At 41.0% G+C, this 144,179-nt stretch overlaps 4 protein-coding genes and 1 pseudogene across 9 annotated transcripts; 3 read left to right on the top strand and 2 right to left on the bottom strand.

Annotated features, from left to right (window-relative positions):
* The first annotated feature begins 22,899 nt into the window (after positions 1 to 22,899).
* LOC308700734 (zinc-binding protein A33-like) lies at positions 22,900 to 33,446 on the top strand. The gene is made up of 7 exons (XM_081382493.1): positions 22,900 to 23,029; positions 29,197 to 29,450; positions 29,612 to 29,707; positions 29,911 to 30,141; positions 30,258 to 30,280; positions 30,362 to 30,480; positions 30,850 to 33,446. The coding sequence occupies exons 2-7, from the start codon at positions 29,448 to 29,450 to the stop codon at positions 31,392 to 31,394; spliced, it is 1,017 nt and encodes a 338-aa protein (XP_081238619.1). The 5' UTR covers positions 22,900 to 23,029; positions 29,197 to 29,447; the 3' UTR covers positions 31,395 to 33,446.
* A 13,754-nt stretch (positions 33,447 to 47,200) lies between these two features.
* LOC308700504 (zinc-binding protein A33-like) lies at positions 47,201 to 63,705 on the top strand (annotated as a pseudogene). Its single transcript has 7 exons — positions 47,201 to 47,335; positions 48,586 to 48,846; positions 61,913 to 62,008; positions 62,217 to 62,447; positions 62,564 to 62,586; positions 62,668 to 62,786; positions 63,157 to 63,705. The product of its transcript is annotated as a zinc-binding protein A33-like (transcript).
* Positions 63,706 to 81,442: 17,737 nt separating this feature from the next.
* On the bottom strand, positions 81,443 to 102,177 carry ccdc142 (coiled-coil domain containing 142). 2 transcript variants are annotated; one of them, XM_081381955.1, is made up of 14 exons: positions 101,913 to 102,177; positions 101,768 to 101,796; positions 101,628 to 101,684; positions 99,292 to 99,350; positions 99,082 to 99,145; positions 95,230 to 96,666; positions 93,578 to 93,664; positions 93,346 to 93,489; positions 92,052 to 92,215; positions 89,700 to 89,819; positions 88,454 to 88,568; positions 87,507 to 87,684; positions 83,264 to 83,475; positions 81,443 to 81,788 (listed from the first exon to the last, which is right to left on the bottom strand). In XM_081381955.1, exons 3-14 carry the CDS (start codon positions 101,677 to 101,679, stop codon positions 81,532 to 81,534), a joined length of 2,889 nt encoding a protein of 962 aa, XP_081238081.1. In that variant the 5' UTR covers positions 101,680 to 101,684; positions 101,768 to 101,796; positions 101,913 to 102,177; the 3' UTR covers positions 81,443 to 81,531. The 2 variants fall into 2 exon arrangements, with proteins under 2 accessions (XP_081238081.1, XP_081238082.1); XM_081381956.1 differs by lacking the exons at positions 81,443 to 81,788; positions 83,264 to 83,475 and adding an exon at positions 85,272 to 85,978.
* A 1,304-nt stretch (positions 102,178 to 103,481) lies between these two features.
* On the bottom strand, positions 103,482 to 116,825 carry slbp (stem-loop histone mRNA binding protein). 2 transcript variants are annotated; one of them, XM_081382177.1, is made up of 8 exons: positions 116,670 to 116,825; positions 115,843 to 115,956; positions 115,015 to 115,119; positions 114,791 to 114,847; positions 110,267 to 110,416; positions 110,039 to 110,179; positions 109,071 to 109,182; positions 103,482 to 103,962 (listed from the first exon to the last, which is right to left on the bottom strand). In XM_081382177.1, exons 1-8 carry the CDS (start codon positions 116,723 to 116,725, stop codon positions 103,903 to 103,905), a joined length of 795 nt encoding a protein of 264 aa, XP_081238303.1. In that variant the 5' UTR covers positions 116,726 to 116,825; the 3' UTR covers positions 103,482 to 103,902. The 2 variants fall into 2 exon arrangements, with proteins under 2 accessions (XP_081238303.1, XP_081238302.1); XM_081382176.1 differs by having other exon boundaries at positions 114,791 to 114,853; positions 116,670 to 116,821.
* Positions 116,826 to 130,164: 13,339 nt separating this feature from the next.
* On the top strand, positions 130,165 to 132,264 carry LOC308700989 (uncharacterized protein). 3 transcript variants are annotated; one of them, XM_081382965.1, is made up of 4 exons: positions 130,165 to 130,586; positions 130,760 to 130,873; positions 131,236 to 131,367; positions 131,528 to 132,264. In XM_081382965.1, the coding sequence occupies exons 2-4, from the start codon at positions 130,789 to 130,791 to the stop codon at positions 132,082 to 132,084; spliced, it is 774 nt and encodes a 257-aa protein (XP_081239091.1). In that variant the 5' UTR covers positions 130,165 to 130,586; positions 130,760 to 130,788; the 3' UTR covers positions 132,085 to 132,264. The 3 variants fall into 3 exon arrangements, with proteins under 3 accessions (XP_081239091.1, XP_081239090.1, XP_081239089.1); XM_081382964.1 differs by having other exon boundaries at positions 130,456 to 130,586; positions 130,747 to 130,873; XM_081382963.1 differs by lacking the exon at positions 130,165 to 130,586 and having other exon boundaries at positions 130,589 to 130,873.
* The last annotated feature ends 11,915 nt before the right edge of the window (positions 132,265 to 144,179 follow it).

Here is a 144,179-nt window from a genome sequence, read left to right as displayed (position 1 = left end):
TTCATGTGTGAGACAGTCTAACAGAAGGACGGACAAAACCAGTCAAATATCAACTGAGTTCATAACTCTGAGTTCTGCTCACATTTTATCACCATTTTCTAAACTATAGAGAATAAACTGTGATGTTTGACTGTACAGTTTGACTGTATTTATATACTATATAAATATGTTGAAGGTGCAAATTAACAGTAAATGGTGATATTATTGGCTAACTGTACACATTACAAAACCAAAGTGCTAATAAATTCTGCAAAATCCATTAAAAATGTACTTGCTCAAAGGTTTCTCTTTCACAGCTCCAGAGATCTGGACATGCAGTTCTTAGTTGCTTTTCTATTTAATTATGAACGTTGTCTCAGATGTGCATCCTAAAATTAATTAGAATAAATAACAACAGATGCAAATGAGGTAATTGTTGACATATACAGTATAAAGAGATATGCAATTAATGCAGATAGCATAACTCAGATCATGTAATCTGGCAAGTGTTTGATGAGAAATGTTTGAGTCCATATTAAGATCTTTAACTTTGTCTGAACACAATTTAAAAAACTTTTGAGGAGAAATGTGAGAATATTTAAGATATTTTAAAGAGATAAAGTTTGATCCCAATATTGTTCCGTTTGTATAAGGATTTCCGTATCTTTCGAGCTGGGAGTGAAGTGAGCAGCGTTAACCCCACTGTGTGAACACTGAAACTGCTGCTAACACTTACTAAACAAACGGCAGATTCTGCGTTTTCCAACACATTTATTTCATGCATGGTATATCCTAATCTCTCAACATGATCACTCGTCAAGCGCCAAGCTCGTGATCCATGATCAATGTTTTTCCTTCTTTTTTTGTCTTTACCCGATCTCGGAAGTCATCTACATTTTTTTTTTCTCTATCTTTGTGACTTTGCACCATTGATTTCCATTGTCTAGCCAGTGTATTGTGATTGTATTATGTACAGTATTTATTAGCGATGCATCAAACTATATGTGTTCTGAAATCGGCTCGGAATATCAAACATGTTCTGATGTCTTCCGACTGGATGGAGTCTGTGCCCATCATACACTACAAGACTTTCTGTGAATTCTGTCAACTCCCAATGCACAAAATCTGAAGACCGACACAGACATTCGGCAACTACTGCCGACTCTGAGCAAAAGTCGTGTAGTGTATTCCAGCCTTAAGTTAAACATCACATTGCGTTTAATTTTTTTGTTTTTACTGCTGAAGTAAGAGCGTTGAACTTTCTTCTTCTGTGATCTAGAGCAGCTGAGAGGTTAGTTTGAGGAGCGCTCTCTACTGTACAGATTTACTGTCAGCCTGGGGCTTATTTGGGTTTTTCTTTCATTAAAAACGTACAAACAAGCAAGCACAGCCCAGCCTGTTCTGTTCTTATTGTTTGGTTTGATTTTTTTTGTATCTTTTGATTTACTTGTGAAGCACTTTGGTCAACATTCGTGTTGTTAAAAGGTGCTATATAAATACATTTTGACTTTGACCTTGATCTTGACCTTGAGATGAGAAAAACTAACGTATAAGTAATGTCACTCACTCACTTACTTTCAATAAAAAAGGCATTACTTTTTAGGGAGTAACACAATTTTGTAAATGCCTGTTCACACCAAGATTGATAACTATAACGATAAAGATACAGACCTTATGCGCCATATAGATACAGACCTTTTGTGTCTGAACTTCTGTTTTTGCGGTAGCTCTGCATATTTCTATGGCATCGCTGTCGAAGAGTGATTAGCTGGTGAAGTGGATTTACTAATTGTAAAGTTAAGGAAAGTTATCATGAGCATTGTAATGTTTGAAGTGGATGTCATAACAAATGTCACACATCGGGATGATTTTAACGATAACGGCGCAGAGAAACATTCAAATCACTTTTTTTTTTTATCAGAATCCATCCTGCTTTAAAGACCAAACTGCAGCGCTTAATATAAACAGAAGGATATCGTCCACTGGTAAAGACAATAATACAGTTATTGTTATAGTTATCGTTCTTGGACATGTTGCAAACACCAAAGTCCTACATCAGTGGTTCTTAAAGGTCCCTTATACCATGGGCTGTTTAAATACTCGATTCTGATTGGCTGGAAGGTGTGCAGTAAAACCGTTTAATGCACAGGTAGTTCCAGTCAGTTTGATTACAGTTCGAAATTAATCCGCTACATTGGTAACCATAGTAACACAGATACACTTGCAAGCAGAGTGAGAGACGCATATGAAAACGTTTAGGTAGGCTAAATGGATGATTTTTGCATATCGTTTAATTTGTATGGTGAATATGGCAACTCTGAGAAATGGGCCCAGGCACAAGATGAAATAGAAGACTTGGAGAAGATGTTGAATGACAAAAAGCGGCACAAAGAATTAACAATAAATAAATGACATGATTAGTTCAAATAAAGATTGCCTTGTCACTGTCAGTGTTGCCTGTCATTCATAAATAATTGTAATAAATCCATTAAAGAATCATTAAGTTAGCTATATGCTTAAGCAACGAGGGGACTGTAGCTGCTAGACTTTAAAGAAGAGATCGACACACACAGGTAACGTTAACTCGCGCACGCATCTCTCTCTCTCTCTCTCTCTCTCTCTCTCTCTCTCTCTCTCTCTCTCTCTCTCTCTCTCTCTCTGTTCCTTCTCCTTCAGTTCTCTGTCTCTCTCTCTTTTAATAATGAATTTAAATAAATGTGAATTCATTCAAATAAAAGCAATCCGATGGCTCTACTTTATTTAAAGCGGACGGAGTGCAAGAACTGACGAGCCTAAACTTAAGAAATAACCGTCATTTCTACACGTCTGTTAAAAAATTACACTGTAAACATCAGTTACAGCTTTAACTTATTTTTAACTTGGCAAATAACCAAGGTATAAGCGGGATAATCCACGGCTAGCCATGCATTAAAGGATTTTAATGCACGACGTAGAGGCGAAGAACCACCCGACGCGAAGCGGAGGGTGGTTGCCTCTACGATTATCCCTTACGTATTATGCCCCTTTTCACAAGATGTAAAATAAGTCTCTGATGTCCCCAGAGTGTGTATGTGAAGTTTCAGCTCAAAATACCCAACAGATCATTTTTTACAGCATGTTTAAATTGTCATTTTTTGGGGCTCAGAAAAACGCGCTGTTTCAGTGTGTCCCCTTTAAATGCAAATGAGCTGCTGCTGGACGACACAGGGGGCGGAGCTTCATGAGCTCGCGCTCAGTCTCTCAGGACACTTTCATCTCACGGAATGATGATAATATCAGAAACTCTCAGTAACGGTGTTCATTTCGAGTCGGACAATAATGCCTACAGAGTCAGAGTGCTGTATAGAGATGAAACAGGTATGGTTTAGTAGTTTAATTACGGTTATTATAACGTATTTGTCATCTGCTTGTATGTATCCATTATTTATTAATAGCCTACAAGTCTGCTGTCCGAATGATGATCAAACATGTACTGATGAGTTTAATAAAGTTTATTGTACATCACACAAAAGATGAAGCGTCAGTTTTACTTCAGAAAATCACTGTAAGAGCTGAGTAAACACAGTAAGTTATTAGAAGTGCGCAAGTACATACACGAATTTCGGTAGAGTTGAGGGATCATTCCTGTGGGCGGAGGTTAGTCAAAAAACTGTTCTACTGACGTCACGTCATTAAAGAAGGAAGTAGAGGGATGTAGTCCAAACGGGCCGTTCACTGTAGTCAACTTCTGTTAAATAAAATATCTCGCTTGGCATTGAACTTTGAGCTTTATAATTTTACAGATATTATTTATACTCTAACAACAACATTACACACTAACTAAAGTTTGAAACATGGGATCACGAAGAACAGGACCTTTAACCTTTTGACTCAAAGGCCCTCAAGGTCCAACACAATTTTTGAAGCCCAATTTTAAGGTAAGATATTTCTGCCATAATTATGATGAAGCTGCTTCATTTGAATCTTTTTCATAGACTAAAACAGTTTAAAAATAATTTTAATCATTTTGAGTAATGTTTTTAAAGTTCCCCTGTGGTGTAAATCCAGCTTTTAATGTTGTTTATGTGTCTATGTGGTGTTTTTAATATGCTTTCATACAAACTCATGTGTAAATTCATAAGTCGACAGCATTGCTGAGTATTTCCTCCTTAAAACTGCAGTGAACCAAAGACAGTCTCAAACACACGCTTTGAAATCGCTGGTGTTTCTGACGTCACAAACTACCTTATAACCAATCAGATCAACGTGTGATCGTCAACCAGTGGATTTTTGAGTTCTCCTTTAAGGGATACAATTATTGACAAGAGAGGAACTTCAATATTAATTATATTAATAATATATTAATTTGAAAAGTTTTAAGTCATCCTCTCTCGTATGTTTGCTGAGGCTTTGTCGTGGGTCCTGGGCCCCTGACCTACATGCATATAGGAACTCGTAGAGGAAACACTTTTGCCAAAACAAATAAACAACACAGGACTGCTCTTCTTACAACACAAACTTTTGCTACTTCCACTGTGCATCTGAAGTTTTTATAACTTTACTGCCATAATCATTACAGGTATAAAAAGTTTGCTTTATCAGTTAACCAATAAATGCAATGTATTGGTCAGACCCATCAAACAGGTCATTCGGGAAATGATGTGCCAAGTGGATTTTTATGAGTGTATTTTCCAATGTAGTATACGCTGCGGGTCAATGCTAAGCTGAAGCTGCTTGACACTTCATCTATGGTGCTATGATTTTTTATAAACACTATTGACTTGGCCTTTATTGATTGGCGTGAATGTATCACACAAATCATTTTGCACCAAATCAATAAAGAAATCTTGTGGAAAATTTATATTAAAAGGCCTTTGTTTGCCTAAGTGAGTTTCAGACATCAGGCACACTGAATGCTTTGCTGATTAATTGAATTAGTTTAAATTTGGGAATGGCAAGCCCATTAAACAATGCATTCTTAAATCATGCACTGCCATGTGTGATTGAAATGAGATTTTCAACACAATAAGAGAGCTGTTAAATAAATCACATATGCATTTTACACAGTCAGAGAAAAGGAGCATAACTCTTATGAACGTCTCTCAATCTTTAGGTTCAACACTTGCTGATGGCCATTTGCCTGCAGTGGTGCCAAACGCTTCTCGCTTATATGAACATTTGAGGCTTCGTACAAATTATGTACAAATGATCTATTACAAAACGGATATGTATAGAGAGTACAGTTGGATTGAAGAGGTTTTTAATTACTACAGTTGTAGATTCAGGGAAAGTATTTCATATTTAAGCAAATGCATGCTCACTTAATAATGTTGGGTTAAAAAATAACCCAACGAATAACCCAACTATGGGGTGGTGTAGCACCTTCCCAACTGTGGGTTATTTTAACCGAATGCATTGGGTTAAAAGCCAGTTGGGTTAGAAGTAACCCAGCAGTTAAGTTAACTATTTATTTTTATTTATGCCATTATTTTAATTAATAAAATACACTTTGTTTTCAAATACAGATTGTTTTTTTTTTGTATAAAACAATAAATATGTCGCAACAAATATATTTTTAAATTACAAATTAAATTTTGTGGAGGCTAGAATTTAATGTTAATATACATAATTGTGTACATACATTCAAAATACACAAGTGAACATACAACATACGTATTTAACCCAACAGCCAGGTTATTACTATAAATTAAAATTACCCAACGATCTTAAAAATGACATATTTAAACATTTCCAACATTTTTGGAAAATAACCCAACATAGTGACCCAATATGTGTAACCCAACCCAACATATATATTTTTTTTACTGTGTGACAATTTGTGCATTCTGGTTTAATTTTCCGAGACTAAAATGTGCCGTGACCAAAACACATCTGTTAAAAATATTCTGCTGTTTTCACATGTTCATCTGTGTTTAGTGTGTGATGTTGCTGTTTGAGCATGAACAAGCTCTGAGTTCTTCTCTATATCAGTGTTTCTGTTTCTGAACTCCTGAAACGCCTCCATTATAGTCTTGAGTTTCTCCCGGAACGAACACGTCACAATATTCCTCATTATAATAATTAATATGCAGAATAAAGGGGCGGGGCCTGGTTGAGTTAGTCAGTAGTGTGTTAATCTGGCGGTTATGGTAAAGGACGGGACATTTCCCGAACACACTCGAAGCTCTCGACCAATCACAACACACTGCTCCAGCCGACCAATCAGAGCACAGTGTGCTTTTCAGAAGGAGGGGCTTCATAGAGACAGGAGCTAAACAGAGCGTTACTGACAGACTGGGAAGAGAGGAGCCGCAACAATGGAGAATATGAGGAAAATAATCAACATTCAAGCAGGAAAACCTGTTCTAGTAGAGCCTGAAACAACATCAAGACTATGAAAAAGAACATATATGACCTCGACACAACAACACAGCCCAACACAACTCGGGTGACTTTGAGGCGGGACTATATGTTTGACTAACCAGTGACAGACAAGGAGGAAGTGTTCAGGAAACCTGTTTGGAATTAGTCATTGTTTTTTGCAGAATCTATTTTGTGCCGTGTTTCGCTAACATAATTGTATGTTAGATATTTCCGCTATAATTATGACAAAAAAATGTTTTTTGTGTGTGTGTGTGTTTGGGGGGGGGGGGGTTATTATAGTCAGAAACTGGAAAAACAAACAAAGACAATATTTATTTTGGGGATAAAAAATAAATATGATTTCTTAGTTTTATGTATTTTTTTTATTTTAAATAAGTTTATATTTTACATTTATTTAAGCTATTTTTATTAAGTAATTAACTGTTTCCTCGCAATTTACGGAACAGTCTGGCTTTCCGTGTTTTCACTGTTATACGGTAGGGGGCGCTATTACACATCTTCTGAAAGAGTACTGAATCTCCGGATCAAACACAGGCGAAGAAGAAGCAGAAACAGGCGATATCATATGTAAGCATATGCATATGTAAAATAAGGAGATTATTAACATTAAACAGCATATAAATCAAAACTGCCTAATGTTACTGCATGAAATGTCGACCCAGGACAGAGCAGGCTACTTTTCGGTTACGTTTGATATTAAACATATTAAACAAAGTCTCAGCTTTCAAATTTGGTAATTTTTTAAAAGAAATTTAAACAATAAATACAGTTTTGTTGCTCTTTAATGTGCCGTGACAGATCGCTGTAGAGCATCAGTTAAAGCTGTTCTTGTGAACCGATCATCTCTTCCTACTAGTTAATTCATAGCCTCAAATAAACATGAACAAACATAAGAAGGAATGTTGTTTTAACCACGGAAAGGCGGCAGTACACTCCGTTTTTCAAGTTCAAATCCTGTTACTACTCTCCTGACTGCTTTGTCGGACAAAATGGCGGATGGCGAAGTATGATTGGTCAGATCACCTGTCAATCAAGCTGAGCTACGTTGGTTGGTGACGCCCCTTTGGAAATGATTTGTCTACATAGCTTCTCCAGACCCTACACTCAGTTTCAACTGAGAAGGGTCTGGTTTTAACCAGGCTAGATTTTCTCAGCTTTTTTCTCAAAATGTTGATTTTTTTTTTTATGAAACTTGCCCATATTCAAGTGTTGATAAAAAAGAATGCATGAAGCTAGAATAAAACGGGTTGTTCTGTATAAAAGCAGAGGGCCTGTTCTTTCTTTTGATATATTGCATGTTAAGATATTCATACAACAAAATATTCAGGGGGCCAGGGGTTGGTAATTTTTTTTTTTTTTCAAGCAATGGCAGGGAAAGAGTTATTTTTTTTTATCATTTCATATTTATTACTATTAATTGTATGATAAATAATATATTAATTTGAATAATTTTATGTCATGCTAAGATGTCCCTGCTTGAGAGTCACTGGTGTTGCAGAACAGACTTTTACACACCTTTAAGAAAATTAGCAAATTGAGGCAAAAAAAGAATTTCTGCAGCAAAAAGTTTCTTTTGTGAAAATTGTTTTGAATTTTTGAATAATTGAAATGGTACGAAACTCTGTAAAGGTTTTGGCACTTGCTGTGTGAACACAAAAAAAATAAATAATAATGGACAGGATTCAAAAACATTAAATGGTCCAGAAAAGACTAGTCACACTCATACAGTTCATGGGCAAAAATGAGCGCATTGGAAATTAATGGGAGACGAATTTCATCTAGTGGAAAGTTTTGGTACTGCGGCCAAACAAAATATCACTCAAAGCTCATTTTTTGAGATATCAGGCTCAAATTTGGAGCTTGTTTAGATTTATGGCTTTGATTTTCTTGCAGTTTTAGAGTAAAACATGTTTTTGAAAATATATATTTCATATAAAAATTTAAAATAGTATCTTTGTGCATTTTTCATAACAATAAACGTAATATTCTGTAACATTTATTAAAGGGTAACTAAACCCTAAACCAACTTTTTTTAGTTAATGATCTGTAAGAATGGGGCTTTATTAGTGCTGTTCATTGATTCAAGTAATTCTTTTGACATTTGTTTTTAAAGTATTTTAATTTGACTAAATATGGTGTAAAAACGTCTGAGTTAGTGCTGGGCGGTTTACCGGTTTATACCGAATACCGGTGTTTATTTTTGTTACGATATGAATTTTTAATATACCGCAATACCGGTGTATGTCGCTTTAATCGGAACGCGGCGCTGCGCGACAGTCTCACCCCTCATTTACAACACACGTCTGCGGCGCATTACAGCTGCAACAAGGTTTTATTCCGTCGATCTGAAACACAAGCATTGACTAGAATGGGCACGAGACGTGTGGGGGTGAGAGTGTCTTTTTTTCTCGCGGCGCGCGTGTTTTTATACTGTATTAACGTATCTGAAGTGAACTGACGGTCTTTAGAAAAGTTTCTTTGTTATTACGATTGAATCTTTCTTTATCTTTCCTGATAAAGCAGTGTTTATGAGCGTTGCTGTTTTGTGTACAGCCGTTACCGGGGAAACCACTGTTTCTGCCGCTCCTAAAGCGCGTCCTGCTGGCACCTCTTTGTAAACAGCCTTGCAAACCTGTATTATTAATATTAGTGTGGATTTTTTCTATAATATTCACTCATGACAATAAAATAGGGCATTATAAGTAAATCTAAGTTACTCCAGTATTTCCTCTCTCACTCAGTAGAAAATGTGGTTAACACCCATCATGCTTAAAAAAAAAAAAAACGGTAAAAACCGTGAAACCGGTATAATTTAGAAAAAAACCGTGATGTTGATTTTTGGTCAAACCGCCCAGCACTAGTCTGAGTGCTGCCCTCTTCAGGTTGAACAGTGGCTACTGCAGTTGAATTTTCCTATTGGAAGTTGTGGTACACTCTGACGTCAGAGGGTACCAGCTAACCACGCCCTTGCCTGCAGAGAGATACGTCTCAGATGCACGCCCCCTCTCCACTGGGCTCTGCCTACTTTTCCAGCATTTTTCAAATATTGCCAGTGGGTGGAGTCAAGCTCTGACCAGGGGTTTAGTTACCCTTTAAGTTTTTCACTTCAGCAATAATCAGCCAAGTGTCGTGTTTAAAAAGAGATCAAACTGAAGTCTGTGCTCTGAAGCATTCAAGATTTACCACAGTTTAAGTTGGAAATAAAATTTTCAGGTCTATGCTCATAATAATAATAAAAAATAAATGGATTATAAATACAACGTAAATATAATTTAGTACCATAAAATCCCCTAAAAATACAAAGTATTAGATAAAAACACATTACCGAACAAAAATATAGTAAATTTATTTCATTGGTTGGTCATTTTTTCAAAATCGGTCATTTTTGATGACGCGAAGAGCACCAGAGGGTTAACGGTCACTTGTCGCCACCTACTGGTGTAATTATGTAATTGATACAATCTTTATTTGAAGCGTCAAGTTACTTTCAATGGGTGATTAACTATTTTAATCGCTACTGTAGACATCAGTGTTTTTATCTGAACTATAAACTTTTATCCCAGAACTTCTGTTTAGTGTGGCACACCATCTTAAAAGCACTTGGTGAAAACCCTTCCTGAAGATGTGTGATTTTGTGTGAGGTGTCGAGGAGATCGAGTCTCGCTTCAGAGGCACTGAAGGACTGCTGAAGGAGGACACTTTTATTTTTTTTATAACTATCAGTTGATCATTGCTGTTTAATTATGTCGGGTGGATTTTGGAGTAGATAACATGCTGTTATCTCCCGGTGAGAAGGCTAGAAAGGATATCAAAAAGATAAGTCCCATTCCAGCACACGTGCGCGGCTGCTGTTCAAATATTGTAATGTTCTTTCGTCTTTCAACATATTTAATCTTCAGCCGAACCGAAGCATAAGAACACTCAAAGGGAAGCCAGAAAAAAATGTTGAGAATGGCGTATTCGTGCATATCTATTAAGCACAGGTGCATGTAGCCTTTAAACAGATAAAGCCAATGATGGAATAAGGGGTGGGGGGTGGGGGAGGCTCATGGCAATAATAATAGCCCACAGGGATTAAAAGATCACAGGAGTCAAGAGGTGTGTTAACCACCATAAAATGCAGAAATGATGAGGCGAGATATGCACTCGACGCGTAATCGAGGGCATGAGCTCCGGCTACAGTATGAGCTTCAGTGCGGGGTCATCCCTGTTCTGCAGAGCCTTATGAACCCCAGGATTAATCCAATATGCAGTTTCAGGAAGTGTTTGTATTAAAAGGCCATAGCAGAAACATGCTTTATTCAAGCTCAGGCACACAACAAAGATATGAAGGTTAAATTAAATTTAGCCAATAGCTCACTGAGTAAGGGATTGACAGCTGGCTGAAATTAATTTAGATTTAAAAAAATAAATAAATAAACAGAATGGAAGGTTTTGACAAAATCATCACAGAATTCATCAGTTCCACTGACTGATGTTTGCATGGTTGTTTTCCCTCCAAAATGATGTCACTTCCTGGAAGGTGATGCCATTGAGAAACTGGCTTTTGTTAGTTAAAGCAATTTTTTTAAAAGTCGAACAGGAAGGACAGACATGTAAAGGACAACAACACTATAAATTGATTATCAATTAAAGTTCCCCTGTGGTGAAAATCCAGCTTTTAATGTTGTTTATGTGTCTGTGTGGTGTTTTTAATACGCTTTAAGACAAACCATGTGTAAATTCATAAGTCGACAGCATTGCTGAGTATTTTCTCCTTAAAACTGCAGTGAACCAAAGACAGTCTCAAACACACGCCCCTGTTTCCTGCAAACATGTGACCAATTCCAGGCTCATTTGCATATTCATGAATCTGTGTAGCAAGAGTGTCAAGTTACATTCAGGCTATTTTAAGGCATGAAGACATTTCCAAAGGGAGAAAATGTTTAAATATGTCAGTTTGATTATCAAAGATTAATTTTAAGGGATGAAATGATTGACTGCAGGGGGACTTTAAGACGATATTCCCAAGAACAAGTTTTGTTTGAAATATTTAAATTTGAAAAAGATGCCAGATGCATAAAAGTATAAAAATAAAAAAAGTCTTCATAACTGCTATTTTATTCTTATTTTCAATCTAAAGAATAAAGTTAATAATATTTTGCATTCCCAAAACATTTTCTAAAGGAATGGTCTTATCTTTTTTCTAGATTGCTTTAATGACAAAACACAAGAATAATTTGAATTCCTGAAAATAATGTTTTTAAAAATCATTGTAAACATCCATATAACCTCAGACTTGTCTAAGATCATCAAAGGTCAGATGTTTAATCAATTTATCAGCTCAGTTCAAATATTAAGCATTAGAGTGTTATTATGATTATTATGGTAATCTGCAAAAAGATGTTGCAATTGAGTCGATCAGCAAGAATAACACCAAAACCATTTTCTTCTTAAGAAGAAAGAAAAAGTTCTTAAGACAATATTTGAGAAGAATTTTCACTTAGAGTTGATCTTAAGAAACATCAACAAACCAGAGTGAAACGATTTAAATTCGCCCGTGTGTTCACTAAACTGAGATTAAAGGCAACTAATACAGTGCTTACAATTTACGTTAATATATATCAAATTATACATTTTATTGATAATATTAAAAACATAATTTTCTTAAAAAGTAAGTTTAACTTATTTTTGGTCACACTTTAGTTTAGTGTCCAATGTCTTTTGCCTCAATAAACTCCTAATTACTTATTAATAGTTAGTAAGGTAGTTGTTAAGTTTAGGATTAAGTCATGCCGAATATGGTCATGCAGAATAAGGCATTCATATCTGCTTTATAAGTACTAATAAACAGCCAATATTCTAGTAATATGCATGATAATAAGCAACTAGTTATGGTAATAGTGAGAACTGGACCCTAAACTGAAGTGTTACCATATTTTTATATATTTTATCCAATATATTAAGACTTAAAATGATGAGGACAGACACACACGTTTATAGAGCGACTAAAATCACATCATGATTATTAAAACTGGAGCTGACACACATACAATTACACATATTTCTCTAACTCACCTTAACAGTGAAGCTTTCATTCACAGCCTGTCTTCACTAATCTGTTGAAAATCTGTCCATTCTGCAAAGAAACAACATTTGTTAGAGTTTGTTACGTTTGTAACTACACTGTAGAGCAAAGGACTGAACAATGCAACGAAATCAGCAGATGCACAATAGCAATACAGTCAAATCATCATACAACTATCACTTCTTTTTAAAAATGAAATCTTAAAAAGCCATAAAAATCAAAAACGTCTTCAGACGAGATTTTAAAGGTTAGGATGGATTGAGTTTGCAAGTTCAGAGGAAATCCGCAAACGTTTTCCCGACTCCCCGCGAGGGCCGGAGAGAAGCACACGCATGCTATTGGGACGGGGGATCGGATGCTCCATTAGCAGCGGATTTATTCAATCAGCTGGCTCACCTCTTAATTAAAGGAACTAATTATGCTATCGAAGGCCTTGGCTGGTGGCTCCAGGAGTGTTTTGGCTGGCACACACACACACACACACCCGTACCTCGCTGAAGGTGATGACCTTGTGATAACCCGTGTGTTCATCACTCAAATTACTGTCCCCTGTAATGGTAATGCCAGAGCACTGGAACACCGGGGCCGACTAATCTGTATTCAAATTACATGCCAGCAAACAGTGAGGTGGCCCGCGCGGCCATAACTCAGCCGCAGTGCATGCTGGGAAGGTAGCTCCTCCACGGCCAATCAGGCTTTATCATACATTTCCCAGGTGTGCGACGGGCCTTCTGGGGAGCCGGTGATATTGGGAAAATTCATCACAAGTCTCCCTCGCAGCCGTAATGGTCAATTTAAATTAATTACTAGTGGGACGGGTCAGTCATTCACGGAGCTAAAGCCAGATGAAGCCGCGGAGATCTCGTGTCTTCCATTGTTGGGACGTCACATTGACTTTAATCAGGGCAGTTCACCCAAAAATGACATTTCTGTCATCATTTACTCACCCTCAAGTTGTTTCAAACCTGTATGAATCTTTTGCTGAACAAGAACAAGAATATTGTAAACCGACAGTTGATGGACCCCATTGACTAACATAGGATTTGTCCTACTATGGAAGTCAAGTCTGAATACCTATATTCTTTAAAATATCTTCTTTTGTGTTCAGCAGAAGAAAGAAACTCATACAGGTTTGAAACAACATGAAGGTGAGTAAATAAATGATGACATCTGTTAATGTCTATTAATGACTTTTAATTCGTTTTCACGCAAGACTATAATGAAGTGAGGACACTTCTCATCAGGTTTGATTTGCCACATTTATTCCCAGATGTTATGATCTGTATTAAGGCTTAAGCAAACAATATAGCTATATGTCAAACTAGCATCTCTGTTGTAGCATGTATGCTACAAACTGCTAAATGTTTGGCGGGAAAATTATATTTGTTCATAATTTGATATACTAAGCCATTATATCATAAAAATAATTGGCAAATAGAAAATAATTAGATATAGATCGTACGTGAATTAGCATAAACAGTATAAACTTACATTGGTATTTCTGCTCCAAGTTCTCGATCATTCCTGTCATTTTTTCATAAATGAACACCAAATATAAACAGGTAAAGGAGTCAACAAGAGTGTGTGTGTGTGTGTGTGTGTGTGTGTGTGTGTGTGTGTGTGTGTGTGTGTGTGTTAAATATTGTGTTCAGAGATTATTGTAATGCTCCACCGCTGACTGTGTGTTTTCATGATGTTTTGTCGCCATCTTCCGGTCATGTGAGATTACACTGCCCTTCATAAAGCTCCTGAAACTCATTAAAATGCTTGATATATATAACTTATGTTTATTTTATTTTGGGAGTTTTTATGTTTCTGGATTTTTTTAAACAACCTTTGAATAAAGATGATTCTCAACTATGTAATAAAAGATATAGGCCTAATAGAATGAATTGATACACCATTTTACTTCATACAATATTTGGGTAAAATTGCCATAAATGTGTAGTCCCATTCAATTCAACATATCTATACATAATTTGATTTACATATTGATGTGTTCTTGGGGAAACATGTAATGGAAAAAAAGTGCCCATAACATTTTCCCAAGATGTTCATAAAAAGAGCTTCAAAAAGGAGTGTAAAGATAAATATACAAGTTTAAGTTTAGTGTTATACAATGTCAATTTTCAAAACAGTTTTCAGTTTTCGAATTACACCTAATTTATGATTATTAATGTGAAAGGGGAAAAGGCAATAAATAAGGCAAAAAAGTTCAGTAGTTAACAGACTCCAATTCCTCAAATAAACCATAAACTTTTTTTTTTTTTTTTTTACATTTCATAGCAAAATAATAAACAGATCAAATGACAATTTATTAGAGCTAATAAAAAACATTTCCTGTCATTATCCTAATAATACATCATGTATATCATGCATTTAGTATGCATTATTTGTAGGGGTGTAACAATATATTGTCTCAGATATCGTAGAAGGACAGGGGTCATCATAGGCACTCTGATTGGTCTTTGGCCCCATACGCAGCAGAATGTGATGCACTGTGTGTTGTGACACATTCCTCCCATGTAAAGCGACCTTGAGCACTGGAAAACTTCTTCTTGTTCCCATAACATCATTAAAGTTGTGTGTGACTTATGGCACACTAGAGCTTCTGTTGGCTCGGACCAGACGGGATAGCCTTCATTGCCCTCGTCCATCGATGAGTCTTGGGTGTCCAACACCTTTTTGCCGGTGTGTGTTCGTCCCTCCTCGGACACTGTTGGTGAATCCTCACCACTGCTGACCGGCAGCGACACACAAGCCTTGAGTTTCAGAGATACTCTGACCCAGTCACCCTGCCATAACAATCTGGCCCTTGTCAAAGTCACTCAGATCTTTATTCCTGCCCATTACACTGACAAAGATTTGAGCATGACAGAAAATTAATGTTGAATTTTATGATTGGTGCTTTTGATGTAAACTTCCTTTGCACTCTTTTTTAGTTTTTTAGATATTTATTCTGTTGTACAGCACAAAGGCCAACTACTGAGTTCAACTAGGCTACTGAGTAAATCAAAATTAAGTGAGATTTTGCTTAAAACAAGCAAAATTATCTGTTCATGGGGTAAGAAAAATAATCTTGTTTCTGTTTGAATTAATATTATTTTTCTTACCCCATGGACAGATAATTTAGCTTATTTTAAGCAAAAAAAACTTACTTAATTTGATTTATTTCCCCAGAAAACAAGACATAATATTTTACTTAGCCTATCTAGTAAATGCATCTTGATTTAAGAATTTTTAGATATTTGGACTGGAAACCAGACAAAAATACTAAGTAAGAAAAGCATTTTTTGCGGTGATCATAAACTCCTCCCTCTCACAACACAAAGAAGCAGTAAATAAAACATGTATAAGCATTTTGAGATCATTTATAATTAATAGTTTTGTATTTTATTTGTTCTTTTGTGTTTTATTCAAAGTTTTACAGCATATTTTTTTCACATTTCAATGCATGTCCATTTTGAATACATTTTACCTGAAGAAATCCTTACGTTCCTGTTTGTTCACACCCAAAGGTGATCATAAACTCCTCCCTCTCACAACACTAACCAGGAAGAGACTGACTTGTTATTGTCTTTCTGTCACACCGACTTTATCTCAACAAAAGCAATAAAGAATAAGCAATCAATGGAGAACGAAAAGAAAAACTTTACAGAAGGACTTTTGTGATGTTAATTTCTGACAGCAGATCTTTGATTCTCATTGTGATTCATTTGTGAAAACCGTCATTCAGAAAGTGAAAGTAGAGTTTAGTTTGCGAGACTCAAACAGTGAAAATGGCTTCAGCAGCTGAAGATGATTATATTTGTCCTGTTTGCTATGAAATCTTCAAGGTTCCTGTTTTTCTGTCCTGTAGTCACAGTATTTGTAAAGAGTGTCTACAACAGTTCTGGAAAACTAAGGAAACTCAGGAGTGTCCTGTCTGCAGGAGGAGATCCTCAAAAGAAGATCCTCCAGTTAGTCTCACATTAAAAAACTTGTGTGAGTCGTTCCTGAAGGAGAGAAATGAGAAACATTCATCAGGATCTGAGGAGATCTGCAGTTTACACAGTGAGAAACTCAAACTCTTCTGTCTGGAGGACAAACAGCCAGTGTGTTTAGTGTGCAGAGACTCAGAGAAACACACCAATCACACATTCAGACCCATTCATTTCCTACGATGTTGTTCTTGGCCCTTTGGTGACTTTTAGCCACTTCTGGGAAGGTTTGCTACTGTGCCGAGTTTTCTCCATTTGGATATAATGGCTCTCGCTGTGGTTCTTTGAGTCCAAGAGCCTTTTAAATAGATTTGTAATCCATCACAGACGGATGTATTTCAATCACTGTCTTCCATCATTATTCCTGGAGTTTCTTTCACCTTTGTCAATAGTGTGTTACTGTTTAAGACCTTTTAACCAACTTCATGCTGTTGAAAAAGTCCTATTTAAGTGTTTATTTGATTGAACAGGGCTGCAGTGATCAGGACTGGCTGTGTTTAGTCCAGCTGAACAACATTATAAATACAGTTTCAGAGATTTGAGGAATTAGTAACTATGGGGCCAAATACATTATCACGCAGGCCCAGTTAGTATTGGATAACTTTTTTGCTTCAGTAAATAATAGTGATGGTGAAATGAAGCACCGGGGCTTTCCCCCTCGCCTGTATTGTAAAATGGTTCATTACTCAAAGCTTTTCAACTCGTTGCACACTAACGACATCTTGTGGTCAAAAGGTGGAAAAGCTGCTTTTCTGTCCCAGAAGACTTTTTTTTTTTTTTTTATAAATCACTTTGTGCTCTGTAAACCACAAAGCAATACAATTAATCCTCATAATTCTTGTTAGTGTTGATGTAGTTCTTATACAATGTATGAACAATTAATTGTATGAATTAATTTATAAAAAAAAAATAATAATAAATGGGACTAATTCACTTGTACAGAAACAATTCTTATGAATCTGCTTTGATATACAAATGCAGCCTTATTCACATAAACTTTAGCCTCAGTAGTCCTACGAGTTCATAGGCAAGGCTCATGTAGGGATATATAATCAAAATAAAATAAAATTGTGTGGAATGGTGAAGTGCTTGTGAACTGGGGAGCTAACATTTTATTTTGTGGGTAATTTAATCAATTTAAAGAAACTTGTTCAACAGTGTGAGGGCTAAGTCTATTTCTTTTTTATTTACTACTACCGAAGGGCATGACACTCGAAACCTGTTCAAGGGGTTCGCGGTATTTTTGAATCTGAATAAGAAGCAGTCACGTGACTGTGTGTGGAAATGAAGCCTCGGATGTCACAGATCACGTGGTTATGGCAAAATGAATCAAGCTCCGATAGCCCGTCTATGGAAAGCCTGTTCACTCCAACGCCCTATTAAGTCCTATTGGTTGTAGTTCCACCAGAGTTCCACTGGGGGCGCTCGCCATGAGTGCAGACTGAATGGGAGTCTATGGAGCTAGACGGCTAAATTTTTCTCTTTCACCCGATTGCTGTTGAGAAATCTCAGATTTGATTGTAGGTTTTGCAAGTTCAACATGGGTTATAGGTCGAAAGTTGAATGAACCAGTACTTATGTCCTTTCGATTTTTTACCAGTCCCTCCAGTTTTTCGCGATTCCGCGATCGCTGAATACAACGCAAAATCAACAAATTGTCGCATTTTTTTGCGATCCTGCATAATTCCTAATTTAACCGCAAAATAATCACAAAAATGAAAAAGACCTCACAAAACATTAAATTATAATCACCCAATTGAAATATCTCTAGTTTAATTAAAGTTTCAATGCATTTTACGTGGACACAGACGTGACGTGCGCACGCGTGATGTCTGTGAGCGGTCTGTCAGAAACATGGCGAAAGAAAATTTGTCCTAATTGTAAAATATAAAAATCGCAAATTTTTTCACAAATTTCTTGAAATTACCACCACAAAATCAGTCATTTTGATCGCAAAAATCACACAAAAAAATCGTGAAATCCTGGAGGGACTGTCTTACAGGTTGAGTTGCTGTTGCCCATAACACGCTAGCATTCTGCTAATGAACGCTGATTGGTCAGTGAAGGGCTGATTACGACCAGAGATACCGATTGATGGCATCGTGTCATCCGCAGCGGGACCAGAAACAAAACAAAACAAAAACTCTTCTAGCACGAGTATTTACCTGTGTCAGGTATGTTGTGTGTTTACCTGTGTCAGCTGTGTTGTGTGTTTACCTGTGTCAGGTGTGTTGTGTGTTTACCTGTGTCAGCTGTGTTGTGTGTTTACCTGTGTCAGCTGTGTTGTGTGTTTACCTGTGTCAGGTGTGTTGTGTGTTTCCTGTGTCAGCTGTGTTGTGTGTTTACCTGTGTCAGGTGTGTTGTGTGTTTACCTGTGTCCGCTGTGTTGTGTGTTTACCTGTGTCAGCTGTGTTGTGTGTTTACCTGTGTCCGCTGTGTTGTGTGTTTGCCTGTGTCCGCTGTGTTGTGTGTTTACCTGTGTCAGCTGTGTTGTGTGTTTACCTGTGTCAGCTGTGTTGTGTGTTTACCTGTGTCCGCTGTGTTGTGTGTTTGCCTGTGTCAGCTGTGTTGTGTGTTTACCTGTGTCAGCTGTGTTGTGTGTTTACCTGTGTCAGGGATGTTGTGTGTTTACCTGTGTCAGCTGTGTTGTGTGTTTACCTGTGTCAGGTGTGTTGTGTGTTAACCTGTGTCAGCTGTGTTGTGTGTTTACCTGTGTCAGCTGTGTTGTGTGTTTACCTGTGTCCGCTGTGTTGTGTGTTTACCTGTGTCAGCTGTGTTGTGTGTTTACCTGTGTCCGCTGTGTTGTGTGTTTACCTGTGTCAGCTGTGTTGTGTGTTTACCTGTGTCAGGTGTGTTGTGTGTTTCCTGTGTCAGCTGTGTTGTGTGTTTACCTGTGTCAGGTGTGTTGTGTGTTTACCTGTGTCAGCTGTGTTGTGTGTTTATCTGTGTCAGCTGTGTTGTGTGTTTACCTGTGTCAGGTGTGTTGTGTGTTTACCTGTGTCAGCTGTGTTGTGTGTTTATCTGTGTCAGCTGTGTTGTGTGTTTACCTGTGTCAGCTGTGTTGTGTGTTTACCTGTGTCAGCTGTGTTGTGTGTTTACCTGTGTCAGCTGTGTTGTGTGTTTACCTGTGTCCGCTGTGTTGTGTGTTTGCCTGTGTCAGCTGTGTTGTGTGTTTGCCTGTGTCAGCTGTGTTGTGTGTTTACCTGTGTCAGCTGTGTTGTGTGTTTACCTGTGTCAGCTGTGTTGTGTGTTTACCTGTGTCAGCTGTGTTGTGTGTTTACCTGTGTCAGCTGTGTTGTGTGTTTACCTGTGTCAGCTGTGTTGTGTGTTTACCTGTGTCAGGTGTGTTGTGTGTTTACCTGTGTCAGCTGTGTTGTGTGTTTACCTGTGTCCGCTGTGTTGTGTGTTTACCTGTGTCAGCTGTGTTGTGTGTTTACCTGTGTCAGCTGTGTTGTGTGTTTACCTGTGTCAGCTGTGTTGTGTGTTTACCTGTGTCAGCTGTGTTGTGTGTTTACCTGTGTCAGCTGTGTTGTGTGTTTACCTGTGTCAGCTGTGTTGTGTGTTTACCTGTGTCAGCTGTGTTGTGTGTTTACCTGTGTCAGCTGTGTTGTGTGTTTACCTGTGTCAGCTGTGTTGTGTGTTTACCTGTGTCAGCTGTGTTGTGTGTTTACCTGTGTCAGGTGTGTTGTGTGTTTACCTGTGTCAGCTGTGTTGTGTGTTTACCTGTGTCAGCTGTGTTGTGTGTTTACCTGTGTCCGCTGTGTTGTGTGTTTGCCTGTGTCAGCTGTGTTGTGTGTTTGCCTGTGTCAGCTGTGTTGTGTGTTTACCTGTGTCAGCTGTGTTGTGTGTTTACCTGTGTCAGCTGTGTTGTGTGTTTACCTGTGTCAGCTGTGTTGTGTGTTTACCTGTGTCAGCTGTGTTGTGTGTTTACCTGTGTCAGCTGTGTTGTGTGTTTACCTGTGTCAGCTGTGTTGTGTGTTTACCTGTGTCAGCTGTGTTGTGTGTTTACCTGTGTCCGCTGTGTTGTGTGTTTACCTGTGTCCGCTGTGTTGTGTGTTTACCTGTGTCAGGTGTGTTGTGTGTTTACCTGTGTCAGGTGTGTTGTGTGTTTACCTGTGTCAGCTGTGTTGTGCAGGGCTCCAGACTAACTTTTTTTATTAGGAGCGCTGTAGCCCCTGACTTAAAATTTTAGGAGCGCAAGCAGAAAATTTAGGGGCACACCTTAAATCACCTTGCAATGCAATTATTCACATTTTCCCCCAAAATAACTGTATTACTGACAAATGCTTTGATAATAAATAGCCTTAACGTACAGAAATTACAATGTGCAGTTTTATTTTAAGTTCACAGGGCTCCAGACTAACATTTGAGGGCAGTGGCACTAAGTTCTACAGAAAGTATTTGGTAGCACTGTGGGATGACAAAGCACTGAGCTTAATTTGAGGTGTATAGATAAAGTTAACTTTAATTATTATCATTCATAATGTCTTAATATTAATTCAAAAGCAAAATGAGTAACAAAATATATATTAGGGAGTGAAAATAGCCAGTAAGCGTCCTCTGCAGCTATGTTTACAATAGTAATTTAATCTTTATCTTTTTTTTTTTTTTAAATAAGTGTGAGTTTCCCTACTTCTTGAAACTTTTAGTTTTATAAATAGGTCTTTAAAGGATGAACAAAAAATGTTTGGTCAACACATTATTAAAAATAACATTTAAATATGATAATATAGTTTTGAAGTGCTGGAAAAATATGTGTAGGCTACTGTTATAACCACAGTATACCATAGTTACAGTTAGTGTTACTACAGTAAATCCAAGGTGATTGTTGCTAATCTGTGGACCTAAAGCCTTCAATAACTTGTTCGCTCATTGCACATGTTTCTCCTGGTTTCCACGTCAGCGCTGTTTGATCTTATATGGTTTATAACAGAGAATTCTGCGTCAAATCTGAATGTTTCTCACTGGATCTCGCAGCAATGTTATTAATTCTGTCGCGAACTCAATGGATTTCTTCACTGGATCTCCACGATGTAACTGTTTCGCGTGATCGCGATCGGCCCGCGACTGGCGAGGAGCTCTGCGCTGTCTATTATTGGTTCGAACTATTAAACAGTCTGTGAAGCAGAATGAGTGCTGAGTAGCGCAGTTTTTTCCACTTTCATTTTGTTTTTATTTATTAACATGTCACGGCATACTCTATGCTTGAGGCTGAGATTGAGTGTTTAAACTGCGAAGTGCCTGCACTGTCTGCAAACTTCGTTTTCCCCGCAGTTCTGGGGTAGCCACTGCAACATTCGCAGCTCATGGAGTTCATCTCCTTACAGTACCTCAACCAGCTGAATTCTCGTAGCCAGTCTTCCCGAAAATAGTGGGTTCAGGCCTTTATCACCTTACAAACCTCTGACTCTGAATCATCATCATCCGATTGTGTCTGTCCGTGACATTGATATTTGTCTCCGTCTCCTTTCCACGGACGTTTACGCGCGCTCGATTATCTCTAGGACCCTCCCCCTCCACACATTAGCCAGTTACAGTGGCCATTCCCTATTCTTCTCACACTCATTGGCCTGCCACACATTCCAGATTCATTGACGCGCCCCTTCCACGTTTAACGTGAAAAAATAAAAAAATAAATTACTGGTCGCACATGTGCGACTGGGTGTAAAATTCAGTCGCACACTCTCAAATTTTGGTCGCAAAATGCGACCATTTGGTCGCAGTCTGGAGCCCAGTTGTGTGTTTACCTGTGTCCGCTGTGTTGTGTGTTTACCTGTGTCAGGTGTGTTGTGTGTTTACCTGTGTCAGCTGTGTTGTGTGTTTACCTGTGTCAGCTGTGTTGTGTGTTTACCTGTGTCAGCTGTGTTGTGTGTGTTGTGTGTTTACCTGTGTCAGGTGTGTTGTGTGTTTACCTGTGTCAGCTGTGTTGTGTGTTTACCTGTGTCAGCTGTGTTGTGTGTTTACCTGTGTCCGCTGTGTTGTGTGTTTACCTGTGTCAGCTGTGTTGTGTGTTTGCCTGTGTCAGCTGTGTTGTGTGTTTACCTGTGTCAGGTGTGTTGTGTGTTTACCTGTGTCAGCTGTGTTGTGTGTTTACCTGTGTCAGCTGTGTTGTGTGTTTACCTGTGTCAGCTGTGTTGTGTGTTTACCTGTGTCCGCTGTGTTGTGTGTTTACCTGTGTCAGCTGTGTTGTGTGTTTACCTGTGTCAGCTGTGTTGTGTGTTTACCTGTGTCAGCTGTGTTGTGTGTATAGCGCCATAGACCTCCATTCATTCTGCACTCGTCCAGTGAGCGCCCTCATGTGGAGCCAGAGTGGAACTGCAACCTGAAGTTTATTGAGTTGCACTTCTCCCCTCATTAGACTTTCTCTGTTCAATAGGCTTGTTTGAGATGAGCAAAATCTGCGCAGAACCGATCACCGGTGATCAGCACGAGATGCATGCCGGTTAGAAATGTGTCCGATTGCGGTCCGCCTTGCTCTGATGTCATGCTGACGTATGTCAAAAAACTCTCGCGAGCGCAAGGCGCATGTGTCGGATTCTGCAGTCCAGCGCAGTTGCTCTCCACTGACTGCGCTGATCAAAAGCATGAAGGGAAACGACTTACTGACGACACAGCTTAATGTTCATTGGTTTAAACAACGGTGATGTATTGTTCTCTTTTAAAATGTTTGATTTTAAAACTCTTATATCATGTTTTATGTGTATACATTATGTGTGAATATTCCCAAACTATATAGTGTGGGGAATTGTGTTATTTTAGGAACGGTTCATATAGATTTTTGCAACTGGTGTTTTTTTACTTGCTAGGATCCCACTGAATACAAAACGACCTGTTTCCAATTTTTTTCTTAATTTTTAGTGCCAAAATTCAAGATGGCAGACAATATATGCAGAAAAATCACAGAAAATAAAATATATAATCTTTTCACTTCTATGAAGGCTTTAAAATGGTAAACCTTTTGATGAATGTATTCCTAATAAGGCTGACAAGTGAGAGACTATTTTCAAAATATTTATTGGATCATTTGCCAAAAAAAAAAAAAAAACGAAAAAACGAAAAAAAGAAATAAATCTGAAAAAAAGAAAAAAAAATCTGCATTTTGTTTCATTATTGAAGAGTTCAACAAAACAGTCAGTCATTGTCACTCAAGTATTTATCCTCATCACTCTCACTGTCACTGTCTGACTTTTCAATATTGGTGCATGTCTCCTCAGTATGGCAAGCCGTTTTAACTTTTATTCATTTCCAGGATATGAGTTCTTGATATCAACAATTCAATTTTCACTAGTTAAAACGATAGTTATTGATATCAGAAATTAGATTTCTACTAGTAAAAATGGCAATTTTTGATATCAGGTATTACATTTCCACTAGTTAAAATGATAATTCTTGATATCAACAATTGAATTTCAACTAGAAAAAACTACTTCTTGGTATCTGTAATTGTATTTTCACTAGTGAAATGTCACCATAGGCTGCCATTCAAAATCAATTGTTGATATCAAGAATTGATTTCTTACTTGTTGAAATTCCAGTTTCACATATCAGAAATACAATTCTTACTAGTAAAAACCTGTATTTTTGATATCAAGAATTCAGTTGTCACTAGTTGAAATGTCTATTCTTGATATCAACATTTGAATTGCTACTAGTAACAATGTTAATTTCTGATATCATGAATGTGATTGTTACTAGTAAGAAAGCCATTTTAGATATCTGAAATTATATTGATATCAGAAATACATTTTCAGATATCAAAAATGAAACATTTTAGTAGCAATTTAATTGTTGATATCAAGGATAGACATTTTTACTAGTAACCATGTAATTCTTGATATCAGGAATTTGCATTTTTACTAGTAACAATGTAATTAATGATATCAAATTATATTTCTACTAGTAAGAAATACAAAGCTGATATGTATATTCAGAATTTTAACTAGTAAGGAATCAATTTTTAATATCTGTAATAGTTTTGTCACTCTTTTAACATTTAAAACACATGTAGGATATGAATTGTTGATATCAACAATTGAATTCTTGATATCAAAAATTTAATTGTTATCAACAATTTAATTGTTTATCTGTAATTATATTTTCACTAGTGAAATGTCACCATAGGCTGCCATTCAAATTGATTTCTTACAAGTAGAAATATAATTTGATATCAATAATTACATTGTTACTAGTAAAAATGGCAATTACTGATATCAATAATTCAATTGTCACTAGTTGAAATGTCTATTCTTGATATCAACAATTGATTTTGAATGGCAGCCTATGGTGACATTTCACTAGTGAAAATGCAATTACAGATATCAAGAATCATAGTTTTTACTAGTTGAAATTCAATAGTTGATATCAAGAATTATCATTTTAACTAGTGAAAATGTAATTCCTGATATCAATAACTATCATTTTAACTAGTGAAAATTTAGTTGTTGATAAAGAATTAATATCCTCGAATGATTAAAAGTCAAAATGGCTTGCCTATTGCCATTCCCAGGATATAAATTGTTAATATCAAGAATTATAGTTTTTACTAGTTGAAATTCAATTGTTGATATGAAGAATGAACATTTTTACTAGTTGAAATGTAATTCCTGATATCAAAAATTGCCATTGTTACTAGTAGAAACATTATTCCTGATATCAAGAATTATCATTTTATCTAGTGAAAATTGAATTGTTGATTTCAACAGGGCTGGACTGGGACAGAAAATCGGCCCTGGCATTTTGGCCCAGACTGGCCCACTACATATGATCATAAACACCACCCATCTTTGCACGCCCTTGAATATGTTTTTGTTCAACTCTTATTCATTAAAACCATGAATGCCATCTAATAAGTGAGTAGGAACGAGTTAACAGATGAAATAAATACAAAATTGTAATTTATTAATACAATTGAACTATACTCCACAGTGATGCATCCAAAAAACAAGCTATAAGCTGCATTGGCATAGCAATACCAGTGTTTCCCACAGGATCTTGGTAAAACTGTGGTGGTTGGACCTCTGTCCCTCTAGGGGGGTTCGGGGGCATGCCCCCCCCCCCTAAGAATTTGTTTGGCATTTTAATGTTAAACTCATTAATCTGGTGCAGTTTGAGAGTTCAAAATTAAAAGCTCCAACCCATATTAAGTGCAAATTAAACAAAGAAAAAATAAATAAAACCTCTTAGTAACAGTGTCTGTCTATATTACACTACTACATAATAGTTATAATATTAATCTCATGACAGTAGCCTAATAGACATATGGCAAAACAAATGCACTGAAAAATAAAGAAAACTTTCATAATTAGTTTTGTACTAATTTCTATACTTGAAAGAGATAAGCACATGATCTTTTATTTTGATGGAAACTGCATCAAGCTTTTATTTTGGCGGAAAACATGGATAAAAACGCGTCTCATTAAAGTTCTAGTAAATTTCTGTAATCGTCAACAATGCAGATGTGGAAATAATGCGTAACTGGGTTATGGGTTCCTACACTCATAGCCAAAGTGTTTTGAAAGTAGTTCTGCTTACCGCGGACTCTACACTTTCTCATCTCTCTCTCCTGATCCTCCTCATCAGCCACTAGAGCTGATGAAGGTCCTGCTGCTGCACAAAAAATATATATTTTGACACATTTTACAGCGTCTGCTTGCATTACACCGGCACCGTCAATTAAGCAAAACAAAAGGGCCGCCAATGTACGAGTTTTATGGGCTGTAAAAAAAAAAAAAAAAAAAAAAAAAAGTATGAGATGTATCGGCTCAAAATGCCAGATTACCAGTCCAGCCCTGGATATCAAGGATTCATATCCTGGAAATGAATAAAAGTTAAAACGGCTTGCCATACCTCAGAGTGTTATGACTTTCAGGAACGAACCCAAGCGCAGACAGTCTTCAAAACACAGTTTATTATAGACAGAAAAACAGGGAAAACAAAACCCACAAGGGGGCAAATAACAGACTGGGGAAAAATACTAATCACAAAACTAGACTTAGACAATTAACAGACAGCAATCATTAGATGAATCCTCACAGAGTGATCACACGACAAGACTACTCACATGATAATACAAAACGAGCCAGCACAGGACAGCAAACACAAGGGGCTTAAATAGGGAGAAACTAAAGAAGACAACAGGTTACACAGGTAAAGCAATAATGACTGATGAGGAGAACAAGGGGGCGGGGTAAGGTAACGAGACAACACAAGCACATGGCCCAAACAAATGGCCATGTGCTTGTACAAAAAACATGGGTCTGTCATGATCCTGCCTCAAGAATTAAAGAATGACAAGGACTAGATGGCAGAATCATGACACAGAGCCCTCACACCTGCAAAGTTGCGTGCATGGTAAGTTGTTGCTCTAGCAAGAACACCTTCTACTGCATTGGCTGGCAAGACAAGAGCACTTCACAAGCTGTTTCTTAACCAGGTTTGAAGAGCTGACACATGAATTTCTCACATCCAGCTAACACGTCTGGAGATGGATGAGGACCTACACCAAGCCTACAAAGTGCATTAATGACATCATCATCTGTCTCCATGAATGACTTGAAACAACAAACCTTTCCTTTCCCACAGATATGGCCTGTGGTATCGCAATCTGTGAGTGCATGAAACCCTGGTAATGCTGCTGCACGCTCTGGGCCAAGAGCCATGTAAATAGGTTGGAGTTGTATCTTTCGTCGACGATCTCCAGTGCCCATGATAATGAGACTGTCTTTGTTGAGGTCTGGTATCCTGCGTAGGGCAAGCACCAAGACATCTGTGTCACATGTGTAGATATGTGGGGTTTTGCCAAAATGACTTACTGCTACTGCATACATGATCAGTAGAGTGTCCGCCTCTTCTTGTGAGCTCCTCATGCAGAAAAAAGCTAACCTCATTCTCTACCTTGCTCATAAAGCTGTTGAACTATGTAAACTGTCAATTACAGTTCACACACACAACGGTGTTATGGCCTCAAAAGTTAACATGGTGAGCATGAGGAGCTCACAAGAACAGGCGGACACTCTACTGATCATGTACGCAGCAGCATTACCAGGGTTTCATGCACTCACAGATTGCGATACCACAGGCCATATCTGTGGGAAAGGAAAGGTTTCTTGTTTCAAGTCATTCATGGAGACAGACGATGATGCCATTAATGCACTTTGTAGGCTTGGTGTAGGTCCTCATCCATCTCCAGACGTGTTAGCTGGATGTGATAAATTCATGTGTCAGCTCTTCAAACCTGGTTATGAAACAGCTAAAGCCCTTCGGTGGAACATGTTTAAAACTCTAAAACCCAACCAGGGAGTGGGAAAACTATGTCCCACTTCAGGAGCAGTTACAGAGCACATTCTGAGAGCACACTGGCAAGCAAATGTTTGGGCACAAGATACAGTGCCTGCTCCAAAGATTCTTGACGCACTATCACTGGGATGGAGGCAAATTAATGATGGGCAATGGGCTCCTGTCCTGTCAAAACTTCCACCAGAACCAGAGGCTGTTGTGGAGCTTGTGAAGTGCTCTTGTCTTGCCAGCCAATGCAGTAGAAGGTGTTCTTGCAAGAGCAACAACTTACCATGCACGCAACTTTGCAGGTGTGAGGGCTCTGAGGAGACATGCACCAATACTGAAAAGTCAGACAGTGACAGTGACAGTGAGAGTGATGAGGATAAATACTTGAGTGACAATGACTGTTTTGTTGAACTCTTCAATAATGAAACAAAATGCAATTTTTTTTATTTTTTTTTACCCAATTTTTTGGCAAATGATCCAATAAATATTTTGAAAATAGTCTGTCTCACTTGTCTGCCTAATTAGGAATACATTCATCAAAATGTTTACTATTTTAAAGCTTTATAGAAGTGAAAAGATTATATATTTTATATGTGATTTTTCTGCATATATTGTCTGCCATCTTGAATTTTGGCACTAAAAATGAAGAAAAAAATTGGAAACAGGTTGTTTTGTATTTAGTGGGGTCCTAGCAAGTAAAAAAACACCAGTTACCCAGGCTGGAAAAATAATTTCCCTCTTCCTGCAAAAGCTCAAAAGTTTCATTCTGTTTATCGTTTCCTAGTAACAAAGGCTGGCTATCTTTCCCATTGGCTTCATGTAATCCATTCTCCCCAATAATTTTCCATGTCATCTGATTGTTAACAGAATTATTGTGGTGAGCGCAGAACATTATTTTAATTAAAATGATTATTAGGTCATATGAAGGAAACTTTTAATCAGTCAATGCGTTTTTCTGGGTATGCCAATAAATACCATAATGGTGGTTACACCCATCATTGGTTGATAATCATGATAATTCATGTTACCCATGGTCATATTTATTACCCAAGTCAATCAGTTAATTAGAAAATGTATGTATATAATGATATACCTAACATATATCCATTTGAAATGTTTAAAAAGGCGATTATTTGCAATTTTTGGTGATATATCCGCCATCTTGGATTTTGGGCCTGTGCAGCCTGGGAAAAAATCGGAAACAGGTAGTTTTGCAAACTATAGGGTCTGAAGAAGTCAAAAAACATTGCAAAAATCTATATGAAATGTTCCAAACACTTTATTTTGCTACATATGGCCCTGCACTAATATGACAGTGCGATCGCTATGGGTTATGCAATGTAATTTTTATAAAAAAATAAATAAAAAAAACATGTCTGTATTAAAGAAAAAAAAAAGATAAACATGTATTTGGAATGGAATTAAATAAGTAGCTACTTTGTGTGTCTTGTTCATTATATTTATTTTCATATAAAAGCAGCAGAACTTAAATTTCATCCTGTCAATACGCCTTTGATCTCACAGGTGTCATATCCACTGCGAGAAGAGAGAACTGTCCATCTTGCCTGTGCTTTTTTCACTCCTCCTCTCACTGCAGCCGCCTACTCTCGACTACATTTCAGGCGAGGCAAGGCGCATCTCAAACAAGCCTAATGTGTGATGTTTTGTTTTCTTGATACAAGCTTCGAAGCCTCGGTGCTGAACGTCACATCACTAGTAAATAACATTGTCATTTACAAACTGTACTTTGTGTTCACTCAGGTTGCCTTTGTTTTATGGTAAGTTTTAATTTATGAATCAATTTATTATGAGATTTACACAAAAACTGAAGAAATCAGGGTGGGGGTAAATACTTTTGCACAGAATTGTATGATCATATCACTGTATTTTCTTCTCTTCACTGTAATCTGGTGTTTAATGTATTTTTGTTCAATTCTAGGAGGAGCTCAATACAGCACTGAAGTCCTTACAACAGAAACTTCAACACAATGAAAAGAAGAAAGGAGAGTTTGAGAAAACAGCTCAACACATCAATGTGAGGAAACAGAATCAAGAGTCATTTTCATTACAGCTGGAGGATCACTTTATACCGTTATGAATTGATATATTTAATATAATGGATTCCAGTTGATTATTTCTGTAAATGACGAGCAGCTTCTGCTTCTGGATCCGTTATATGTCGGGTATCCGAGATCTGTGTTGATTGAGATGATTGAAGTGAATGTGATTTGATTTCAGTCTCAAGCTGAGCACACAGAGCGTCAGATTAAAGAAGAGTTTGAGAAGCTTCATCAGTTTCTCAGAGACGAAGAAGAAGCTACAATCACTGCACTGAGAGAGGAAGAGGAGCAGAAGAAGCAGAGGATGAAGGAGAAGCTGGAGGAGATGAACACACACATCTCAGCTCTTTCACACACAATCAGAGACATGGAGGAGATGATGAAAGACAATGACGTCTCGTTTCTAAAGGTGACAAATCAATCTGGCTTCATTCTTTGTGCAGAAAACAACTTGTATAGAGAGACTCACTGACAATGAGAGTGTTTGATAAGATATTAAAATGTTTAAAACTCTATATTTTCCAGAACTTTAAGGCCTCAATGGAAAGGTAAGTGAGCTGCTCGTATCTCTTCTCTCAGTGGATCTGAACTCAAATTCACTGCAGTTCTGACTCCTGAATGTTCCTCAGAGTCCAGATCTCACAGCCTGATCCACGGATGAGTTCTGGAGCTTTGATTCATGTGTCGCGTTATCTGGGTAACCTGCCGTTCAGAGTCTGGAAGAAGATGCTGGAAACTGTCCAACACAGTGAGTCTCAGCAGATTTGACACCAGTGCAGAAGATAGTTCACATATAAACACACACAATATTAACATTTGATAGAAATATATTTAATAATCACTTGAATTACCAAGTGAATCTGAACTGTATTTCAGAAAATCATCAGATCATTCAGCGAACTCATAATGAAAAGTCCTCATGGTTTATGTTTATGTATTAGGATACAATAGTGTTTATTGAATACTGATATTAAACCTGAAGCCTCAATCCATTCTGACAGTAACTCAGAGACCATTGTTATTGTTAAGCATGATTCTTACAAAAGAGAAATGTTTTACATTTACATTTCTAATACATCATATTTCATCCTGTAATCTGATGTTATTCTCTTTGCAGCTCCGTTGACTCTGGATCCAAACACAGCAGCTCCTCGTCTCACACTCTCTGCTGATCTGACCAGTGTGTCGTTCAGTGATGGAGATAAAACACTTCCTGATAATCCAGAGAGGTTTGAAAGGTATAAATGTGTCCTGGGATCTGAGGGCTTTAACTCAGGAACACACTGCTGGGATGTGGAGGTTGGAGACAATACATGCTGGGGTCTTGGAATAACCACAGCATCACACCAAAGGAAGGGAGAGGATTTCTTTGACTCTAATGTCTGGGGTGTGTGGTACAGGAACAGCAAATACATCTCACAATCCCCAGAGCAAGGCGGCACTTACTTCACTGTTAAACAGAAGCTTCAGCGTGTGAGAGTTCAGCTGGACTATGACAGAGGAACAGTGTCATTCTCTGATCCTGTAACTAAAGACTGTCTGTGCACATTCAGGACATCCTTCACAGAGACTGTCTTTCCATTCTTATCTAATGTCTGCACAACTTCTCCTCTGAGGATCTTACCAGTTAAACTGTTTATTACAGCAGAAAATCACAGTTAAATCTGTTTCTGCTTCTAGATTAATACAGTTTTGCAGATTATGCTTCAATAATAACACTGTAATCAAAGGGTTTCATTGATCAATCACACTTCAGAATACAACAGAATAACATAGCGTCTGGTTACAAAGGCAAAATATAACCATTATGTCACTACACCTTCTCAAGGCATGTACCCATGCATACCAACGAAAACAAAAGTACTGATGGTAAAAGTATCATTATTACAGTATAAATGCATACATAAAAGAGAGAGAGAGAAAAATAATAGTGACAATAATAATTTTGCCATTCTGTGAGACAAACTACACTGAGGTCAAAACAGCAGATACAGCGTCACAAAAAGGTGTAAAGAGAGGGATACATGGAAAATAGGTTAACTAGGTAATTCTTTCAGATTTTCAAAGTATGACAAAATAGGTTCCCATTTCAAATAAAATCTGTCCACAGATCCCTTTAATGTAAATTTTATCTTTTCTAATTTTAAAAAGAACATCACATCTTCTAGCCAAACTGTTGCAGAAGGAGGGGGAGGGGATTTCCAACTTAACAAAATTCTTCTGCGGGCCAATAAAGAAGTATAAGCAATGATGTCCCTCTGGGTTGCAGTTAAGGTAATTGTTATAGTGTGACTGGGAGATCCAAAAATAGCTATTGAGGAACAAGGCCGTAATGTCACCCCAAGGGCCTCAGTGATAACTTTAAAAACCAATTCCCAGTAATTATTTAGAGAGGAGCCAGACCAAAATGTATGTGTCAGACTGGCTGGGGAGAAAGAGCATCTATCACAGGCTGCATCTAACCCGGGATATATTCTCGCTAACCATTCCTTGCTCAAGTGAACCCTGTGAAGCACTTTAAATTGTATGAGCCCTAACCTAACAGAGGATGATGATGACCCTTTTAAGCGCCTCCCTCCAAAAAGCCTCAGATAACTTTATCTGACTTCATCTTCCCATTTGGATTTAATTTTATCCAGATTGTACTCTTTCAAAGACATGAGCTGGGACTATAACATGGAAATCAATCCTTTATTACTAAAATTGAGAGTAAGACTATCTAAGGGCGAGGTAGGAGGAAAATCAGGGAAGGGTGGAAATTTGTTCTTAACAAAATTACGAATCTGAAGGTATCTAAAAAAATGACTTTTTGGGAGGTCAAACAGTCTGCAGAGGTTCTCAAAACTGTTAAATAAACCTTCAGTATATAAATCTTTAATGCATATTAACCCAGAGGTTACCCACTGTCTAAATGATGAGTCTGTTGTAGAGGGAGGGAATAAATGATTTTTGTAAATAGGACCAATAATATAAAGATGATTTTTTATTCCTCTTTTTAGTCAACTTTAGCATGGGTGTCTAAACTTATGCATAGCACTGTATTAATTTGATCCAAGACATAAAAATATTACCGAAACCAAACTTTTTTAAGACTGCAAAACAAATATGGCCATTCAATTCGATCAAACACCTTCTCTGCGTCCAAGGAGATAACTACCTCCGGGTGCAGAGAAGTATCAGAAAGATACATTATGTTAGCGAGTCTACAAATATTAGAGAAAGATTGGTGACCTTTAATAAATCCTGTCTGATTGTCTGAGATTATCGAGGGGAGGACATGTTCTAAACGAAATGCCTATACTTTAGCTAAAATTTGAATGTCGGTGTTTAAAAGAGATATAGGACGATACGATTCACACTGGGTAGAGTCTTTATCCTTTTTAAGGAGGAGTGTAATAGATGCTTGCAAAAAAGTTGGAGGCAGAGAGCCTGTCTCCAAAGATTCTTTAAAATCCTCAAAAAGAATTGGTGCAAGTTTCTCCTTAAATTTTTTATAAAAATCGATGGGATACCCATCAAGGCCTGGGGACTGACCACTCTTCATTGTCATAACGGCCCTACTAATTTCTTCAATCTCGAGGTCACAATCTAAATCTACTGCCCTATCTGATTGCAAAGTAGGAATATTCAAATTGTTTAAGAAATTTTCCATTTCCGTTGTATCTGAAGGGAATTCAGAAGTATATAATGAGGAATAAAAGTTTTTGAAAATTGTATTAATTTCTTTTGGGTTGCTAACTAAGGTTTGATTTGAGTCTTTTATCTGAGAAATAAGACAGGAGGCAGTTTGACGTTTCAGCTGATGAGCCAAGAGCTGACTTGATTTGTCTCCATATTCATAGTAAAGACCACGTGTCCTCATTATTAATTGTTCTGCGTGAGAAGTGGATAAAATATTTAACTTTGTCTGCAAGACAACTCTTTTTTTTACGTAATTCAGCTGTGGGAGATTCTGAATACCGTCTGTCTAACTCTAATATGGATTGTGAGAGTGTTTGCTGTTCCTTCTTACGTTCTTTGTTAGCATACGATGTATAATAAATTATTTGACCCCTCAAGTAAGCCTTTAAAGTCTCCCAAAGCAATGAGTAAGACACTATATCTGTTTTATTGTATTCCAGAAAATTATCTATACTAGATGAGACAAAGTTACAGAACTTATCATTGGATAGTAATAATGGATTAAATGCCCAGATTGGTCGTTCTCTGATATTCAAAGGGAAGTGCAGTTCCAGCACCACAGGTGCATGATCGGATACAACTATAGCTGAGTAGTCAACTTTCTTAACCATTGATATAAACAAGTTGTCTATAAAAAAAAAAAAATGTAGTCTAGAAAAGGAATGATGCATTGTCAGAAAAAAGGGTACGGTTGGGGTACATTTGTGAACACTTAGGGTACAAATGGTGAAGTTGTACCCTCAATGGGTCATAGTTAGACCTTAGGGTATGTACTATAAAAAAGGTACAAATATGTTTCCAACTGTCAGAGCGTCCATGTTTGGACCATTTAATCCCCAAACAAAGGTACAATCTGTGACAAAAGGAGGAAGCCAAAGTGTATGAAATGGTAAAAGCTTATTAGGCTCTGCATCCACAGTGATCTCAACAATTCAGTGAACACATAATTGTCAATCACCCAAAATAGATTAAACAGAGCAAGATATTCATGTTCATGAGTTGTTGGTTATTTAGAAGAGATGCACAAAATAACCAAATATATTTAATAGCCCACATATTTACTGAGTCAAGTCATCTTCATTTATATAGCGCTTTTAACAATGTAGATTGTTTCAAAGATAAACGTATAATTTGAGGTAACAGAGATTGTTTTGGCTTTATAGCGGTTCTTTAATAAAGTTATTTTACAGCTAAGGTTAGTTTTGATTGATTGGCTTCCGTCGCAACGATCATTTGTTATTAAATTAGGGGCCGCCAAGAAGACACCATTCTCTCTACACAGACTTTAAACCGAACCTGTGAGAAACGCTGATGGCGTTCACATGCGCATTAAGAATTGGTTCTATAGTTATGTGCGTTTGAATATATGTACACAGGTTTGTAATTCCCTACAAACCAAGCCTAAACAAATTACTGGTGTTTCCTTATAGTTTTGATTCAGAATTTTATTTTATTTTATCAATTCGGGGTAGATACGCAAATTGAGTTTTCCCGACGACGCTTTATCTGTAGAGTGGTAAAGGGATCCTCCATAGGGAGAGACTAGTTGGCACTTCAGCACTGCGTTGTCATCGGGTCCAGGCGAAGGGCCTTCATCAGATCTGGATACGGCCTGGATCCGGCACCTGATATTTATCCAAACCTGATAGTCAGCAAATGGTTTGAGAATAACAATAGCCTACACTTGTGATGCAAGTTTGATTTATATTCATAGGCTGCCTACTGAACATATTTCTGAACTCTTAAAGTTCAGATTAATGCATTAAAATGTAGAAAATATCTTGCCCCCGGATCTAGACGAACTGAGGTCCACCCCTCATAGTCTCACAAAATCCTCTAGATTGCTTTGACTTCACTAGTCTAGTTGTGATAGGTATTACAATCTGATTGGACCAGTCGTTTCGAGTGCTGTGGCTACTAAAATTTAGTTTGACCTGTAAAAAAAGCTGTAATTTCCAATATACACTCTGCTTAATTGCCTTTTTTATTTGAAGGTGCATCTTTTACAGTCGTTCAAACAACTGTAGAGTGAAGGGTGTACGCTTTTACTTTTTACAGTTAAATAATAGCTCTCTCTAGGCCCATTTTGTTGGATCATTTATAATTAGGCTACAAAAAAATAGCAAATGAGGCAAATAAAAAATTAGGCAATGTTTAAAAATTTAGTCTCACTTCAATTTAGGGAAAATGGCCAGTTATGCTGTAATAATAAATAGTTATTTTTCCAATACCTTTCACACACAAAAATAAGCTCAAAGAGTGGCTCTAATAAATATCATTTTAAACAGGATGGGACAACAGTTCTGTAAGACGTTTTGGGGCTGTAACTCAGAAGCGAAGACCACCAGGAGACTTGGTTGTATCTTCAGCAGGATACTTCATTGAGAACACGAGCTGTCGTAGCTGCAGTCATCAAGTCTTACTAAGGCAGTGTACTGTACATTGTAGTTTATATAAATTAAGAGGGCAGTGCTTAAGAAATGGAGACAAAGCACCTGGGTGACAACCTTAAACAAAGCATGCAAATGAAGTATACAGGTTTAGGAACCCGCCCTAGAGAGAGTGTTACTGATCCTAATCCAATCAGCATAACTACTCACAGACTGGCACAGGGGCTCCAAGATATATTAAAGACAGAGGGTGAGAGTCTCAGTAATCTGACTCATTTAACTTAGGGTGTATTCACACCAGGAAAGTCCGATAGTTCACTTGCTTTGGTCCGGACCAAATACAATGTTGATTTTATTTTTTTTTTGTAAACAAAACCACAGTGTGCTAAGGTCATCTATTCATTGGACAGGAATTCTCAAGCAGGGAAAAGCAGGAAGTGCAAAAACAGGCTCAGTATGGAGATATTTCGTAATGCTTTTACTGATTTGGTGTTATTCTCTACAAACGCAATATGAAGAAACTAATGAACATCATATGATACAATGTCATCTATAGGATGTTGTAATTAGGATTTTGCGAAGACGAAGATGTGCTGCAAGACGGTTCTGGTGGAGAGAGCACGCTCTTAACTGATAAAGTTCAAACATTATTAAAAACAAGTGAACAATCAGTAAAAAAAAAAGAACAAATACACAAATTACAAGCAGAGATAAATACTAGGCTAAATAACAAAGTTACAAAGTCTAACAGTAGTATTCAGGTAGGCTACAGAAATTATTAAGCCTAAATGTAAAATAACACTATTTGTTCACTGAAGAAATTAAATATAGTTTTATCTTTCTAAAAGTTGTATTTTGTTATTTTATTAATATTAAAAATGACACGGACAACAGTAGGAATATTGGGTGTCTGCTGTCACTTTAAGACCGAATGCATGGACCGGAAAAAATTACAAACATCAACTATGACATATTACCGAGAAAATACTTGCCGAGACGGTTAGACGAGTTTTTTACATAATTTTGTGTGCATGTGTGTCCATTCTAGGCCATGGAAATCAAAATAGGAATCAATTGGATGTTCGAGCGCTGTCTGAAACGCGTCTCTCTCTCTCTCTCTCTCTCTCTCTCTCTCTCTCTCTCTCTCTCTCTCTCTCTCTCTCTCTCTCTCACTCACTTCGGGTAACGCGCGAGTCCCGATTTTCACCTCTTTTGCTTTTAAAATTGTTTGAACACGTCCAAATGATAAACTTTCACTCTATGATGGTTAAATGTAGTAGTTAATCCGCGAATCACATGTGCCGAACCGTGTGGCAGCTGGTCCGGATGGATCACAGATTAATCTAGCCTATAGGCATTTCATCACCCCAAATTACATAGTAAAAATCTGACCCTGTCAAAAAAGGCGGAGTGCTTTTTGCAATTGGGTCGGTTCATGTTCACACCTTAAACGAACCGTACCAGAGTTCGTTTGGAACCGTACTGAGACCACCTCTTCCGCTGGGTCTCGGTTCGGTTGTTTGGTCCGCACCCGAGTGCGATTGCTGTATTCACACCTGCCCAAAAGATCCGCACCAAGGGGGAAAACGAACTTGAGTTCGATTCAATCGAACCAAACAAGTCAGGTGTGAATACACCCTTACATTAGAGAGAACAGGACTGGCAGGAATCTCCTGCTGCAAACTTTGTTTAACAGCTGATATCATCATCATAACCTTAAATGCTAAATTTAATGTGTTCTACCTTAGTTTTTCATGTTAAGATCAGCAGATCTTATACAGATTCTTAAATTTGTAACTCCACAGGGCCTTGATTGATTGATTGATTTTATTTGACCACTTAAATATAAAATAAAATATGAAAACAGTACTCTGTATCAAAAGTAGAGACTGTCCTCCTACAAAAAACGACCATCAAGGTCGTATGTGCAAGCAGCTTATTACGACCTATACTTACGTTTTAAAGTTAACCGCCCTCTAGTGCTCCTTTTAATAATGACGGTGTCGTGTGTAATGAAATGGCGTTTGACCGTCATTACCAATCAAAATAGTATTTGTTTTATTTTTGCATTTACTTAAGGTTTATACAGAAAACTGAGATGTGTAGGCCTAAATTTATTTAGGCTATATAATTTTATGTATTTGATGTGCTTTTCTTCTTCAAAAAACCGTATTGGAAAGTAAAGGACCACATCAAAATAATTAAACTATTATCCTTTTTTTAAAAAAAAATAACTTAAGATAAACCTTTTGTAACAACAAAGTAAAAAAAACGATGATTTAAAAAAAACACCACAGATGATAAAACCGTGACATATGTAGTGATTTTAAAACATTTTCAGCATTTTTATATTGATTTTTTTTTTCAGTTCAGCTAAAGTTTTTAACATATCATCATTTGACCACATTCGTGTGGCGCTGAATAAAAAAATAAAAAATCAATGAACCAAAAGGAGGAAGAAGAAGAAGAAGAAGAAGACGAAGAAGTACATAAATTACATTACATTAAAATACATAAATAGCCAGGGATAACACAATAAAGCCCAAAGACTTATTTCCATTGTGGTCCCTATAAGGGCAAGGGGAAAGGACAAGTTACAGCAATTCACACATCAATCATTTTTCATACATTAAACAAATTCATTCATATTATACAGAAAAATATACAATAAAAATAGACTATGATATAATAAAAACTATGATTGGCATCTAAGCCATACTTTCAAACCCTGTTTAAAACTGCCTATGCTTCTGTCTTTAGTGTACCAGGTAACCGGTTCCAAAGGATAGTTCCAGCGTAAAGAAAAGACTGTTTGCCCAGATTAGTATTAAATCTGGGGGGTACAAAATCTGTTGAGCTACCCCTAGTGGAGTAACTATGAACTTCACTTACTCTTTTAAAATAATTTCTAAAATATTTGGGAACATCTCCATTAACAATTTTATGTACCATACCCAGCTGCATCTGAGACACGCGATCCTCAACTTCCAACCATCCCACTCTTTCAAAGTGGGAAGATTCCAGATGAGTTCTTATGGGAAGGTCTAAAATTAGCCTTATTAATTTATTTTGAGACGTCTGAAGCCTATGTTTCAGGTTCCCTGTGACACCATTGTACCATGATCCACATGCGTAATCAAAAAATGGCTGAATTAAAGCTCCTGCCAGAATTAGCTTTGTTTTTTCATCCAAAAACTTTGATATTCTGGCCAAAAAACGGACTCTCTGATTTACTTTAGTAATTACCTTACGGGCCTGATCTACTCCAGATAAATTGCAATCTAACATACATCCAAGATAACTGATTGATTCCTTGGCAGTAATTACAATATCTCCAGCTAAGACCTTAAAACTGGAGGCTTTCTTTAACTTTATCTTTGTTCCAAACAATATTCAGTTTTCCCTAAGTTAAGTGATAATCTGTTATCAGCCATCCACATGCTAATATTTAGAAGTGCTGAGCTAAGTTTGTTTTCAATCATATTTTTATCCTTGTGAGAAATAACCATCGCAGAATCATCTGCATATAAAAAAAGACTGCATGAACAAGCAGACTTTAGATCATTTATATACAGTAAAAAGAAAAGTGGACCCAAAACGCTCCCTTGAGGTACCCCACAGTCCATGCCTTTTGGTTGAGACATTTCCCCCCCAATGTCCACTACTTGCGTTCTATTCTCCAGATAGGAGCCCACCCATTTCAGTGCTAATTCACTAAAACCCATGGCTTTCAATTTATACATTAAAACACCATGGTCGACTGTATCAAAAGCTTTTTGTAAGTCTAACATGACCATGCCACAGAAGTTTCCATTATCTACCTCCTTTTTTATATAGTCCGTTAAAAACAATAAACAGGAATCCGTAGAATGTGATTTCCGAAAGCCAGACTGAAACTCATAAAGTAGGTTTTGTGATTTTAAGTAATTATCAATCTGTTCAAAAATAATCCTTTCAATTATCTTTGACAGACAACCAAGTATTGAGACGGGTCTATAATTACCAGGGTCTAGTTTACTCCCTTTCTTATATAATGGTATCACTCTGGCAATCTTGAGGTCATTGGGGAAGCATCCTTGTTCTATCGACCTGTTTATAATATGAGTAATGCTCGGAGCAATAATCTCAGCGGCATCCCTCACGAATTTAGATGGAATAGAATCTAATCCTGTGGCTTTAGAGCCATCAAGCCTCTTCAGCTTCTCAAGAACAAGTGTCTCCCTCACCTTTTCAAAAAAGAAACTCCCCGCCCGGACACCTAACTGAGAGTAAAAGTCCTGCACATGACTTTCACCATATTGACCAGTCTGACCAGGTAACTTTTCCACAAGCTTCCTGGCAACTGATGAGAAATGCTTATTAAAGCTATCTGCCACCATCTCCTTCTCTGATGTAATGGTGTTGCCAAGGTCTAGAGTGATATTACTATTTTTTGTTTTTAGCCTTTTACTGTAGCCAAGTTGCTTAAGGGATTTCCATAACTTTCCTGAGTCGTTTCTATATTCAGCAATTTTTTCAGTGAAATATGCCTTTTTAGTATTGCCCACTAATCTATTAACTTCATTTCTTGCCTTTTTATAATCAGCCCAACTCTGCTCATCCCTGTTTTCTCTGAATTTCCCATACTTCCTATTTCTTACCCTAATTGCCTCAAGGACGTCATCATTCACCCAGGGTTCTGTTCTCTGCCTTATTCTAATTTCTTTATATGGGGCTATTTTATCCACAACTTCTAAAAACATACTTTTAAATAGGCACCATGCTCCGTCCACGTCACTACATTGCAAAACTTTAGACCAGTTCATTTTATTTAAATAGCCATTCAGTGCTTCTTTGCTATACTTTTTCAGTGAACGGGTTTTTATAGAAGTGTGACAGTTGAGCACTGCTTTCTTGATCTTTCTAGTACAGAAAATAATAGAATGGTCACTCAACCTATATTTTATAACCCCGCTTTCTATTATCCTAGATTTGTCTGACACTAGGACAAGATCAATCGTGGTTTGGGTGGTAGAGCACACACGTGTAGGTTCATTAATCAGCTGATGTAAACTATTGGAGCGACAGAAATTCATCAATGCTTTATACCTTGAAACATCACTTTTCTGAACATCAGTGTTAAAATCCCCCAACATGATAACTTCAGATTTAACCAGGTCCATGCAATTTGAGCAAACATCCTCTAAAAGTTCATAAAACTGTGTTTGATCAGGCGGTCTATAACATGCGCAAATTAGTATGGGCTTACTCTTCGGTAGCAAAATATCTAACCAAACCGCTTCAACCTTCTCACTATTTAAGTCCATTCTATGATTAAAACCAATGTCCGCTCTTACATATATACACACCCCTCCACCTTTGCGGTTTCGATCTCTCCTAATTACCAAATAGTTATCCAATTCGATTTCAGCATCCGTAATGGAGTCATCCAGCCATGTCTCCGTGAAACAAAATATTCCCACCTTGGAACCGTGCCTTCATATTCACATAGGGCCCAAGAGTAAGTTCCAGGGAGCCCTCATAGTCCAAGTGCCTTGTTTAAGAGGCCTTGTGTAGGCTATGGGACACATATATTACAGCATTAATAAACATTTCATTGTTAATGGGTTTTCTGAACCAAACTGGATTGCGTGGCCTTAAAGCCCCAGGGCCCCCCCGGGCTTCTGGTAGGCGAGGGCCCCTGGGTATTGGTCCATAGGCCCGGTCAGTAATCCATCCCTGCTGTCAATCATTATACATGAATATATAAACAGCTGCTGCCTTAGTACATTCATATGTTTCAGAGCTAGAGTTATATGATAATATACATATGAACATAAAGTGGGGAGAACTAGTTTTTGATACACTGCCGATTTTGCAGGTTTTCCCTCTAACAAAGCATGTAGAAGTCTGTAATTTTTATCATAGCTACTCTACAACTGTGAGAGATGGAATCTAAAACAAAAATCCAGAAAATCACATTGTATCATTTTTAAGTAATCAGTAAAAGAAATGGACACAGCGACCCCATTGGATTCAATGGAGAAAGTGAAGTCTAAAACCAACTAAAACCAGCTAAACCAGCATAAACCAAAAAACAGCCAATGAAACGATTAACGTTAGGCTATCGAGCTTATTATCCAGTAGGATTGTCCCGATTATTTTAATAAATTTGATTATTAAAGAAGAAAAAGAAAAACTTTAGTAGCCTACATACGGCAGAGGTGATTCAGCAAAGTCTGACATACTGAAGAATAACTTTTTTATTTTTAATAGACAAATAAATAAATAAAAACCCAGAGAAAAGGAGAAGAATTCTCAACTATGTAATAAAAGATATAATAGAATGAAATGATACACCATTTTACTTCATACAATATTTGGGTAAAATGGCTATAAATGTGTAGTCCCATTCAATTCAACATATCTATACACTATTTAATTAGCATTCTTGGGGAAACATGTAATGGAAAAAAAAGTGTAATAATGGGAGTGATAATTGGCAATATTTTCATAATAATATCTAATATGTTATAGGAATATTGATCTATAATTTCACTTGTTGTGTGATGAACATGCTGTGAGTCCTGGTGTCTATACGGTGGACATAAATCAGTCCTGTTCTGTGACAGAAAGTCATATTTTGATGAGAAAGCCCATAACATTTTCCCAAGATGTTAAAAAAAAACGACCTACAAAAAGCAGCGTAAAAATAAATATACAAGTTTAAGTTTAGTGTTACACAATGTCAATTTTCAAAACAGTTTTCAGTTTTCGAATTACACCTAATTTATGATTATTAATGTGATGGGGAAAAGGCAATAAATAAGGCAAAAAAAGTTCAGTAGTTAACAGACTCCAATTCCTCAAATAAACCATACACTTTTTTGTTTACATTTTGTAAGGTCCGGGTTGAGGAAGACAAGCCAAGCGAAGTACAATAATAACAAAGGTTTATTAAATGGAGATAACTCAAAACAAACAAGAAACAGTGTGCTGGTGCACAAACAATAACCAACCAAGACAAGGAGTGAGAGGGGAACTTAAATACACAGATAATGACTAGGACAACAGGTGACGGTGATGATGAGGATGAGGATCATCACAGGTGATGAGGAGCAGGTGCAGGTGATGATTACAGAGGATTCTGGGAAGTGTAGTGAAGACAAGACGATGACAGACGGTGAATGTGACATTACTCCCCCCTCCCGCTAGGCGCGACCCGCGCCGCGGAAGGCAGAACACGGGAGGGGGGGTGGGCATCCTGGAGTCTGTGACCGAAGGGTGAACAGAGAGATGACAGACAGGAGACTCCAGGATGGTATCGCCGCCACGGTGGTGCAGGACGAGGAGGTGGCCATGGCGAAGCAGGCCCTTCGGACGGCCATGGCGGTCAAGACCCTTCAGGTGACCATGGCAGTGAGGACCCTTCGGGCGGCCATGGCGAGAAAGACCCTTCAGGTGACCATGGCGGTGAGGACCCTTCGGGCGGCCATGGCGAGAAAGACCCTTCAGGTGACCATGGCAGTGAGGACCCTTCGGACGGCCATGGCGGTCAAGACCCTTCAGGTGACCATGGCAGTGAGGACCCTTCGGGCGGCCATGGCGAGAAAGACCCTTCAGGTGACCATGGCGGTGAGGACCCTTCGGGCGGCCATGGCGAGAAAGACCCTTCAGGTGACCATGGCGGTGAGGACCCTTCGGGCGGCCATGGCGAGAAAGACCCTTCAGGTGACCATGGCAGTGAGGACCCTTCGGGCGGCCATGGCGAGAAAGACCCTTAAGGTGATCATGGCGGTGAGGACCCTTCGGGCGGCCATGGCGATCAAGACCCTTAAGGTGATCATGGCGGTGAGGACCCTTCGGGCGGCCATGGCGAGAAAGACCCTTCAGGTGACCATGGCGGTGAGGACCCTTCGGGCGGCCATGGCGATCAAGACCCTTAAGGTGATCATGGCGGTGAGGACCCTTCGGGCGGCCATGGCGAAGAAGACCCTTCAGGTGATCATGGCGGTGAGGACCCTTCGGGCGGCCATGGCGAAGAAGACCCTTAAGGTGATCATGGCGGTGAGGACCCTTCGGGCGGCCATGGTGAAGAAGACCCTTCAGGTGACCATGGCGGTGAGGACCCTTCGGGCGGCCATGGCGATCAAGACCCTTCAGGTGACCATGACGGTGAGGACCCTTCGGGCGGCCATGGCGATCAAGACCCTTCAGGTGATCATGGCGGTGAGGACCCTTCGGGCGGCCATGGCGAAGAAGACCCTTCAGGTGACCATGGCGGTGAGGACCCTTCGGGCGGCCATGGCGGAGAAGACCCTTCAGGTGCCCATGGCGGAGAAGACCCTTCAGGTGACCATGGCGGTGAGGACCCTTCGGGCGGCCATGGCGGAGAAGACCCTTCGGGCGGCCATGGCGGAGAAGACCCTTCAGGTGGCCAGGACGGCATTGGGAACCGTGTCGGTGAGGCCTCCACGGTCCCCCCAGAGGACTTATAGCCCCACCCCCCCCACCAAAAAAAAATGTATTGGGGAAATTATCAGGCTCTGGTTCAAGACTGGATGAGACGGGGGCGAAGGCGACTCTGAGCTGGGCAGGACCAGCGGCGAAGAGGGTTCTGAGCTGGGCAGGACCAGCGGCGAAGAGGGTTCTGAGCTGGGCAGGACCAGTGGCGAAGAGGGCTCTGGCTCTTGCTCGAAGACTGGCTCTGGCTCTTGCTCGAAGACTCGGGACTGGACTCGGGACTGAATCTGGCCTCTCTGGGCCAACAACTGTCTCAGTCTCGGTGGGCATGACGCGAACTGCCTTAGCTTAGGCAGATCTGGCGTGAAGTGCGGGCTCGGCTGGACTCGGAACTGGATCTGGCCTCTCTGGGCCAACAACTGTATCATGCTCGGCTGGACTGGCGTGAAGTGCAGGCTCGGCTGGACTGGCGTGAAGTGCAGGCTCGGCTGGACTGGCGTGAAGTGCAGGCTCGGCTGGACTGGCGTGAAGTGCAGGCTCGGCTGGACTGGCGTGAAGTGCAGGCGCGGCTGGACTGGCGTGAAGTGCAGGCTTGGCTGGACTGGCGTGAAATGCAGGCTCGGCTGGACTGGCGTGAAGTGCAAGCGCGGCTGGACTGGCGTGAAATGCAGGCTCGGCTGGACTGGCGTGAAGTGCAGGCTCAGCTGGAATGCCGTGATGCAACAGATCGCGGCTATCCCGAGCCAAAGCCGCGATCTGTCCAGCGAGCTCCCAGCTCATGATGTGGTCGGTTATTCTGTAAGGTCCGGGTTGAGGAAGAAGACAAGCGAAGTACAAAAATAACAAAGGTTTATTAAATGAAGGTAACTCAAAACAAACAAGAAACAGTGTACTGGTGCACAAACAATAACCAACCAAGACAAGGAGTGAGAGGGGAACTTAAATACACAGATAATGACTAGGACAACAGGTGACGGTGATGATGATGATGAGGATGATCACAGGTGATGAGGAGCAGGTGCAGGTGATGATTACAGAAGATTCTGGGAAGTGTAGTGAAGACAAGACGGAAGTGTAGTGAAGACAAGACGATGACAGACGGTGAATGTGACACATTTCATAGCATAATAATAAACAGACCAAATGACAATTTATTACAGCTAACAAAAAAAACATTTGCTGTCATGATCCTTATAATATATCATGTATATCATGCATTTAGGGGCCGATCACACCTGACGCGCTTTTTGCAGTGAGAGGCGCCTATTTTCAATTGGTTTCCTATGGCAGCGAGCGTTCTGCACGCTGTTTATGCGCCTGCTGCGCCTCGCGTTTTACCGCCCGCTGCGCCTCGCGTTTTTGAAGTTGAAAAAAAAAGCAACTCCAAGCGGAAAAAGTGCCTGACGTCATCGTGTTTTTTTCCACTGTCCAATCGAATGAAGTGAAAGGCGGGCCTTCCGTTTAAGTGATGAAAGCTACAGTTGCTTGAACGCCAGGAAAGTGCGATGATAGAGGATAAACTTGTGGTGCTCTCGCGGGTTACCAGGAGCTTAACGACTTCACGAACCGTAACTACCACAATGTTAACAGAAAGTAAATAAAGGTAATAAATGGCTGATTTGACGTTTACCTGACTGACAGCACAGCTGCTTCATTGGTTGCCTAGCAACATAAAAAACGCAGCGCACTGCTCGTTCTGTGTAATGTAAAGTGCTGTGCACCTCGCGTTCTCGAACCTGAAAAACGCGTCAGGTGTGATCGGCCCCTTAGTGTGCATTATTTGTAAGAACAATATATTGTCTCAGATATCGTTGAAGGTGTACAGGGCTCATCATAGGCACTCTGATTGGTCTTTGGCCCCATACACAGCAGAATGTGGTGCACTGTGTGTTGTGACACATTCCTCCCATGTAAAGCGACCTTGAGCACTGGAAATGCGCTATATAAATAAAACTTCTTCTTCTTCCCATAACATCATTAAAGTTGTGTGTGACTTATGCTACACTAGAGCTTCTGTTGGCTCGGACCAGACGGGATAGCCTTCATTGCCCTCGTCCATTGATGAGTCTTGGGTGTCCAACACCTTGTCGCCGGTGTGTGTTCGTCCCTCCTCGGACACTGTTGGTGAATCCTCACCACTGCTGACCGGCAGCGACACAAAAGCCTTGAGTTTCAGAGATACTCTGACCCAGTCACCTTGCCATAACAATCTGGCCCTTGTCAAAGTCGCTCAGGTCTTTATTCCTGCCCATTACATTGACAAAGATTTGAGCATGACAGAAAATTAATGTTGAATTTTATGATTGGTGTTTTTGATGTAAACTCCCTTTGCACTCTTTTTTAGTTTTTTAGATTTGTATTCTGTTGTAAAGCACAATGGCCAGCTACTGTTGTTTTTATGTGCTACATAAAGAAAATTTGATTTGATTTGATCATGACAGACCCTGGAGAAACTCTCTGACAAATAAAGAGCAATAAATGAAACATGTATAAGCATTTTGAGATTGTTTATAATTAATAGTTTTGTATTTTAATTTTTTTTTTTTTTTTTTGTGTGTGTGTTTGTTTTATTCAAAGTTTAACAGCATTATATTTTAACATTTCAATGCAGGTCCATTTTGAATACATTTTACCTGATGAAATCCCGATGTTCCTGTTTGATCTGTTTGTACACCCAAAGGTGATCATAAACTCCTCCCTCTTACAACACTAACCAGGAAGAGACTTGACTTTTTCTCCGGAGCATTTCTCCTTTCTGTCACACCGACTTTGTCTCAACAAAAGCAATAAAGAATAAGCAATCAATGGAGAAAGAGAAAAACTTTACAGAAGGATTTTTGTGATGTTCATTTCTGAACAGACAGCAGATCTTTGATTCTCATCTTGATTCATTTTTGTAAACCGTTGTTCAAAAAGTGAAAGTAGAGTTTAGTTTGCGAGACTCAAACAGTGAAAATGGCTTCAGCTGTTGAAGAAGATTATATTTGTCCTGTTTGCTGTGAAATCTTCAATGTTCCTGTTTTTCTGTCCTGTAGTCACAGTATTTGTAAAGAGTGTCTACAACAGTTCTGGAAAACTAAGGAAACTCAGGACAGTGGCGCCTCCAGAAATTTTTCATAGGGGTGGCCAGATGGGGCCACTTAAAATCTTGGGGTGGCACAACACAACAATTCTGTTTTATTTTGCAATTATATTTGGCATAAGGTGTACATTTATTGCAAACAAAACAGTTACTGGGGAAAAGCAGATACAAATATATTATATTTATATATTAATGTCAAGAATTCAGAAGTGTATATATTTATATAGCCTACACTACAAAGAAATAATATACAATTAAATGATGCTTATTTTAAATGTATTGAGCAGGCTAGGTATATAAAATATAGGCTTTTAATAATCTTTCAGTGCGCAAAACCATGATAATATGAAATGCTTCAAAACAGAGCGCACAAAGCGTGTATGCGCATCGCGGGTGCAGAATGATGTGCTCAAAGCAACATGGAGTCACAGTGTGCAGCGCTGCGCTGAACAAGTAAGCATTTAAAAGTTCACGGCACAAAGCAAAGAAATGTCGAGCACACAAATCCTAGTGTCTATCTATCCAACAGTTTATTGATCATTTGTTTCACAGTTTTAAATTCCAGTTATTGTGCGTTTGATGCCGATTCATAGTCCTTGTGATGTGTGTGATCTAACAAGCACACGGTAGTAAGTCGTTTAAAAACAGCAACAAACCCCAACAAAATAAAGTCATTTTATGCAAATCCACAACCTTTTATCTACAGATAATGCATTATAATGTGAATATATCATAATGGAGAGAGTTTTACCGTGCATCCAACCGGCAGAGGCGCGCGCGCTGTTTGAATACTGAATGGAGAATGATTGACCGCCACAGAGGAGGGAAAACGAGTTTCCATAAACTTAAATGATGTAAATAGACTTCAGTCCCTCACATTAAGCTATGGAATGACTTCAGATGACTTTGTCACCCAAACTGACGCGGTAGTCTTCTTCGTCTTCTTAACTTCTTTTGAAATTGTTGACTGACGGGCACGCGCTGAGCTGTTGCTGTCTGAGCGCGCAACAGCGGCATTGACGGAGGGGCGGGGGCTATTTTTTTACAGTCTATGGGCGGGGGTCCCGGGGGAGTACTGGCTACTGTGTGTGATCGAAGGTCTAGAGCGGCCTGCCTGGCTGTGCATTAGGGATGAAATGCATAACTGATGCTACTAAAATTTATACTGGCCAGCGGGGTGGCCAGTGGGGTGGCCAGGAGTCGGCCAAGGGTGGCCACGGCCACCCCTGGCCACCCCCTGGTGGCGCCATTGACTCAGGAGTGTCCTGTCTGCAGGAGAAGATCCTCAAAAGATGATCCTCCATTCAATCTGGCATTAAAAAACTTGTGTGAGTCGTTCCTGAAGGAGAGAAATGAGAAACGTTCATCAGGATCTGAGGAGATCTGCAGTTTACACAGTGAGAAACTCAAACTCTTCTGTCTGGAGGACAAACAGCCTGTGTGTATAGAGTGTATTAATTCACAAAAACATGACAATCATAAATTCAGACCCATTAGTAAAGTGGTTTCATTATATAAGGTAAGACAAATGTTTCTTGTTTCACATGTAAAGAACAATAATTAGTCATTAACAGATATCATCACATGCATGCATTACTATTTCAATGTCATTTTACTCAACTTTATATGACATTTACTGTGCTGTAAAAGTATTTGCCCATCCTGATTTCTTATGTTTTTGTGTCTCCTACTAAATAGTGGAGCCTTTTTCATAGATATTATTATTTTGCACAAAAAAAAAAAAAAAAAACAATTGAGCGGACAACTTTAGTTCAGCCTCATTGGAGGGTTTTCAAGCATGAACTCACTGTTTAAGGTCCTGCCACATCATCTCAATTGATTTCAAGTCAGGCCTTTGACAAGGCCACTCCAAAACTGTAATTGTGCTTTTTTGAGCCATTCAGAGGTGGATTTACTCACTATTCTTTGAATCATTGTCTTGTTGCTTGAGCTTCAGTTTGCAGACTAAAGATGGGATATTGTGCTTCAGCATTTTCTGATAGAAAATTAGAAAATTCAGTTCCTACGATGTTGTTCTTGGCCCTTTGGTGACTTTGAGCCACTTCTGGGAAGGTTTGCTACTGTGCCGAGTTTTCTCCATTTGGATATAATGGCTCTCGCTGTGGTTCTTTGAGTCCAAGAGCCTTTTAAATAGATTTGTAATCCATCACAGATGGATGTATTTCAATCACCGTCTTCATCATTATTCCTGGAGTTTCTTTCACCTTTGTCAATAGTGTGTTACTGTTTAAGACCTTTTAACCAACTTCATGCTGTTGAAAAAGTCCTATTTAAGTGTTTATTTGATTGAACAGGGCTGCAGTGATCAGGACTGGCTGTGTTTAGTCCAGCTGAACAACATTATAAATACAGTTTGCAACAACCCCTTTTTTCTTTAGGTGTTACACTGAGGAGGTTCAACAGAAATTTGACCAGTACTGAAAAATTAAACCACTTCATTCAACAAATATTCCTTTTTATCTTTTTTATTCCATAAGTGCATACTATATAATTCCTCCAACAATAAACAAATATACTGAAGCAAAGTCTTTAACTCTGAGGTGGTGTGACAAAATAATAAATGAAACTTAACGTCAATGTCCAGTCTTTAGATGAGCAGAGATGATGATGATGATGATGATGAGATGAGATGAGTTTAAATCCACAAGGTTATTTGAGAGCGATGCAATGATACACTCCAATAATCCAAAATGAAGGTGAGGTGAAGTTAGTCAATGGCTACAGTATGGTAACTCACAGATCCCTAACTCTCGTTTCACAGAGATCTATAGCGGATCCTCCAAACATAGTTCACTAGAACACAACAAGAGTTGTATTGGTCCAATGATGATAATGACTGATAATGGAAAAAAGTCCTTTATTTGAGCATAAACTCTACGAGTTCTCAGAAAAGGACTTCCAACAGCTAGCAGGTAGCATAAAAGTTAACCATGAGGTTCTCTTACGAGAGTCCTCTCGTACTGCGTTTTATCAAAACGCTACGGGGAAAAGTCTCTTTTCACGAAACACTGAAGCAAAAAATTATCCTTTAATTTTCATATATGTAAAACGCGTTGCGGCAGCAGCAGACAGCTATGGCGAGACGGCTTGCTCGCTCATTGGCTGCTCTGCGGCAACTGCTTAAGCCTATCGAGCGAGGCCTGGGATGACATCAGGCCAATGAGGGCGCTTCGCGCCCTCCTCGATGCCGCGCCGTAAGAAGCGCCGCTCGCAGCGGGTCCCGGAACCCGCTCCAGCCCGACCAAGCTCGCCGGTTCGCCCGCCAGCTTCACCGGCCTCTCTCGAATCACTTCCTGATGCCCAGCGCCCGCAGTCTGCCGCCGCTTCATCAGAGGAAGTCGGTTCAGAGGCCGCGTCGGGGGAGAAGGATTCCTGCTCTCTGCTAGCTTCAGGCAGCGAGGATTGGGCGAGCTTTGAGGATCTCGCGCCTCCTGCCCGCAAGCCCTCAACGAGAGCCAACATAGAGACGGAGCTCATGCGGGTACTCGCGCTGGCCGCGGCGAGCCTCGGCCTCGAGTGGTCTGCACCGGAGCCCCCCTCTCGAACCCGGCTGGATGTTAGCTTCCTCCCTGGTGAGCGCACTTCTCCGGAATCTAAGCCCGCTCCTTTTCTTCCTGAGTTACATGAAGAAGTTGCGAAGGCTTGGAACGCGCCCTACTCTGCGCGGACGCGCTCATCTGTGTCACCCGCATTTTCCTCTCTGGATAATGCCAGTGACCGAGGCTACCTCTCTCTTCCGCCGGTGGAACAGGCGATAGCGACCCACCTTTGCCCGCCCTCTGCTGGACGGCGGACTAAACCGGTGTTGCCTTCCAAAGCCTGCCGCATGACGTCGACGCTGCTCGCGCGAATCTTCTCCGCCGCTGGGCAGGCCGCGTCATCGCTACACACCATGGCTACGCTGCAGATTTACCAGGGTGATCTCCTCCGTAAGCTGGACGAGATGGGACCTGACGCTATCTGCATCGCGGATTTAAGGAGCGCTTCAGATCTCACGCTCCGAGCTACTAAAGCCGCCGCACAAGCCATGGGACGGTGTATGGCTTCCGCCACTGTCGCTGAGAGGCACTTATGGCTGACGCTCACGGAGATGGCCGATTCCGAGCGCACTGCGTTTCTCGATGCCCCGCTGTCTTCCACCGGCCTTTTTGGTTCTTCTCTCTCCGAGTTCGTCGAGAGATTTACCGAGGCCCAGAAAGCGTCTCAAGCCTTCAAGCACTTCCTGCCGAAGCGCTCCGGTTCTGCAGCGGTTCGTGACAAACGGACTCCGCGGAGCTCTCAGCCTCAGCCCCCGCCTTCGGCCGCCTCTTCGCAACAGCCACAACAGCGCAGCTCGAGGCCCCGCTCTCGGTCCAGCGCCCCTCTTCGCGCGGGCCGCGATCGAGGGTTGTGGTAAAACCGGAAGTGCCGAAGAAGTCCTAGCAAGCCTGGGAAAGCGCAGGTGTGTGAGTCCCGTTGCGGCCGGCCTCCCACCCAAGCGCCCCGCTGTTTCAGTCCCAAGGTTTGCGACTGTTCCAGTGTTTTCTGCAGAGAGCAAGCCTGCACTGCCGCCCGCTTGCCTGCACACAAAAGCCGTTCTCACGGCTACCCAGATAAATCTCAAAAAGAGTGTATTTTCTGGTGTCCCGGCCACGGCCGATGGTGCTATAAATGTAGTCTCGATGCCCACTCCTCAGTGCCCATCACTACACATAAGCACAGCCCTACACGTAGGGCCCGCGCACATAAAATCGACTCAGGTCGGTTGCGCTTCCAGCATAGTGAGAGTGCCCACTTCCCAGTGCCCACGAACACTATGTCTAACACATCACAGGCTCTCTGTAAAAACGAGAACTGTGAGCGCGCGCTCTGCTCAGGCAGACGCCGCGCCGAAAGCAGTAAATGTGCCCGCTCCCAGCCCACATCTACTCGCTCACATGGGTCCTATGAGACTTTCTCAGTCCTCCCTCACTCAGCTAAGCACTGTAGTAAGGTCAAGGACGAGCGTCTCGCCCGCTGTATTAAGCGCGCGCCCCGCCTCAAATGCCACAGGCATAACGCCTATGTTTGTATCCCCCGAAGCGCCTCTGTCGCACGGCGATCAGAGCGCGCTCCATATCCAGCCCCTAGCCAGCCATGCAGAAGCATGGGCAGCGCTCCCAGGGGTTTCGGACTGGGTGCTAGGCATTATAAAGAGAGGCTTCTCGCTACAGTTTTGTCGGAGCCCTCCCCGCTTCATAGCGCGCGTCGAAACTACGGTCTCGTTGGAAGTAGCCCACCTACTTCGAGCCGAAATATCAAAACTGATAAGCAAAGGGGCGATAGAGCGCGTTCCCCCAGCTCTAAGCGAAGGGGGACTGTACAGCAGATACTTTCTAGTCCCCAAAAAGGACGGCGGTATCAGACCCATACTGGATCTAAGACGGTTGAACAGAGTATTGGTGAAACGCAGTTTCAAAATGCTCACAACCAGCAAAATTCTCGCGCATGTTCGCCGAGAAGACTGGTTCATGTCAATAGATCTGAAGGACGCGTATTTTCAAATACAAATAGCATCACACCACAGGCGATACTTGAGATTCGCCTTCGAGGGTCAGACATACCAGTATACAGTCCTGCCATTCGGCTTGTCCCTAGCACCCCGTACATTTACGAAATGCATGGACGCAGCGCTCGCTCCTCTCAGACTCAGAGGCATGCGAGTGCTGAACTATTTGGACGACTGGTTGATCCTAGCTCAATCACGATCACAGCTCGTGGAGCACAGAACCATTTTACTCGATCACCTCGAGAATCTTGGTATCACAGTCAACTGGACAAAGAGTTCATTGAACCCCAGTCAAACGATTTTGTTTCTGGGCGTAGTTCTGGACTCACAGTCTATGACAGCGCGGCTGTCACCACAGCGCGTGTTGATCATTCAGCGCGCGGCGAGGTCTTTCCGCCGCGGCGCTGTCACCCCGCTCAGGAAGTTTCAAAAGATGCTGGGTCTCATGGCTTCAGCATCGTCAGTTCTCCGGCTGGGCTTGCTCCGCATGCGCCCGCTGCAGTTCTGGTTGAAAACGCGGGTACCGCGCAGAGCGTGGGCGACCGGTCGATTACGCCTCAAGGTCGATCAGAGCTGTGTTTCAGCCCTGGCGCCTTGGACGGCGGACGACTGGTACCAATCAGGTGTAAGCCTGGGGACTTCCTCGAGAGTGAGGATGGTGTCGACAGACGCATCCACCTCGGGATGGGGAGCTCTGCTCGAGGGCAGACCGTTCTTCGGCCTGTGGTCGGAACGAGAAAAGCTCCTACACATAAACTGCCTAGAAATGCTGGCAGTGCACAACGCGATGACGCGTTTTTGTCCCCACATCAAGGACGAACACGTCATAGTCCGTTCGGACAACATGGCTGTGGTGTCCTACATAAATCGCCAGGGCGGTCTGAAATCCATATCCCTGTACAGGCTGGCGAAACGCCTCCTATTATGGGCTCAGCACAACTTACGCTCGCTGAGAGCAGTGCATGTACCTGGGCTTCAGAATGTGGGCCCAGACAGACTGTCCAGGAACAATGTTCCCCCGGGCGAATGGTCTCTACACCCACAAACAGTCCGGCTGTTGTGGGAGAGATTCGGCAGAGCGGAGATGGACCTTTTCGCGTCCCGCGAAAACGCGCACTGCCCCGCGTTCTTTTCAAAGACCGACAGCGTGCTGTCCCGGAGGTGGCCGCGCTGCCCGTTATACGCTTTTCCCCCCGTCTCCCTCCTGCCACAGGTGCTTGAACGGGTCAGGGAAACGAAATGCCCAGTCCTGCTTGTAGCTCCGTTCTGGGAGAACCAGATATGGTTCCCAGTTCTGATGCAGTTGGCAGATATCGCTCCATGGCCACTGCCGTTGAGGAGAGATCTCCTCTCGCAGGCCGGGGGCTCGATTTGGCACCCACACCCGGAACTGTGGTCCCTTCATGTGTGGGTGCTCAACGGATACCCGTTGGTCTCACAGAGGGAGTCGTGAACAACATCACTCAGGCTAGAGCACCGTCGACACGGCGGCTTTATGCTTCGAAGTGGTCGGTTTTCTCCGGCTGGTGTACAGCTCGGAGCATTTCACCCCTCGAATGTGAGGTAACGGAGGTTCTCTCCTTCCTACAAGAGCTGCTGGATAAGGGCAGATCCCCTTCCACGCTCAAAGTGTATGTGGCGGCTATTTCAGCGTTCTTTGGTTCAACGCTGGGTCAGTCGCTGGGAAGGAATGATTTAGTCATCCGCTTCCTCAGGGGAGCTAGGAGACTGAATCCGCCCAGACCTCCTTCAGTTCCTTTGTGGGACCTTTCTACGGTCCTAGCGGCCATGAAAGGTTCCCCTTTCGAGCCTATCCAGTCTATTAGCCTCAAACATTTGTCTTTCAAAACAGTGTTTTTGATGGCTCTCGCTTCAGTGAAGCGCATAGGCGACCTGCACGCGCTCTCTGTGAGCCCGGCGTGCTTGGAGTTTGGTCCTAATGACTCTAAAGTCATACTCAAACCTAAGCATGGCTATGTGCCGAAATCCCTCAACACGCCTTTTCGGGCTCAGGTCATATCCCTGGCTGCCCTGCCGGCATCGAGTGAGGAAGGGGACTCGAGTTTTCTTTGCCCTGTTAGGGCTTTAAGAGCTTATATGTCCCGCTCTGCTGTCTTCAGACAGACAGAGCAGCTCTTTGTCTCGTTCAGCGGACGTTCCAAAGGAATGGCTGTTTCGAAACAAAGTCTATCCAGATGGATAGTTGACGCCATAGCGCTGGCTTATACTGCCAAGGGCATTCCATGCCCGTTGGGAGTCAGAGCGCACTCTACGAGAAGCATTGCTTCTTCGTGGGCTTGGTCCAGCGGGATTTCCCTACAGGATATATGTACGGCGGCAGGCTGGGCCTCGCCGTCTACATTTATCAGGTTTTATAACCTAGAGGTTCCCGCCTTGCAGGCTAAGCTTTTGTCGGTGTAATCTGTTCGGCCGTCTAGTCAGACCGCTGAAACTCATGCGCTATGCGCTACCGACTATCTTGGGCAGAACTGTGTAAGACCCACATTTTCCGCATTAGTTCAGGTTCCCTACCCTGTCTATGTGATGATTATACTTGCGTCTGTGGACATGTTTATTCTACGACGCTAAAGTTTAGGGAATTAAGGCTCTCACCCTTATTCCCTGACTCTGTGTGAGTCAATCTGGTGATTATGCACTGTATGCCTGAAAAAGCTTTCGGTGATCAGTGTTTTTTATCCCAGCACGCACGGCGTTTTGCAAGGGGTTCCCGTAGCGTTTTGATAAAACGCAGTACGAGAGGACTCTCGTAAGAGAACGTACTCGGTTACTAACGTAACCTCGGTTCTCTCTAGAAGAGGGAACGAGTACTGCGTTCTCTGCCGTGCGTACGGTTCACTCTGGTTCGCTTCGGCGATCAAAATCAAGTGAGTCAGCCTTCTCGAGCTCCTTTTATAGAGGTAAGCCACGCCCGTTTCGGCGGGAAGTGGCGAGGAGGGCGCGAAGCGCCCTCATTGGCCTGATGTCATCCCAGGCCTCGCTCGATAGGCTTAAGCAGTTGCCGCAGAGCAGCCAATGAGCGAGCAAGCCGTCTCGCCATAGCTGTCTGCTGCTGCCGCAACGCGTTTTACATATATGAAAATTAAAGGATAATTTTTTGCTTCAGTGTTTCGTGAAAAGAGACTTTTCCCCGTAGCGTTTTGATAAAACGCAGTACTCGTTCCCTCTTCTAGAGAGAACCGAGGTTACGTTAGTAACCGAGTACGTTTCCTTCTACCAAACTGAACTGACTTGTTCATGGGTTTTACAGGTTTATATTTGGTAGCCCTCTTGCACTAGTGCCCCCTAGCGGCTTGTAGTGGTATTAAGTTAAACCCAGATACTCATTTTCATTCAATAGCCATAGGAAAACAATAAAAAACACAAGTAACGTTTTATACTGTTACATACCCCTCTCCGTGACCTTAAATTTTCCCATGGAAAATTTTTAAATTCTGGGTATGGTAAGTATCTATCTGAGTCGGATCAGACAACATAGCCACCTTGTAATTAACAGGTCCTAGCTTTTTTTCCACTCTTGCTGGGCCCTTCCATTTAGGAGAAATTTTTGCCATAAAGGCATCATCTGCTCGAGAAAGGGGATGAGTTTTTACCCATACTAAATCTCCCTCATCGAAATTCTGAGTCCTTCTTCTTAAGTCATAATACCTTCTTTGTCTAGCTTGAGCCTTCTCAACATTCTCTCTTACTGATTCATACAAATTTTTTTGGCGTTCAAGAGTACTGTACGATAGTTGATCAGGGTCTGGAGGAATCTGTAAAGCTCGCTGCAGAGGACCTTTCAACTGTCTGCCTAAAGCTATCTCTGCAGGAGAATAATCTGTGCTTTCGTGCCATGCAGTATTTAGAGCAAATCTGAACTCATAAATCCAATGATCCCAGGTACGGTGGTTTTGCTCAACATATGTGGCAATCATCGTTTTTAGGTTCCGGTTGACTCTTTCTGTGAGGTTGGACTGAGGATGATATGCTGTTGTGAGTTTTTGGGTTACATGCCATTGTTTACATACTTGGTCAAGAATGTTGGAGGTGAATTGCGTACCTCTGTCAGACACAATAAAAGCTGGTGTTCCCCATCTCGTGAAGATTTCCTCTCTTAAGACTCGCACAATGGTAGCAGACTTGGCAGCCCTCATGGGAAATACTTCTACCCATTTTGAGAAGTAGTCCACTATAACCAGCAGATATTCGTTCTGTCGGGTGCTTCTGGGAAATGGTCCCATGATGTCCATTCCCAGCATATAGCCGGGCTCGACTAGAGGTACACTTTGAAGGCTCCCCGCTGGTTTTAAGTTAGTCGGCTTGTATTGCTGACATTTCTGACAATTCCTACAGTGTTGCCATACATCTGTGCGAATTGAGGGCCAATAGGCAAACTCTAAAAGTCTCATCAGTGTCTTAAATTTACCCAAATGTCCACTTAGGGGATTGTCATGTGCATATGTTAAAATTGCTTCCTTCAACTTTGCAGGAATGACAACTTGGAATCTCTGGCCTTCTTTGGAGTCTGGTACACTCCTAAATAAAACTGCATTCTTGAAAACATAGTGCGTTCTCTTCAAGTCAGTGGATTTCTGGTTCTCTGCTTTAACCATCAATTCTTGGCACTCTGGGTCTAGTTTCTGTTCTGCTGCAATTTGTGACAAATCCACTGGCAGATCACACGTGACAGGATTAAAACCGCCCTTAGCTGGTGTATATAACACCACCGCTGGTGTCTCAACTGCATACCTTCTGGACAATACGTCAGGTACTACATTACATTGTCCTCTTCTGTATCGTACAGCAAAATGATACCCCTGCAGCCTTATAGTCCATCTTTCCAGTCTAGATGTTGGTTTTGGATGCTGGAATAGCCATACTAGGGAAGCGTGATCTGTGATCACTTCGAACGCTCTACCCTCTAGGTAATGGTGCCACTTCTCTACTGCCCATACAACTGCAAGACACTCTTTTTCTGATGTTGAATAAGATTTCTCAGCACCTCTGAGCAAACGTGACGCGAAGGCAATTACCTTCTCCTGGCCATCCACCTCTTGTGTTAACACAGCTCCTAGACCCACATCGCTTGCGTCAGTCTGTACTCTAAAAGAAGATTCAAAGTTAGGTGTGTTTAAAACAGGTGCCTTAGTAAGTTCATCTTTAATCAGCTCAAATGAACGTTGGCACTCTTCAGTCCAATTCCACTTCGCATCTTTCTTCTTCAGTGCGTGCAATGGTGCTGTTTTACTAGAAAAATCAGGGATAAAGCGATGGTACCAAGCTGCTAGACCCAGAAATCGCTGAACCTCCTTTAAGTTCTTAGGAGTAGGAAATGTCTTGATCGCATCCACTTTGTCTTCATTCATCTTAACTCCATCTGCTGTGATAGTGTGTCCTAGGTAGTCCAGTGAAGAACAGATGAACTTACATTTCTTGAGGTTAAGCGTGAGCCCGGCGTTGTGTAAACTCTGGAACACTTGCTTGAGATGATGCAGGTGAGACTGAATGTCTGGTGAGTATATAATGATGTCGTCGATATAGACCATGCAACATTTGTTCTTATGCTCCCTCAAGACCTGTTCCATCAGCCGTTGGAATGACGCTGCAGCATTTTTGAGGCCAAAAGGAAGACATAAAAATTCATATAGGCCTGAAGCTGTAATGAAAGCCGTCTTTTGTACACTTGCAGGATCCATTTCGACTTGCCAGTAACCACTCTTTAAATCCAACGTGGTAAACACTTCGGCTCCTTGGAGCGAATCCAGAATGTCTGTGATTTGAGGCATCGGGTATGCATCAAGATGTGTCTTTGCATTCAGACCTCGGTAATCAATGCATAACCTAGATCCCTTATCTTTTTTGTCTACGACTACCACTGGTGAGGCCCATGGAGATGTAGAAGGTTTGATGATTTTTAATTGAAGCAACTCCTTAATTTGCTCTTCAATAAAATCATTTTTGATTCTCGAAACTCTATATGGTCTCTTTCTTATAGGAAGTTCATCAATAGTTTTAATCTCATGCTTGATCAGGCTTGTACGTCCAATATTTGTGGTACATACTGAAGGCCACTCCAACAAAAGAGCTTTCAATTGATTCTTTACCTTGACTGCAGCCTGAGAGTTTTCTATGACTTGGTCGATGAACTTCGACTTCTCATCGCACATCAACTCGACTTCTCCTTGGGCAGCATAAAATCGTACAGCAGGGTGCTCGTGCGTTTTATTAAAACTCATGGGATGACTAGAGTTAGTATCAGGCAGAGATATACGTAAGGCATTAAAATCAATGGTGACCTTGGCTTCTTTAAGGAAATTCAAACCTAAGATGATAGGTACTGCCAAATCCTCATCTTTCATCACATAGAATGTGACCTCATGTTTTGATCCGTACATCTCACATTCCCAGAGTATTCTACCTTGAGCTTTTTGACTCTGGCCATTAGCAAGCATGAATGTCTGATCGCTTCTGGTCAAAAGCTCATCCTTTCTCTTTAGTCTCTGCAATACTTTCTGTTGCATCAAAGAAAAAGTGCTTCCCGTATCAATGACCGCATTGAAGAATGAGTGATTTAAAACCAAGGGTGCCTGCAGTACATTATTACACTGAGAGCCAGCAGCAGGATCAAGCAGCATCAGGCGATTAGACTGATTTTTCTCACCAGCAAGACTCTTCTTCTGTTCCTCACCTTTCTCTTGATTCCACCTTCTTTTATTCTCAGTCCAGTCCCTTTCTATTTGGGTACCGAGACGAACCAGCTCATCAATAGTTTTCACCGTTCCCCTCAACAGTGATGCCAACCACGGATTGCAGTTTCTTAACGTTGCCTGCACTAGTTCAGCTTCAGGCAGCAAAGGGTTAATTTTTAGTGACATCGCTCTATAGTTGAAAGCAAAGTCTCTCACCGATTCGTTGACCCTCTGTCGGTAATTTGCCAATTTCTGTGCAGCAACTTCCTTGTGGTCTTCGTTCAAAAATGAAAACAGGAATTTTTCTTTGAATGAATCCCAATCTCTAATATACTGTTTCTCTGCTCTCCACCAGCTTTTAGCGGTTCCCTTAAGACTCACGGATAGTGCTGCCAACACCTCTTCGTGGGACATGGGTCTCAATTCATTATACTCTTCAAAGCGATCTATAAATTCAATGGGGTCTTCTGAAATCAGATTACTAAAGGTAGGTAAATCCATTTTAACAGAAGGCGGATGAGATGCTGAAGAAAGATGTGTTACTTGCCTCGTTGTATCTTGTGGTATTGAGGTAATCTTAGAGGTTGCGTTGAGATTTTCTGTGAGATGCATCTGTGCTGAAATGAACAGGAGTTGACATGACCGGATGAATAGCCTTGAACTGTTGCTCCAGCTGTTTATCACGTCGTTTCAAACAATCCACCATGCCCTTCGCTAAATCATCAATTTTGGCATAGCATTGTTGGTGAACTCGATCTATCTCTCTTTTTAGACGATAATTCATTCTGTCTTCATATGCTCTCAGTTTCGTGCTCAATGTCTCTGAGGTAACGAAGTCACTGACTCTGTGTTCCAGATCCACAAGGTGCTCTTCAATACTACTCATTCGTTGGACATTTTCATCACTGCCGAATTGTAACTTATCTTCTTGAAAATCATGAGGTGGGGGAGGCAAGGGTAAGTTGTCAGTTTCTCCATCTTGTTCAACTCTATGGTCTGGTGACTCAACTCTACCTTCCCTTTCTTCCTCTGAATCTAAGTACAATTCACTAAAAGTATCTATTAAAGTTGTCACAGGATCCCTACGATGAATGAAAGCTTCATCAGAATAATCAGAGATATGCTCTCTTTCTTCCATAGCAGATGATTGTTAGGAATATTTGTTTATGAAGGGTTTTCAGTACCGTCAAAATTTATTTTTAAATACTAGGAATCCCACAAAAGCTCAAGCGAGTCCCTGTTCGGGCGCCATTCTGCAACAACCCCTTTTTTCTTTAGGTGTTACACTGAGGAGGTTCAACAGAAATTTGACCAGTACTGAAAAATTAAACCACTTCATTCAACAAATATTCCTTTTTATCTTTTTTATTCCATAAGTGCATACTATATAATTCCTCCAACAATAAACAAATATACTGAAGCAAAGTCTTTAACTCTGAGGTGGTGTGACAAAATAATAAATTAAACTTAACGTCAATGTCCAGTCTTTAGATGAGCAGAGATGATGATGATGATGATGATGATGATGATGATGAGATGAGATGAGATGAGTTTAAATCCACAAGGTTGTTTGAGAGCGATGCAATGATACACTCCAATAATCCAAAATGAAGGAGAGGTGAAGTTAGTCAATGGCTTCAGTATGGTAACCCACAGATCCCTAACTCTCGTTTCACAGAGATCTATAGCGGATCCTCCAAACATAGTTCACTAGAACACAACAAGAGTTGTATTGGTCCAATGATGATAATGACTGATAATGGAAAAAAGTCCTTTATTTGAGCATAAACTCTACGAGTTCTCAGAAAAGGACTTCCAACAGCTAGCAGGTAGCATAAAAGTTAACCATGAGGTTTCCTTCTACCAAACTGAACTGACTTGTTCATGGGTTTTACAGGTTTATATTTGGTAGCCCTCTTGCACTAGTGCCCCCTAGCGGCTTGTAGTGGTATTAAGTTAAACCCAGATACTCATTTTCATTCAATAGCCATAGGAAAACAATAAAAAACACAAGTAACGTTTTATACTGTACTGTTACAAGTTTCAGAGATTTGAGGAATTAGTAACTATGGGGCCAAATACATTATCACGCAGGCCCAGTTAGTATTGGATAACTTTTTTTGCTTCAGTAAATAACATTGTCATTTACAAACTGTACTTTGTGTTCACTGAGATTGCCTTTGTTATGGTAAGTTTTAATTTCCGAATCAATTTAGTAAGAGATTTACACAAAACTGAAGAAATCAGGGTGGGGGTAAATACTTTTGCACAGTATTGTATGATCATATCTCTGTATTTTCTTCTCTTCACTGTAATCTGGTGTTTAATGTATTTTTGTTCAATTCTAGGAGGAGCTCAATACAGCACTGAAGTCCTTACAACAGAATCTTCAACACAATGAAAATAAGAAAGGAGAGTTTGAGGAAACAGCTCAACACATCAATGTGAGGAAACAGAATCAAGAGTCATTTTCATTACAGCTGGAGGATCACTTTATACCGTTATGAATTGATATATTAAATATAATGGATTCCAGCTATTATTATTATTTCTGTAAATGACGAGCAGCTTCTGCTTCTGGATCCGTTATATGTCGGGTATCCGAGATCTGTGTTGATTGAGATGATTGAAGTGAATGTGATTTGATTTCAGTCTCAAGCTGAGCACACAGAGCGTCAGATTAAAGAAGAGTTTGAGAAGCTTCATCAGTTTCTCAGAGACGAAGAAGAAGCTACAATCACTGCACTGAGAGAGGAAGAGGAGCAGAAGAAGCAGAGGATGAAGGAGAAGCTGGAGGAGATGAACACACACATCTCAGCTCTTTCACACACAATCAGAGACATGGAGGAGATGATGAAAGACAATGACGTCTCGTTTCTAAAGGTGACAAATCAATCTGGCTTCATTCTTTGTGCAGAAAACAACTTGTATAGAGAGACTCACTGACAATGAGAGTGTTTGATAAGATATTAAAATGTTTAAAACTCTATATTTTCCAGAACTTTAAGGCCTCAATGGAAAGGTAAGTGAGCTGCTCGTATCTCTTCTCTCAGTGGATCTGAACTCAAATTCACTGCAGTTCTGACTCCTGAATGTTCCTCAGAGTCCAGATCTCACAGCCTGATCCACGGATGAGTTCTGGAGCTTTGATTCATGTGTCGCGTTATCTGGGTAACCTGCCGTTCAGAGTCTGGAAGAAGATGCTGGAAACTGTCCAACACAGTGAGTCTCAGCAGATTTGACACCAGTGCAGAAGATAGTTCACATATAAACACACACAACATCAACATTTGAAAGAAAAATACTTAATAATCACTTGAATTACCAAGTGAATCTGAACTGTATTTCAGAAAATCATTAGATCATTCAGCGAACTCATAATGAAAAGTCCTCATGGTTTATGTTTATGTATTAGGATACAATAGTGTTTATTGAATACTGATATTAAACCTGAAGCCTCAATCCATTCTGGCAGTAACTCAGAGACCATTGTTATGATAGCATGATTTATGATCTCTTTCAACAAAAGGAAAATGTTTTACATCTAATACATCATATTTCATCCTGTAATCTGATGTTATTCTCTTTGCAGCTCCGTTGACTCTGGATCCAAACACAGCACATCCTCGTCTCACACTCTCTGCTGATCTGACCGGTGTGTCGTTCAGTGATGGAGATAAAACACTTCCTGATAATCCAGAGAGGTTTGACAGGTTTCCATGTGTCCTGGGATCTGAGGGCTTTAACTCAGGAACACACTGCTGGGATGTGGAGGTTGGAGACAGACAATACAAGCTGGGTTCTTGGAATAACAACAGCATCAAACCAAAGGAAGGGAGCGGATTTCTTGAAGTCTAATGTCTGGGGTGTGTGGTACATAAACAGCAAATACATCTCACATTCCCCAGAGCAACCCGCCACTGTCTTCACTGTTAAACAGAAGCTTCAGCGTGTGAGAGTTCAGCTGGACTATGACAGAGGAACAGTGTCATTCTCTGATCCTGTAACTAAAGACTGTCTGTGCAGATTCAGGACATCCTTCACAGAGACTGTCTTTCCATTCTTACGTAATGGCTGCACAACTTCTCCTCTGAAGATCTTACCAGTTAAACTGTTTATTACAGCAGAAAATCACAGTTAAATCTGATTCTGCTTCTAGATTAAAGGTTGTCTAAGCGATCCCGGGAGACGTTTCTTCTTGTTGACATTCGAATTATTGTCAAACAAAACGGAGGCTGGCTAGACCCTCCCTCCTCCTCATCCCGTCTCCTCCCTCCTCCCCTCCCTTCCGGCATAAAGGAAAGTCAAAATAGTCACTACAAAGTTAAGTTTTACTGATACTTCATTCAATGTGTAATGTCGCCAAGTTAGATAAATGCTTTTATATATTGCAGAACAGAATGCAGAAAAAGAGAAAAATTATCTAATTATTACGTTTTGCCACCTGAGGTTATAAATAGCTCCCATACAAGGACGCAAAGATAGCAAGATAACGTTTAGCTTCGCGTTTCCCAGTGAGCATAAACAACGGCGGCGTTGTAAACCAATTTAGTCAAAGTTGTCAATAGCCTATAAATGAACATTCAAATTCACGACAAACCGTGGGTGAAAACAACCCTTAACTTACACAAATTGTCGCCCTACTGTGAATTTGCTTGATTATTTACAATAGAGATTGATCGCTGCTAGAAACATACATGTTGTATTCACCAAAGTTAACGCTGACTGCATAAATCTAGCTAATTACATCCTTGTGTTGGTTTGGCGAACATGAACGTCAGTTTAGAAAGAAAAGTGGATTTACCTGTTCTGCAAAAACAGAGCAACTGAATGTCGGATAGTAGCTGCTAGCTAATCCCTTCTGCCGGCGGAGGTCTCGCCACATTTCAAAGGTTTTTCCGATGTAAATTCGGGACTTCGCGCGTTCCTTATCCTTGTCCCTCTTGCAAGTTGTTCTGTTCATCGGAACGTCGTCCATTTGGTCGTGTGTCGGCCATAATTCAAACTTCCTCCCTCTTCATCTCTCTCCTCCACACACCCACCTCATGTGCACGCGCACTAACCCCGCAAACGCGCAAACCCCACCCTTCAACACTTCTTGTCGGTTATTGGCTGGAGCTCTGTTTGTTATGTTTCGGGGTGCGGGTGAGCACAGTTTGTTTTTGTTGCCGTTTGTGGAGCCTGTGGTGTCTACAGAGACCGCGTTTTTTTACAGTGTGTTCAGGGGACAGGCAGCTAGCGGATAGTGAGGAGATGTTTGCTGTATGTGACAAAAAATGTTTTGGCCTGACATCGCTTAGACAACCTTTAATACAGTTTTGCAAATTATGCTTCAATAATAACACTGTAATCAAAGGGTCTCATTGATAAATCACACTTCAATGTAAAGTTTAGAACCAAATTAACCCTTGCGTTTCCTTAAGGACATGTTTGTCTCTTTCAGTAAAAAAAAATTAAAATAAAAAATTCCTGTGTTAATGTCAACTGCATCAATTTTGGCACAAATGTGTATTTTTATTAGAATTTTCTTATTTCCTTTCACGTACACAAACTATTTACACCTCAAGGACAAAACTTTTCCCAATTTCTTTTTATCCCAGGGCCATTTAACTATAAAATGATGCAGTCTTTGTTAACAGACTTTTGTTCTGTTGGCCTTTTCTTTTAAATATATATATATATATATATATATATATATATATATATATATATATATATATATATTTTTTTTTTTTTTTTTTTTTTTTTTTTTTTTTACAAGATGGTGCAGTTTTCTCAGGTTTGGCCTATTGTCAAGATTTGGTCTTGTCTTGGTCATGTTTCACGTCTTTTGTCATGTTTCATGTCTGTCATGTGATCCCATGTTCGAAGTCATGTGATCCTGCCGTGTGTTCCCTTGTCTGATGTGTCATGATGTTATTTGTTCATTGTTCACAGGTGTCCCTTGTTGGGTCATTAGTCTTGTCTATTTAAGCCCTCATGTTTGCCCTGTGTCTTTGTTTAGTATTGTTTTGGGTAACTGCTGTTTGTTCTTGTTTCGAGTTTTCATGCATTTGTTTTATGTTTGATCACGTTGGTATTAAAGTTGCACTTGGGTTCTCTACATCTTGCCTCCTACGTTACACCTATAAAGCGAATACTCACTGTTTTTTCCTGTTTTCTGCGTCTGCATATTAGAGTCAGTTGGATAAATTATTGTGTAATAATTGTGTTTGTGTTGCTGTGAGGTTTGTTTATATGTACTAAAATTTTTATCTGTGCATGTAATAGTTGATAAAGAAAAAATATTGTATTGTAAATCTAAAATCCCAAAGTAATTATTAATATTATAAATTCAATACTTAAGTAACCATTAAACAAGTCATTCAACAATGAAAGTATGTTCAATAAATTGTGTAATTGTGTGTAAATTCATGTTTACAATATGTAAGTAAGGGACAATGTAGAGCGAGGCGGTTGTTATAGCGAATACAACCGAATCAGCCTGAAGGGGTTGTATTCCCATCCATAGGAGTCCATAGCAACGCTCCGTTTTTCATGGCAACGGTGTGTTATACTTAGCAGTGGTCTGTTATCAAGAAATAACAGACGCATTCTACATTAGAGTTCAACCAAGCCATGTAATAAGTAAGGGATAATGTAGAGCGAGGCGGTTGTTATAGCGAATACAACCCCAACCAGGCTGATTCAAGACCCATCAGCCTGAAGGGGTTGTATTCACTATAACAACCGCCTCACTCTACATTAGAATTCAACCAAGCCATGTAATAAGTTAGGGATAATGTAGAGCGAGGCGGTTGTTATAGCGAATACAACCCCAACCAGGCTGATGGGTCTTGAATCAGCCTGAAGGGGTTGTATTCACTATAACAACCGCCTCGCTCTTCATTATCTCGCTTATTACATGGCTACCTACCAAATAAATCAACAATTTGATACAAAATATAGATTTAAAAAGGAGTTTATTGATTTAAAAACGATTGTAATGCTTTCGCTAAAGAAAATAGTCCGTTCCGTCTCTAGAATCCTGCGTACATAGCAACGCTCTGTTCCCTTTCGAGAGGTCTCTCCTATTGTGTAAGTAAGCTTACGCTATGGGAAAACTCCTTTTCTCGAGAATTTAAAACGCAAAAAATTTTAGCGTCCTACTGTGATGTATGCACCCCTACACTCAAACACTGTTTCCACAGTCTCAAACTTTCCCCCAGCTCACGCTGGAAGTTTAATAAAAGTAGCGCGTGTGTCTGCTGTACAACATGCACCCCTACACACAAACACTGTCAACACTGTATTACCCCCCCCCCCCCAGCCAGCGTGGGAGAGACAATAAACGTAGATTGTGTGCCCACTGTAAAGTACGCCTCTACACATAAAAACAGTTCCTACATCAGTTTTCCCTCTAGCTCACGCTGGAGACTTGATAACGGGTGTGCCCTCTGAAAGTGCGCGCCCCCGCTCATGAGTGCTTTTCACACGTCATTAAAAGCTCAAGACGGCCGGAAGACCGGGTCCCTATCTCACAGCGGCCCGTCTCCAGCTTTTATTCAACCCCTAGCTATACGGGCCAAGGCCTGGGAGGCTATCCCTGGTATATCAGAATGGGTGTTGAACATAAAACGAGGCTACTCGCTACAGTTTGCTTGCAGACCCCCGCGCTTTTCAGCCGTGGTCGAAACGAAAATGAGAAAGGACGTTGCACATGTTCTTTGCACCGAGGTGCTCAAACTGTTGGAAAAGGGAGCTGTCGAAGCAGTCCCCCCCTCACAAAACGAGACAGGCTTTTACAGCCGCTACTTCCTCGTTACAAAGATCTCAGACACCTGAACAAAGCACTGATGAAGTGCCCGTTCAGAATGTTGACAACCAAACAAATCCCCGCGCAAATTCGCCTGGGGGATTGGTTTCCTCAGTGGATCTGAAAGATGCTTTTTTTTTCATATCCAAATATCGCCTCATCACAGGCCGTTTCTGAGATTCGCCTTGAGGGTCAGGCTTACCAGCACAGAGTACTACCGTTCGGCCTATCACTGACACCTCGTACATTACGAAGTGTATGGATGCAGCACATACCCCCCTGAGACAGCGGGGAGTGCGAGTACTAAACTACCTTGACGATTGGCTGGTTATAGCTCAATCAGAAGCACAGTTGATAACTCACAGATCCTGGCTCCTCAGCCATCTAGAATGCCTGGGTCTCAGGATCAACATTTCCAAGAGCACACTATCTCCCAGCCAGAATATTTATTTTCTAGGTATAGTGATAGACTCTATACAAATGAAGGCGCCCCTCTCATCAGAGCGCGGGCTCTCCATTCGACGCCTAGCGGCATCTTCAGAGCAGGCGCCCGCGCTCCCCTCAAAAGATCTCAGAGGATGTTGGGTCTCATGGCCTCAGCATCAGCAGTACTCCAGCTCGGACTACTGCACATGCGTCCTCTCCAGCACTGGCTAAAATCCCGTGTCCCAGCTCACGCATGGCGATCTGGCCACTTACTAATCAGAGCGAGTCACGGCTGCGTCAAAGCCCTGGCTCCCTGGAAAGCTATCGACTGGTACCGTCTGGCGTGAGTGTGGGTGTGGTTTTGAGGAAAGTAATCTCGTCAGACACCTCCAACCTAGCCTTTGGTCAAGCCCGGAGAAGCGCCTACACATAAACTGTCTAGAGATGAGAGTGGTTGCTCTATCACTGAAAGCCTTTCTCCCATATTTGAAAGGCTACCACATCCTGGTCCGAACGGACAACATGGCAGTGGTGTCTTATGTAAATCGCCAGGGCAGCCTCAGGTCGAACAACCTGCACGCCATGGCCAGGAGTCTCATTCTATGTACTCAGCACAACCTGCGCTCGCTGAAAGCAGCGCATGTGCCAGGCATTCTGAACGAGGGTGCGGATATGCTGTCCAGAGACAACGTTCCCCCAGGGGAATGGTCTCTCCACCCTCTAACGGTTCAACTAATATGGAGCATCTTTGGCGAGGCAGAGGTCGACCTCTTGGCCTCAGAAGACAACGCTCATTGCCGAATGTTTTTCTCAAAGAACAGGGACGCACTTGCCCACAAATGGCCGAGCCGCCCTCTATATGCATTTACTCCGGTCACGATGCTACCACAGGTTATTGAACGGATCAGGGAAAGCAAGTGTGCAGTGCTACTAATACCCAGTTATGGTTCTCCCAGTTGACACAACTGGTGAAAACAGCCCCATGGCCAATGCTGCTGAGGAGAGATCTCCTCACACAGGCGAACGGGAAAATCTGGCATCCCCATCCAGATTTGTGGGGCATTCATATATGGCCCCTCAACGGGTACCCGGGTGTCTCCCGGACAGAGTGCTGAAAACCATCACTGATGCAAGAGCGCCCTCAACTAGGCACCGCTACGCTCAGATATGGAGGGTGTTCTCTGGCTGCTGCGCTGCACGGAGCCTGGACCCCTACTCTTGCAAGGTACCAAGTATACTCGTCATTTTACAAGAGCTCATGAACGTGGGTCGCACCCCCTCCACGCTCAAAGTATATGTGGCCAGACAATCACTAGGAAGAAGCGACCTCGTCGTCCGCTTCCTTAAAGGGGCAAGGAGGCTAAATTCTCCGCGACCTCCCTCTGTGCCAATCTGGGACCTCTCCATGGTCCTAGAAGCATTGAAGGGTGCCTCGTTTGAACCGCTTCAGTGTGCAGACCTGAAGCACTTCTCGCTCAAAACAGTTCTTTTCCTGGCGCTCGCTTCAGATAAAAGAGTGGGCGAATTACACGCGCTGTCATCAAGCGCGTCCTGCCTTGAGTTTGGGCCTAACGACTCCAGAGCCGTCCTTAAGCTAAGGCATGGTTATATTCCTAAAGTGCTCTCGACTCCATTCAGAGCACAGGTTATTTCCTTAGCAGCTCTTTCCTCACCAAAAGACGAAAGAGACGCGAGTTTACTCTGTCCCGTCAGGGCTCTCAGAGTTTTATCTAGAGCGGTCTGCCTCATTCAGACAGTCAGAACAGCTTTTTGTGTGCTTTGGCGGCCGCACCAAGGGGCTCGCCGTCTCAAAGCAGAGATTTTCGCGCTGGATAGTTGATGCTATAGCGCTGGCTTATGAATCTAAGGGCCTTCATTGCCCCTTAGGTATCAGAGCTCATTCCATGAGAGGCATGGCCTCGTCTTGGGCTTGGTCAAGTGGAATACCCATTGAAGATATCTGTGCGGCGTCCGGCTGGGCCTCACTGTCCACATTTATCAGGTTTTATAACCTACAAGTCCAAGGGTACGCATTCAAGGGTACGTTCAATATGAAATGTGTAAGCACAATTGATTATACTGATTGGACTTGATTAGGAAAGCCACACACCTGTCTATATAAGACCTTACAGCTCACAGTGCATGTCACAGCAAATGAGAATCATGAGGTCAAAGGAACTGCCTGAAGAGCTCAGAGACAGAATTGTGGCAAGACACAGATCTGGCCAAGGTTACAAAAAAAAATCTGCTGCACTTAAGGTTCCTAAGAGCACAGTGGCCTACATAATCCTTAACCTTTTAAGCTGCAACCCCACTTTTGAAAAATCCCCAGAAATGACATACCCAAACTGAAACAGATACAGTTCATGAACCCTTTGCACTAAAAACACAAGTATGATCTCATTTGAAAGCTGACACCTGGTAGTTTATTATAAATTGTAGAATTATTGTCATAATACATTTTCTTTTTGAAATAGCTTCAAAGTTTTGTAAAGTTATTAGAAATGTATTTTTATGAAACATATTCATGAAAATAAAATTGAAGTTGGCACTGTAGCAATCTAGAAATGCACTGCTGCTAAAGCCACATGTGTGACCATGTTATATTTAAAATCTGAAAATGATAAGTCTAAAACTCTGTATTTAGTTAAATGTTTTTCAAGACCATGTCAAATTACTTTATTTTGATTAGACTCTAAAAATGCTACTGATGTTTAGTCATCTTCTAACCATCCATTCAGTATATTGTCTCTATTGTTTTGTGGTGTAAACGAGCCCCATTCAGTCTCAGTCTCCCCCTGCACACATTCACACCTCTCCAGCCTGGTTATGGCTCTAAATATACATTTCTTTTGTCTGCATTATAGTTACTAATGACTGGCTATTCACAGGCTATTCATAGGGTTTCAATCCCTAATTTCTTTTATCAAAGTTCTCACTTCACATTTGAAACTGTATCAAATGCACTAAAACATATCAGTAAGCATTCTTATTTAGAAAAAAAATCATAAAAGAATAACCCCTGGTGGCAGGTGCACCTGGGCTAGCTAGCATGTTAGCTTAGCACACCATCAATACACGAACATTTATGAGATTAAAACCATGTTTGTGCTCCAAACTTACTTTATAACGCAAGTCGAGTGTTTTAAATTTTCTTCTGTGATCTAATTTGGCTTCAGATAAAAAAAAAAATCATACAGAAAACATATTTATAGTTTTCTGCACGATGATAAAGTCTATATCGATTAGCATTACATTATAAATATAATCTATTATTATGAAAATACCTGGCATGGCTTGAAGAACACAGGCAAATCAAATATCATTGCAATCATGTTTATTGTCTTCAAAACGTCTTTATCTGCATATTACAGCGCGATCTCTGTAGCTTTGTGTGTATCAGTGACGTCCTGGAATGTCACATGATCATGGCTCTTCTTCATGTTCCATATATGGACTATTATTGTGCATATAGCGCCCTCAGGCTATTGGTATGAATTGAAAACACAGCACATCTCAGTAAGAAGCGCTCATAATGATTACATCGACGCATTTAGGTATAAATTCAATAAATATTATTCCTGTCTATAGAAAAATGATGTGAATCTATGAGAATATATCAATATTTCTCCAAGTCTGCACATTTTTGAGCTAAAAGCCCTGAGGGACGTTGTTTTGTGAATCGCTGTCATGACGACAGCACAGAGTTTTTTTATGAATGGGAGAGGCTGACGCGCATAATTCATATTAAAGGTATCGACTCATTTTTTCATTTCATAACTCCTGACACAAATTAAGACATAACTGTCACTATAAGTTTCTCAGAATACAATAGTGGTCAAATACTGAAACTTGTGTCATATCTTTTTAATGATGTATAGTTTGTCAAGGTATAACATTAAATCTGATAGTAACTTTGAACTACCGTATTTTCCGCACTATAAGGCGCACTTAAAAGCCTTTAATTTTTTCAAAAAACGACAGTGCGCCTTATAATCCGGAGCGCCTTATATATGGATAAAACAACCGTTGACCTAAACCTTGTTTATACTTTCGCCTGGCAACGGAGCGCGAGCCTCCGCTGACTGCGCGCGCAACTCCCCATACAGACGAGGCATTTATACTTGACGCAACTGTTTTGTTTTAGACTGAACACCAGACCATACAACTGATTTAGACGCGCAAACTGGGTGCCGGTGTGAAGAGATATACTACTAATATCCGTCTGCTCGGGCAGATAATGCTCAAAGTCATGCATCTTCGGATGCGGAGGTGCGCGCGCTGTTACAATGACGTCATTTTTGCCACGCGCACGCCTCCGCATCCGGAGATGCATGACTTTGAGCCGAATCTGCCCGAGCAGACGGATATTAGTTTTTTTTATTACCTTCGCGCTCATGCGGACGCGTCGAGTATAAACAAGGTTTTACAGCTCAGCAACTTGTTTTTTCATATTTTTTTGCAAGTGGTAGATCTTGGTTTACATTTGGACTTTGGATGTGATCTTAGGCTTGAAAAGGTTGGTGACCACTGCATAACGCAAACCCAGTCAAACGTTTGACTGCAGTATCTTCTATTCTATGCGCCTTATAATCCGGTGCGCCCTATATATGAAAAAAGTTCAAAAATAGGCCATTCATTGAAGGTGCGCCTTATAATCCGGTGCGCCTTATAGTGCGGAAAATACGGTAAATAAAAAAACGCTTCAGTGCGCCGACGCACTGGTGAGGCTTAACATTTGGGACATTTGGGACGACCAGAACCCTTCCTAGAGCTGGCCGTCCGGCCAAACTAAGCTATCGGGGGAGAAGAGCCTTGGTGAGAGAGGTAAAGAAGAACCCAAAAGATCACTGTGGCTGAGCTCCAGAGATGCAGTCGGGAGATGGGAGAAAGTTGTAATAAGTCAACCATCACAGCAGCCATCCACCAGTCGGGGCTTTATGGCAGAGTGGCCCGACGGAAGCCTCTCCTCAGTGCAAGACACATGAAAGCACACCTGAAGGACGGTGATAAATAAGATTCTCTGGTCTGATGAGACAAAGATAGAACTTTTTGGGCTTAATTCTAAGCGGTATGTGTGGAGAAAACCAGGCATTGCTCATCACCTGTCCAATACAGTCTCAACAGTGAAGCATGGTGGTGGCAGCATCATGCTGTGGGGGTGTTTTTCAACTGCAGGGACAGGACGACTGTTTGCAATCGAGGGAAAGATTAATGCGGCCAAGTACAGGGATATCCTGGACGAAAACCTTCTCCAGAGTGCTCTGGACCTCAGACTGGGCCGAAGGTTCACCTTCCAACAAGACAATGACCCTAAGCACACAGCTAAAATAACGAAGGAGGGGCTTCACAACAACTCCGTGACTGTTCTTGAATGGCCCAGCTAGAGCCCTGACTTAAACCCAATTGAGCATCTCTGGAGAGACCTGAAAATGGCTGTCCACCAACGTTTACCATCCAACCTGACAGAACTGGAGAGGATCTGCAAGGAGGAATGGCAGAGGATACCCAAATCCAGGTGTGATTTGTTGACACTTGAAACTTGTTGCATCTTTCCCAAAAAGACTCATGGCTGTATTAGGTCAAAAGGGTGCTTCTACTAAATACTGAGAAAAGGGTCTGAATACTTAAGACCATGTGATATTTCAGTTTTTCTGTTTTAATGAATGTGCAAAAATGTCAACAATTCTGTGTTTTTCTGTCAATATGGGGTGCTGTGTGTACAATAATGAGGAAAAAAATTGAACTTAAATGATTATAGCAAATGGCTGCAATATAACAAAGAGTGAAAAATTTAAGGGGGTCTGAATACTTTCCGTACCCACTAGGGCTGGGTATCGTTCAAAAAAATTCAATACCAATACCGATACCTTGATTTCGATACCGGTTCCTGAACGATACTTTTTTCGATACCAATTTTATGAAATCCATTTTAACAAGATTACATAACACATTACCTCAGAAAACTTTGGTTTTATTTTTTTCAGTTTGACTCATGTTCCTTAGTTAGTGCACAAAGGAACAAAAAAAAGCACAAAGGAACAAAATATTCTTTATACATATACATAAGGAACAAAATATTTTTTTTATAAAGAGCTCATGCTCACCAAAGCTGAATTTGTTTGATCAAAAAATACAGCAAAACTTGTAATATTGTGGAATAGTATTACAATTTAAAATCTTATTTGAATATATTTCAAAATGTAGTTTATTCCTGTGTTGTCAAAGCTGAATTTTCAAAATCATTACTTCAGTGTCACATGATCCATCAGAAACATGAAAAAGTTTTTGGAAACTACATGATACATTTTTTCATGATTCTTTGATGAATAAAAAATTCAAAAGAACAGCATTTATTTGAAACAGAAATCTTTTGTAACATTACACATGTTTTAAGGTCATTTTTGATCACTTTAATGCATCCTTACTGAAAAAAAATTCTGACCAACACATTTTTGAACTGCAGTGTACATTCAGTAGGTCATCATTATTGCAATATAAACACTGTCAGAGTGATCAACAAAGTATCTCTTCATTTACCAGTCAAAGACGGAGCAACTTTCTGCTCTTATGTTTACTCCATGCACTGTCAAGGTCTTCATCATATCTGTCGTGGTACCGGTCTTTGCAGCAATTATTTTACCACGAATACTGCATCGCGCGCTGTTGGCATCAAGCCTGGAGAAATGTAGCCACACTTTTGATCGACTTTTCCACATCTTTAGGGTATTGTGAGTGTGTGTGCTCGCGTCTCATTGAGTATGTGCGCGAGTTTGTGTGTGTGTGCGCTCGCGTCTCATATGAGAATGTGCGTGGACAGTTTGTGTGTTCATATGTTGTTGTCAGTTCATATGTATTTGTTTGAGCACTGACGTTGACGAGTTAACCCCTTAGGTATCGAAATCTGGTACCTAAAAACAAGTCATTTTATCATAGGTACTCTTCAACTGTGAGAGACTGAATCTAAAACAAAAATCCAGAAAATCACATTGTATGATTTTTAAATAATTAATTTGCATTTTATTGCATGACATAAGTATTTGATCACCTACCAACCAGTAAGAATTCCGGCTCTCACAGACCTGTTAGTTTTTCTTTAAGAAGCCCTCCTGTTCTCCACTCATTACCTGTATTAACTGCACCTGTTTGAACTCGTTACCTGTATAAAAGACACCTGTCCACACACTCAATCAAACAGACTCCAACCTCTCCACAATGGCCAAGACCAGAGAGCTGTGTAAGGACATCAGGGATAAAACTGTAGACCTGCACAAGGCTGGGATGGGCTATAGGACAATAGGCAAGCAGCTTGGTGAGAAGGTAACAACTGTTGGTGCAATTATTAGAAAATGGAAGAAGTTCAAGATGACGGTCAATCTCCCTCGGTCTGGGGCACCATGCCAGATCTCACCTCGTGGGGCATCAATGATCATGAGGAGGGTGAGGGATCACCCCAGAACTACACGGCAGGACCTGGTCAATGACCTAAGAGAGCCGGGACCACAGTCTCAAAGAAAACCATTAGTAACACACTACGCCGTAATGGATTAAAATCCTGCAGCGCACGCAAGGTCCCCCTGCTCAAGCCAGCGCATGTCCAGGCCCGTCTGAAGTTTGCCAATGACCATCTGGATGATCCAGAGGAGGAATGGGAGAAGGTCATGTGGTCTGATGGCACAAAAATAGAGCTTTTTGGTCTAAACTCCACTCGCCATATTTGGAGGACGGGAACACACAGCCAGTGCAACTAAGGAGTGGCTCCATAAGAAGCATCACAAGGTCCTGGAGTGGCCTAGCCAGTCTCCAGACTTGAACCCAATAGAAGATCTCTGGAGGGAGCTGAAAGTCCGTATTGCCCAGCGACAGCCCCGAAACTTGAAGGATCTGGAGAAGGTCTGTATGGAGGAGTGGGCCAGAATCCCTGCAGTGTGTGCAATCCTGGACAAGAACTACAGGAAACATATGATCTCTGTCATTGCAAACAAAGGTTTCTGTACCAAATATTAAGTTCTGCTTTTCTGATGTATCAAATACTTATGTCATGCAATAAAATGCAAATTAATTACTTAAAAATCATACAATGTGATTTTCAGGATTGTTGTTTTAGATTCCGTCTCTCACAGTACCTATGATAAAAATTACAGACTTTTACATGCTTTGTCAGTGGGAAAACCTGCAAAATCGGCAGTGTATCAAATACTTGTTTTCCCCACTGTATGTCATTATTAGGGTTTTGCCCTCATTAAGGTAAGGTAAGGTAAGGTATCTTTATTTCATACCCGCAGGTAAAATTGTTTTGCAGATAAAAGAAGAATTCGGTCATCCAAAAAAGAAACATAGAAGACATAAGAAACATAAAAACATTTCACATACAGATTTACAGGTTTATAAAAACATCATGACAGGCTGCACCATGACACATACATATCCTCTGTCCAAATTAACTATCAAATACTAAAACATCTCTCTTACTCATATTAGTTAAAATTTCAATTGCCGCTGGAACAAAAGTATTCCTGTACTGTCTAGTCTTCCATCTCGAAGCCACAAACCGGCAACCAGAGGGAAGTAACTGAAAATCATTTCTTAATGGATGCAACCGATCATTTAAGACAGCACTTGCTTTCCGGTACAGCTGATTTGTATAAATATTTCCTAAATTCCATTGATTTACTCCTATTATCCTACTTGCCCATTTAACAATTTGGTTTAAGGAGTTCTTATTCTTCACTGACAGGCTTCCATACCACACCACAATTGAAAATGACATAAATGATTCAATAAAAGCAAAATAAAACAAAGTCAGCATGTGTCTGTCAATGCTAAATTTAGCAAGTTTCCTAAGGCAACTCAAACGTTGATGACCCTTTTTACAGACCAATTCAACTCAAATGACAGTTTTGAATCTATGACTGTGCCAAGATATTTATAACTCTCCACACGATCCACAACCTGTACTTTGTTGTCTTTCAAAGGTCTTGTCTTTCGTTTTGGTAATATTTAACTTTAGATAAGAATCATCGCACCAGGTCACAAAATCATCCACAACTGGACTGTGACCAGACTCTTCCCCCTGTAGCAGGCTCACTATCACTGTGTCATCAGCAAACTTAATAAATATCCTGTTTTCATGTAAGCTTTGACACATATTGGTGTACAAAATGTATAGTAATGGTGAAAGAACACAGCCTTGAGGGGATCCAGTGGATAAACATAATACATCTGAAAAGCTACCATTCACTTTTACCCTCTGCATTCTGTTAGTTAAAAAGTCCAGTAACCATCCCACTAAATTGTGGTTCAACTTGTAATACTCTAGCAATCTTCTGGCTAGGATGTGGGGTTGTATAATATTAAAAGCAGAAGAGAAATCAATGAACAACAGTCTTGCATGAGTATTTTTCCCCTCCAGATGCTTAGTCAGTAAGTTTAACAACATAAGTGAAGCATCCTCAACACTTCTATTCGCTCTATATGCAAAATGCATAGGATCGAGGGCTTGTCCAGTCTTACTCAATATCTCAGACTTCACCAATTTCTCAAATAGTGACCAATTATCACTATTCACCAATAGTGACCAATTAAAAATATCAGAAAATATTGGAGTTAATTGCTTTGCACAGTGCTTTAATATTCTCCCACATATGTAGTCTGGACCAGGACTCTCATTCACTTTAGTGGAGAGAAAAATTTTCTCCACTACTGCCTGTTCTAAGACTATGTGGGAATCATCCTTGCACAGTCATCGTAATTCTTCTACATCATCTTTAAAATCAAAACTTTCAAATCTTGAATAAAACCTGTTAAGAGCATTTGAAAGGTCATCATTTGATCTAAAACCATCAATACACACAGTGCTCTTATTCACATTATGCTGTAATCCCACAATTTTCTTCATACCAGACCAAGCTGAGCCTAAATCATTGTCTGCCAAATTATTTTCTAACTTAACTTTGTAGCTTGCTTAGCTTTTAGGATCTCCATTCTAACCTCCTTCCTCGGTATTGTCCTCTCTAAGCCTTCCCCCTGCTTGTAGGCTAGCTTCTTGTTCTGCAAACGAGTTTTGACTGATTTTGACATCCATGGTTTAGTATTTGGGAAAACCTTAAATTTACGTGTAGGCACAATCATATCCTCACAAAAAGTTATATATGAACATAAAACATCAGTCAGTTTGTCAATATGCAAGAGTCTTTAAACACCTCCCAGTCCGTACAATCGAAGCACCCTTGCAGACGGGCGATGGAGTCTTCGGACCACATTTTGACTTCTCACATCTGAGGTTTTTCTCTCTTAAATAAGGGTCTATAGGAAGGAGCTACACACAATTGTGGTCAGCAGATCCCAGTGCTGACAATGGTACAGACTTATATGCCCCCTTTATAGTCCCATAACAGAGATCCAGCATCTTATATTGTCTTGTTGGGCATGTGATATATTGATAGAAGGCCCACTCCTTGTTTTATAATAATAATGTTCTGAATTCTCCATGTTTAGCATAATAACGGAGATTATTATGGAGCCTACGCTGATTTAGTAGACTGAGAATAAGCGTAGCGCCACAGAGTTGCATCAGCCGTTCTGACTGGAAAGTTCGCGGGATTGCTTGCATTATAAGGACATTGTACGAGTAACGGACAAGTAAGTCCAGTGTTATTTCAATATTAATGTTATAGTGCAAGAGTATTTGTTGTAGATAGTGTTTCTAAGTTTATTCATCTATATTAAAGCGGCCGATTTACCGCACGTGAATTGCACTCTGTATTATATGCCGTCAATCCTTTGAAGTTTGAATAGCGATCGTTATAACTTGTATAAGGAAGCAAATACTTCATGTTGAGTTTTTCATTTATATCTACAATGTAACACTTACGTGAATTTATGTTGATTATTATTTTCTTTCATTGTTTTAAAAAAACCTTGCAAGTGTCCATCTATGTTGATGCCAAAGCAATCATTACAAGGCTATCATCTATCCATGACTCTGAGTTCTCTGATAAGAGCACTGTGGCGGTCAGTGCACACTGATCCAGCTAAATTCAAAATTGTAACAAATATATTGATCATTAGGCCCACTCCTTGTTTTTTCCCTTATGAAGCCTGTCACTGACTGGCTTATTGGGTTCATACTTTACTCCTTACAGCCTCAGGCATCTTGCCTCGGGCTAATATTAGAGCGAAGTTAAGCACGCACAGCGTTTTGAAGGGGGTTCCCATAGCGTAAGCTACTTATGCAATAAGAGAGACCTCTTGAAAGGGAACATCTCGGTTACTAACGTAACCTCGGTTCCTTGAGATGAGGGAACGAGTATTACGTAACTCGCCGTGCTTGTGCTTTGATCAAGGGATCGCGTCAGTCGACTTAACCTGAAGTCCCAGGCGGACAATGGGCTCAATTATAGCCATAGGCCACGCCCATTCTGGCGGGCTCTTCCGCAAAGTGCTGCCATAGGTTCCCACAGCACAGCCAATGACCGTTCTCGCTGTTCATCTGTGTATGCTGTGCAGCTGCACTGCATTTTAAAATGTGTAAAAAAACAACAAAAAACAGCATTTCGGTACTTTGGCAATGGACTAAATATAAAATAAAATAAAAATGAATATATGTGAAATATGTTTTATTCAGAAAGGCATGAACAGTAACATTGTTTCTCTGAGTTTTCCACAGTAAAGACGAGCGCTCCACGTGTGAGCTCAGTGCGGGACCCCCTCACGCCCTCAGTCCGGAACCCCCTCACGCCCTCAGTCCGGAACCCCCTCACGCCCTCAGTCCAGGACCCCCTCACGCCCTCAGTCCAGGACCCCCTCACGCTCTCAGTCCAGGACCCCCTCACGCCCTCAGTCCATGACCCCCTCACGGCCTCAGTCCAGGACCCCCTCACGCTCTCAGTCCAGGACCCCCTCACGCCCTCAGTCCAGGACCCCCTCACGGCCTCAGTCCAGGACCCCCTCACGCTCTCAGTCCAGGACCCCCTCACGGCCTCAGTCCATGACCCCCTCACGCCCTCAGTCCATGACCCCCTCACGCCCTCAGTCCAGGACCCCCTCACGCCCTCAGTCCATGACCCCCTCACGCCCTCAGTCCATGACCCCCTCACGGCCTCAGTCCAGGACCCCCTCACGCCCTCAGTCCAGGACCCCCTCACGCCCTCAGTCCAGGACCCCCTCACGCCCTCAGTCCAGGACCCCCTCACGCTCTCAGTCCAGGACCCCCTCACGGCCTCAGTCCATGACCCCCTCACGCCCTCAGTCCATGACCCCCTCACGCCCTCAGTCCAGGACCCCCTCACGCCCTCAGTCCATGACCCCCTCACGCCCTCAGTCCATGACCCCCTCACGGCCTCAGTCCAGGACCCCCTCACGCCCTCAGTCCAGGACCCCCTCACGCCCTCAGTCCAGGACCCCCTCACGCCCTCAGTCCAGGACCCCTCTCACGCTCTCAGTCCAGGACCCCCTCACGCCCTCAGTCCAGGACCCCCTCACGCCCTCAGTCCAGGACCCCCTCACGCTCTCAGTCCAGGACCCCCTCACGCCCTCAGTCCATGACCCCCTCACGGCCTCAGTCCAGGACCCCCTCACGCCCTCAGTCCATGACCCCCTCACGGCCTCAGTCCAGGACCCCCTCACGCCCTCAGTCCAGGACCCCCTCACGCCCTCAGTCCATGACCCCCTCACGGCCTCAGTCCAGGACCCCCTCACGCTCTCAGTCCATGACCCCCTCACGGCCTCAGTCCAGGACCCCCTCACGCTCTCAGTCCAGGACCCCCTCACGCCCTCAGTCCATGACCCCCTCACGTCCTCAGTCCAGGACCCCCTCACGGCCTCAGTCCAGGACCCCCTCACGCTCTCAGTCCATGACCCCCTCACGTCCTCAGTCCAGGACCCCCTCACGCTCTCAGTCCATGACCCCCTCACGTCCTCAGTCCAGGACCCCCTCACGGCCTCAGTCCAGGACCCCCTCACGGCCTCAGTCCAGGACCCCCTCACGCCCTCAGTCCAGGACCCCCTCACGCCCTCAGTCCAGGACCCCCTCACGCCCTCAGTCCAGGACCCCCTCACGGCCTCAGTCCAGGACCCCCTCACGCTCTCAGTCCAGGACCCCCTCACGCTCTCAGTCCATGACCCCCTCACGCCCTCAGTCCATGACCCCCTCACGCCCTCAGTCCAGGACCCCCTCACGCCCTCAGTCCATGACCCCCTCACGCTCTCAGTCCATGACCCCCTCACGGCCTCAGTCCAGGACCCCCTCACGCCCTCAGTCCAGGACCCCCTCACGCCCTCAGTCCAGGACCCCCTCACGCCCTCAGTCCAGGACCCCCTCACGCCCTCAGTCCAGGACCCCCTCACGCCCTCAGTCCAGGACCCCCTCACGCTCTCAGTCCAGGACCCCCTCACGCCCTCAGTCCAGGACCCCCTCACGCCCTCAGTCCAGGACCCCCTCACGCCCTCAGTCCATGACCCCCTCACGCTCTCAGTCCATGACCCCCTCACGCCCTCAGTCCATGACCCCCTCACGCCCTCAGTCCAGGACCCCCTCACGCCCTCAGTCCATGACCCCCTCACGCCCTCAGTCCAGGACCCCCTCACGCCCTCAGTCCAGGACCCCCTCACGCCCTCAGTCCAGGACCCCCTCACGCCCTCAGTCCAGGACCCCCTCACGCCCTCAGTCCAGGACCCCCTCACGCCCTCAGTCCATGACCCCCTTACGCTCTCAGTGCAGGACCCCCTCACGCTCAGTGTCTCTGTCTAGGGCTCAGATCTGGTGAAGCACTGCAGGCCCGGGAGCCTCCAGCGGGAGCCGGTGTGTATCCGCAGGTCCAGCCACTCCTGCTGCGCCGAGGCCAGGTAGGGCTCGCAGGACTCGGGCGGGGGGTTCAGCAGGTCTGGGGTCAGCGAGCTCTCGGCTCGGGTCAGGGCCTGGTGCCACGCCGCCTGCACATCCATGCTCTCCAGATTATGGAGACCTCCCGCCGCCTGATCCATCACCTGAGCGCTGCTCGGGCCTGAGGGACACGGCACACGGGGTTAAAGGGTTAGTTCACCCAAAAATTACAATTCTGTCAATAATATATATTTTTAATATAAAACAATCTAATAAATAAATATTTGTAGTGCTTTTGAACACTCCTTTTCTGTGGCATGCTGTGTTTTAATGTTTGCTTAGCGCATAATAATAGCAGAATTAATGGTCTGAGAAAATATTTTTGTGCAAATAATGATCAATAATGCACAATAAGGCCTATCTGTTTCCATTAAAAATTTAAAGCAATTAAAAATACTATTTGGCCATTGGAAAAGATTGAGAAAAACTTTTTTTGAAATGTATTTTATTATACTATTTGATTTATTTATTCAAAAACAAGGCAAGGATAGAATACCAAATTATTTTTATCAATGTAATGTGATGCACATCCGTATCTTATTTTCCTAACGTCTTGTACTGTTAAACGTGGTATCATGTGGATGAATATGCATATGCAAATGATATGCAGATGAGGATATGCATAGTAAAACGAGGCATTGTAAGCTTCATATATGGCTATTTCTGGGTGGAGACGCACATGCCACAATCTTCCACTGACTGGGATTATAAAGGGAATTTTGTGCAGGTTCTGGCGTTCACACGGTTTTATAAATGAGACCCCTGGACTTTCAAAGGAGAGACTGCTCAAGTTTCATTAAAAATAGACTGATTTGGTTTCAAAGATGATGGTTAGGAATGACAGGAGGGTGAGTGAATGATGAATGTTAAAGGGGTGGTATAATGCCCTTTTCACAAGATGTAAAATAAGTCTCTGATGTGTGTGTGAAGTTTTAGCTCAAAATACCCCACAGATATTTTTATATAGCATGTTAAAGTTGTCACTTTTTGAGGGTGAGCAAAAAACGCACTGTTTTGTGTCTGTCCCTTTAATGGAAAATGAGCTGCTGCTCCCGGCACAGAAGGCGGAGCTTCAAGAGCTTGTGTGTGCGTGTGTTAGCAGCTCTGATTACCTCACACAGACAAACACTGAAAATTTCAAAAACTTTCAGCCTTTTATGTTCCAACCAGAGTCGGACAACGATGGAGAGACTCAAGAAGAAGTGACAACATGTAGAAGCAACAGGACAATTCTGAATGGTTAGCTGATGAATTTATGAAGCTGATGTGGAGTTAACTATCTTCTAGTCATTGATTAGCATATTCTGTCATGATAAGCTATGAATCGTGTTCCCGGGGGTGGGTTTATGTAAATTTTTGATGTCACTAACTCGGGAGGAACTTGTGTAGTCTCTACCAGCCGTTTGTTGTAGTCCTTAAAAAGCGATTTCTGTATAAAATATCTCCCTTTGCTTTGAACTTTGAGTGTTGTAACTTAGCAGATGTTGTGTATGCTCAAATAGCAACATTACACACTAACTAAAGTTACAAAAGTGAAATCATAATCAACCACCCGTTTAATTCTGTGTTGAGAGATGATTGTGTGAGTGAACTCACAGCAGTGTCTGAAGGGCTCCCAGCTGCGGGAGGGCAGGTAGGGTTTGGCCAGTGGTTGCTGAAGCAGGCACACGATCGCATTATCCACCTGATGAAACACGCGCAGGGACAGCAGCTTCTGGAGCAGCTCCTCCGAGAGACGGTACTCTTCTGAACGAACGAGGTCTCGGATCGAGTCGAAGTCCTGCTTCAGCTGCAGAGCTCCCTGAATGCTGTGTGAAGGATCAGATCACGTAAACACACAGTGAAGCGCTAGCATCCAGTCCATTACTCCACCACACACACATACACACACTGACAGTCAAAGCTTTGGGATCGGTAAGATGTTTTATGTTTATAAAGTCGTCACTTCTGCTCACAAATGCTGCACTTATTTTATTAAAAAATAAAAATTCCTGTGATTAGAGCTGAATTTTCAGCATCATTACTCCAGTCTCATGATGTGTCACATGATCATTTAGAAATCACTCTAATATGATGATTTGATGATCAAGAAACATTTTTGATTATTATTATTGTTGAAAACAGTTGTGTACAATTTTTTTTTCCAGGATTGTTTGATGAATAAAAAAAGTTAAAGGGGGGGGTCCAATGCTCATTTTCACTCAATCTCCTGTTAATCTTGAGTACCTATAGAGTAGTATTGCATCCTTCATATCTCCAAAAAGTCTTTAGTTTTATTATATTTATAAAAGAAAGATAGGCTGTACCGAGTCGTTCCGGAAAAAAACGAGCGTCTGGAGGCGGGCCGTGTGGGCGGTGTGCTAAAGCTGTGCTAACCGAGCTAACAACACACAGAGACATTTGAAGCAGTTTTACTCACCGCCTGCGACCGCGAACCTTTATCATTGTGACTGCTCAATCCTTACAGTATGTAAACGTACAGTATGGCATTTTTCACCACTAGGGGTCGCTAACCTATTTACAATAACAAAGGCGTAGATTGATGACGCAACATTTGCTAAGAATTATGGATCTTGTCGTCAACGTCAAGCCGACCAATCTAATAATGTTTATGGATGACTGAATACATCGATGCTTTTATCATGACTGTGATATGAAGCAGTTCGGGATTGCTAAGGGACAGCTATCAGCTCCAAACTCTAGCACCCAGTCCCGCGGATATAAAAGGAATATGGACATTTCATTCTACCGAACTACACGCAGAATTACTACTCACAGGTCAGTTTTAGTTCTCCTTTTTTTTTATCCAAAGTCTGCTTGCCATGGTCCATAATGTTTGAACGAAACAGCAACAGCGTGCAAATAGACATTGCGAACTACAAAGTTGTCCGCGTCAGTCGCTTTGGTTACTATCAGACGGCTCTGGTTCATAGCTCTGGTTGCCATGGCAGCGCGAGCGGAAACCAGGGACAACGCGGATATGACGCCATTGGCGGCGAAAAAACGGAAATGAAGAAACGGGACGTTTCTCGAATTAAATTACAAATTTCTCCTGGTTTGAAAGTTGTTGGAAACAGTCGGGATAATGTAAGTACACAACAAAAAAAATATATATAACATAGATATAGTGATTTTTGCTATTTTTAAAGCAAAAAAGTTACATATTGTGCCTTTAAGCATTTAAGCATTTTGATCTGCAAATCCGTCAATCTGGGCTTTGTTTATAAAACAATCATCGTCGAAATACAGGGAACAAACAGTCTTGCACAAAAACAAACAGTCTCTGAAAAAACAAACTCCATCCACTGCTCCCTTAACGCCGGGTTCTTTGGGAATCTGTGCAGGGTTGTCTTGCCCTGGCAACCAAAAACCCACTTCTTTGGTGACATTGACCTCCCAAAAGCCGAGCAGAGCGCTTTGATGAGGTACTGCTTTCGCTCTCTTCTCTCTCTGTCTGGTCTACGAGTGCGCGCGCGCCCGCGGAGAAGTGCCCTTAGGACCCATATAAGGAAATTCCGCCCCATCTGACGTGACACAGACCCATACTCGAAAAAAACTTTCCGAAACTTGTGGCAAACCGGAAGGACAATTTTTGCACAGAAATACTCCTTCAAACGTACAATTTAATTTTTGAAACTTTGTCCATGTTTAGCATGGGAATCCAACTCTTTAACAGTGTAAAAAACTCAGTATGCATGAAATAGCATTTCACCCCCCCTTTAAATGATGTTCTTTTGAACTATCTATTTATCAAAGAATCCTGAAAAAAAAAAAATTACACAACTGTTTTCAACATTAATAATAATCAGAAATGTTTCTTGAGCATCAATTCATCATATTCAAATGATTTCTGAAGGATCATGTGACACTGAAGACTGGAGTAATGATGCTGAAAATTCAGCTTTGATCACAGGAATAAATTGTATTTTACTATATAATCACTTATAGTTGAGCGGCTAAGTGCTTATGTTTGGCAGAATCGTTCAGTTTATGATACAGGTGTGAAAATTGGCATGAGCAGTCTCCATGGGTCACTTGACAAGAAAATTGTCCGAGCCACTTGAAATTTCAAGATGGCGGCCATTTTTCAAGATGGCCGACACTTTAGTGGAGCAGTTAAGTGATATAGTGGTTTTGTTAATGAGGTATTCTAGCAGGGCTAGTTCATCAAGGTTTTCAGCCAGTAAACAGGATGGTGTATCGGTCAGGACACAGGAATAAAGACGAGGAGATGTAATTTCTTCTATTAACTGTATTGAGATCCAGCAGTACTCATCAGAACATTCCAATATCCGGTATTGTCATTATAGTCTGATAAGAAACAAATAAATCACCATTAGGTACTTATTACTATGCAACGTAAATAATAAATCCACACAAATAATACAAATCAGGATCATCAAACATATTAAATATATCAATAAACATTGCTATGTCCCTGTAAACATAATCTACAATTACATAAATGAGGATATTACTTCCTTCACATAATAGCTTCACCTCCTATATCACTGACCAGTTTACATAAAACTATATTAAAAGGGGTTTACAGAAGGAGAAATGGCGACATCCTCCGGCCAGAAAAGGCTACTGCACAACAGTGTCTGCACATGGTCTCCTGAGCACGATATTAACTCTTCTTAATTTAAATAAATGTTCATGTGTTATAAACGTTACTACGTTATTTAGACATCAGAAATCTCACATCAGTTAAATTAGTATTATCCACAGTGTTTTACAGCATAAACATTGTTCTATCGCTTTAAATCTCACTCATCACGCTGGGCACGTTAATGCATTGTAATTCTACAGTATAGAAACAAACACAACGAAGTGACAGTCACTTAGGCTACTTTTCGTCATGAACTCAACACATGAATATTGGGAGCTGGATCATTCAGAAGAGACTAAGGAAACTACACAACACAGGTACGTAGGCTGAACTATGCTACTGAACTTGAACACATTTCCGAACTCACTATAACCAACACACTAGCTACATACTTCCTCTACCGTAACCACCGAAGAAGAGTCTTAAAGCGGCAGGCACCCAGAAACGTCAGAGCCTTTTATACAGGTTTATTTGGTGATACAAGCATGAAAATGGGCATGAGCAGTCTCTGTGGGTCACTTGACAATAAGTCACCTACAGCTACTTGAAATTTCAAGATGGTGACCATTTTTCAAGATGGCCACCACATTAGTGGAGCAATTAGGCTTAAGAAATCACTTAGTTGGTGATACAAGCATGAAAATTGCCATGAGCCTAATTGCTCCACTAAGGTGGTGGCCATCTTGAAATTTCAAGAAGCTGTGGGTGGCTTATTGTCTAGTGACCATCAGAGACTCCTCATGCCAATTTTCATGCTTGTATCACCAAATAAACCAATATATCACTTAACTGCTCCACTAAGGTGTCGGCCATCTTGAAAAATGAAAAATCTTGAAATTTCAAGTGGCTCGGACAATTTTCTTGTCAAGTGACCCATGGAGACTGCTCATGCCAATTTTCACACTTGTATCATAAACTGAACAATTATATCACTTAGCCGCTCCACTATTAGAAAACAACTGATTTACATTGTAATAATATTTCAATACTGTTTTTTCTGTATTTTTAATCAAATAAATGCAGCTTTGGTGAGCAGAAGAGACTTCTTTTAAAAACATTATAAATCTTACCGACCCCAAAGTTCTGAACCGCAGTGTACATGTCAGCTTACTCCAACCCTAACCTCTCAGTCTACTAATACTCTACTGAGAGTTAGTTGACCTGTAGTTACTTGTAGTTGGACCATCAAAATAAAGAGTATCTTTTTTTGTCAGTGTGTCCACCCACCTGAACTTGATCTTCTGCTTGAGTATGTGCTCCATCCAGGCCTCCATGAAGGCGGTCATGGCCTCGGCGAGAGCAGGAACACGAGCTTCATCGGGGAGGGTCTGAATGCTCTCCATCACCTGGCCAATCACGCTCTGAGCCGCACACGCTGCGTACTCACTCGGCATGCTGGGAAACTCTGAAAACATCCACACACACAGGAGGGTTTAAAGGTTCACAAGCACAGACACAATGCACTGAGGACTGGCATTAGGGGCTTTCACACCGGAGGAACCTCTTCATAGTTCCTAGAACTGTAGGCGGAAGATCCTGGATGTCAGCGTGTTCGCACCGCAGGATCTAGTAACGATGTTAGCTCTAGGAACTCTTTTGGAGGAACTAATTTACTCGCACTTCAGAGTCGGTCTAAACCTGCGCTATAGGAACTACAGTGATGTCAGTGTTCGCTGATTGGCCGAACGCACTGAAACACCGGCACCCGCCATTATTAAAAAGGATGTGAACACACAGACTATAGCCTATATATTTACTGCAGAAATGAACTCTACGCACATGTAAAACAGTGATAAATGAGCCTCTAAACCTTTACTCTGAGGAGAAAACCCAACGCGACTTTGAGGAGAGCAAGAGAAAGAGAAGCACACGGCATACACTAATAACTCTTCATTACTGTCTACTTATGTATAACAGTTTAACTAATAACATATTAGACTGTTCGTAAACTGATGAAAACGGAGAATGTGAGCGCTGTGAGCTCAGACTGGTGTTCTCAGCACCATCAAAATAAAAGTCACAACAACAAGTTCCTACTGGCGGTGCAAAAGCAACTAGGAAAACGTTCCTAAGGAAACCACTAGTTCTCTGGGAACTATCCTGGAGGCTCGTTCCTTTAACTAAGTTCTAGAACCATCCGGTGCAAAAGCCCCTGTTCACTCATGTGTCTGTACCCGTTCTGTGACTGATCCTCCAGTGTTTCGCTGACGGCATGGTTTGCTCGAAGATCTCCACAGACATTTTCTTACAGTCCATAGAAAAGTTCCTCAGGACGAGATCAGAGAAATCCTGCAATACGAGACGAACTGAGTCAGAAAGCACAGATTTTTCTCAAAAGGCATTTTGTTAAAATGCGTTTATCATTTTTTATTGTTTTTGAATGGTAGTGCAATTTTGCCCCCAGTTTCATGGACAAGGCTGAAGAAAATCCCAGACTAAAATGTATGTTCGAGCTGTTTTAACTGAAATCAACTTGCTCTGATACATCTTAAATGTCAGTGCCATTGTTCTGTCCCAAGATACACACCAGTGATGTTTTTTTCTAAGGCATCGTGTTTATAAAAGCTTCCTAAATGTCCTAATTGAACTAAGGCCTAATCCTGACTTAATCTAAGCCTTGTCTGTGAAACCAGGCCTACATGTTTCAATTTCTCATACCAATGGATAGTTCATACAAAAATTACATTTTCTATCATCACTTTCTCACCCTCGCATCTTTCCAAACCTGCATGAATTCTTTCTTCTGTGAAACATATAAGATATTTTGAGAAATTACTTTCATTGTATGAAAAAAAAAAAAAAAAGTTCTTTTATGTTTCAAAGAGGAAAGAAAGTCATACAAGTTTGGAAAGATGTGAGAATTGTCATTTTTTTAGATGTTTTTCGGCACGTCTTTGTGTTCACACCCAAGCGATTTTCACTGGCGATGCTTCACTAAATCCTATTTGATCTGCGATTCCTCTCCATAACAAGTCCCTCTTCTCGAGGTTTCTGTAGTCACTGTGGCGTTTGAGTTCAGACACCAGCAGCTCTACATTCATCTCACCTCGTTGCATCTTCCTCTTCCTCTTCGTCTTTTATCAATGTCTGCTCGGCAAGATCGTTTTGTGCTTGAGCTCTACCAAGTACCATAGACATAATATTTACTACGTTTATGCCAAGAACTGTAACTTCAGCAGCTCCAGGCACGAGAACAAAAGGGCTAATCTCATTAGTCGACCAGTCGACTCAACGCGGCGCGTCAAACAAAACAAACAAACCCAAGAGTTTTTAAAAAAAAGTTACGTCGTTTTGTGCGTCAGTGTGCATACTCACATTGGCGCCCTTTGTTTAGTCACAAGGCGTTAAACTTTGGTGAAAAGCACGCGCGATAATCGCCCCGGTGTGCAGGAACTGTGTAACGATGCTGTACTTCCTCACCTGTAGATGTGTGAGAGCCTGAGCGAGCGAGGCTGTGTGCTGAACTATCAGACGCTGATCTGAGTCTCTGCCGACGGCTCCAGCGAGCTGGACCAGGCTCTCCACCGAGTCCTTCAGATCCTGACCACAGACACAAACACATGCTACATTACACAATCTGCCTTTGAAGAGGGATTATAATATTGTGACCAAACACACCGTACATTCACATTGATAGCAGATTTAGGGGCTGTTTACACCTGGCCACTTCATGTGTTTCTGTGATGGGATAGCTATCCGATCGTGAAAAGACCAGGTGTAAATGCCCTGCGAAACGCATTTGGGACGGATTTGAATCCGATCGCTCAAACCACTTCAGTAGGAGGTCTGAGCCGCTTTCCAGACGAAACTGGACAAGTGTAAATGCATCTAGTTGTTGAAACCACATGTAAATTTTATTCCTCCCAACAATGCTAAAAAATAAACATGTGAGAGCATGTTATAGGCTATATGTCATGTTATAGCAAGATATGACGACGCTACTGCAGCACCGCAGATGAGCATCTACATATAAAATATCTTAATTTGTGTTCTGAAGATGAGCAAAGGTCTTATGGGTTTAGAATGACATGAGGGTGATTAATTAGTGATAGAAATTTCCTTTTTGGGTGAACTAACCCTTTAAGTGAATGGAAAGTTCGGATGTGTGTCAGTATATTAGATCAGTGCATTTGCAAGTCATTGCAACTTTCAAGGCCCAGAAAGTTAGTAAAGACATTGTTAAAACAGTCCATGTGACTACAGTGGTTCAACCTTAATGTTATGAAGCGACAAGAATACTTGTCCGCAAAACATAAATAACAACTTTATTCAGCAATTTCTTCTCTTCTCTTCTGAAGAAATTGTTGAAAAAAGTCGTTATTTTTTTTGTTTTTTTGCAGACAAAAAGTATTCTCGCCGCTTCATAACATTACATTTAAACCATTGTAGTCACATGGACTATTTTTATTACAGCAATTTTGGTACCCAAAATCCTATACATCAAATATAATCAACTAATGAATAAAATAAAAAATAAAAAACAAACAAACAGGAAATTACATCCACAATAGTAGCAGAAAACATTACACAAAAAAAGAAAAAAACATCAATTGGGAAGCAACACAATAAATGACTAAATAATGCAAACCATTAGAGTAATACAGCCCTTCCCACAATTCAACAAACTATACAGTGGTATATTTAATACTCAGCTGAAAGACACATGGACTATTTTAACAATGTCATTGTCTTTACTACCTTTCTGGGCCTTGAAAGTTGCAATGACTTCGCTGCTTATGTGGGTTCAGAAACCTCTCACATTTCATCAGAAATATCTTAATCTGTGTTTTGAAGACGAACAAAAGTCTTACGGGGTTTGGAACGAGATAAGGGCGATTAATTAGAACAGAAATTTCATTTTTGGGTGAACTATCCCTTTAAGTGAAAGGAAACAGTTCGGATGCGTGTCAGTATATTAGATCAGTGCATTCACTCTTAAAGTGACAGCAGCCTAATAAACCTGCTGCCGTCTGTCATTAATGTTAGGCCGTGTGTCCACCAAAGCGTTATTAGCCAGCTGAAAACGCTAGGCGCTCTGCTAAAAACGCTCAGCTGTGGGCGCTTGAGAGCGTTTTGGCAGCGCAGCGTTTTTTCAGTTGAGACGGTTGAGACCGAGACACTTTGCTTGTTATGATACGGAATATCCGCGAAAGTCTTACTAGTATCTCATTTCACACATATTTTGTTTCTGTGTTGATCTATATTAAAATGTCAATACAATGTAATGTATTTTATCTGGCTCTTGATTTTGTTCCGTTATTATGCTTGTTGTTGTCATCTGTTGACGTTGTAGGCTACAAGCAGAATCATGTGGCGCACGCGGTTGGTCGGTGTGATATTAGTCCCGCCCCTCCTCCACTGTGATTGGACGGTTGGGTAAAAAGTGACAGTGATGAGCGCTGCGTTTTACCAAAAGTTGAACATTCTTCAACTCTCGGCGACCAGTAAAAAACGCCGAACGCTCAGCGCTTCAGCGTGAAAAAGACGCTCAGCGCCTCGTTACGCTCATGGCGTTTTAAAAACGCGGCGCTCCCATTGAAACAATTGAAAAAACACGCCAGCCGTGAGTAAAAACGCTTTGGTGGACACACGGCCTTAATCAAACAACAAAAGACAAAGAGAAAAACCACTCACTGCTCTTGAATGAATAGCTTCAATAGCTTTAATAAGAATCAGTGTCTATTTAATTCACACACCTATGTTAGATTAAAATATATATCCTTTATCAGAAAAAGATGGATATAAATGCATGGAGGTGAGTGTTTCATTTACCTTGAGATCTCCTTGTGTGACCAGCAGGAACTTATCAAGGGACCAGGAGGCCAGAAACTGGTAGGCTTTACTCATGACCCAGACAGTCGAGGCCTGGACAGTGACGACTGACCTACACAACAGCCCCAGATGAGTCTCCCGAAGACTCCTGGATTCACGCTCACCTAGGGAACACACATCAGTGCCAACGGGATGAGCTCAGGGAATCTCATGCACCTTCAAAACGGGTCAGACTAGGGACAGAAACAATCCTGGTACTTCGTTACAGAAGCAATATTAATAAAATCATAATAAATAAAAATACAGGAAATTATTTGAACAATACACAATTTTTTTGCAATTTATTTTATTTGTATTATTGCTTGTCATTTGTTTCTTTGGTATTTATTTTATTAACGATCGTTAAATAATTATCTGGAAAAGCAATGTTTAATAGAAAACAATATCAAAATATGTTTTAATTAGTGCTGGGCAACGTCCAAAATAAAAGTTTGTTTACACATGTGTGTGTGTAATGTGTGTAATTATTTTGTATATATAAATACATACATTTATATACAATGCATGTATATATTTAAGAAAAATGTGTTATTTAAATATAAAGTATTTATTTTTGTATATAATATAAATGATGTATAAATATATTTACAGTATATACATGCAAAAATGTCTTAAAAATATACATGCATACATGTGTGTGTATTTATATACAAAAAATAATTATACACAGTACACACACATATATTATGTAAATGCAAAATTTATTTTGGATGCGATTAATCGTTGCCCAACACTAATTTTAATGTAATTTGATCATATATATTTTATTTAGTTATATACCATTTTAGTTTTTGATGTGAAATTATGATATACACTACCATTCAAAAGTTTGGCATATGTAAGATTTATTTAAGAAATTAATATTGTCATTGAGCAATGGTGCATTAAATTGGTAAAAAAGACAGTAAAGACATTTATAATGTTCAAAAGATTTTAAATAAATGCTGTTCTTTAAAACTTTCTATTCATTAAAGAATCCTGAAAAATAAATGTATCAGTTTCCTCAAAAATATGAAGCAGCAATAACTGTTTTCAACACTGATAATAATGTAATACATTGTAATAATATAAAATAATAATATCTTTTGATCAAATAAATGTAGCATTGGTGAGCAGAAGAGACCTTCAAATACATTAAAAATCTCAAAGTTTTGAACAGTAGTGTAGCATCATGACAACCCTAGTCTAGACATTGATCAGACTGAAGATGACAGGAGTGTGTGTGTGAAGTTACCGGGCAGGAGCTTCAGGACGGTGTGTAGAGGAGGGAAGAGCTGGAGGATCAGATCCATAGTGGCCGTTCTCACCGCACATCTCTCATGCGTTACTGCAGGAACACACTTCTCTTTCAGTCCCGAGCCCAGCGACACACACATCACTGCAACAAAACCGCACAACAACACCACTGACTCTCACCTCCGAAGACTCATCTGAGGGGTCATAATGTGATGATAAACACTACTCACTCTCATCCCACCGTGTGAAGGCGGCAGTCGACGAAACATGAGAGCAGAAATTGCTCAAACTTTCTTTGCATTCTTCTGGAACAAGGTCTAGAAAGACACAAAAGGAATAGAAAAAGATGTAAAACAAACCTTGAAAACAACTTTGATTTCAGAAAAACAAAAAAAACTCAAAACCTCAATGCAGAAAAGGAGTACTTGAGCACAATATACAGTATCAGTCACTATATTAGTATCAGTTAATACTTCTATGGCAGGTCTCAGAACAGTTGTGCATATTTTCTGCTGGATGTTAAAATATTTGAATGGCCAATTTCACTTGAAGCATGTTCAGTTCCAGATTTATTGTGAACACGGCTGTTATTTGAAACAACACAATCTATAAAGTAAGAAAAGTACACAGCATAGACTTCATCATGTCTGTTACTGGCCATAACAAAACAAACAGCAACTTCTAAATCAGTGCATCCCTGGGAAAACGACATGAAATTAAATGTATTTGAATATTATTTGAATTTTGAGAGAATCACCTAAAAACTGTCAAATATGTCCATATTTCACACCAAAATGAAACGCATAATATAATATTTTGCTTAAAGAAGATTAGGTCTAAGCCAATGAGAATGTAGATTTTTCATTAGACATAATTTTTAGGAACATTAAGCAAATTTTCCCAAATATCATTCAAGGCAAATAAATTGAGATACACATCAAGTAATTATATATACAGTCAAACCAAAATGTATTCAGACACCTTCAAAAAATTCTCACATTATTACAGTTTATTCGCTATAGTTTAGAAAATGGTGATAAAATATGAGCAGAACTCAGAGTTATGAACTCAGTTGATATTTGACTGGTTTTGTCCGTCCTTCTGTTAGACTGTCTCACACATGAATTATGTTGAACATCTGTCAGCTGTTAAATTTAACTACACTATTAGATAATACCAGTTTAGCTCAACCAATCACCAAGCAATGCTTCATTGTGTTCAGTCTGTGTGTAAAAGAGCATTAATTATTACAGAAAAAACACTTCAGCAAAACATGATCAGCTCAACATGATCAAGTGTCTGGATCATTTTTGGTCCATTTTTTTCCCCATTTTACTGGTAGTCGCTGTATGAAGAATTATTGGGTATAATATGTCACAGTTTACTTTATTTTGCTCTCCTCACTTAGATAAATGAACTATAGTGTCCTGCACACACTAGTAAAAAAAATATATAAAAATTATATAATTATATACAGTAGTTAAATGTTTAATTACACTGTAACACGGACACCTTAAAATAAAGGGTTACACTTTATTTGGTAACACTTTATTTTAAGGTGTCATTGTTACAGTGTAATTATATAAGTACTGCGTGATATTAATTAATTACATGTACTTACTGTAGGGTTAGGGTAGGATTAGGATTTGGTTGAGGGTTAATTGCATGTAATTATGCACAATTTACTTACTACGGTAAGTACATGTAACATATATGTAACAAGGACACTGTAAAATAAAGTGTTACCAAATAAAGTGTAACCGATTTTGATGTGAAATATGACCCAGCCATTTCTTTGCACAAGATTCAACCATTAGCATTTCATATCTTCTCAAAACACATTACACACATTTGATTGACACACATTCAACCCCATCTGTACCTTCCACACACGAATGCCTGAGCCACGAGACCAAAAGCACCAGCGCCTCATCGTTCCACAGGTTGAGGCTTCCCAGAGCGCTGTTGCACGACTGATAACGAAAGTGTCGTGCGACTGCCTCCCCGAACTCCCTCCACAGCAGCTCCTTATAGTGAGAGAAGAGCTTCATCTGCCCCAGATCCACACCGACCGTCCTGCAGGGCATTCTGGGCCGGCTCAGATGCCGCTCCTCTCCTTCACTGGCCCGTCGACAGATCACCATAGAGTCCTCCAGATCCAACGCAGGTTTCCTGGGAATATGCGGAGCTAAGAGATTGGTGGACGTCACTAGGACTTGAAAGAGAGTATCGAGACACTCTCGGTCTCGAGAGATGAAGGAAGCGAAGGGAAGATTCGAGGACCAGAGGCTGTGAACGGGTTTTCGGGACGCCTTGTCAACAGCAGCGTCAATGTGTGTGTTTATCGCGGGTGGGGATACAACTCGAGGGTTGTTTGCGATATGCAGGAGGTTACTCTGCTGGGAAGACCATGTGTAAAGTTGCTCGGCGGCTTTCTTCGCTTGACTCCGGGCCAGAACCACCATTAGCCGCTCGACGGGGAACGGTCTGACGTTTCGAAGCCAGTCTGAGCCGAAGTCGAGCCCTGAGCTCCTCTTGTCCTGAAGGATCTGGTTGAAGAGCTCGACGGCACACAGCAGGTCCACTAGAGCGTCTCGAGGCACGCGATCCGGCTGCGCTTCGGCTAGGGCGCGGAGAGCCGTGTGAATGCACTGCTCCATTAACCACACCGCCTGTGAGCCTAACAGGTTTAGCGTTCGCCGCATTGATGCGAGCGTTTCCACTCGGGTGAAAAGCACACGTCGGAGACTGTGATCAGTTCGAGCTTTAGTCCTGAGGAGATCCCAATGGTTTAAGTGAACCTGCATTTCCAGACATAAAGCTTTAAGGCTGAGGCTCCATGTGGAGTTCGGTTGCTCCCTGTCGGCTAACAGGAGACGAGTCCGCTCTAAAACCGAGCCTAGTTGAGTTACAAAACAAGAGGCGAGGTGTGTGCGCCGGGCGTATTCGCTGAGGAACAGCAGCTGGGCTCTCTGCTCCATCAGGTGCTGAAGCTGGCAGTAATGCTGGGTGAAGGCTGAAGCCTGAGGGTGATGGAGAAACTCCTCAGGGGACGAGGAGACAGAGAGGTTTGTGACGCAGCCGAAGGGACGGGCTCCTGACGCCGGGTCGTGGAGCGTGAGGCACTGGGAGCCGAGGCTCTGTAACGCCTGACCCAAACGCTGGACACTCCTGGAGGAACAGCCCTCGCTCTCCGAGTCCCAGCTGCCGTCTCTGCTCTTCTGCCCCATGAGCCACTTCAGGCTGGGGTTTAAACGGCTGCGAAACAGAGCCTCTGCCCTCTGGAGGGATCTGGTGAACGGACCCTGGTACCAGGAAGCTGGGAGGACACAGAAAGGCACAATAAGTTAGCAATAAGGTACGAGAGGCTAGTGCGGTGTCGTGAATAAGTCACGGCTGAAGGGCGTTGTTAGGCACGATGCGAAGCGGAGTATAGTATTACCACTCAATACAAATATTAAAGCCAAAAAATATGTATCAATGCAACTTTTATGAGGTAAAATCACTATAAGTATTTCTTCCGCTGGAAAAAATAGTCCCTGACCGTGAACATCAACAGACGTTAAATTAATTCTCCATTAGGTGGCGGCAAAGACTGTCTTTATGAGTGAGTCTGTCAGTAGAGAAGACTTTTATATTGAAAGGACTGAAACTTGATGTGAACACTGAGAAGAAAACTGCAATGACTAGCATGTCAGGGCACGGAAACCTCCTTAAAACTGTTAATGTTCGCAACGGACATTCAAAGTCAGATGCTATATCTACTGTAAATACAGGTACACTCGCTGACTCGATCTCTCACAATACTCTACTACTCTATAAGCTTCAATGAACAATATCAATGAGAACACACGTGTTTACGTTGCTAAGAGTGGTTGCTAGGGGTGTTGTGTAGTGATGCATAGAACTAGAGACAATTTATATAAGAGACATGCCACTTCCTCAATCCTCAATAGAACTATACAAGGAAAATCCCGTAACGGCAAAGATGGCGGTTGTATGCACGTCCCGCCCCTCCCGCTGGATAGCCAATCATCTGCTTTTAACAGTCAAGCCGCGAAACATTTAAACCTATCGTCTGGTTCCACTGACGCATGCGCACAGTTGAGGTTTTGCGACAGCGAGTTGTTGTGTGTGCAAGATCAGTGACAGGGCGCATATTTAACTGAAAGAACCATATGGAAAGGACAAGCAGAGAGAGAGAGAGAGAGCCCCGGTCGCGCGCGCACTCTCTCTCTCTATTTCCGAAGCCAGGCGAAAGTGTAAACAAGACTTCACCGTCTCCAAATTAAGCACTGTCTTGCTCTCTCTCCCGCACGCATATTAATCAAAATAAAACGACATGATGGTAAAAGGTCGGAAGACCAAAGTTTCATGTTGGAGTGTTCTGAGATTTTTTCCCCCTGAATTACCGCTGGGTGTGAATTGTGCTAAAATACGTTGCCTGATCTTCTCTGAAATGCGTTCCGCACATTCAGCTGACATAAAATAAATGAAAAAAACCTATCCAGTGATGTAATGTTTTCTGTGTTGACACTAACCTTGTGGGATGTCCATGTCCTAACTGCTGGGATAATCACACAACCATATGACACGTCCAATTCGCGAACTAATGACTCTTTTGAACCGATTAATTTGAATGAATAGTTAAAACAACTGATCTATACAATACATTGTTATTACTGATAAAGTGCAAACCTGCTTATATTTAAATAAAGGAGAACAATATTGACATTGAATATGCACATACTGGCATTCTGGATAGAGACGTAAATGAAGTTGGTGTCGTGAACCCTTGCGCATGCGTAGTAAAAGTATAACCTGTGGGGAAAAAGGCGTTTTAAACCTTATTTTGGGGCAAAGTCATCAAACTTTTTCAAACTGTTTCTATACATGCAGTTTTTATGTCCCGGTGACCAGTGAAAGTGCAGTTCTGACTCTCTGCCCATTCATTTAGATAGGAGCCTGGTCTTGTTAGTCCGAAATAGCTGCCCGGAGGCGTTGCCAAGATGGCGGCCAAGTGGCACGACTCACGACTTGCCTAAAAGGACTTTGATAGAACCGTTGGGTGTGTTTTACCCTTTTATCGTGAATAAAACACAGCAATTGACCAATCAGAATCAAGGACTGGAACCTACAAAAGGTCACAAGAAGTATTCTCGTCGCTTGATAAACTTAAGGTTGAGCCACTGTAGTCACTTGGACTATTTTAAACAATGTCTTTACTAACTTTCTGGGCCGGCAAAAATGAAATTACCTAGCAGCCTATGGAGGAGTGAGACAGCTCTCAGATTTCATCACAAATATCTTAAATTGTGTTCAGAAGATGAACGAAAGTCTTACGGGGTTGAAACAACATGAAGGCGAGTAATTACTGACAGAACTTTCATTTTTGGGCGAACTAACCCTTTAAGATCAGTCTTGTACCTTTGTATTTTTGTCTGATTTTCAATACTTTTCTGCTTTCAAATCAAAATTTGCAATGTTATGCTTCTCCTCGTAGCTGGATGGTTTGGTTCATGGCTTATAACGCTTTGACTAAGACTTTTTTTTTTAAATCCCTATGGGAGAAATGAATGGAAAAACTGCTTAAGTTGGGCTAATGCACTCTTATTGAGTAATAATGAGTAATAATGAGTAATAATGAGTCACGACCTCTGCATTCAAATGATATTTACTTCTGTAATCTATTTGTATTTCCTGAATGTGCAAGAAGGCTTACCATCTCACTTACCATCAAATTTGTCATTTGATATGTATTCCTCAGGAAGTATCTCTGAAAGGTCACTTGGTTTGCTCTGTAAAAACACACAAAGATATGATTATCAAAAACATGCCATAACACACAAGTGAGAACGCCTTGTCTGCTGGTTTATAACTGGAGAGAGATTTATGCTGTGAATGATGTAATACGCAGGTGTGTTTGAGAGGCGTTGGGTCTGACCTGTCCATGATCCGAACGCTGGTTTTCAGGACTGTCAGCAGCACAACTGTCCGTATTGTCTGTTTGGGATCAGGAAAGTCAGAAAACAAGCAAATGTTGAGACTTCAATGGTACTGATTGGTTTCTACTGATCCGGTTTGATCATTTAATATAGACGGACATCACTGTTCAAAGGTTTCAACTGAATGATCTGAACTATTAATCTTTTGATCAGAATCTCCCTACATGAAAAGCAGCAAAAAAAGAAGTGTCCTTCTCATTCAATATTGTATTTTTTCACTACCTCCATTTGTGTTCTTTCATAATGATTAGAAATCATCAAATCATCATATGAGAGTGATTTCTGAAGGATCATGTGACATTGAAGACTGGAGTAATGATGCTGAAAATTCAGCTTTGATCACAGGAATAAATTACACTTTATTGTATATTCACATAGAAAACAGATGGCTAATAAATTGTAGTTTTACGGTATTTTTGATCAAATAAATGCAGCTTTGGTGAGCTTAACCCTTTAAACTGTACCAACATCAATGATCATGTTGATCCATTTATCATGTTGATACTGAATGATCAACATGATCCAAACTTTGCAGAAAACCCTTCCACAAGCCTTCTGTCATCTATCCCATAGCTCATACTTTTAGCATGTACAAGGTCTTTAAGTATAACTTTAAAAAAAATCATCACTGTATTGCATTGCATTATGTTTTAAAACTACAGAGCTTTATCATAAAACTAAGCATTTCAATATCATCTTATTATAGGCAGATACAGAGTGACGACTGATACTTATATGCATTTTAAGATCTCATTGATTTCCATTACAAGCATCAGAATTTCATCTTACTTTTTTGTCCATTAAAAAAAAAAAATTCAGCATCTGCACAATTGCATATTTTTGCTCAGTTTGAGCCTCTGAATAAAATTGAGCTGTTGTTTCCTCTGTTTTCTCACTATATCAGAATAAATGAGCCATAAACGCCTGGTGTGTCAAATGTGATCATCAGGCTCTTGAGGAAGGTTTATATGTTCATCTCTCAATCATCACTGTATTGTATTGCATTAGGCTATATGTTTTAAAACTACAGAGCTTTGATCATTTAAATATGATCTTACTAAGACATTATTGGCAGATATTGTAATTTATATGCATTTTATGCTCAAATTTTTTATTTTGTTTATATTTTTTCAGTAGAAAAACAAATAGTGATGAAAGCCAAAATATTAAAAGTCACAGACTTTTTTACTGAGTTTTACTGAGATTTACAGAGTAATCCATTATTTTGTAGAGAGGGGTCAAAATTACCATTTTAACCTGAGATTTGGAGCCAAATTACAGGGGTGTATTAAATTACTTTAGAAAGATGGTGGCATCGTTATTTAAATATTTACACAGAGATTGGTAGATCTATTAGTAAAATTAGTTGACTTTATCAATCTTTGTTGCATTATATGCCGCCAGTGATAGTTCAAAAATGGAAAAAAGCACTTCTTGTGTTTTTTGCCTCAAGTTTCGATGCCTGTAACTCAAGAAAAATTAAAGATACATTAATAACCTTTTAGATTCTGGTTTTATCAAACGTTTCTTTTGGCATCTTCATTTTAAAGGCCCTATATGGTTCAATCCCAGAGATATGGAGATCTTGCGGCTCAGTGAGTAAAGTTGACACATTTTCAGTGGTCAAAAACCAAATGTGGGTCACTTTGCATACAGCTGATACTTAATGCATTTAAAGAGGAATATCTAAAGAACAAATTATGTAGATACTAGAAATGTATATCTTGTGTTTTTCTATCAACTCAATTGCATAAAACATTCCTGTCCGAGTCCCATAAATATTCCTTTTCTAAAGTTTTCATGCTTGTAAGTCCAAAAGTATTCAAGATATCCTTCTAGATTCTCATTCTTAATAAACTTTACTTTTTAAATCTTCATTATAAAGGTCCTATATAGTTCAGTCCCATCAGAATTTCATCTTTTAATTCACATCAATATTCGCATCTGCACCAAAATGCATGCTTTTTGCTCAGTTTGAGTCTCTGAATAAAATTGAGATGTTTATCATACTATACCATAAAAGCCTGCCTATTATTTCATGTCAGACTTTTTTTCAAAAACATTTAAAAAATCTTACCAACCTAAAACTTTTGAACGGTATTGTAGGTAACGTTTGACAGATAGTTTATGCAACAATCAAAAGTCATCATTAGCCAAAGAAAATTCAAGGCAATTTGGCAGGTTACAAGTACACCCTATAAAGCTGGTATTAGCGAGACTGTGCCAGTATCCTGTTTTAAAGGCAATAAGAGAGATTAAAAGGTGAAGCTGGCACCTGTGTGTGTTTGAGTGTGTTCCTCCTGAGATCCTCCTGACGACTGAGCCATCTCTCCTGGACACACACACACACAAATATATCACATAATAAACCACAGAAACAACACAGTCATAATAACAGTACACCTGAGAGCTTACCTGTTCATCTCAACGGGCATCTTTCATCTCTAGTCCGCGTAAATAAAGGCAAATTATTAATATTTAGCAGAAGAATGATTCAATACACATTGGTATAAATAACATTATTTACACGTGAACAACACAACACTAGGTCGATACACACCTGTCACTGAACCCACAGGAAAGCTCCAGGTCGTGGTTTATTCCAGTGTTTTGGTTTAAAGTCCTCCATTATAATACACTGATGCTAACAGGCTAGCTGAAGTTACTGGCCTGTGTACAGCCCGCTAATAGTAGCAGTCGCTAATCAGTGCACACGACAAACATTCAGTTCAACTCCTATTATAGGAAGACGCCTATTTCGAGGGGTATGTTGGTGGCAACAGGTTAGTTAATCCTCAGTTAAGCACATTTCCCGAACTTAGCATAGCATGAGAAGATCAGCCAATGAGAGGAGAGAACGCTGATTCTGACTCTGTCTCATTACCTAGCGAGCGGCCTTCTTAGACAGCAGCGTTTATGACGCCCAAAATACCCTACTGATGCCCAGAAGTGTTTTCTAAAATGTTTTGTTTAGTTAAGTAATATTCAGATGTAGCCTATCTAAAATTTTACCTTTTTCCCCTTTAGACTCGGATAGCAAGGAGAGTGTACACTACTGTCTAGACAGAAGAGAATCCGTAGGATTGAAACAGAAGCGGATGGCGCTAAACTGGAGCACTGAGGAGAAAGCGGGCTTCATAAGTCATTTTATAGTCATTTTATAAAGTCTTTTGTTTCGGGGGTTTTAAAAGTGTGGTTGAAGAGGCTACGGGTCTGTGTAAATGTTTAGAGAGAAACCGTGTAAATTCAAATCAATTGAATTTGAATTGTATCGAATCTTTTTTTAAGACTATTTCTTTCTTTCTTTCTTTTTTTTATTATTATTTTTTTGTATTAAATGCTTGAAAGAACAGTATCAACAACTGCCATCGATTTAAATGTGTCTTATGATGTGGTTTTACAGCTTGAATCTTCGCTGAGAGGGTAACCCCGATCCTGTGGCTCCCTCTAGTAGACAACATTAATATCACAGCTTTCAGTTGAAATGGCTGATAGTTTAGAATTCGCTATTTGCCTCTCGAACATCATAATTTATGAAACTAAAGCGTGTTTGCTCAGAATGACTTATTCTCGGATGTTTTTGAGGAGTTTGTGCTCAAACAAATATAAACATAACCCACTAGTCATTATGGGTCATTATGTACCTAAACTGTTTAAGATCGAAATTCCACTGAATTCTTTTTTTTTTTTTTTGTCAGCATAGAACTGTGTGTGCAAAATTCGGTCTGACTCTAACAAATGGACTAGGTGTAGGCTTTTTAACGGTGCAAAGTTTTTATGGGGAAACACATACATGTTCCGAACGAGGGCAGAAATCTTATTTTTTCCTCCCGTCTCATCCAAAATTTAGGATGGGGTCCCTTTCATGAGGATAGTCATATGTAGGGATCTTCAAGATTGAAGACACCCACATTAGAGTAAAAGCATTAATTTACTTTACGAACACTGGAATCCACAGGGCTCCTGCTAACAGTGGACTTTACATTTAGTTTAATTCAAAGGGTCTTGAGAAAGTCCAGCATCTTCAGTGGTTTTCCTGTAGTAACGCCTCAAGCATGATTGCCCTGGAAATATGAACACATTCTCCTCATTACAGCGAGACAAAGAACTCACAAATATTATTTGCTCATTCCAGTTTAATATTTATTTTCAAAAGGTTCTTAATAAAATAGAAATTAACAAATCAAATGAAATTCTTAAAAAAAAAAATACACATTTAAAATCACAAACTACTTAACATTGGAAATTCGCTGTGAGTTTCAACAAACTGATAAATACAAGAGACGGTTCACTGAGCGCTGGATCACCACCACAGAAAGCCAAACAACTCCAACATTTACACATTTACATTTTCTTTTCAAAGACCCAAAAAAGGAAAAGGTGGAGAGAACGATGACGAAACCTCCTCTTCAAGAAGCTGTCGAACCCTGTGGCATCACGAACACAGCAGAACCTGAAGCATTCGACAGTAATCCTCAAGCGAACAGTGAGACGAACAGTGCATTAAAACGGTTCAGATGCTCGGGATCTCTCTCACGGAGACTCGGATCTCAGGACATCTCCGCGTCCTCCATCTTCATCATCTTCTTAGGGGTTCCTGTGAGCGAGTCCTGCAGGACAAGAGCACATGCTTAGAGAAAAACTCAAAACCTCAAATTAAAACTGGTAATGACGCGTCTCTCCTGAGTGTTCATGCCTATCCCATGGCCATTTTTGTTTAACGATCGCATTATAGATGCATTACAACGACAGGAGAAAAATAAACTACCCTTTTTTTGAGGCCATGATCACAACACAAAATCAACCAAATGCCACATTTTGCAATCCTGCATAACTCGCATTTAACTGGAAAAAAGTGCAGTACTACTCAAAGGTGCACTGGTGCGATAAAGAAACATTTGAAAAAATAAAAAAGCTCTCTCCGTTTAGTTTTCTCTCACGTATGACTATTGTACATCTAGTGCCGAACATCATAAAGCTAAATACAGGGTTCCTACACATTTAATACTAGATGTTTCAGACCATATTTAACATAAATGGTTTATACAGCATTATTTACAGCATTACATTTAGTATATACACTGCAAAAAAAATATTTACTTAGTATTTTTGTCTTGTTTCCAGTCCAAATATCTAAAAAAAAAAATCTTAAAATCAAGATACTAGATAAGTAAAATGACAAATTATATATTGTTTTATGGGGGGGGGGGTGAGTTTTTGCTTAAACCAGAAATAGCAGAAAAATAATCTTAATTCACATGGAAAACAAGATTTTTTTTTCTTACCCCATTGGCAGATAATTTTGCTTGTTTTAAGCAAAAACTCAATTCAGTTTTTTTTTTTTTTTAGAAAACAAGATTTCTTATGTCATTTTCCTTATCTTATTGATTTAAGTTTTTTTTTTTATATTTGGACTAGAAACAAGACAAATACTAAAAAAAACACATTTTTTTGCAGTATAGTACAGTCATCTGTACATAGTTATTTTCTGTTCTTTTCATTGATTTTCTCAAAGTGATAACATGCACTTGCATGATATGATACATTTAATTTTAGAAATTCTTAATTTTCCATTTTAGAAAACAATAAGGTCAATAGTCCTATATAATAGTCCCAAATAATAAAACAAATATTTTTCCATACTTATCCAGACCTGGTAATTACTCAAAATCAAATTCCACACCTTTCCAAACTGTGTGGGAACCCATGGAAGTTTGTTTCCGCCACAGAATAAAACATTTTAAAAGATAATTGCAGGGTGCATAAGTCTGGACACCCCTATGTTAAGTTCCCATAGAGGCAGGCAGATTTTTATTTTTAAATAGGGATGTCCCGATCCGATCACGAGATCAGAAATCGGGCTCGATCACGTGGTTTCAGACTCGATCGGAATCGGACGTTACCTCCCAATCAAGACTCGGATATACATGTGTATATATATATATTCTCATTTTTTTTAACACATCTATAGTTATGCGGTGGCACAGAGTTACGCCGGTTTCACACTGCACGCGTTAGCAGAGCGTAAGCAGAGCAGGAGCAGTGCGTATGGTGAGCAGGAGCAGGACACGCGCGTTTTGCTTTCACACTGGCAGCGTTTGTCACGAGCGGCTGAACGGCGGGTTGTGTACAGACAGAGTACACCATAATGGATGAGTTGGCATTGCTTTATTTCGTTTTCAAATACATTTAAGAGAAAAGATTTGTTAAGAAGCTTATTTTATTAATAATTTCATTTATATAACTGTTGGTTCATCTTTGTTTTTATTGTTCTGGCAACAAGTTTGTTTTTGGACATTTGTTTTCTTTATAAATTGCTGTTGGTCATTTGATCGACTGTTTAAAACACAATAGATATCATCAATGCACTTTTTGGATAAAACTGCGGTGTATTTTGGCCATGATCAGTGCATGTCACTTTAATTCAGCGTAAGCGGCGCAGCAAAAGTAGACTCGAAACGATCGCGGCACTGCTGCTCCTGCTCTGCTCCTGACGCGCCGCCTCTGCGTGCGGTGTGAATGCTCTAATCTGTTAACATGGGCGCCGAAAAAAATACGCGCTGCACGCCCTTGCTAACGCGTGCAGTGTGAAACCGGCGAGTGCCGTTCCTAAAAGCACATTACTGGCTTTGCAAACTCTGTGGCACTTTTATTTTTTTATTTGTTTACATGCATGCTGGGTATTAGGGCTGGGCGATATGGCTGAAAACTGTATCACGATATAAGTGTTTCATATCGGTCGATATCGATAATTATTGAATTTTTTTATAACATATTTAAAATAAGGACCAGTCCAGGAGACAAATATATTACATTTAAAGATTTTTATTTTAAACTTAACCTACCTCTGATTATAATCCCATCAGTTATAAAGGCAGAAATGTCAACACGACCATGGAAAACTCAAAAGTCTAAAATCACAATGAACACTTAACAATTATCTCTTAACATTAAGGTGCAAAATGAAAGAATACGTAAGAAATGCTTTATAAAGGGGTGGGCGATATGGCAAAAATATAATATTACGATTTCTTTCTATAAATTCTATAAATCTATTTCTTTCTATTTTCTATAAATTATACATTGATACTTATTAAAGCTATTAATAAAGTTATTAGTCAAGAGCAGTGAGTGATTTTCTCTTTACATTTTGTTGTTTTATTAACATTAAAGGAACATTAAGGGATAGTTCTCCTAAAAATTCTAATTTTCATAATTTACTCTCTCACGTTGTTTTAAACTCGAATAAGTTTCTTTCTTCTGTTGAAAATTAAAGTTATTTGGAAGAATGTGGATAACCAAACAGTTGATGTACCCCAGTGACTTCCATAGTATATTTTTCTCCTATGGAAGTCAATGGGGACCAGCTACTGTTTGGATACCCACATTCTTCAAAATATTAATATTAGAAAATATTAGAAGGCAATTAATACAGGTTTGGAACAACATTAGAGTGCGTAAATAATGAGATAATTTTTATTTTTGGGTGCACTATCCCTTTAAGGACAAGCAGCAGCGTGTTTACTATAACTACTGTCTCTTTAAGAGCTGCGCGCGACGCGCCTATTATACACGCATTTGACAAGCAGATTTTCTTTCAATTTTAATAATAATAATAATAATAATAATTCATTACATTTATATAGCGCTTTTCTCGACACTCAAAGCGCTTTACATAGAAGGGGGGAATCTCCTCAACCACCACCAATGTGCAGCATCCACCTGGATGATGCGACGGCAGCCATATTGCGCCAGAACGCCCACCACACACCAGCTTACTGGTGGAGAGGAGACAGTGATGAAGCCAATCAGTATATGGGGAGGATTAGGAGGCCATGATGGACAGAGGCCACTGGGCAAATTTGGCCAGGATGCCGGGGTTACACCCCTACTCTTTCGAAAGACATCCTGGGATTTTTAATGACCACACAGAGTCAGGACCTCGGTTTAACGTCTCATCTGAAGGACGGTGCTCTTTTGGCAGTATAGTTTCCCCGTCACTATACTGGGGCGTTAGGACCCACACAGACCACAGGGTGAGCACCCCCTGCTGGCCTCACTAACACCTCTTCCAGCAGCAACCTGGTTTTCTCAGGAGGTCTCCCATCCAGGTACTAACCAGGCTCAGCCCTGCTTAGCTTCAGTGGGCAACCAGTCTTGGGCTACAGGGTGATATGGCTGCTGGCCAATCTTTCAATTTTCTCAAGTTTGCTTTCACTTTAGACATATCCGACTAGTTTATGTAAACCTTGTGTGTATATAACAGTATTAGCAAAATAAGACTCGAAAGATAACTTAGTATTCAGGCGCTGGTAGACAGGCTTTTAGTGCATGTGAGCTTCACATGTACGCGCTGAGAAAAACGCACACGCTAGAACAGCGCATCAGAACGCGAATAACAGAGAAACTGACGACGGTCTTGCATAATCTGCAGACGACATTGGTCTGACTACGGTCAGACTTTAAGTCAGGCGAGCTGATTTTTTCTGTTTTATCTAGTTACTAGAGAGTGAGTGCCTTTGTTCATGCAGTCAAACTTGCTTTGCTGGTTTCTTCCAACGAAAAAAAAAAAAAAAAGTTATCGAACGTTTTATCGAACGCATTTTTTGATATTGATTACGTGTCTATCGCGATACATATCGTTATCGTTTTATCGCCCAGCCCTACTGGGTATTTTAAGTTGAGGTGCTATTTGTTTATATATTAGACTTTTTTTAATATTTACTGTTGCACTAAGTCCAAAAGTGAAGAATTTATGTTATTTATTACTTGATTGTTCAAGCTACCTCACAGAAGTGCTCTGTTTGTTAACAGAGTTGTTGAATGTTAAAATAAGGTGAATTAAATAAAAAATAAGGAACATCCTGGATCTGTTTTCGCTCTTCTTTATTTTTTTTTTATGTATTATAGAAGTATCGGATCGGGACTCGGTATCGGTAGATACTCAAAATCAAATGACTCTGACTCGAGAGCAAAAAAACCTGATCGGGACATCCCTATTTTTAAAGGCCAGTTACTTCATGGATCCAGGATACTATGCATCCTGATAAAGTTCCCTTGGCCTCTGGAATTAAAATAGCCCCACAATCTCTAGGTATGGTGAAGGCTATGTGATGATGTGGGGCTATTTTAATTCCAAAGGCCAAGGGAACTTTATCAGGATGCATAGTATCCTGGATCCATGAAGTAACTGGCCTTTAAAAGTAAAAATCTGCCTGCCTCTATGGGAATTTAACATAGGGGTGTCCAAACTTATGCACCCTGTATTTTAAGGAAGAACATTTATTTATTTACGATACATTATTCATTCACAAAGAAAATTGGTGTCCTTAAAGATTGGATTTTTCCTACTTTTTTTAAGGCATTAAGTTTCCAAAAGATGATTTTTTTATTCCTCTTTTTAGTCAACTTTAGCATGGGTGTCTAAACTTATGCATAGCACTGTATATCTCCCAGTTGCACGCTATAAAGTCAGAAATGCAAGTTTATGTCTCACAATTCTGACTATTATCCGATACATAAACTCGCAATTACATTTGTTATTTATTTTCCTTTGGCGGAAACAAGCTTCCATAGGAACCCTGTTAATGTCGTATGCCATAATATAATGAGGTTTTCACCAAATTCTGGAAATTACCACTATTTTTAAATCACACCAAAGTGTATTCCTGGTGTGTGTGATGTACTTCAGTGTTGGGAACTGGACTGGGAATCTTACCTCCGTCAGAGACAGTGGCGCTGCATTGGCTGATGGACTCTGGGAGTCAGGATCCGCAGAACACTCCACATCCAACTCAAAGTCCATGATTTCCCCCAAGTCAATCTCCTCTCTGACACAGAAACACAACACTGAGTACATGAGCACTGGAAACTCAAACATTGTGTTGCCACTGTGCTGAACTATATAATGTGAGTAAATAACTCGCATATGTGACTACATCTTCACTCTGGGACGACTAAATGTCTATTATTAGACATTGGCTAATAAATTCTCAGATTTTACTCGCCAGTGTGTGTGTCTGAGGATAAGTATAAGTTTAGCATGTATATATTTTCACTCGCTGAACACTCTGACTGAGCGCTTGAGTGTTTCGCTCTCCGTAAAGCGATCTGGACTATTTCAATGCAGCGCAGTGGATGCGCAGAGTATTTGATGTACCGTCAACTGTAGTGTGAAATTGCTTTACTGTGTTTCTCACATGCAGAGAGAGAGAGAGAGAGAGAGAGAGAGAGAGAGAGAGAGAGAGAGAGAGAGAGAGAGAGAGAGAGAGAGAGAGAGAGAGAGAGAGAGAGAGAGAGAGAGAGAGAGAGAGAGAGAGAGAGAGAGAGAGAGAGAGAGAGAGAGAGAGAGAGAGAGAGAGAGAGAGAGAGAGAGAGAGAGAGAGAGAGAGAGACTTGCATAGCATGCATAATTGACGCGCTACATGTAAACGATAGTATTTGCCTTTGGAAAAAAAATTTATGTTCATTTGGAATTATTCATCTGTTATTCCCAGATATTATTTCAGCAAATCAGTTCGAGCAAACGCTGACAACGTGATTAATATTCATGAACCCAGCAGCTCCTCAATCCTCAGAGCTCCACCACCAGTCCTAAGTTCAGTTAAAATGACTAATGTCCTAGCCAGTGGCGATTCTACTGCTCGCGGTGTGTGTGTGGAGGGTTGTAACGGTGTGTGATCTCACATCTGCTGCAGGTCTCCAGCGGGGGGGTCCCAGGCGTGCAGCTTGACCCGCCACAGCTTGATCTGCTGGTCCCACGAGCGCCGGCTGTACTTCTTGAACTTGTTTGGAGTCTTCGGATGAACGCCTTGCTCTCTCATAGCCCTAAAATCACAAAAATAATCTTCAACACTTTGACAACAAGACTATGCGAGAGGTCATAGCAGATCACTACAGCATGAGGTCACGCACTTGGGCACTTCTTTGATGTATCGGTCATACGCGAGAGTGTTCTTCCCGTAGTTGATCTGCTTCTGGCGGCGCACGAGTACGGTCTCATCCGTCTCGAAGTCGCCTTTACCCGGAGAATCCTTCGAGTCTCGAGAGTCTCTGGAGTCTGAACTGGGGGAACAAGAAAAGCTCGGGTTACGACTCAATCCGGGACAAGTTCACCGCCAATCAAACGCTTGGGGTCAGTGTGATTTTTAATGTTTATATAATAAAGTGTAATTTATTCCTGTGATCAAAGCTGAATTTTCAACATCATTACTCCAGTCTTCAGTGTCACATGATCCTTCAGAAATCACTCTAATATGAGGATTTGATGCTCAAGAAACATTCATTATTATTATCAATGTTGAAAACAGTTATTACATTTTATTTCAGGATTCTTTGATGAATAGAAAGTTCAAAAGAACAGCATTTATCTGGAATATAAAGCTTTTGTTTTACTGTCTGCTAAACCCCTTCCAGCTCCCATTGGTTCGTATGGTGATGTAATATGTGGGAGTGGCTCTATTAGAAAATGTTGTAATTCTAATTGAGAGAGACACTGTATTTCACATTTAATACTGTAAAGCTGCTTGATTATAAGCAATATGTTGTATAAAGTGCGATATAACTACACGTGATGTGACTGGAGTGCTGAATAGTAGAGATGCACCGATCACAATTTTCTGGGCCGATTCCGATTTCCGATTTTTCATTAAGTTTGACCTGCCGATACCGATTTTAGCCGATTCCGATTTCATTTTTTCGAACCACTTTACAGCACACACAAATATTTATTTTATATCTTTTCTGTAATAGAACATTTTACAATTTGCATAGTACATATTTTTTTGAACAGATAAACGCTATAAAATAGAACTATATAAATTACTCCAGGTGTGGGAAATTCAAACATCTAAAGTGCAGTGTTATGGAAGAACCATTTCCTTTTCATATTCAATATCCTATAATTTTTTTTATATGTATTTATCAAACTAAACGTCTGTAAGAAAACAGGGAATGGCAATAAAATAATATATGAATAAAAAATAAATAGCCTTGCAGTATAAAGATATTTCTCAAAGCACTCACACACAGGCCTATTGCAATCACTTGTACAAACTGAATAATAAAACAAGTTTAAATGGGTACATTTTCTATAAATATTAGTCTTCGTTTTCTTTTCTGACATAGTCTATTCCAGTTCTTGTTAAAACACGCAAATTCTGTGCATTTTGGGCGCTTTTTTTGTGAAATCCTATTTAGGCTATTTTGTCCATCAAAAGTGTGCTTTCCCTTTAATTGAGCGTGAGCAGTGCAGCAAATAGACTCGGCGCCGAAACACGCGCTTCACTGCTCGCGACGCTCCTGCTTGAGACGCTCACGCGCTGCTCCTGCTTCCGTTGTGAAAGCGCTCATCGATTAACATGCACGCTGAAAAAAAATACGCACTTGCGGTCTGAACGGACGTAATTCACGAGGTTTCCTACATGTGTGTTCCGTGTGCACGTGTGATTCTGATGTTGCGCGATGTTAATAATCATGCGCCGCCCGAGTGCATTTGACCGGCATAAAATCGGCATTTGTCAGACTGACCGGCCGGTCGCCGGTCACGGCCGATCACGTGAAAATCGGCCAATTCCGGTCACCAGCCGATCAATCGGTGCATCCCTACTGAATAGGCTCTACGCACGATCATTTCCTTGTTTTGACAAGAACGTCCAGCGGTTAGCGTGAATGATGTTAAAGGGTTAGTTCACCCAAAAATGAAAATTCTGTCAGTAATTACTCACCCTCATGTTGTTCCAACCGCGCAAGACCTTCGTTCATCTTCGGAACACAAATTAAGATATTTTTGATTAAATCTGAGAGCTGGATCACTCCTCCATAGGCTTCTAAGTGATTGAAACTTGCTGGCCCAGAAAAGTTATTAAAGAGATCGTTAATATAGTCCAAGTGACTACAGTGGCCCAATCTTAAGTATATCAAGCGACTAGAATACTTTTTGTGCGCAAAAAACAACAAAAATAACGACTTTATTCCACTATTCATTTCCTTCTCTCTGGACCTCTAGTTGGTTCACGTAGTGTTTTTTGCGTAGCGCTTCTGTGTTGTACTACACGCATCACACACATGACCAGTGTCGGCCAATAGTGAGCCTACATGGTGACGTGCAACACAGAAGCGCTGCGCTAAAACAAACTTAGAAGCCTATGGAGGAGTGATCCAGCTCTCAGATTTAATCAAAAATATCTTAATTTGTGCTCCGAAGATGAACGAAGGTCTTACGCAGTTGGAACAACATGAGGGTGAGTAATTACTGACAGAATTTTCATTTTTGGGTGAACTAACCCTTTAACACGATTGTGAGGCAGTTAGCTGTCACACTTAAGAGTAAGAAAGAGAAGGGCTTTAAATTATATATTTCAAGCTACATCGACAACTTTTGAGGGTGAGTATTCGCTCATATCATGCGAAATCTAACTAGCGAATCGGTTTCTAAAATCATCCTCTCGTTTCTGAGAAAATGAATTTTATGAAAGTTGTGCCGCTAGTACACTTCGAGCACGCTATGCGGAAGTAAAGACGCTGGCTGAGATTCAACCGGAAATACGTCAGCAGCGTTCGTGCATAGAGCCTACACCTCAAAGAGGGCGGAGCCTAAGAGCCACACCCACATATTACATCATCACCATTCAGACCAATGGGAGCAAACTTTTCTGGACAGTTCACTTTAGCAAGCGCAGGGCTCGAGACTAACGGCGTCCTATCGTCCTGGGGACGATAGAAAATGTGTTTAGGACGAACAGAAATGTTCTCCAGGACGCCTACAGGACGAAAGACATTTTTGTATGTGTGTTCATTTATTACTAGCCTATTAGGGTAACTTGCTTAGAAAATGCCAAAATTAACCGACCAAGCGCTGACTACAACGGAGCGCGTCTTCTCACGCTGTTACTAAAGTTACTATCACCGGCTACTCACCCGGAGACTTGTTTCGCGGTACATCTATCACATGACTTATTATCACAGACGAAAACAAGACGATAACTAAATAAAAACTAGTTTTGAATGACAAAAACTATGACGAAAATCTATTGACATTTTCGTCAACGAATAAAACCTAGACAAAAATGTTAGATAGTGACGATTTGGGAAGCGATCCAGTCAGAACTGATGTCCTGCGTTTGTGGTAGATGCGCACATTTGTACAGTGACGTGCTGATCTACCCAGCGGCACACGGGTTGACATGCGCTGCATGCCTCATAAAGCGTTAAAAAATGTAAACATCTGAGAGAATGAGTAGAGCAGACATATAGCAGCTAGATCTGAATAAGAGTGACGGCGCAAAAAAAAAAGAGCTCGGTACGGTTCTCTGTGCGCACACACCCGACCCGAAGCGTGCAGCCGTTCACACAGACACCTATACAGCGCGCGAGTATGGAATTGAGCTCTCTTTCGTGTCTGAATGGACAAATACACACAACATTATGTAGAAATGTCCGTTTTGGAGTATTCATGTAAATTATGTTGGTTATGTCTTAAACAGTTGTGAGTGTATCGGATGTGCATCAGTGCATTGGATCCGCATGTCACTGGACATGATCCGATGTCTTAAAGTGACAGTGGGTAATAAACCTAATGCGGTCTGTGTCCTTAATATTGATCAAGCAACAAAAGAAAAAGAGAAAAGCATTCACTGCTTGTTAATAGCTTTAATAAGGATTCATTATATTTAATTCATACAAATAAATATGTCTGCTGCTTGAAAGAATGATGATATTTTTGAGATATGTAGTCACCAGTATTTATTTTTTAATCCAACCAACTCAAAAACGTTTTGAGCTGAATGTATTTTTCTCTTAATTTTCGTATATGTAAAAAAAAAAAAGATTCGTTCTGCATGAATACAAAAAAGCATTTAACACCTGTTATTTTTTATTAAATCTGTTTTTTACCTGTTTACAGATAACTACTTTGAATGGAGCTAAATAAATATAATAATATATATCATAAACATTTTAATGGTGTTTTTATTATGTGACTAACAGCTAACAACTATAGATGATAAAAACAAAGTAAAGAAACAACATGTTTATTTTGGGACGGTTGACATTCACTTTAGGACGGTTCAAATAGTTTTTCAGGACGGTTCCAGGACGGAGGTGAAAAAAGTTAGTCTGGAGCCCTGAGCAAGCGGTTTTGAACTCCCGAATCAAACCTCGCTATGGCCTGAATTTTGGATGAAATGACGTCACATGATTTCGTTCTTAGGTTTTGCTTAAAGTATATCAGAGCTTTACATAAAGAAATAAAAAAACTGCCCCCCAAAGAAACCAAACCAGCCCAAACTCTCAGCACTGTTGGAGCCGATGTTTTGAAAGCACACAGTTTACGCTCTTCGGAGGAATACACAGAGGATTCGCAGCAGAGAGGATCTTAACAGGGGAAAGTTGCACCAGCTTTCTGGAGACGTAAACACTGAACATGTTACAATCACAAACCTTCCAGATGAGAGTTTTCTGTCTCTCTGAGGAACATCCACTGCGAGAATCCTCCTCCTGTATCTGGAAAACAGAAATCACCAATTAACGGCGCATCAATGCGGTCACTTACGCCTGTACATTCATATGAGCAAATCAAATGTATATTTAGCCAAGACAAATGGTCCTGTGTGTATTATAAATCTGATTTGATTGAAAGGCATGAATGAAGCGAGGCAACGGACCGATGCATATCGCGCCGGACGTCTGAGCGCAACTCCTCGGCCTCGACCTCGTCGCCCCAGCTCTTCACTCTCGACACCGGACCGTCGCTCTCCGGGGTCGTGAAACTGCACACAAACGTTACATCACGTCAGACGCGCTTAGTGACGACAAATTAAAGGGATAGTTCACCCAAAAATGAACATGAGCCCATGATTTACTCACCCTGAAGTCATCCTAGGTGTGTATGACCTTCTTCTTTCAGACAATCACAATCAGAGTTATATTAAAAAATATCCTGGCTCTTCCAAGCTTTATAATGGGAGCGAATGGGGGGCGAGATTTAAAAAGTGCATACATGCATCATAAAATTAGCAGAGGTCAGAGGTCATTCTTCCGCCAGAACTGGACTCACGTACGGCCGTTACCGGAAGCCAGTGGTTATAGTTTATTAAGTTATAAATACAGATATTTTCCTTACAAAAAAGCATGCCTTCGCTTCAGAAGGTCTTTATTAAAATCGCATGGATTACTTTTATGATGGTGGATGCACTTTTTTGTGCTTCAAAATTTAAGGTACCATTTACTCCCATTATAAAGCTTGGAAGAGCCAGGATATTTTTTAATATTTATGTATTCGTCTGAAAGAAGAAAGTCATATACACCTAGGATGACTTCAGGGTGAGTAAATCCTGGGATAATGTTCATTTTTGGGTGAACTATCCCTTTAACTGACCATCATTCGAATGTCAGGATGAGATTAAATGCAATTTAATTAAATTAGTAAAGTGGACTCTGTTGAGAAAGCAGTGTTTCATGCACAGGTTATTGGGATCAGAGTCTGAGCGCACCTCTCGGGTCGGCGTGAACATCTCTGATCTCTGCCCTGATCTTCTTCAGCTTTCCTCAGACTACCATCTGCTCCGCGCTTCCTACACTGGGACCATCGGGAAGAGCCTTTGTTCCTTCAATCAAGACAAAAGACATGAACAGGAGCATTAAAAAAAATAATGATTTTTTACACATTATCTGAACATTGTACATGCATTAAATGAGCAGTTTATTTATTTATTTTAGTAAATAAATGAACTCATGCAAAAACATTAATCATCATACACACTTGGCCACAAAATCTGCCGTGCTGTAAACATCTCTTTGCACCAATAAGCAACTTTTTAACCTAAAACACGCTGATATTACTGTTTAAGTTAGCCTTTGTTTTCAAGGCGCCACAAAATAATCTGCTGTCAACACACACTGTTCACTACAACAGAAATATAGCGACTGAATACAACAGGCACACTGAGAGAGGTATTAATGTTTAATCATGTAGTTTTCATGAATGCGGCGATAAAATCTTAATGTTCTCATGGCGCCAAATCCTCATTTACACTCCAAACGAAGGCGGGAGAACTTCACACCTCGTCCACTAACTTTAGCTGCAGAAATGCCTCCATAATTAAAAGAGTTAGGGATACATAGGGGAAAAAAACTGGAATAAGTTAAAAGGAGCGCAAAAACGCATGCTTTAATGACCCAAAATAGACTAAATGTTGCACTCCGGAAGACAATAGCTTAACTACTTAGTGTCTGGCTATGCTAGCAAACCGTGCAGCTATAAAGTCATAAACCATGAAAAGTAAAACCGACCACACACACCAAGGTTTGAACTTCCTACCTGTTTTCGTCAGGTTTGCAGTCGTTTTCGTAGCTGTATCTTTGCTGTTCGGACATTTCTTCAAGTGGAGATTATACACCGCACGCACGAACAGCAGCCGGGTTTGGATTAAACCGCGCCAACGTCCCGCAGTGTACGTCAACATCCAGGTCACGTGACACTTGAGGGGCGGCGCTAGTGACGTATCTCGCACATAGCCCCGCCCACATCCATCGATCTTCAAGTCATCGGGGCTGTTTGTTTCTCTCAGTCTATGGTGTGTAGATCACATCAGGAGTTGAGCGCGTAAAATGACGCAGGTGCTCTGTTTTTCCGCTTTAGAAAGCTGTGGCGGGAATCCAAACAGACAAAGCCCACAAAGGACTGTTTCGAGCCCTCTTCTCTTTAATAAAATGATGTAGTTTGATTCCTATATGAGAGTGGAAGAGTAATATGTATGTCAAGAAGAGACTGATGGAAAACTAATGGGGCTTTTGTTTTGGTTTTAAAGACTAATGTGTCTTCTTTAATACAAGAAAAATGAGTCATCAGTTGAATCTGGTGTCATTAGATTTTGAGATATATATATAACCTCAGAATTGATCTTCTGCCATCAGCTTTAAAGAATCAGTCCATCACAGTATTTCAGTATTAGAGCAATGTTGGGGAAATGAACTGAGAACTCAGCCAGCGCAGCTTCTCAAGAGCGGCTGCACTGCGCTGCAGGAGGGCTGATGACGACACAGCTGTTCCACTATTGGCCGGATCCAGAGCCATAGAGAGAAAAGAGGCTTGTTCCACTTCATGCAGCTCTGCGCAGACCGATCGGCGGCTGACTTGAAGCAGTGCATGCCGGTTAGAAATTTTGTCCGACTTGATACAGCGCCGACGCCACGTGACTGTGACGTTTGCCATCAAAGTACCGCAAGAGCAATTCGAGAGTAGCCGGAGAACTCAGCCAGCGCAGCTTCTCAAGAGCGGCTGCAGGAGCCATAAGGTGTGTTCGACATCGCCTGCGGCTGGATGCAACCGATCGGCGAGAGTAGCCGCGTGCAGGCGGGGAGGAGCTGCAAACGGAGACGTGAAGTCGGACACTTTCTGGTTCCCGTAGTGACCGCTCACGTGGTGTTTGCATACTTTACCACAGCTGAAGTGAAATTTTTGCCAAATAATACACAGATGTTTCAGAGACATTTTCATTCAATAATTTTTGTACTGCTTCATACAGCGTCTGTTTGAACAAGAATAAAGTTCAACATAAGCTACTATCAATGAAGTGGAGTCTACGTTTTTAAAGCAGTTTTAATTTGATAAACATGACACAATATAACATGACAACGACATGAAAAGAGTGTTCACTGTTATAATAAACTGATTTGAGAGCTTTAGAGGAACTAAGGTGTTCGAATAAACACGAAACACACGTGATCGTTGTCATGCGGTGAATCCAGCCAATCGTGGAACAGCTGTTTCGTCATCAGCCCACGTGCAGCCCAGTGCAGCCGCTCTTGAGAAGCTGCGCTGGCTGAGATCTCCGGCTACTCTCGAATTGCTCTCGCGGTACTTTGATTGCATACGTCACAGTCACGTGGCGTCGGCGCTTATCAAGTCGGACAAAATTTCTAACCGGCATGCACTGCTTTAAGTCAGCCGCCGATCGGTCTGCGCAGAGCTGCATGAAGTCGAACAAGCCTATAGACATCATATGTATATGATGTCTATGGCAGGAGCTCTGATGACGACACAGCTGTTCCACGATTGGCCGGATTCACCGCATGACAACGATCACTTGTGTTTCGTGTTTATTTCTAACACCTTTAGTTCCTCTAAAGCTCTCAAATCAGTTTATTATAACAGTGAACACTCTTTTTATGTCGTTGTCATGCTATATTGTGTCATGTTTATCAAATTAAAACTGCTTAAAAAACGTAGACTCCACTTCATTGATAGTTGCTAATGTTGAACTTTATTCTTGTTCAAACAGACGCTGTGTGAAGCAGTACATAAAGTATTGAATGAAAATGTCTCTGAAACATCTGTGCATTATTAGGCAAATATTGCATTTATTTCACTTCAGCTGTGGTAAAGTATGCAAACACCACGTGAGCAGTCACTACGGGAACCAGAAAGTGTCCGACTTCACGTCTCCGTTTGCAGCTCCTCCCCGCCTGCACGCGGCTACTCTCGCCGATCGGGTGCATCCAGCGCAGGCGATGTCAAACACACCTGCCATCTTTGAGGGCAAAAGCTGCTGTGTTTACAATAGGCTTGTTCGACTTCATGCAGCTCTGCGCAGACCGATCGGCGGGTGACTTGAAGCAGTTCATGCTGGTTAGAAATTTTGTCCGACTCGAGCCAGCGCCAACGCCACGTGACTGTGACGTATGCCATCAAAGCACCGCGAGAGCAATTCGAGAGCAGCCGGAGAACTCAGCCAGCGCAGCTTCTCAAGAGCGGCTTTTTTTTTTTTTTTTTTTTTTTTTTATTCAAGAAATGTTTTACAATATTGCAAACATACATTTCTTAGAAATATAGAACATTTCCCAAAAATGCATATATTAAACAGTTTAAGTAAATTTTGCACAATTATAGAACACCAAAGGGAAAAGAGAAAAAAAAAAAAAAACATCAAAGAAGTAAATCATGGTACATGGAAGATCTCATCATATTTTTTCAGAAAAGACGTACATTTCCTATTATCAATTGTTCTTACTGATTTGATTAAATATTTCACCTCACAAAGGAAATCAATAAAAGTAGGAATTTTCTTAACCTTTGCTTGTGAAAGTAAAATTTTGCCACAAGGATAAGGAAGTTAACAGTAGATTCTAAAGATTTGTTTGGGCTTTCAAAAAGACAAATTACATCCTTTATGCATAGATTACTTATCATATTAACTTTAGAAAAACAGTAAGAGCTTAAATCATTCCAGAAAATTGAAGTAACATTACAAGAAAAAAACAAATGACAGATGTCTTCAACTTCATTATTACAGAAGGTGCATACCTCATCTAAATCACAGTATTTGGACAAAAGTGCGTTACAAGGGTATATATTATGCAAAATTTTAAAATGCACTTCTCTCATTTTATTGGGTATACAATATTTAAATGGTAGTAACCAAGTCTTCCTCCACTGAATGTTATCTATTACAGAGTTCCAAAAGAATTTCCCTTTTGGAGTACATAGATTTCTAGATTGAGAGAGTTGACGAATAAATGTATTATTACAATCTTTACTTAAAATCGAAACACCATCCAAACATAACAAAGGTAATTGTTTAGAACATGCCTCATGTGTAAGGGAAGCTTTCATCAGAAATATTAAACCATTTGGAATAGCCTTTATAACAGAGTTAAATTCTTTAAACGGAACAGGGTATTGGTAGATATTCATAAAACTCTCATATGATGATAGATCACCATTAGAGTTGAATAGATCTGCAATAATAATTATGTTTTTATTAAACCATTTCTCAAGAAAGAATGATCTATTTCTAATTTTAATATCTGAGTTATTCCATAAGATGGTTTTATGGGGGGAAAAGTTGTGGTTGTAAACCAATTTCCAGGCTAACAGCGCTTGTTGATGAAAACTAACCAATTTAATAGGTAATTTACCAGTAATTACATTTCATCAAAAAAGAAAGACCACCTATCCTTTTAAATATGTTATTTGGGATAAAATACCACATGGTGTCTGACCCAAGCAAGCATCTCTTCAACCAATTAATTTTGAATGTGTTGTTGGTATCACCAAAGTTCAGGACTTCAAGACCACCCTCACTTCTTTTGTTTGCTAAAATATATTTCTTCAATTTGTGAGATTTATTATTCCAAATAAAATTAAGAAAAATCTTATCAATATTTTTGGAGGTGTGATTATCTACAGCTAAAGACAGGGAAGGGTACACAAATCTGGATAATCCCTCTGCTTTGGATAAAAAGACTCTGCCTAAAATTGACAAATCTCTTTGTAGCCAATTATTAAAAATAAATTTAGCTTTGGATAAACGTGAAGAAAAATTCAAAAACTGTCTACTAATTAATTTTTTTGTTATATAAATCCCCAAATATTTCACTTCATTTTTAACTGGTATATTTTTAATTTCAGATTCTACAATATCAAATAAGCAAATAATTTCACATTTGGATAAATTAAGTTTGAGTCCAGAAGCATTAGAGAAGGCATTAATTGTAGTTAATACTGGAGAAACTTGCTCTTTGTCTTTTAAAGATAAAGTGGTATCATCAGCTAATTGTGAGATACGAATCTCTCTGTTAAAGATACTAAGACCAACAAAGTTATCATTATGCAATATATCAATAGATAATGTTTCTACAACCATTAAAAATAACAATGGGCTTAAAGGGCAACCTTGCCTTATTCCTCGAAGAATGGGAAATCTTGGTGATGTTCGTGAATTTAAAATTATACAGCTATCAATATCTTTGTACAACATTTGGACAACATTAATGAAACTGGATGGAAATCCAAAAGCCCTTAACTATACCTATGATCGTTCAACAAATCAGATCCGAGGACTGGTTGGTGACGATAGATCTTCAGGATGCATATTTTCATATTTCCATCATCCCACAACACAGGAAGTTTCTTAGATTTGCTTTTGGGGGAAAAGCTTATCAATATAGGGTTCTTCCTTTCGGCCTAGCCTTGTCCCCTCGCACCTTCACTAAATGTATGGACGCGGCCCTTGCTCCATTGAGACTTCAGGGGATCCGTATCTTAAATTACATAGATGACTGGCTTATTTTAGCTCAGTCGAAAGAACTGGCAATTCAACATCGAGATGTTGTTTTGCGTCATCTGAGGTGCTTGGGGTTGAGACTCAATGTGAAGAAAACTTCCTTAACTCCTCTTCAGAGGACTACGTTCCTGGGAGTAGATTGGGACTCAGTTACAATACGGGCACAATTGTCTCCTGCTCGTATTAATACTATCTTAAACACAATGAAGAGTACTAGGTTAGGCCAGGCTATCACTGTCAAACACTTTCAAAGAGTTTTGGGTCTTATGGCTGCAGCTTTCACGGTATTACCCTTTGGTCTGCTCCATATGAGGGCCTTGCAGTGGTGGCTCAGGAACAAGGGGTTTTCTCCTCTGGGAAACCCTTTTCGCGTGATCAGATTTACGCGCAGATGCCTTCGTTCTCTTGTCATGTGGAAGAAACCATGGTTCCTGTCTCAAGGCCCGGTTTTGGGAGCACCATGTCAGAGAAAGACTTTGACTACGGATGCGTCCCTCATAGGCTGGGGAGCGGTTATGGAGGGCCGTTACACCCGAGGTACTTGGAAGGACCATTATCTCTCATGGCATATTAATCACTTGGAGATGTTTGCTGTATTTTTTGTCCTGAGGCACTTCCTTGTGGACCTCAGAGACCATCATGTTCTTGTTAGGACAGACAATATGTCGGTGGTCTCTTATATCAACCGCCAAGGAGGTTTGAGATCTCGCCCTCTTTGTAGACTGGCGCATCAGATTCTTCTTTGGTCCCAGGATAAATTTCTCTCTGTCAGATCTATTTATATTCCTGGGGTTGAAAACATGGGAGCAGACATCCTGTCGAGGCAGGGGCTGAGGCCCGGGGAATGGCGGCTCCACCCCGAAGTGGTTGAGCTTATATGGGGAGAGTTTGGCCGGGCGGAGGTTGACCTGTTCGCTTCTCATGAGAACTCTCATTGCCCGCTCTGGTTCTCTCTCTCACATCCAGCTCCTTTGGGCCTGGATGTCATGGTACAGATGTGGCTGAGGTCACGTTTGTACGCTTTTCCCCCGATCGCTCTGCTCCCTGAGGTTCTAGAAAGGGTCAGGAGGTATGGAGTGAGACTACTCCTTGTAGCTCCGTACTGGCCGGCCCAAATTTGGTTCTCGGACCTTATGTGTCTCTTGGAGAGTCCTCCATGGCAAATTCCTATTAGGAGAGATCTTCTGTCTCAGGCTGGTGGTACATTATTTCATCCACGACCAGAGTTATGGAGACTATGGGTCTGGCCCCTGAGGGGGTCCCACCTATAATTAGGTTTCCCCTTCCACCGAGGTGGTTAGGTCATCCATTCTAGAACCCCACTCTACTAGGAACTAAACAATTAAGTTAGGGAGGGCATTGAACCCAGTTTATTACTGCCCACTGGCTTCAGTACTGGTGTTCCATCCTGCTCTCTAACGGGATCTCCTGTTCATGCTTAGGGCCTCTGTGGCGGCCTCTGTGCCCTCCACAACCCTCTAAGGGTGTGCACGTAGGGACATTCCCACTGAAACTCCATGTTCCTGTAGATTGGAGGATGAATCCTTTCATCCAGCCTATTGGCATCAGGCTGATGGGTTATCCCTGGCACCCATCATGTCCTGTGGATGAGATATATGAATATATTAGGGCTGTCAAAAGATTAATCGCGATTAATCGCATCCAAAATAAAAGTTTGTGTTTACATAATATATGTGAGTGTACTGTGTATAATTATTTTGTATATATCAATACACACACATGCTTGTATATATTTAAGAAAAATGTGTTATTTATATATATATAAAATATATTTATATATAATATAAATGATATATTAATATATACAGTATATGTATGCAAATATTTCTTAAATATATACATGCATGTGTGTGTATTGTGTAGCGACAATGCCTGACATGCGGTCACATGCTGTTCCAATTAGTAAATCCTTGTCTCCAAACACATCCTTTGTTGTCTTTTCAGACAACGGGTCTGTCCATGGCGTCGCTAAGTCTGCCATGAACAGTCAAAATTGCAATCTGTTGTTCCCCAGAGGGACATTTTAGTCACAAAAGGAACCCTGTTCTGGACAATCCCCTCTAAAACCCCCATTTCAGCATGGACTCCCTGTGACTTTACAACCTCATGACCCACACACACACACACACACACACACACCAAGAGACCAACTTGTGTGTGTAACGCAGGGATAAGCAATATTTATTTTAAATATATGTACAATTCCATTATGCATGTGTGTTATAATAGAGGGGTGGTTTGCTAGAGTATAGGTTTGAATCCTAAATGTTCATTGAAGGGAATTCCTCAGTCGTGTCTTGTTGTAACCCTGCCTCAGACCATAAAACTTTACGACCCAGGAAAACAGACATTCCAGCGAGTCACATTCCAGAACACACACACACACACTCTGGACTTTGAAACAGATATTCCCCCACATAACAAGCCACTAAATGTTGATATGTATTCCTATGTTTCTCAGAGTGTCGTCACTTGCCATAACGGAAACACTGACAACTTGATTGTGTGTTTAATCAAACTTTATATGTGTGTAATTCTGCATATCTCCTGTAACTTCGCATTTCTACAATCTTCATGTGATGTGTCTGATGTCTATGGAATTCTCTCAATATAACAGAGCCAAATTCCAATAGCAGAATGCAGTAATATACATTGTTTACACATTTCATATTTCTGGAACTGAAAAGCTTAAGTCAATCGCCCCTGTAACTCGAGCCAGGAGACCGTTCCAAACGAACAAAGGGATCTTCCAGCTGGAAAACCTCGACAGCCGATTCGTCCTCCACGAACAAGGGGGCGGTACATGGGACACTGATAAAAGTCCAAACCTTCAGTTTCCTCTTCTCCTCTTCTCTCATCGATCCCGCTGATCCCACTTCCTCGCTTCTCCGGTCCCTGACCTCCTCCTCCTTCTCCACGTGCAGCGCTGCTCCAGCTTGACAGGCCTTGCCTTGGCCTCTGGGACACATGGCCCGCGCCATGTAAAAGCCTGCCGTCTCTGCAACCAAGATTTGAAACCTCTCCCGTCCCGGGAGACGCACCTGACTTTCTCGGTAATATTACATTCAGTGAGCCTTTTTAAACTTCGCGGCACTGGAAGACCCAGCAGAAACAGGACACGTCCGCGCTGTCCGCTTCCTGCCTCAACCGCAGCCTCACCAGAAAGAGCACATAATTCTGCAAGTATATTGAGTTGATAAAAGCTGTTTCCAGGGGTCTCGTGAACAAAGGTTTCTGTATATAATAATTACTAATTTTCCCTTCTCTCTATTTCTTTCTTTCATTTCATTTCATTCTGATCACTTATGTTATTGTTTGGTTATATGTTTGTTTGTTTATTGTTTGCATTTTCACGTACGTTTATATTCGTAGCTCATATAATCTCTAGTTTTGCATTTATTAAAATTCATAAATACTTTTCACTGTCTCTGTGTTTGAAAATCCACCTTATAAGTCAATGAAACTTGAAAAGATCCAATTATAAGCTACAAAGCTCGATATGTAGACTACTTGAGTAGTTTTAATTAATAAACTCAGAAAGTTTGATGTCCGTGGCCAGAACATGAAACTTTCTTGAAGTTTGTGAATACCTCTTCTTAACTGTAATGGTTTTACATTTATTTTGCTGGACGAATTAAATGTTGGTCAGACCAGTTACAGAACAAGGTAATCTCGATAATTGATAAAATAAATGTACATGCGACTTATGAATTATGACCATGAGTCATAAATATTAATATTCCCAAAATTCCCCATATTCTTGAGCTAATTCATACTTACCCAGAGTCGTATACGCTACAATTGATATATACAAAATAATTGTACACAGTACACACATATATATTATGTAAACACAAACTTTTATTTTGGATGCGATTAATCGCGATTAATCTTTTGACAGCCCTAGAATATATATATATATATATGAGTATATAGGAGAATCTATTGTGTCTGCTTCCTGCTCATCTTACTCCCTGGAAGAGTGGTGGTGCTTCCCCCTCTTACTTGCTAGCGTGGGAGCCACTCAACATTATTCTTGCCCAGTACTGTGGTGCCTGTAGGCAATATTACGATTCTTTTGGTATTCAATCCTCCATCGTATGTGTCGGATGGTCAAGGTCATAGCCTTGGAGTTTCCTATGTTAAGCCTCAGGCTGAGAGAAGTCAGTCCATCTAGTTATGCATCAAGGGTTAGGAGCTATTTCCCTTCATTATAAAGACAGTTGGTTATCTAAACCCACTCATATTTGAAGTACAAGGTGCGCTTTTGCCTTCACCTCTTATCTAATACTTTCTACTGTCTGGGGCTCCCATCCATGAGGTCAGTCGAGCCTCCGGCTCCAGACCTCCCCTTCTTACACCAAATCTTATGACAAGCTAGTTTGGATCTGCCCTCTACTCGTGAGTGTGCCAGATGCTTTATACCAGGACGTTTTTCTCTCAGTGTGGCGGTGTGGGTATTCGTTCCCCAAAGTATCGAGTATCGATGGAACGGGAGTTCCCTTTACGAAAGGGAATGTCTCGGGTTACTGTTGTAACCTTCGTTCCCTGAGTAGAGAACGAGACGCTGCATCCCTCAGCCACACTTTTTTGCGCCCCTGAGAACGACTTGCTTTGACCAATTAGAAGCCAACATTTCCTGGTTCCTGAGACCCTTTTATAGCTTCCGGATCACCGTCACATGTGATGTCACAAGTGACGTAATGACGTTGCACCAATCAAGATTGGAAAAGTTGACTTCAGACGCTTCATGTCGAAGGTATTCCCCAAAGTATCGAGTATCGATGCAGCGTCTCGTTCCCTACTCAGGGAACGAAGGTTACAACAGTAACCCGAGACGTTTTCTATCATGTGCCGTGCACGTTTGCGATGACGTAAGATGCACGCAAACGCACCAACGTTCGATAGAATCAAGTTGAGGGTGAAACCAGACCAACGCCTCGGGGGGCGCCGGGAACAATCGTGCTCGGACCTCAGCAAACGAGCCCAGTGTGAAAGCACCCTCAGTGCGCAAGACTGTCCCGTGTCTTAAAGGGATAGTTCACCCAAAATTTTGTATTAGCCCATGATTTACTCACCCTGAAGCCATTCTAGGTGTATATGACATTTTTCTTTCAGATGAATACAATCGGAGTACCCTCAATTGGTCCTTGGGGTCTATATGACCCCAAGCGACTTTTCTTTAATAAAAAAAAAATGGTTCCCTTCATCTCAGTGGAATAAAATTTGGTGACTTTTCCTACATTATCTATCTATACACACAGAAAAAAACTGGGCTTGATTCGGTCGTTCTAAAGGTATGTAAAAAAAAAAGTCACAAATCTGTCCCTTGGGGTCAATATGACCCCACATTGAAATGAATGGGAAAATCGAAGAAAAAATGTTTTTTATTTTTCATTTGTCAAAAAAAAGATATAAATCCAGAATAAATCTGAAAATTTCAATACCACAATGAAGTCCTGGTACTAGAGCACAAATGAAATGTGGAACAAACATGACCACTTGCACACACACATGTTCGCGCACACAAACACACACACAGGTCTGACTCCAAAAGAAAGCATTTTTATAGAAATTGACAAATAAAATCAATAATTCCAGCATAAATCTGAAAATTCTCACACATAAATGAAGGCCTGGTACTAGAGTACTAATGTAATGTGGAATGAACATTATCACAGACACATATGCGCCCACACACACACAGACACAAATACACACATAGACAGAGAAAGGGTGTGACTGCAATAGAGAGCATTTTTACTGAAATTGTGAAATAAAATCAATAATTTCTGCATAAATCTAAAAAATTTCACACATAAATGAAGGTATGGTATGAGAGCACAAATGCAACGTGGAAAGAACATGACTACACACAGATCAAATACACACAGAGAGACAAGCAATAAAGATATTATTGCAAATTTATATAGCATTATTGCAATAATAAGACACTTCAAAAGACCTCAAACAACAAAAAAAATTCTAAACTTTTTAAAATACATTAAATCAGTATTTTGTCAATGTTTAAATGTGTAATTCATAAAAAAGCTATTATAAGAGCATTAAGTCACATCCAGAAAAATGAATGGATCTCAATGGGGCCTCTGCTGGAAGTATATGGTAATTACACTTTGTGGCTAAAACTATATTAGCTACAAAAAAACATCTAACCAGCAGATGGCAGAATTCTGCATCTAACGCCTAGATCAATATCCAGAAACAGCTCATAGTTAAATTTGATCATCATTAATGTGTTTTTTTCATAAAAAAACTATATTTCATATGTATGCTAATGGTGTAGTTGAGGAATTTTGCAGTAAATAGGTAAAAAAGTACTTCATATCCCCCAAAACACAGCATTAATGAATAGATGAGAAGTAAACAAAAAAAAACATATATTATTTGTATAATTAAAAATGTATATTTTTTGTCCAATTTCTCTATCAATTGTTGGGGTCATATAGACCCCAAAGACCAGATTTGTAAACCGGAAACGAAGATATTAAAAAATATCCTAGCTCTTCCAAGCTTGATAATGAGAGTGAATGGCTGTTTGACTTTGGAAGTCCATTAAAGCGCATCTATTCATTATTAAAGTGCTCGACACGGATCTGCGGGGGTTAATAAAGGTCTTCTGAAGTGAAGCTATGCGTCTGTGAAATGGCTATTTACGCCAAACAAGTAACCGTTGAACTTGACGCACAACGTAATGAGAGCAATTGACGCCTCTTGCGGTTCAAACAAACAGTGTACTTCCAATGTCAAACAGCCATTCAGTATCAAGCTTGGAAGAGCCAGGACATTTTTTTTATATATCTCAGATTGTATTCGTCTGAAATAAGAATGTCATACACCTAGGATGGCTTCAGGGTGAGTAAATCATGGGCTAATTTTCATTTTTGGGTGAATTATCCCTATAAAAATCCCAAAGTGCAGTGCCCTTAATGGACACTAAAACCACACTGAAGCGATATTCTAGGCTCATGATTCGAGGCCCCCGAAATCGCAAGATGTCGAGGTAAACATTCCACTATAATTTAATTAGATACATTTAATTTGGTAGTAAAAACATAGTGTTGCACATTTTATTGGTGCAAAGATGAGTATGATATGAGTAGGCCTATTTTGTACAACATTTGCAACTGTTTTTAATTAGAAGCATCACAATTTTAAATTTGTGTTTACTGTTAGTTACATAGCGACTATACTGAACAGACATGCACATAGGTTTTTTTTTTTTTTTTTTTTTTTGCAAAGTAAAGCATTGAAAATATAATAAATAAAAGCTCTGTAAACACTTGCATTTTTTGCAAGACTATAAGTGTGTCCAATCGAGTAATCAAAAGTTGAACACTTGGGCCAAATAGAGGAATACATGCAAGTAGACAAGTGGTCAAGTGCAAAGACCGCAAGTGTGGGTATTTGGACAGACATGAGTCATAATACTAATTATGGTTATTATTACGACATCTGGGGTGCTTCTCAATATCCCTCCTCGTCTCCTCTCTCGTCCGTCCTCCATCCTATGACCCGGAAACCGATCGAGCACAGCCATCTTGAAGGACATCTCAATTCTCTAATTGCACCGCGAGGAGTTGAGGATCGAGGAGTCAGGAGGCTTCCTGAGGAGTCATGAGCGAGGATACACAGGTGCATCCTATGCGGAAGAGTTTTATCGACTAAAACGTGACGCACGTATAAATTCTCCTCCCCCTTCACATCGGCCACAATAATTTAGATTTATACTTTACTTTTGCAGTTTATATAAACCACACACCTCACATATTTCAACAGGGTATCTTTCTTTATTATTATTTATTATGAATTTCTTAAATAAACAAATTTCAACAACATGAGGGCAGATCCTCTGAGCGCTGCTGATGACGCGATGAAGTGACGCTCGAGTGATCAAGGATTCCAATGTATAAAAAAAGGCTTGTTTGAGATGAGCAAAATCTGCGCAGAATCGATCACCGGTGATCACCGCGAGATGCATGCCGGTTAGAAATGTGTCCGAGTGCGGTCTGCCTTGCTCTGATGTCATGCTGACGTATGTCAAAAATCTCTCGCGAGCGCAAGGCGCACGTGTCGGATTCTGCAGTCGGGCGCAGTTGCTCTCCACCGACTGCGCTGATCAAAAGCATGATGGGAAACGACTTACTGACGACACAGCTTAATGCTCATTGGTTTAAACAACTGTGATGTATTGTTGTCTTTTAAAATGTTTGATTTTAAAACTCTAATATCATGTTTTATGTGTATAGCCTATGTCAGGGCTATTCAATTAGTTTCATTCGAGGGCCGCATCATCAAATCGAAAAGTTGAGGTGGGCCGGTGGGTTGGTTTGGGGGTTTATCTTATTTATTGAAACATAACAGTTTCAATAAATAAGCTAAAGTAACCCAAAAGAAGTGTGGTATTTACTTGGAAATGTGGTACCCAACAGTATGCAAATATATAAAACCATAATAAATAAAAACTTGATAATTTACAGCTGTGTACAACTATTTTCCTTGGAACAAATAAATTATTTATACAAAAAAAAACACATGTAAAATGTAAAAACACATAAATGTCTGTATTAAAGAAAAAAATATTGATGATAAACATGTATTTGGAATGGAATTACATAACAAGTACTTTGGGTGTCTTGTTCATTTTATTTATTTTCATATAGAAGCAACGTAAAGAACTTAAATTCCATCCAGTTTATTGGCAACACTGTGCACGAGCGTGAATCCCGTGAATCCCGCGATATCCATCTTTGATCTCACAGGTGTCAGATCCACTGCGTGAGGAGAGAAGTGTCCGGCTTGCCTGCTCTTTTTTCACTCCTCCTCTCACTGCAGCCGCCTACTCTCGACTACATTTCAGGCGAGACAAGGCGCATCTCAAACAAGCCTATTAGCTTTCATTCGATTCCTCTGTCCTCGCGTCTTTTCCTTGCAGCCTTCCCTCGCATCCTACAGGGGCGGAGCTGAGACGCGAGGAAAGGAAGCGAGGAGAGGAAACGAGGATGCACAAATAAGAATTGAGAAGCACCCCTGGCGTGAACGCAGCGCTCCACTCCTCCAAACCTAATGAAACACACCTGAACAAGCTAATCAAGGTCTTCAAGATTAGGCTACTAGAAAGCTACACGCAGGTGAGTTTCATCAGGGTTGGAGTTACCCAGACCTCCTTGGATCTTTAAAAACGCGTTTCCATAAAGTTTTTATACAGTGATTTATGTTGCGGGATTTAGCAGCACGTGTTTGCATTGTAGTATTTTGTGCCTCACTGTCCCTTCTGACAGACTAATTTAGTGTTTTTCAGTAGAGTTGATTGTGAGATCACTGATCAAGAGGATGACAGCTCGAGTGTACTGCTGGTTGAGTGTTGTTTTATTCTGCCTATTTGCATGTTTGTGCTCAACACATGCTGGAGTCGCAGGTGAGAAGATCTTTTATCTTCATTACACAGTCTGAAAAAATGCATAAATAAATGCCTTACAAAATATGATTTCTTGTGAACATGTAGCTAGTACATTAATAGTAAACTTATGAAAAACACATTAACTGTCCATTGTCTCCTATCTGTATTGTGCTTATATTACACACCTCACTACCCTTTGTCTTTAAAACTGATTGACAGTTTAGTGATAAATAGAATTTATTCTTTATTTTAAGCAGATAAATATTATGCATATTTTTAAGTTTGAGACCTATATTTCAAAACCTCTGACTTCTAAATACTGAAACCTTTACAACACTCTGTGGTCCCTTTTAACGATCCTCTTGAATCCTCTTCTGTAGAGTCCGGTCAGTGTCCGGTGATGCTGACGGTCGTGCCGTCCCAACGAGGATGTACTTCTGATGAAGACTGCCCTGGAGGACATAAATGCTGTCAATTTCCCTGTGGGCCTGCATGTGTGCCGCCTGTTTTTAGTGAGTACAGATAGCACAGTTTCACAGAATTGCTTTACAAAATTTATAAAGATGAATATTTAAAATACAATTCACTCTGTAACACATGCTATTCATGATTTGAGTTTTGAGCTGAATGTCACAGAAAGGACAGACTAAAGATGAATCTTTATCCCTCCAGTGAAGCCTGCGGCCAAACCGCCAAAGCCTCCCATGAAGCCTGAAGCCGAACCGCCAAAGCCTCCCGTGAAGCCTGTGGCCGAACCGCCAAAACGTCCCGTGAGGCCTGCGGCCGAACCGCCAAAGCAGCCTGAGTGGGACGGAGACCATGACGGCCGCCGCGGTCACGCTCACCATGACGGCCGCCGCCGTGGTCACGATCACCATGGTGACGGCGATTACGATCACCATGGCGACGGCGAATACGATCATCATGACGGCGGTCACGATCACCATGGCGAAACACCAAAGCCTTCCGTGAAACCTGCGGCCGAACCGACATGGCAGCCTGAGTGGGACGGTCACTATGGCCGCCGCCGCGGTCACTATGGCCGCCGCCGTGGTCACTATGGCCGCCGGCGCGGGCCTCTGCGGTCACGATGCCGTGAAAACTGCGGCCGAAACGCCGCAGCCTGCCGTGAAGCCTGCGGCCAAACCGCAGCAGCCTGCCGTGAAGCCTGTCGCCGAACCGCCAAAGCCTCTCGTGAAGCCTGTGGCCGAACCGCCATGGCAGCCTGAGTGGGACGGAGACCCTGACGGCCACCGCAGCGGTCACGATCACCATGACGGCCGCCGTGAATCATGACATTGATTTTGCTGAACCCATGTCGTCTTTTACAGCTCAATTAAGTGCTTTATTCGTATGCAATGTTCCCTGTTTATCACCAAATAGTTGAATTAAAGTTTTGCTTGATTGGAGTTTTTCTGTATAAAAAAAAGTACTTCTCTTTCTGTACATGTGGTTATCTTCTGTGTCGACAGTGAAGTGTTTCATCCTCCAGATAGTCAAGGAAGTTGGTTTATCCTGTCTAATCAGGGAAGGTTGTTAACGTTATCCTCTGCAATGACAGAGAGGAGTAATTCTCTGTATAATAAGGGAAGATTTGTCCTCTGCTTAGTCAGGGAAGGTTAACAGCTTTTACAGTTCATGTTAAGGTGTTTTATCCTCTGTCAGGAAAACATCTAGCCTGACGTCGTCATACTCTATTCTAGTCAGAATTTGAGTCTGATACTTTTCCATTGAGCATTGATTATGGGGCGTGTTTCAACCGAACCAGGAAATAAACGGCCTCTGCACTCAATTGGATAGATCTAGAACCAATCAGAGCAAGAGAGTAAGTGACGTATGTTGAGCGACGCATAGTTGTCAACAGCAGTGTTGCCAGATGTACGATAATTATCGTATTTGTACGATAATTTTGACCTCTGTAAGATGTACGATCAATAATGGAAAAAATTCTATAATGTACGATAATTTCAGAACTGTGTGACACTTCAAATGATGGTCGTTGTAATAGGGCTTTCTCATTGATCTAGCTGTGGATTCTACGGCTGCGTCTCATTTCTCTGTCTTACCCCTTACTCTTACCCCTTCCCCTCGGTTTTGCGCGTTCATGTGAGGGGAAGTGGTGTCCCAATTCTCATTTTGACTAAGGGCTAGGGCCAAGGCGTAGGGCTACATAGCCCTTGAAACGAAGTCTGCGGAGGACCACACTTGAAAGAGAGGGGTAGGAATTTCCCAGAAGTGAATCGCACAAATGTATGTATTTTCAGCAGTTCAATGACACTCGTGTTTATGATACCTTTAATAAAACGTTCAAGCGGTTTTAATTGTAATGTTTTTGTTTTGAATCACTAGTTAACCGCTAGCTAGCAGCTATGCGCTGTTTGCCGTTTGCTAATGTTTTGCTTATGGTGTCGCCGGCGCCGCCGTTAAATACAATGAAACAATGTCTTTGACTGATGGCACACAAGTGTGCAAAGATAAAGGGAGACCAGGCAATCGATATCACAACCCGAGACGACGGCATCTTCGTTTGTTTATGTCAACGCGTATCGCCTCTGTTAGCAGCCAGCTAGCGGAAAGGGAAGATGACGCAAATGGTAATCGAGTGGTGTCTCATTTCTTAGAGAAACGTTCTTCCCCCTACCCCCCTTCACTTGGCATCGAAGGGCAAGGGGAAGACGCAGACGAAGGGGTAGGGGTAGGGGAAGGGGAAGGGGTAAGACAGAGAAATGAGATTGGCCCTACGTCTACCGGGGGAAGAACGTGTAGAGAGAGTAGAGAGAGGGAGCGAGAGACCTTGCATGTGTGTGCTAGTGTGCCTCACGAAGCGCATGTAAGACCCAACCAATGAATTGTAAGTGCGGGCGGGTTTTTATCTATACTCCCGAACCGAATCAGAACACCCCCCCCCCCCCCCCGTTGGAGATTTCTTGACTCGTGTACGATCATTTCCTTCCAAATACGATAATTTTGAGCTTCTGGTACGATACTTGGACATTTCCTATCTGGCAACACTGGTCAACAGAACTCAACTGCACGCACGCTGAAAGAAGTTGAAGGAGATGAGTGTAAATGATCTTTGCCGGCGTTGTAAAAAGAATTTAAGAATACACGGAGTACTTACTAACACATCAAACTTTTTTGAGCAAAATACTGAAGGTGAATGCATATACGAAAAAGTTCTCCGTTTAGGATTACAACTCGACAATTCAGCAAACAAATCTAATCGCATTTGTCGGGCCTGTCAGAACTTTGTAACACGGTTGGAACGCGACATCCTCTTGTTTAAAAAATGGACTTATGACGAAGGAGACCAGACTGAAAAAGCTTGTTCATCTTAGGCATCAGATAAAAGAGACCGGGAGCCTACCCCCTCCAAGACGCCCAGGGCTCTGAAGAAGTTTTGCCCCAATCCGTCAACTCCAACCGGTAAAAAAACACGAAAAAGCATTACAGAGGTAAGCTTGTTGTTGATGAATTTCTACTTATGATATGATTATGAGAATAACTTCTATTGGCAAGTTTTTCATTAGTGAATAGTGAGTCGTGTTTATTGTCCAGTGTGATAAAACACACTTGCATTGCCACACTACTCATTTCAGTGTAATCTGCCTATCATTAAACCATATTAGTCATATTTGCAGATATATGGTAGCCTAGTGTGTATCCTGGAAGCCAGCTCGAATTTGAGTCAGGCAAGATGTAGTATGAGCTAATTTTACCAGGATAAACTAGCACATGATGTTGTGTGATTTGTCACTTTGCCAACATGTAATTACATTTCCTTGTGTAAATGGGCTAACATGTTACACAACCCCCATGTCTGTGCACTGCAGTTTCTCACTGTTTCTCAGACCTTGCTCTGACCTGCTCTGCAAATGCATATGGGGTCACCATATTTAACCGTCTGTATATTCCAATGTAATGCCAATGCGCATTATACTTATCTGGCTATTCCATAATTCTTCACACTGAATAATTAACTTATATTTCAGGTTGTCACCCATTACCCATCACAGATCGTGGCCAAGGTATGTCATCCAGAAGATGCCTTAATAGTGAACAACATTAATAAGAAAAAATGGACAACAGCTGCAAAGTTAATATTGAATCATAAATGCCTAATGGAGGAAATAAAGGTGCACATTCTGGAGCTAGTAAGCAATGAATGCAAAAATATCTGTGATCCAAACAACGGTTTCATCCTGTGGAAGTCATCTCCAGATGATCTGAAAGCCTTTTCATTCACCAGCTTAGAGGCAGACCTAAAATGTTTTTCACCATTCCTTTTCTCCATTCTCACAACTGCCACCAACCACTCTCAAACTGCAACTTGTGTAGCAGCTTCCATTGCTTTGAGAGGAAGAGAAGCCCGCCTGTCAGCCTTTGCATACTACCTAGGTAGTATACTACATTATGGTGGGGCGAAAAAAACAGTGTTTCAAAGGCTGAGCAAAATGGCCATAACAACAACTCACCAAAATTCTGTAGAGAAGCAGAAGGAGTTGGCACTGCTATGTGGTGGATCTCTAAAAATGTTAAAAGTCCAGAATGAATTTTTCTTGAACTCTGAAGCGGAAGGGAACATCGATGTTGGTCAGAGAGTTGACATCAGCAAAGACCAAAGCACAAGTGATCCGATGAGGCCACTTAACACAGTCCGGAAAAGCATGGAAGAGCTTCACTTGTCAGGTGATATTTCAAATGACCCATACAGAAACACACCTAACACATCAAATGCAGTGTCTTCTCAAATATTATGTGTCTATCTTTTGATTAATAATAATAATAATAATAATAATAATGTATTTAATACTTCTTCTTTTCCAGCAGACGAAATGGCTCAAAGAATAAATGACTCTGAAATAGCTGTGCTACCTTTCAGCACAATAAGTGACTCTGAAGCAGCAGAGCTGGGCTTGAGCTCCTCTGCTTTTCCGATCACACACCCCACTCCTCCACCAACATATTCCTTAATATTTGACAATTTGGACTTTTTCATGCATGCACATCATCAGTCCACCCTCCACAGCAACAAATCCTTACACTGGATAAACAAAACGTCAGATTTGGTAGACGTACTTCGCCACCTTCAGAAAGAGTAAGAATATAATCAGCCTACACAGTCACTTTTTTGGCACTAAAAGGGTTTCATTGCAGCTTACAATTCCACCGTTTGTGTGTAATCCATTTAGGTATGTACCAAAAGGACCAGACGGTGTGTCAAATATATTAGTAGGAGGTGACCGGTTGACTGAAGGGAACTGCCGAAACATACAGTGGGCCTTCGCAGATGGTGCTACAAAGGAAGACAGACTGGAAGGTCTCATCTTTAAGTTTGAGGACTGGCATGCCATCAGAAACCTATTTGAAGTGAGTAACAAACTATAGAATAATGTTGATTAGTAAAGAAATTAAAGAGTCACACCAATGCTTTAGAATATAATATATGAAGAGTTCAGATGCAAAAGCCTCTAAGTGCCATCTGAAATTTTCTTCTAGAATGATCATTTTTATCACGCTTGTATATTTAAGTTAAGTAATTTCACTTTAATGACAATTAATAGCTCATTTTCATTTAGCTTTTAAGTGAAATTGTTGAACTTAAATATACGAGCTTGATAAAAATGATCATTTTAGAGGAAAATTTCAGATGGCACTTAGAGACTTTTGCATCTGAACTCTTCATATATATATATATATATATATATATATATATATATATATATATATATATATATTACTTAAAGTGCTTGTTTGACAAGTTATGTTTATCCTCTGTTGATCACAAGTCTTCTATTTTAAGATCTATCATCGGATTTTCTATGATGGTGCATCCTCAAAAGAACATGGCACACTTCTTGCCAACATGACGAAGTTGAGGTACAACATCTTGTATCTGCAATACCATGAATACATAATGTGCAATTATTATTATTGTGTTTACAGTCCACTTCATCATTACAAAATGCTTGTCTTTACAGTCTAAAAAAAAATTACTGTTGTTAACTACAATGATACTATGACAGAAGTATTTTTTGTTAACCATGCTTTCCACAGTTGTTTCACAGAAATCCAGTTCACATGTCTGGATATTTCATGAATTGGGTTGTTATGGGATGGGGAACACAGTCCTGCTATCATGAAAGCAGCCCTACTATTCTCTGGGTGCATTATTTCAAGTAATGCAGTGGTATGGTATATTTTAAACTTAAAACATATTTTCACTAACTGTGTGTGGGCAGTTCAGGCTTTGTCAAGATGGTTGTGGGTTAGTTTCAGCAGTGCTAAAGTGTACACTGGACACACAATACTCTTACTGCCCTGTGTAAAAGACTGTTTTAACACATTAACGTGTGCATGCATGTGTGTGTGTGTGTGTGAGAGAGAGAGTGAGGCAGTGGTAGCATAGAGGTTAAGAACCTGGTTGTCGTGCAAAAAAAAAATGTTGGTTCAATTCCCTTATTCAGTTCCCTTGTAATATAATTGAAACATGTAATTGACTTTGAATAAAAGCGTCTGCTAAATGAATAAATGTAAATGTCTGTGAGAGATGGACATAATAACACTGAGAAACCTATGTCAGCCATTCACTAAACTATATATGTTTCTGTTACATAGGTGCAGCAATGCAAAACAAGGTCCCCATGCAGATTACAATGCCTATAAGGATTTTGTGCGTAAGGACACAACTGCACTGTTCCTAGCTGCTGCAATGGAGCAATTTGGTGTGCAGGATGTCACAGGTAAATTGACACTTGGCATCACATTCAGCTGCCTCAGGAGTCCCACAAGCCAGCCAGGCCCGATAAGACTCCTTCTTCAGCTTGACGGCATCCCTTACTTCCGGTGTCCACCACCGGGTTCGGGGATTGCCGCCTCGACAGGCACCGGAGACCTTACGGCCACAGCTCCGAGTGGCCGCGTTGACAATGGAGGTGGAGAACATGGTCCACTCGGACTCAATATCTCCAGACTCCCTCGGGATCTGGTCGAAGCTCTGCCGGAGGTGGGAGTTGAAGATCTCTCTGACAGGAGATTCGGCCAAACGTTCCCAACAGACCCTCACAGTACGTTTGGGTCTGCCGAGTCTGTCCAGCTTCCTCCCCCGCCATCGGATCCTGGTGGTGAGTTGGATCCGATGGCGGGGGAGGAAGCTGGACAGACTCGGCAGACCCAAACGTACTGTGAGGCTGCTTTCACTCGGAGCTGTGGCCGTAAGGTCTCCGGTGCCTGTCGAGGCGGCAATCCCCGAACCCGGTGGTGGACACCGGAAGTAAGGGATGCCGTCAAGCTGAAGAAGGAGTCTTATCGGGCCTGGCTGGCTTGTGGGACTCCTGAGGCAGCTGATGGGTACCGACGGGCCAAGCGGACTGCAGCCCGGGTGGTTGTGGAGGCAAAAACTCGGGCCTGGGAGGAGTTCGGTGAGGCCATGGAGAAGGACGGCCTCGAAGAGATTCTGGCAAACCGTCCGGCGCCTCAGGAGGGGGAAGCAGTGCCCTACCAACGCTGTTTACAGTGGAAGTGGGCAGCTGTTGACCTCGACTGGGGATATCACCGGACGGTGGAAGGAATACTTCGAGGATCTCCTCAATCCCGCCGTCACGTCTTCCATTGAGGAAGCAGAGGCTGAGGGCTCGGAGGCGGACTCGTCCATCACTCAAGCTGAAGTCACCGAGGTAGTCAAGAAACTCCTCGGTGACAAGGCACCGGGGGTGGATGAGATCCGCCCTGAGTACCTCAAGTCTCTGGATGTTGTGGGGCTGTCTTGGCTGACACACCTCTGCAACATCGCGTGGCGGTCGGGGACAGTACCTTTGGACTGGCAGACCGGGGTGGTGGTCCCTCTTTTCAAGAAAGGGGATCGGAGGGTGTGCTCCAACTATAGGGGGATCACACTTCTCAGCCTCCCTGGGAAAGTCTATGCCAGGGTACTGGAGAGGAGAATCCGGCCGATAGTAGAACCTCGGATTCAGGAGGAACAGTGTGGTTTTCGTCCCGGTCGTGGAACACTGGACCAGCTCTATACCCTCTACAGGGTGCTGGAGGGCTCATGGGAGTTTGCCCAACCAATCCACATGTGCTTTGTGGATTTGGAGAAGGCATTCGACTGTGTCCCTCGCGGCGGCCTGTGGAGGGTGCTCCGGGAGTATGGGGTCCGGGGCCCTTTGCTAAGGGCTATCCGGTCCCTGTACGACCGGAGCAGGAGCTTGGTTCGTATTGCCAGCAGTAAGTCAGACTTGTTCCCGGTGCGTGTTGGACTCCGGCAGGGCTGCCCTTTGTCGCCGGTTCTGTTCATAATTTTTATGGACAGAATTTCTAGGCGCAGCCAGGGGCCGGAGGGGGTCAGGTTTGGGGACCACACGATTTCATCTCTGCTCTTTGCGGATGATGTTGTCGTGTTGGCCTCATCAAGCCAGGACCTCCAGCATGCACTGGGACGGTTTGCAGCCGAGTGTGAAGCGGCTGGGATGAAAATCAGCACCTCCAAATCCGAGGCCATGGTTCTCAGTCGGAAAAGGGTGGTTTGCCCGCTTCAGGTTGGTGGAGAGCTCCTGCCTCAAGTGGAGGAGTTTAAGTATCTTGGGGTCTTGTTCACGAGTGAGGGAAGGATGGAACGGGAGATTGACAGGCGGATCGGTGCAGCTTCTGCAGTAATGCGGTCCCTGTACCGGTCTGTCGTGGTGAAGAAGGAGCTGAGCCGCAAGGCGAAGCTCTCGATTTACCAGTCAATCTACGTTCCTACTCTCACCTATGGTCATGAGCTGTGGGTCATGACCGAAAGGACAAGATCCCGGATACAAGCGGCCGAAATGAGCTTTCTCCGCAGGGTGGCTGGGCGATCCCTTAGAGATAGGGTGAGAAGCTCGGTCACTCGGGAGGAGCTCAGAGTAGAGCCGCTGCTCCTCCACATCGAGAGGGGTCAGTTGAGGTGGCTCGGGCATCTTTTCCGGATGCCTCCTGGACGCCTTCCCGGGAAGGTGTTCCGGACATGTCCCACCGGGAGGAGACCCCGGGGAAGACCTAGGACACGCTGGAGAGACTATGTCTCCCGGCTGGCCTGGGAACGCCTCGGTGTCCCCCCGGAAGAGCTGGAGGAAGTGTCTAGGGAGAGGGAAGTCTGGGCATCCCTGCTTAGACTGCTGCCCCGCGACCTGGCCCCGGATAAGCGGTAGAAGATGGATGGATGGCATCACATTCATATTTGAGAATTATCATTTATCTCATAAATACATGTATCTATATGTTACTACTGTTATTGTTAACTGCTAAAATTGTAATTCACTTTGATAAAAGTTAACACACAATATTAATTTTCAATCTCTGCATTTACACTAATGGTGGTTAGAAGTTAAACATTTTATTCCATGTGCAAACAGAAATTCCAGATGGGTTTGTCCCAGTGCATATCAATGATGGATTGCCACAACTGAAGAGGAGCTGGCTGCATGACAAGGTTGGAGAGGTTGTGGACACCTTTGTCATGCTGACAGACGTCACAGAAGCTGCAAGTCAAAGTCAAGCTTCGACAGAGCGAGGGCAGAGGCGGAAGTTTCCGTGTCGTGCGGATGGGTGTGGCAATGTGTATACATACGTCAAGGCACGGGAAACACATGAGAAAAAGAAACACAATCTTGTGGCTCCATCTGACTTTTCTCCAGAACATGTGAGTCCAACAATCCAAGATCACAAAAAAGAACACACTGAAGCCAGACTTGGCTTTGGCTTCTTCCTGCTGAACATGCAGGATGCAGTAAGAGAAGGGGATGGTGAAAGGCTAATGAGACTTTATAAAGTTGCCCTTCTTTTCTATAAAGCGTATGGACACAGCCATTATTCCTATAGCACCTTCCTACTAACACTGCAGGTAAACGTCACACTGTCCCCGCGCATGGCACACAGTGTGATATGGAACAGCTTTTGGAATGGTAGAGGGGGGAAGGGGAAAAATATTCCACTTGACCTCCATCTGGAACACCTGAACAATTTTTTGAAATCATTTATGAGAGGCTTGGGGCCAAACCTGTCAGAAATGTCGGCAGCCAGAATTAGTAAGTCCATTGGCATCCTCAAGGAGCTGATGGACAAAACAGACACAGAGCTGGGGCTGTCAAGGCCGACTGGCATTCACCATGTAGCCCGAGAACAGGAGGACGTTTTAACCCTGTTAAACGTTGTAAGGGAGGCTAAACTTTTCCAAAATCAGCCAGGCAGACAGTTTCACACATTCCCGAATTTCAGAAAAAACTTGTTGGTAAAGCTGAAATACCGGGAATTATGGCAGTGGATGAAGTCCAAAGTAATGGACTGGAGAACTGTCCCTATTTAAACAATTATAATGATGGTATTATATTTGTAATTGCCATTATATTTGTATTATATTTAATTATTTTTTCATATGGGACATTGTAAATAATTTTGTGTTTTAAATTTAAATATTTTTTATATCCACATCCTTGAAACCATTTTTTTGTGTGTTTTCTTATTGGTTATCTGATCAAAGTGTATATATAAATAATTTTGTTTTACATTTATATTTTTTTTATATCCACATTCTTGAAACCATTTTTTCGTGTGTTTTCTTATTGATTATCTGATCAAAGTGTATATATTATGTTGAGATATTAAAAGTCTTTTATTAACATATGTGTTATTAATCTTTTAAAATGCAAAAACAACCACCACCAGATGAAAAGTATAAACAATGTCAATTTTATTTAAAACTGTTTAATACAAGAGAGGTGAAAACTTTTGCACAACAAGACAGTCAATAAGACCCTGAAGCTATAAGTTTGAGCCTGAATTTGAAGCTAGTCCGAGATCTCCAACGCTGACAAGCCTGATTCCAAGCTACTCAGTGATGATTGTACATTGTCATCCTCATGCTCTTCATCAAAGTAACCAGTGTAGTCAACGTCAAACGGAACAACACTGTCATCAAACAAAATAGTGTGACTCTGCTCGATGTCATCAAAAACTTCATGCATAATTCTTAGTATTTCTTTTGCATGTTCTAGTTTGAATATAGGGAGATTATGGAGAATGAAGTTCAGGTCAAATATCTGTGTGCAGTGTTCTAAAACCGCATCAATGAGTTCATCTCCAAAACCAGTACAGGCTGTGTCGACTGTGTAAAGATTTGTATGGCCCTGAAGTAAACTACTCCGGTAATTATGTAACAGGTCCCTGATCAAAAGTTTGTCTTCATTTGTGACCATTCTGTATTTGTCAGTTGAAGAAACCTCCCCTGGAAAATGTTCATATTTGGTGGTTGGCTCCCAACAACCATCCGGTTCACAAGAACAAACAGAATGGCAGTGGGTGCAGCACAGATGTCCTGGATCGACAGATGTAGTGTGTTCCTCGCAAATGGCAGTACAAAGCTTTCCGCAGACAACTAGTGATTCCAGTCTCAAGTACTGTCTTAACTACTGGGTCAAGCTTTGTATGCTGTTTGACAACGTAAACAATCGCATGTGCCTGCAACCCACCTCTGCCAGCCCTCCCGATTTGCAGAACCATGGCTTCCACATAGTCCGGTAAGCCATACATCACAATGTGTGATATGTTTGGAAAATTTAAGCCCATCCCTAGAGCTGTTGTTGCCACGACAACTCTGCAGCAACCCTGTCCACTCAGAGATGACAGCACTCTGTTCTTATTGTGAGGGAGTGTCTGGCTATGGAACATGCCTAGAAGTAGGTTTTCAGTTTTTTTCGCAGGGTCTCTCTCAACCCAGGAATCTTCACCCTTCAAATGGCAGAATACTCTGCCAACCTCCCTGACCGTTTTACAGTAAATAATAACTGGCAGCATGGAGAGACCTTTTTCTTTAACATCCCTCACAATCCAGTCTAAGCAGTCCAGTGAACTTTGATCAGACCAAGTCTGATGTTTTTTCTGTTAGGGCTCAGAGCCAAAGTAGTTGGATTGTCCATCTGCAGCTGTTTTATTACCCTGGCTCCGGATTCATGATCAGCAGAAGCAGTCAATGCCAGCACAGGTGTACCTGTAATATATGAAAAGACAATAAGCAACCAATTACATAAAAGTAACAGTTAAATAAGAAATAATGAGTAGTATCATCTACTGCTTTTTAATCACCGTACTGACATCTAAAAAGAGTATTTCACTTATAAGGGGTACAATGACTACCAGTATGGGTATGGTGGGTGAGTACATTCAAAGTGACACCCTTGTTTGATGGCAACTCAGAGATGGTTTTGAACTTCTGGTCACACTAATAAACTTACATGCATCGATACACACAGTACCTGTATGCAACTGATTTCAATTAAAGTGTTGAGTTATAAAATATCAAAGACTGTACATGCAGGACGGATATTGTTTTGTACATACATACCAGCCAGGGCCGTGCACAGGGGGGTGGCCCGGTGGCTAGAGCCACTGCCCCTCTGCCCTCATCGACTGAGGTAAGGTAAGGTAAGGTAAGGTAAGGTAAGGTAAGGTAAGGTAAGGTAAACTTTATTATCCCCGAGGGGCAATTTTGATTACAGGCAGCAGTAACAAATATATTAATCAATCAAACAACAACAATAAACACAACCACAAAAGAACATAATTTAAATACAAATTTACAGGGTACTGTTAACAATGGTGATAACAGTCGGGATATATGACCTTTTAAATCTGTTTGTTCTGCATCGCGGCAGACTATATCTGCGCCCGGATGGCAGCAGCATAAATTCATCCCACAAGGGATGACTATGGTCAACCTCAAAGATCTGACCTTATACAGGTCATGTAGGTCATTTAAGGGTGTGCCAACAATTTTACTGCATACCTTTACAATACCTTGCATGCGATTTTTCTGTTTAATAGAAAGTGACCCGTACCAACAGATAAAAGAAAAAGTGAGAACTGATTCAATGAAACAGGAATAAAACATTTCCATAAAAACAGTGTCAACATTAAAACCACGAAGCTTACGAAGAAAGTGCATACGCTGATGTGCTTTTTTACACACAGCATCAACCTGGGGCTCAAAGCACATCTTACTGTCGATTACAGTCCCAAGATATTTATACTGCTGCACTAATTCAACTGGCTGGTTGTCCATCACAACAGGGGAAATGACAGTGGGATTTCTACTAAAGTCGATACACATCTCTTTAGTTTTTTCCACATTAATGTTTAAAAAGGAGGATTTACACCAATCCATAAAATCATTCACTACAGGACCGTGTTCGGGATCATCACTACTGAGGAGGGACACAATGACAGAATCATCCGCAAATTTAATAATATGGCGCCGTTCATGATGGCTTTGGCATTCATTTGTATATAAAACAAACAAGAGAGGAGA

Source organism: Scardinius erythrophthalmus, assembly GCF_964197995.2.
Source record: "Scardinius erythrophthalmus genome assembly, chromosome: 13".
In the NCBI taxonomy this organism is placed as follows: Eukaryota; Metazoa; Chordata; class Actinopteri; order Cypriniformes; family Leuciscidae; genus Scardinius; species Scardinius erythrophthalmus.
This window is presented reverse-complemented; position numbering and strand designations above follow the sequence as displayed.

Bases quoted from the DNA above. Each gene is read 5' to 3' on its own strand.
- LOC308700734 (XM_081382493.1), top strand. The intron at 29,708-29,910 runs GTGAGGAAACAG...ATTTGATTTCAG, and splicing joins AAACAGCTCAACACATCAAT to TCTCAAGCTGAGCACACAGA. The intron at 30,281-30,361 runs GTAAGTGAGCTG...AATGTTCCTCAG, and splicing joins TTTAAGGCCTCAATGGAAAG to AGTCCAGATCTCACAGCCTG.
- ccdc142 (XM_081381955.1), bottom strand. From the start codon at position 101,679: ATGGCTCAGTCGTCAGGAGGATCTCAGGAGGAACACACTCAAACACAC. The intron at 99,351-101,627 runs GTGCCAGCTTCA...GATCCCAAACAG, and splicing joins ACACACTCAAACACACACAG to ACAATACGGACAGTTGTGCT. The intron at 87,685-88,453 runs GTACAGACACAT...GGATGTTTTCAG, and splicing joins GAGGATCAGTCACAGAACGG to AGTTTCCCAGCATGCCGAGT.
- slbp (XM_081382176.1), bottom strand. From the start codon at position 116,725: ATGTCCGAACAGCAAAGATACAGCTACGAAAACGACTGCAAACCTGAC. The intron at 110,417-114,790 runs GTTTGTGATTGT...TTGTTCCCCCAG, and splicing joins AGAAAACTCTCATCTGGAAG to TTCAGACTCCAGAGACTCTC. The intron at 109,183-110,038 runs GTGAGATCACAC...TTTCTGTGTCAG, and splicing joins GCTGGAGACCTGCAGCAGAT to AGAGGAGATTGACTTGGGGG.
- LOC308700989 (XM_081382965.1), top strand. From the start codon at position 130,789: ATGACAGCTCGAGTGTACTGCTGGTTGAGTGTTGTTTTATTCTGCCTA. The intron at 130,874-131,235 runs GTGAGAAGATCT...CCTCTTCTGTAG, and splicing joins AACACATGCTGGAGTCGCAG to AGTCCGGTCAGTGTCCGGTG. The intron at 131,368-131,527 runs GTGAGTACAGAT...TTATCCCTCCAG, and splicing joins ATGTGTGCCGCCTGTTTTTA to TGAAGCCTGCGGCCAAACCG.